Genomic DNA, 121896 nt, shown 5'->3' with positions numbered 1-121896 from the left:
TCTGGGTTTAGATGTAATGCTGCTGCTTTGGTAGTTATTTTTTTATTTTTAGCTATTTTTTATTTTTAATTTAAAAATATTTTTAGTTTTTTGTTTCAATAGGTTTTTGGGAAACAGGTGATATTTTGTTACATGAATAAGTTCTTTAGTTGTGATTTGTGAGATTTTAGTGCATCCATCACCTGGGCAATATACACCGTACCCGATGTATAGTCTTTCATCCCTCATGACCCACCCTCGTCCCCGAGTCCCCAAAGTCCAATGTATCATTCTTACGCTTTTGCGTCCTCATAGCTTAGCTGTCATCTATGAGTGAGAACATATGATGTCTGGTTTTCCATTCTTCAGTCACTTCACTTAGAATAATAGACTCCAATTCCATCCAGGTTGCTGCAAATGCCATTATGTCACTCCTTTTTAATGCCTAAGTGGTATTCCGTTTTCTTTATCCACTTGTTGATTGATGGACATTTGGGCTGGTTCTATATTTTCACAATTGCAAATTGTGCTGCTATAAACATGTGTGTGCAGGTATCTTTTTTGTATAATGACTTCTTTTCCTCTGGTTAGATACCTAGTAGTGAGATTGCTGGATCAAATGGTAGATCTACTTTCAGTTCTTTAAGGAAGCTCCACACTGTTTTTCATAGTGGTTGTACTAGTTTACATTCCCACTAACAGTGTAAAAGTGTTCCCTTTTCACCACATCTATGCCAACATGTATTATTTTTTGATTTTTTGATTATGGCCATTCTTGCAAGAGTGACGTGATATTGCATTGTGGTTTTGATTTGCATTTCCCTGATAATTAGTGATGTTCAGCATTTTTCTATATGCTTGTTGGCCATATGCTGTGCAGAAGCCTTTTAGTTTAATTAAGTCTCCTCAATGTATCTTTGTTTTTGTTGCATTTGCTTTTGGGTTCTTGGTCATGAAGTCTTTGCCTAAGCCAATGTCTAGAAGAGTTTTTCTGATGTTATCTTCTAGAATCTTTATGATTTCAGGTCTTGGATTGAAGTCTTTGATCCACCTTGAGTTGATTTTTGTATAAGGTGAGACATGAGGATCTAGTTTCATTCTTCTACATATGGCTTGCCAATTATCCCAGCACCATCTGTTAAGTAGGGTGTCCTTTCCCCACTTTATGTTTTTGTTTGCTTTGTTGAGGATCAGTTGGCTGTAAGTATTTGTCTTTATTTCTAGGTTCTCTGTTCTGTTCCATTGCTCTATGTACCTATTTGTATACCAGTACCATACTCATGTTTTGGTGACTAAGGCCTTATAGTATAGTTTGAAGTTGGGTAATGAGATGTCTCCATATTTGTTCTTTTTGTTTAGTCTTGCTTTGGCTATGCAGGCTCTTTTCTGGTTCCATATGAATTTTAGGATTTTTTTTTCTAGTTCTGTGAAGAATGATGGTGATATTTTGATAGGAATTGCATTGAATTTGTAGATTGTTTTTGGCAGTATGATCATTTTCACAGTATTGATTCTACTCACCCATGGACATGGGATGTGTTTCCATTTGTATGTGTCATCAGTAATTTCTTTCAGCAGTATTTTGTAGTTTCCTTGTAGAGGCCTTTCACTTCCTTGGTTAGGTATATTCCTAAGTATTTTATATTTTTTGCAGGTATTGTGAAAGGGGTTGAGTTCTTGATTTAATTCTCAGCTTGCTCACTGTTGGTGTGTAGCAGAGCTACTGATTTGTGCATTAATTTTGTGTCCTGAAACTGCTGAATTTATTGAGCAGTTCTAGGAGCTTTTCAGATGAGTCTTTAGGGTTTTCTAGGTATACAATCATATCACCAGCAAACACTGACAGTTTGACTTCCTCTTTACTGACTTAGATGCCCTTTATTTCTTCTCTTGTCTGATGGCTCTGGCTAGGACTTCCAGTACTATGTTGAAGAGATGTGGTGAAACTGGGAATCCTTGTCTTATTCCATTTCTCAGGGGGAATGCTTTCAACTTTTCCCCATTCAGTATGATGTTGGTTGTGGGTTTATCATAAATAGCTTTTATTACCTTCAGGTATGTCCCTTCTATGCCTATTTTGCTAAGTGTTTTAATAATAAAGGGATGCTGGATTTTGTCAAATGCTTTTTCTGCATCTATTGATATGATCATGTGATTTTTGTTTTTAATTCTGTTTATGCGGTGTATCACATTTCTTGACTTATGTTAAACTGACCCTGCATCCCTGGTATGAAACCCACTGGATCATGATGGATTATCTTTTTGTTATGCTGTTGGATTCAGTTCTTGAGAATTATATTGAAGATTTTTGCATCTATGTTCATCAGGAATATTGGTTTGTAGTTTTCTTTTTTTGTTATGTCCTTCCCTGGTTTTAGTGTTAGGGTGATACTGGCTTCATAGAATGATTTAGGGAGGATTCCCTCTGTCTGTATCTTTTGGAATAGTGTCAATAGGATTGTTAACAATTCTTCTTTGTATGTTTGATTGAATTCAGCTGTGAATCCATCTGATTCTGGACTTTTTTTGTTATCAATTTTTAAAAATTACCATTTCAATCTCACTGATTTTTATTGGTCTCTTCAGAGATTCTGTATCTTCCTGGTTTAATCTAGGAGGTTTGTATATTTCCAGGAATTTATCACCTCTAAATTTTCTAGTTTATCTGTGTAAAGGTGTTCACAGTAGACTTGAATAATCTTTTTTATTTATGTGGTATCAGTTGTAATATCTCTCATTTCTTTTCTAATTGAGCTTATTTGGATCTTCTCTTTTCTTTTCTTGATTAATCTTGCTAATAGTCTATCAATTTTATTTATCTTTTCAAAGAACCAGCTTTTTGTTTTATTTATCTTTTGTATTGCTTTTATTTGTTTGTTTCAATTTCATTTAGTTCTACTCTGATCTTTGTTATTCTTTTCTTCTGCTAGGTTTAAGTTTGGATTGTTCTTGTTTTTCCAGTTCTGTGAGGTGTTACCTTAGATTGTATATTTTTACTCTTTCAGACTTTTCGATGTAGGCATTTAATGCTATGAACTTTCCTCTTAGCACTGCTTTTGTTGTATTTCAGGGGTTTTGATAAGTTGTGTGACTATTATTGTTCAGTTGAAAGAATTTTTAAATTTCCATCTTGATTTCATTGTTGACTGAATGATCATTCATGAGTAGGTATTTAATTACCATGTATTTGCATGGGTTTGAGGGTTCCTTTTAAAGTTCGTTTCCAATTTTATTCCACTGTGATCTGAGAGAGTACTTGATATAATTTTGATTTTTTAAAATTTACTAAGACTTGTTTTGTGGCCTATCACATAGTCTGTCTTGAAGAATGTTCCATGTGCTGATGAGTAGAATGTATATTCTGCAGTTGTTGGGTAAAATGTTCTATACGTATCTGTTAAGTCCATTTGTTGTAGGATATAGTTTAAGTCCATTGTTTCTTTGTTGACTTTCTGTCTTGATGACTTGCCTAGTGCTGTCAGTGGAGTATTGAAGACCCCACTATTATTGTGTTGCCATAGTAATTGTTTTATAAATTTGGGTGTTCCAGTGTTAGGTGCATATATATTTAGAATTGTGATATTGTCCTGTTGGACTAGTCCTTTTATCATTATATAATGTCTCTCTTTGTCCTTTTTAACTGCCGTTGCTTTAAAGTTTGTTTTGTCTGATATAAGAATAGCTACTCCTGCTCACTTTTGCATGGAATATATTTTTCCACTCCTTCACCTTAAGTTTATTGGAGTCCTTATGTGTGAGGTGAGTCTCTTGAAAACAGCAGATAGATACATGGTTGGTGAATTCTTATCCATTCTGCCATTCTGTATATTTTAAGTGGAGCGTTTAGGCCACTGACATTCAATGTTAGTAATGAGATGTGAGATACTATTCCATTCATTGTACTATTTGTTGCCTGAATACCTTGTTTATTTTATTTTATTTTGTTTTATTTTTATTGTGTTACTATTTTATAGGCCCTGTGAGATTTATGCTTTAAGGAGCATAAATCTATTTTGGTGTATTTCAAGGATTTGTTTCAAGATTTAGAGCTCCTTTTAGCAGTTTTTGTAGTGCTGGCTTGGTAGTGGTGAATTCTCTCAGACTTTGAAAAAAACTATCTTTTCTTCATTTCGGAAGCTTAGTTTCGCTGGATGCAAAATTCTTGGCTGATAATTGTTTTGTTTAAGGAGGCTAATGATAGGACCCCAGTCCCTTTTAGCTTATGGGGTTTCTGCTTAGAAATCTGCTATTAATCTGATAGGTTTTCTTTTGTAGGTTACCTGATGCTTTTGCCTCACAGCTTTTAAGATTCTTTCCTTTGTCTTGACTTTAGATAACCTGATGACTATTTGCCCAGGCAATGATCTTTTTTTGTGGTGAATTTCCCAGGTCTTCTTTGAGCTTCTCGTATTTGCATATCTAGATCTCTAGCAAGGCCAGGTAAGTTTTCCTCGATTATTCCTTCAAATATGTTTTCCAAATTTTCAGATTTCTCCTCTTTCTTGAGAACACCAATTATTCTTAGATTTGGACCTTTGACATAGTTCCAAACTTCTTGGAGGCTTTGTTCATTTTTTAAAATTCTTTTCTCTTTGCCTTTGATGGATTGGGTTAATTTGAAAGTCTTGTCTTTGAGCTTAGAAGTTCTTTCTTCTGTTTGTCAGATTCGATTGCTGAGACTTTCCAGTGTGTTTTGCATTTCTCTAAGTGTGTTCTTGATTTCCAGAAGTTGTGATTGTTTTTTATTTATGCTATTTCACTGAATAATTTTCATTGCATATCCTGTATCATGTTTTTTATTTTTTTAATTTTTTTTTATGAGGTGAATTCTCGCTCTGTCACCCAGACTGGAGTGCAGAGTCACAATCTTGGCTTACTGCGACTTCCTCTTCCCTGGTTCAAGTGATTCTCCTGCCTCAGCTGGGACTACAGATGCGTACCACCATGCCCAGTGAGCTAATTTTTGTATTTTTAGTAGAGTTGGAGTTTCACCATGTTGGCCAGGCTGGTCTTGAACTCCTGACCTCAAGTGATCTACCTGCCTCAGCCTCCCAAAGTGCTGTTATTACAGGCGTGAGCCACTGCACCCAGGCAGGTTATTGATTTAAGTTGGACTTCTCTTTTTCCTGGTGCCTCCTTGATTAGCTTAATAATCAATCTTCTGAATTATTTTTCTGGCAATTCAGAGATTTTATCTTGGTTTGGTTCCATTGCTGGTGAGCTGGTATCATCTTTTTGGGGTGGTAAAAAACCTTGTTTTGCCATATTACCAGAATTATTTTTCTGGTTCCTTCTTATTTCGGTAGACTATGTCAGAGGGAAGATCTGGGATTCAAGGGCTGCTGTTCAGATTATTCTGTCCCATAGGGTGCTCCCTAATGTGGTGCTCTTTCCCTTCTCCTGGGAATGGGGCTTCCTGAGAGCTGAACTGCAGTGATTGTTTTGCTCTTGCAGGTCTAGCCACCCGAGCTCCTGAGCTACTGGCTGACACTGGGGAGTGATGGCAAAGAGTTCTGTGAATTGATCTGCCTTCAGGTCTTGCAGCCGTGGATACCAGCGCCTGCTCTGCTAGAGGTAGCAGGGGAGTGAAGTTGACTCTATGTGGGTCCTTGGTTGTGTGTTTGTTTAGTGGTCCAGTTTTGTGCTGGTTTGGCCTCCAGCCAGGAGGTGGCACTTTCAAGAGCATATCAGCTGCAGTCCTATAGGGAAGATGCGAACTTGCCCTAGGGACATCTGGTTAATTATTCAGGTTTCTCCGGTGGTGGACAGGGCCATAGAGCTCCCAAGAGATTATGACCTTTGTCTTTGGCTACCAGGGCAACTAGAGAAAGACCACCAGGTGGGGGCAGGGCTAGGCATGTCTGAGCTCAGAATCTCCCTGGGTGGGTCTTGCTGTGGCTGTTGTGGGGGATGGGTGTGTGGCTCCCAGTCCAGTGGAGTTGTATTCCCAGGGGGATTATGACTACCTCTGCTGAGTCATACGGGTTGCCAGGGAAGTGGGGGAAAGCTGGCAGTCACAGGCCTCACCCTGCTCCCATACAGCCCACAGTCCTAAAAGTCCAGTATCACTTCCACTGTGCCTTCCCAACAGCACCGAGTCTATCTCCAGGCAGCTGGTGACCAGGGCTGAGAATGTGCCCCAGACTACCAGCCTCCCTGCTGAGAAGGCAAGCAGACTCACAGTTTTTTTGCATCTCAGGAAGTCTGCAGAAGTGATCCAGTTCCTTCAAAGGGTCTGTGGATTCTCTAGGCTTTCCTGGTATGTTCCTACAGTAGTTCTTGAAGCAAAAGTTCACAATGTGAGTCTTCACACACTGCTGTCTCTGTCTGATGGGGAGCTGCAAGCTAGTCCTACCTCTTATCTGTCATCTTAATCTCTGTAGTTATTTCTAAACTGGGCTCCACTACTTCCCCAGATGTCTGATCATGGCCTAGTTACTTATCAATCTGGGTTCTAGTTTTTCCAGCTCTAAAATGGGGATGATTATATCTACTTTTTATGGTTGTTGAGGGTTTTGAATAAAAGAAATCATGTTGATCATAATAAATTGCCTCTATTTGGCCTATAAGATGATTATTCCATGTTGTTCAATCTCATAGTTGGAAGGTTTAAGCACAGTGCCATAGGTGTTGGCTTCATAAATGGCATTTGTTATAGTGACAGTGGGAGGGCTCACATAAAGTTGAGGAAGATAAGGGGTCTGCTTCACAGTTCCAAATACATAAAACCTCTATATGGTTCAATACATGTGAAATAGGACAGTTCACCCTGGCTGTAGGCCAAATCGAGGCAACATTCAGTGGTTAGCAGCTCATAGCAAGTTGGAAGGTGCAGGGTGACCCTTGTATGGAATAGGGGAGCATGCCGTCTTGGATGGAAACCTTGAGTGGTAGACGAGAGCCTCTGATGAGATATTTCTTACCACACCTAAAGCTACAGAGGTCTCCTAAGCTTTCTCACCCCAGTGACATGATGGCCAACGGTTATCTTAAGGGCCATTTTTGTGCATTTATACTGAAAGAATAACAGGGGGAGGCGAAACTTTTATAGTTCTTGTACTGCACAGATTCATTAGATTGAATTTGAACAGAAGTAACAGTGAAATACAATTAGTAGCTCTGCGTGGTTCAGAGAGAAAAACTTGTGAGCAATTGCACATAGAAAGACTGACACCTCCCCAATTTTAACATGCCAGCATCAAGATGGAAGTGAGCTGTCCAGAATGAAATGAAGAAAGGAACAGTACCAGGTAAATAAGCAAGAGCAAGACTTGGAAAAAGAGGACCAGGCCGGGCGCGGTGGCTCACACCTGTAATCCCAACACTTTGGGAGGCTGAGGTGGGTGGATCAAGAGGTCAGGAGTTTGAGACCACCCTGGCCAACATTAGTCAGGTGTTGTGGCAGGCGCCTGTAATCCCAGCTACTCGGGAGGCTGAGGCAGGAGAATTGCTTGAACCCCTGGGGCGGAGGTTGCAGTGAGCCAAGATCGCGCCATTGCACTCCAGCCTGGGTGACAGAGCAAGACTCTGTCTCCGGGGGGGAAAAAAAAGGACCAGGTTCAAGGACAGTGATATAACCTGAGCCTCTGCTGGTTAGTGCTTCACTAGTTTCCCAGAAATGAAGGGTTGGTCTTTAATATCACACCCACGCTATGGGGATGCTTGGGTTAACTTTTAATGATATAGACATGTGCAATTAACTGTTAGGTAAGCGCTTTGTGGCTTTTGTTCCAAATGACTTCATAGCTTTTTCTTAAGATCCTGTTTTGAAAGAAGTAGACTCTACAGGTAAACTCAACTCACATTTGCAGTTAATATCCTGGTATATGTTCCATCTATGTTCTTCTGCCTCTTTAAAGGACTTCTCAATTCATTGACAAGTTTCAGTGACTAAAGGCTAAAGGCAAGAGTTATAATAGTGATACATCCCTGCAACTAAGACTGTCAACTTGCTATTAATGACTAAGCAATCATGAATAGCAAGTTGCTATTAAACAGTGATTAATAGCAAGTTGATAGTTTTAGGTGCAGGGATGTATCTGGGCATAGACTTGGGGCACTAAGAAAAAAATGGATGGATGGTGGACACTGATGAGGACCACAGGGTCTCCCAGGTGATGGAAGCTGAGAGTCCCTCTTCCTGTCACTTCTCTTTATCCTCCAAGCCTTCTTGGGCAAATATTTCAAAAATGGAAGGAGAAGAAGAGGGACCCAAAGAAAAATATCCTCTTTCCCTTCTTTTAAACCTTTGATTTGCATTCTTCTTTTTTGAGACAGTCTTTCTCTGTCGCCCAGGCTGGAGTGCAGTGGCATAATCTCAGCTCACTGCAATATCTGCCTCTGGGTTCAAGCGATTCCTGTGCCTCAGCCTCCCGAGTAGCTGGGATTACAGGACGTGCCACCATGCCAGGCTAATTTTTGTATTTTTAGTAGAGATGGGGTTTCGCCATGTTGCCCAGGCTGAGCTCAAGTGATCTGCCTGCCTCAGCCTCCCAAAGTGCTGGGATTACAGATATGAGCCACAGCACCCCACCTCTAATTTGCATCCTTCTGTTTACTAAATAACCTTTGCCAATACTTTATTTGACCTGTACACCTGTACAACAACCCCCAAAGATAGACTGGATGAAAATCATTAATTCACGTGACAGATAAAGTAACTGAGCCTCATGAAAATTTAGTGATTTGCTTGAGGTTGAGCTCAGTTTGTAACTTGGGTCTTCCATCCCCCAATATATTTCTGTTTTCACGGAGGCATTTTACTCATGTGCATTATTTGACATTGAATACTCTTTTTGTTACTTTGTGCTATTAATGTCTATTAAAAGGAAAATTGGAATCTGGGCAGTGGAGCAATATAGGATTAGAAATCAAACAATATATGTCTAATTAATTCAATGAATACTTGATTAATATTTGGCAGTTGCATTTTCATTACAATATAATTAATTAGAATTTCTAGATAAACAACTTCACGCAGTTGCTATGAGAATTAAATGTGATAATGTATGTGAAAGTGTCTACCACAGTGACTGGCAGTTAGAAGGAACTCAATTAGTTGAATATGAATTCTTATCAAGACTAATTTTCATGAGGATTTCTTTGAGGTGAAACTTTACTCTTTTGTAGAGAATTAAAAATAGAGAAGTACTATATAATGCTATCATTAGTTAACAACTAACTTCTGAAAAGCAAACCTCAGGATTTCATAGTTGGAGTACTAGTTCTGAAACGGTCTCCATCTCTTTGGTCTTGTCCACACTAGAAACTTCTGGATGAGTCATCCTAAAATCCTACTTTTATTATGTTAATCATGTGACTAAAAAGTTTCTAGGCTTCTCAATACCTCTTACAACAAGTCTAACATCCTGTTGATTTTAATTTACCTTTATAATCTAGCTTCTTCCAATTGTTCTAAACTCTATCTCAAGTTCCTCTTCATCTAGACACTTGAAACTTCAGGCCTACATTGGTTTCTTTGTTTTTCCTTTACATTTAGTGTTTACTTAATGTTAGTCTATATTGCTTAAGAATTGCCTCTTTTATTTGTTTCCATCTTAATTACAAGCACTTTATTTGTTTCCATCTTAATTACAAGCACTTTTAAGATAAGGTCCCTATGCAACATTCTTTTGTTCTTAACAGTCTACACCAGTCCTAAAAATATAGTAGTAGCTCAGTAGATATTTACTACAATAAACTGAATTGAACTGGACTTTACTAATGGGATTTTATTTTGGGATATTTGTAGTAAACTTGCACAGAGCTGTCACCAGGTGGTGGTAAACGTGGAAAAGCCACCTAACCCTTGACTTGTTCAATAAAATTCTCTTTACATAATTTGCATATAACTTTAAATTATGACTTTATACTGCTTCCTTATTTTTCTTATTCTTCCCCAGTTTTTTGTTGTTTAAATTGAAGTACATTCTGATTAATACCAATACATTAGCAATAGTGCAATTTTTATGGTTGGAGAAGATGCTGTTCAAGTTTTTGAGAATTAGAGATACCACAAGAGCATAATTTTAGGTAAAGGTATTTTAGGTTTAAGGTATAAAAAGAATGCCAATCTCAATTTTTTTTTCTTTTAAAGAGGAGCATGGTACCAATATTCAAAACTCTTGCAAAATTGGGAGCCAAGCAAGTCGGTCATCAGCTGTGTAGAAACCTTACTATGGTGTGATTTTTGGTGAAATTTCTGTCATTGGTCCTTTTCAAGAATATATATTTAAATCCCAGTAGAAATCATTGCTCATCTGAATAGCCTCTTCTGATTTGATTGATGTTTTTGTCACTTTCTTTGAAGTAAATAGCTTCATTAGCATACCAAATATGCTATCTGTCCTTGACCTCTCCAGGCACTTAACTGACCACTCACTTAAGATCTAAATATCTCACCTACGTTTTTGTTGTCAGTTCAGGGTCAATCTTTCCAGATAGAAAAGGAAAGAGCTTTAACTAGATAGCTGGTGAGTAGTTTCTAAACAGAAGAAAAGTAGTTTTCTTTGTAATAAAATCTAATCTGTCAGGACTAGTCATTTATTCTGCCTCTAAAGTGTGTAAAATGCCAAGATAGTTGAGCTTATTGAAATCGGTGTGTACTGGGTAAAAAGAGAGAGAAAAAAAAAAAAAAGAAAAGAAATCATTGGGAAGTGGTTAAATTGTTCAAGAAAAAGTATGGAAAAACTCAGGAAAAAGAGATGAAAATAATTATTGAAACTAAGGCATGACATGCCAAAGTCAGTAAGTCTGAGTAAAAGATCTATTTATATGTATTCTTCCAGTGTGTAAATGAATCCTGGAGAGACGTGTGGAGTTGCGGTTACTTTTTCAGGCCACTAAAGTTCATAGTTAACTAAAGGGTATGAAGTAGCCTGGATGAGATCACTCTTGGGACAGTCCCTATTCTTTCAAGAAAGTAGGATGCCATTCAGTCATGTTAGGGTCAGAAAGAAACCAGAAGAATGCCACTTCCTCAATTTAATATACAGTAAGCCCTCACTTAATGTTGCCCATAGGTACTTGGAAACTGCGACTTTAAGCAAAATGACTTACTTACCAGAGGCTAATTGATATAACAAGAGTTAAGTTGCCACGTCATATTTCCGGTCACAAAAACATCACCAAACTTCTAAATAAAGACCCAAATCACTTCTAAAATTAAACATTGAAATATATGTGAGCCATACATATGTTTTAAAAAGATAATAAAAACAAGTAAGATAATTATTTATCCCATTTTTGGTGACTCAGTGAGTGACGGTGGTGGTCTTGGTGGTGGGTTAAAACAAGAAATAAATGTTTGAAAAGAGAACATTTTTTCAGGAGCACCTCCTCCCGCTACACAATTCACAAACAAACATTGATATGCCATGGAGGGCTTGCTGAGTGCTTTCGTATCACCTTGTTTTTTGTCGTGCATTCGTATGGTTACTGTGAACATGATGAATATTTATTTTATAATAATTTGTATTTATTCATTAACTCCTTTTTCAAACGACTTACTCCAGTTCAGGGTGGAGGCGGCCAGAGCCCATTCTATAAGCTCAGGGCACAAGGTGGGCACCAGCCCTGGACAGGACACCATCCCATTGCAGCAGGTACACTCACACACACGCCCACACTCACTCAGACTGAGACCAGATACACAGGCCAGTACACCTAATGGGCACATCTTTGAGATGTGGGAGGAAACCAGAGTACCTGGAGAAAAACCCATGCAGACATAACTCCACACAGACAGTGGCCCTGGTTGGAAACTGATTTTTTTTTTTTCCTCATCAAGATTATAACAAAACAGCGTTGGAGGAAATGACATTATGCAAGGACCTGTTGTATTTCACTCTTCTTCCAAGTTCCTTTTTGATTAGATTTCATGGAGAATCTGAGTATGTTTGCATCTTTGTGATCCCAGTCCATGAAACAGTGATCAGGAAGGGGATGTGGATGAGAGTGAGGGGAGATGAGTAGCAGAGTGGATGGACCTAATGAGACTGTGATAGTTTCCACAGATTTCGATAAGCTTTTAATCTTTGATGACTCTGGTTGTGGAGAAACAAGGCTGAATTCATTTACTTGAAGAATTATTTACAAAATGTTTCTTAATGACATAAAACACTTAAAATGCCTTAAAGGCAATTGATTTGAGTTTTTTTTTAATTAAAGAGAATCATAGTGGTATGTGGAATCATGTACTTCAAGTTAGAAGTCGTTCATTTCCAGTTCTGACACTCTCTGAGCCTGTTTTCTTTTTCGGGAAACAGAGAAAGAAAAAGGCTATGAGAAGGATTTAGTGAGATAGTGTAGTACATGAAAACATTTTATAAATGATAACTTACCAACAAAATACAACTATTTAAAAAAGTTATCTTTGAAATAATAGTAAATGATTTCAGACTTGCAGAAAAGTTGCATACATTAGTACAAAGAATTCTCATATTTCCGCAATGTTCACATTTTTCTGCATTTGCTTAATCATTCTCTCCTTTCCCTGTCTCTTTCTTTTTCTTTTTTTTTTGAGACGGAGTCTCACTCTGTCGCCAGGCTGGAGTGCAGTGGCACCATCTCGGCTCACTGCAACCTCTGCCTCTGGGCTCAAGCGATTCTCCTGCCTTAGCCTCCCGAGTAGCTGGGGCTATAGGTGCGTGCCATCACGCCCAGCTAATTTTTGTATTTTTAGTAGAGACGGGGTTTCACCGTGTTGGCCAGGGTGGTCTTGATCTCTTGGCCTCGTGACCTGCCCACCTCAGCCTCCCAAAGTGCTGGGATTACAGGCGTGAGCCACCGTGACTGGCCTGTCTCTTTTTTTTTTATCTCTCTCTCTCTCTACATATATGTATGTGTGTGTTTTATTCAAAACCATTTGGGAATAAGTTGTAGGCATAATACCTCTTTCTCCCTGAATGCTTCTGTATGTATTTCCTAAAAACAAAAACATTATCTTATATAGTCACAGTGTACTAGCACAATCAGGAAGTTAATGGTTGATACAGCACTATTATCTAATTTACAGAGCTTATTCAATTCAAATTTTACCAACTGGCTAACTGATGTCTGAAATGTACTACTATCAAATGGCTAGCAATTTTAGAAATATGAATTAACATACAGGAAATTTCTGATAGTCAGAGAAAATGGAAAGAAAAACAAGAAAGAAAGAAAGTTAGAAAGTTTTACTGTCTGAATAAAGGCTGCTTCTTTTCTTTTAAAAAATTCCTTCTGATAATGCTGTCTTCATCTTTGTATAGGTTGCTATTTGAAATAATAGCATATATTAATAATAATACTGGCAATAGATCCGAATATTTTTTAAAAACTTGAATAAATACTGTTATTATTTAAACCACAATAACTAGCATAACAGACAAAATATATTAATTTAAGCAGAATACACTATGAAAGGAGAAACATACAAAGTAATTTTGGGAACATATGCATTTCTACCAGGTGATACAGACTTTAGGAAATAAAATAATTCAGTTGAGTCAATTTTTACAAAGACCAAGAAGGAAAATATGATGCTAAAATGAAAATTGAAGGAAAACAAAAGCAAAATAAGTTCAACTAACTTACTTCGTTAATGCAGATGGTGGATGTTTTTAGGCTCATAATAGTAAGTGCTGTATAGAAATGAACATCTTTATCAAATTTGAGAGTCATGAAGTATATTTGTCCCTGGTCAAGTGGTATAGGGGCAACAGTATACAACAAAACATATACATAGGCAAAATGATAAATAAATAAAAAGGAAATATCCAGATACAATCTAAGCCTAAAATACTTTGTTAGACTTTAGGCATTCCAGTACCAATAATTTGAAGAAAAATTGGAGCTAGGCCAGGAGAAAGCAATTGTGATGATTAAGAGAAGGAAAGGATTAAGTTATAAGTAAAGATTTAAGTAGACAAATATATAACTCGGGGCAAGTAATGACAATGGAGTATATTATAAGATTCTACAAATATTTGAAAGTTAAAAAGGTGATAGTGGAATTATTTAAAATGATATAAAAGAGTAAGTTACCAGGAGTAATTTAGGCCGAAGAACTCTTTGACATTGAAAATCATTAGTTTTTGGAAAACTCTTCTAATAGGGAGTTAAAAGTACCTATTCTTTCTGAGAATTTGAAACTAGAGAGAAAATGATTTTTGATTGTGAGTAGTTGTTTTCAGGCAAGGGGAAAGACTGATCCTGTCATTTGACTCCCCATCTATTTCCATGAACAGAAAAGTCAAAGATATTAAATCTAAGATGGGCTAATGTAGTGTCTACCAATTATTCAAGAGCTCATGTTAATCACGAGTGCCCCATAACATTTTTAGATTGTGCTACATAATTAATGTCTGCATTATATACTGACTTCAGCAGTTTGTTATCTTTTATTTTGGAGGAAATGGTTGGCTTAAGGCTTTATGTTTTCATTCCAAACAGCGGTTACCAGTGTTGGATCTCAACACTGGTTGATCCCATTAGGATCTCAATATATACTTCATTAAGTGGAAAGCTATATTTGCTTTCCAAGCAGCGTGTTTATATTTGAATTGATTCCAGAAAAAATTTGAGGTGCTTACTTGTTTCCACTTCTGATTTGGAGTATTTTGTTGCATGTATAAAAAGACTTTTCCCCTGTTCTATGTTTGTCATCAGCTGGTTGCCAAGTAAAAACGTCTGTCTCGGTCATCCCATCCTTTCGATTCCTATTTCCACTGTTTCCATTTAGTCCCTTATCATTTCCCATGCAAGAGCTAACACTCTATTTCACTGTGTTGTTTTCTTTCTTCTATGCCTCTACTGCCTTGCTGCCAGAAACATCTTTCTTAGTGTCTTTTGTTGGCTCAAAAATATTCAGTGGATCACTAATTGCCAACTGGATAAAGTTTAAATCGATTCATTTGAGTCCTTTCAGGATCTGTCCTCATCTTACTTTCTCAGGCCCATCTCCAGCTACTTCCGGTGCTTTCAGTCTCAGTGAGGGCCACACAGCCTTTCTCACACTTCTGCTCGTGCTGTTTATTTGGCCTAAATCCTCTCATCTTCCGTGGCCCCATGCAGATGTCACTTTCTCTCGGAAGCTTTTCTTGAATCCTTTAGGTGAGATTAATTATTCAATTCTTTATATTTCTTGTAGCATTTATGTCACATATCTAGATCAAATTAGTTTTGTGTCTTTTTTTTTTTTTCCCATGAAAGTACAATTGCCTTGAGGACAAAATCTGGATCTCATTCAACATACACAGTCCTGAACATATGGCCTTGTACATAGGTCTCAACTATAGTAGGTCCTCAATAAGCTTTTATAGAATGATTGAAAAGACAGAATGGTTATCATCTTCATGGGGAAGAATTTCAGAAGCAAACAACATGGGAGAACAGTTGTGTTTTTCCAACTATTCTGTATTTTCCTGAGCTGTGTAACAGAACAAGGTATAATACAAAATTTTTCTTTTAATAACCTAGGTTTCTTTAGATTGTTTCCAGATTTGACCTAATTCAAGCAACATGAGGATGTAATATCCATTTCTATCCTCTGCTACCCTGTGATTCCTTAGCCGTGTGCTTTTCTTTTCAACTATTATCACCACTAGACATATTACATATTATTATTACTTAATTGTTAATTATTTTCTATCTTCATTCTCTGGAGTGTGAGCACCAAGAAATTAGTGACTTTGTTTTTGTTCATTGCTTTATCCTCATTGCTCTCAACGATGCTTGACATGTAGCAAGTGTTCAACACATTTGTTGGATAAATAAGTGAATTTACATTGTGTCGTTTGTGTTATTAAAAGAAGTTCTTATTACGTAGGGTCAATTTTGAGACTATCAAGTTTGGCATTTTATAAAACCCAAAGCATGTAATAATAATTTGATTCATTCAGAAAACTCACGTTGATTATTTAGAATTTTTATTGTGATTTAGGAAATGATTGGCCATTAGTCAGAAATGTTAATTGGGGTTCCTAATGTCAGTCTTACAGTAGAAAAAAATATGAGGTATTTATCTATAGGGCCTTGTGCTTGTTATAGAAGATGGTATAAACCTGAAATACAACTTAGCTCCCCAAATAATCCTTTGTCTTTGGGGATAATGGTGAATCTGGTTTGATATAATTTTCAGCACATAGTTGTACATCATCTGTTTTTCATCATTTTTGTTCTTTTCATAGGTTGTCACTGAAAAAGCTATTCCAGTTCATTTTTGAACTGCTAGAGATCTGATCGCTTTTCATTACATGTATCGAAACATCATTATGTACCTTATGAATATGTACATTTATTATTTACTGGTTAAAAAATAAAATAAAATAAAAGAAATAAAGCCTTTACACATCTCAAGGGTAGAGCTTTTGCAACTGAGGGAGGAAAAGTAAAATGCATAGCTGCCTTAAATTGTGTAAGCCAATGACTGAGCCTTTGATCTTAGATTGTCTTGCTGGATGTAGTTCGCCTTGAACCACATACCATGTTTACCACTCACTAGTGTATGTAAGGATTTTTTTTAAAGGACTTTGAAAATGAAAATATTCTATCAGCTTTAAAAAAATTAAGTTGACACTTTTTTCTTTTCTCTCTTTTTTTAAGACTTGAACATCTAAATATATGATTATCAATTACTTTTACATTATATTCATAGTGAGGTAAATTTAAAAAGAGATATAAATCTTCATGATATAGAAGTGTACTGTAACATAATTTTTTAGTTAAAAAATTTTTCCTAAGATTTAAGGGTATTGTTGTTTGTCCTCCTATATCTGGAGAAAATATGGAAGTTCCTTTAAATAAACCGCTGAATTTTTTGCTCAATTACCTCTGTGTGTGTGTGTGTGTGTGTATGTATGTGTGTTTGTGTGTATCATCTTATCTTTATTACTTATTGATAATTTGGGGCTTCCAAATACCAAAATTTCTTCAAGAAAAAGACAGTATTTTCTCAGAAAGGGTTCTTATATGTATCAAAACTTCTTTAGAGTTTAAACCAGGCATATTAAATGCCTAATTGAGAAGGAAAGTTTTGATTTTTTTAAAAGGATGAAGCATTGATTTTTCACATTTTATAGAGTTATTCAATTTAATCACCAAATTCATGATGCGCACTACTCAGATAATACGAGATTATAACATGATTCCAAATATGTGAATTTATAGATAAAGTAATGCTAAACATTAAGGCAAATTTAAGATATATCATTGAGAAGAAATTGGAAAGAATTTTAAATTTCAAAAAGCACAAATTCTGTACTTAGTTTTGCTACAGAGTTGTCTGTGATCTTGGCAAGTCAGAAACTTCATTTGTCTTAGTGTTCCCATCTGTAAAATTGTGGTCATTATACTTGACACTTCCTTTCTTAAAAGGGGATGTTATGAGGATGAATAAGGTAATGCATTGTGGTAAAATGCTTTGAGCTCCTTAGAAGAAGTGTGTTACATAAATACAGAGTAGTATCTCACATGAAAAATAGCTGCAGTACTTTAAATATATCTACTAAGAGGTACAATCAACTCCTCATCTATTTTTTTCTCAATGTGGAAAATTTTTTACATTAAAAGAAATGATCTTCATCTATTGATTGGCAAATACATCATCAGCTCTCTCTTTTATTGTGTCACTAATACTCTTTTAAAACTTAAATAGTAATCAAACACACTATCAATCTTTCCTGTTCTTTACACGGGAAACTTTGGAGTCATCTTCAGCTCCTTTCTCTCATTTGACCCCTTAATATTTACAGTTCTTGCTTGGTAATGCTTATGAGCTCTATTTTTTTTAATCTCTATATATTTTGCTATGTACCCTGCAGTGAGTTATAGTAGCTAATCGATCAGACTTACGAGCCAGATTGTTTGGGTTCAAATCCCAGTTCTTTCATTTACTATGCAAACTTTGGCATGTAATTTAATGACCTTGTGCCTCAATTTCCTCATCAGTAAAACAGTTGCAATAATGTTGCCTATCTGAACAGGTCGTAGAGGGAAATAAGTAAGGTGATACATGTAAAGCTATTTATAACTTTGCCTGGCACATAATATACTCTCAGTAGACATTAGCTATTATCGGTATATGGACAACTATAATAATTGTGTATTCATTTATTGTTCATTAGGCTTATTGAGGCACTAGCATATTCCACTAGTCCACCTTTACAACACAATGCAACTTTCTTTTAGAAATTAAGTTACTCCCTTTTAAATTTTGAATTGAATCCTCCCCAAGCTCTGAAATGATCATCTTCCATCTCCTAATTATGTGTTTGAAACGAAACCTCTAACATTCTTGAAGAACCACTTGCATCTATACAAATTATCCAACCTCATTGTCAATAACCCACAGGTGGGCATACTGCTTCAATCAGGTAAATATCCCTGTCATTCTTCACCAGTGTATCATCAACTTCCAGTTTTAGTCTCTATTTCTCCTTATGAATATATGCCCATCCTTTCTCTGCTTTGGATTTCTGTTCCTCTCTGGAGCTCTTCCCAAGGATTCTCTCTCTTCTGATTTGTCTAATCATTTCAAGAATAATAACACATCAGCACATTGTGTAGATCACTAACGTATAACTGAATTTGATTATGTAGTTGGTATGTTTATATTTTATGTGCAGTATAACTTTATATTGCTTTTTGTATCAGGGTGAGGCAATATCCATAGCAAAGAATCCCTTGCCCTGGGTACTGTAAATTAGGCTGGAATGGGTATTGTATGTACAGAGTTCTCCGACAAGCTCCTGAAATTATCCTTTGTTGGTTTAGCAGTTCCATAGCATACGGCTCCTCTGACTTCCTGTTTAGTCTCTTAGGTCCCCAAATTTTAAATGAACTGCTTACTACTGCAAGTTTCAAGCTGAGTGCATATCATATGTAAATATATTGTTTTAGGGAGCCTTAGAGAAAAGTTCTAAGCAAACAGTAGTAACTACCCATAGATTCATAGATGCTGAAGAACAGAAAATTCCTAAAATGTCACCTGTCCTTCAAGACCAAGGAGTCACAGTAATTTCTGTTTCTATTAGCTTAATAAGAGATAATTCCAGAGAATAATCTGATATTTCTATATCTCCATAAAACATTAATTTAAAAAATTACTCACTTCTGGTTTAGAGCTATTGCATCATGTAATTCTAGTAAAGCTTGGAGCCAATTTCTGATTTGGGGATGCAATATCTAATACTGAATTGGAAGCTAATACTATTTTTACAGTTCACTCTTTTTTGTCTCAACATTTCCCCCAATAGTTTAGTAATGTCTATTCTTCCTTTTAACACTATGTGTGTGTGTGTGTGTGTGTGTGTGTGTATGTGTGTGTGTGTGTGTGTGTATGACAGGGTGATACAGGAGGGAGGCTCACATTTTTGTAAAAACTGTGCAGAAAAGAAACAGTATACAATTAATCCTTGAACAAAACAAGGGTTAGGGATGCCAACTCCTGCCTCTGCTGCTGCCACAGTCAAAAATCTGAATGTAAATTTTAAACCTCCCCAAACTTAAATACTAATAACCAACTTTTGACTGGAAGTCTTACCAAACATATAGTTGATTAACACACATTTTGGATATTATATCTATTATATATTGCTTTTTTTTTTTTTTTTTGAGACGGAGTCTTGCTCTGTCACCCAGGTTGGAGTGCAGTGGCATGATCTCGGCTCACTGCAAGCTCTGCCTCCTGGGTTCACGCCATTCTCCTGCCTCAGCCTCCCGAGTAGCTGGGGCTACAGGTGTCTGCCACCATGCCTGGATAATTTTTTTTTTGTATTTTTAGTAGAGACGGGGTTTCACCATGTTAGCCAGGATGGTCTCGATCTCCTGACCTCGTGATCCGCCCGCCTCGGCCTCCCAAAGTGCTGGGATTACAGGCGTAAGCCACCGCGTCCAGCCATATATTGCATTCTTACAATAAAGTAAGCTGGAGAAAAGAAAATATTATTAAGAAAATCGTAAGGAAAATATATTTACTATGCATTAACTGGAAGTATATCATCATAAATGTCTTCGTCCTTGCTGTTTTCATATTGAGTAGGCCGAGGAGAAAGAAGAAAAAGAGGAGTTAGTATCTTACTGTCTTAGGTGTGGCAAAGGCAAAAGAAAATCTGCCTATAATTGAACCAGTGCAATTCAAACCCCTGTTGTTCAAGGGTCATCTACAGATAGAGGCAGATTTCTGAGAGGCAGAATTGAGCATAAGAGTGAAAATTTACTTCCTCAGAATAGGAGATCTCTAAGAGGGTCTTAGACTTTCATAGGGCTAGGCTTTGGAATTTGAGCCAACTTTACCGAGATCTCAGATATAAGGTACCCCCACTTTATATCTGTGTTAGACATATAACATTATAAATTAATAAGGATAGTTTTCACTGGATACATTTGAAAGTTCGTCTTATTATATAGAGCCACAGACCATCTTCATTAGAATCACATGGAATTTTGTTAAATTACTAGGCCTCTCTCCAGATTCACCAAAAGAATCTCTGGGGTTGGGTGCAGAGATGCTTATGCACATTAAAGTTTAAAAACCACTGCCTTTGAAGCATATCTCCTTATTTTGTGTATATTTCCCCTTTAGACTATAGGTATCTTGAGAGTCATAATATTTTATATTTTTGCAAAATTTATGGGATTTCTATTTAATTTGTAGGTCTCTTGGCAACCATCCCATCACAAATGCTCAATAAATATTGTTAAAATACAATGGAATTACCTCAAATGTATTTGCCATTTTATATACTTCCAGAAAATCCCACAAGATGTCAGAAGGAATATAACTGAGTAAAAATGTCTGCTCTCATTATATTCTTGAAAATTGCTGAAAGAATAGATTTTAAGTGTTCTCAACCCACAAATGTTAAGTATGGGAAGTAATGCAGATGTTAATTAGCTCAATTTAGCCATTTCACAATCTACACATATTTTAAAACAGTATTTATCTTGTTGTACATGATAAATACATACAATTTTGTCAATTAAAAATAAATAAATAAGGAAATAAGTACATGCTCTCTTTTGCTTTCCTGTTTTGAGGTTCCTGAACACCAATACATTAGGTAACAGTTGAATTAGGACTTGAATTGACAGTCATTATAGTTTAAGGTGAATATAGTATCCACCCATATCTCCATGTTTTAACCAATTGTATAAGCTTTCTAGATATATGGAATGACCTTGGCCCCAGGCATGTTGGTAAACTTTCCAGAAGGGTGAGACTTCACAGATCTGTCACGTTCAGCAGTTCTTACAGTTGCTAGTGGCTCCCTGGACTCCAGACCTGTATGTCCAACTGCCTTCTCAGTCTACTTGATGCCTACCAGACACCTCAATTTCAATCTTCTTGTGTGTTCAAAGTCCTCAGAGCCAGCCTGAGCTCCTCTCTCTCTTTTGATCTGTGTCTTCTCTCTGACCAAATATTTTACTGCTATCTGCAAAGTATGTGTGCAGAGTCTAACCACTTTTTAAAAAATTGGACTTCAGCTTTTAAAGCAGTCTTAGGTTTACAGCAAAACTGAATGGAAGGTGGAGGGATTTCTCATATACTCCCAGCTCCCATAACCGCATAGCTTCCCCATTATCAACATCCACTACCAGAGTGGTGCATTCGTTACAATTGATGAACTTACATTGACACATCATTATCATGCGAATTCCATGATTTACATTAGGGTTCACTCTTGGTTTAACTACGTTTTAATTCTTTCACTTCATCCCTGGTCCAAGTCAAGATCATCTTTTTCCCAGATCATTTCAATAGCCTCCTAACTTGTCTCTCTACTTCTGCTTTTGCCTCCTTTGGTCTATCCTCAATATAGTGGCCATGGTGAAAAAATATTTACCAGATAATGACATTACTTGGCTCCAAACTCTCCAATGCTTTCCATTTCATCCAGAACAAAAGTCAAAATCCTTACAACAAAAACCAGTTTTATTTTAGCAATATAACCAATTTTATTTTAGCAACATATTATAATTGTATTAGAAGAAAGCAAATGCTGAATTTAGATAAGTAATATTTATTGACCTTTAAATTATCTTTTACTCTGTGCATTAAAAAACAATTACTTGGTATATACAAGCTTTAATTGCACCCTATCCATTAATATTTATCAAGTATAATATTTGTTAGTTATTAATCAAGCACATGCTCTGTACTGGTTCAAGCACTATAAGTATCCAAGATACTGTAGAACACATGGTTTATTGCAGACCTATGGTTTGAAACCTGGATAGAGTTGGGAAAGCCAACCACTGTGATTGCCGAAAGATCTTTATTTCTTTTGGCTTATTTAGTGTGAGATATTGCAATTTTTGGTGACTCTTTCTTTCTTCCTTTCTTTCTTTCTTTTTTCTTTCTTTTTCTTTCTTTCTTTCTTTCTTTCTTTCTTTCTTTCTTTTTCTTTCTTTCTTTTTCTCTTTCTCTCTTTCTTTCTTCCTTTCCCCTCTCTCTCTCTTTCTTTCTTTCTTTTTTTTTTTTTTGAGACAGTGTCTTGATCTGTTGCCCAGGCTGGAGTTGAGTGGCACAATCTTGGCTCACTGCAACCTCCGCCTCCTGGGTTCAAGTGATTTTCTTTTCTCAGCCTCCCAAATAGCTGGGATTACAGGTGCATGCCACCATGCCCGGCTAATTTTTGTATTTTTAGTAGAGAAGGGGTTTTGCCATGTTGGCCAGGCTGACCTCAGGTGATCCACCCGACTTGGCCTCCCAAAGTGCTGGGATTACAGCTTGAGCCACTGTGCCCTGCTGATGTTTTCTTTAGAATGGAATGTTTTATTACACTTTTAATGTTGCTTCATGTAATCTTTCTTTCCATAATTAGTGTCTTTCAAACTTGTTATGGTTATAATGAGATCATATGTAGAAAACATTAGAGAGAAAGTTGAGATTTGGACTTTGTCTTCACAATTTCTATATTACATTTTGTTTTTACCCACATTTCACTCACACAAAAGAAATTGAAAGAAAACCCACCAATTTCAACACATGGGGCATTTAAAACTAATGACTAAAAGTAAGTTTTGTTTATCTAAAAAATAAACCTCCTCTGACAGTAGGGTCAATGTTACAATGATAAAACCAAAATTTCTCTCTTATAAAATTCATAGCTTACTTAGAAATGGCTATTAATTAGAAATTTGGCATACTTACACACATAAGTATGCAATATATAAAATAATATTAAATGACTAATGGCTAAAACACTGACTCAAACAAATCTTCCCAAACATTGCATTATTTAATGATGACAAAAGCCTCAATTTCCCATTGCACAATACTTAACTGAACAAACAAACAAACAAACGAACAAACCCAGAGCTGTGGGAAATACAACTTTAACATTTGTTTTTAAATGTAAAAATGTTTCTGGGGTTTGATAGCCTAAAGGAAATGTTTCACTATAGTATTCCTTTCAAGGAATTGAGGTACTTCAGCGGCCAGTAAACCACTATTGCATTAGTGCTATAGCTGTGAAGTAATATTTTTTACAATGTTATTTTCTTTTCAAGGAAAAAAATTGGAGAGTGGTACTTAGACTAAAGTATAATCCTATCAATTTTACATAAAATATTGATAAGAAATAAAAACTTAGCATTCCTGGTGTGAATTTACTAGACTGCACAAAATACAAACAAATAGATTAAGGAAAGTTAACATAATCCTTTTATGGGAACTAAAATCAGTTACATGTCAGCTTTGTAGTATTATAAATGTATTTAGTCAGCATAGAATTTTTCCAGCAGTGTTTCCTGCAGATTGAAATTGACTAACCAGATGTTAAATATTAAATAGAACTAATCAAAGCATGGTTCAAGAGACTTTAAAAACAATGATCAAAGGGAGCTATTTATTACCTGATTCGTGTTACTGTTGAAATATTGGCTCTGTGATATTATATTTAAACTTAGTTTTTTTTAAAGATTGCATTTTCTAGCTTTACAAGAACAATAATTAATGTTAATAAATTAACTCATAAAGTATATAACTGGATCATTGTACACAATAATGGTTGGAAACTTGACCAAGAAATGTAAAGCTCAATTCACAGACATAAAACCTTAGTGGGATATTTAGTACATATATAAGTTTTAGTAATAATATAACTACTGAAAAACACTAGGGCTCATTTACTCCATGTCTGTACACATACACATAAACAAAATAAAAACAAAAATGAAAAAGAATGCAATGCTAGAATTATTTCTGAGGGATCTTGGAGCAATCATTTGCTCAGGCTTTTTTTATTCCAGAAAATTAATTATTCTTCTTTTAAAAATAAACAAAAATGGACTTTGGGGGAAAGATTTCTAAGACAAGGCATTCCATAATCTCTTATAAGCTCATTCCATTGTTTTATCATAGTGACAATTTATTTTTTGCTTATTCAATGAGAATCTGTCATAAGATCTTGTTTGAACCCATTTTCTCTTGAAATATATTTGCAATAGATGGAAAAGCAGAGTTAATAGACTTTTCAGTACCTAATGTTATAATTTTACTATTATCAATATTTTACATAAATAATTTATACAGCTTAAGAAAACATTTTTCAAAGTTTCAGGGTTCCAATAAACAATGAAATTGACAACCATTCATATGCCAATAAATGTTTTCACCAATATACATAGACTTTTTTTTGTATTTCATTTGGGATGATAAAATAGGGAAATGAGTTCAAACCGTAAAATTGTTTCCCATATGTTCTATCTTATTCTTAAATTCCCTTGCTAAATTGTTTTCTGAACCAATTTTCATTCAACTTCTGCTTGTTTTTAATTACTTGTATTCTACTAGTAATCACTTTTAATCGACCATTATAACAACTTTTTAAAGAAAAAAATTTATTTTGATATAGGTGATATTGATTTTTCTATAGAAATGAAGATTTACTGTATGCCATGCTAGCTTATGTGCCTTGGATATTATGAAGTTCCATTATAGTTCTAAAAGCAAATCAAGAAAAATGTATTAACTGGAGAGGGTGTTGTATATTTATACACCGTGATCATACATGTCTATCTTTAAATTTCATTCATACACTCTCCTAAAATGCCCCTTTTCAGCTGGTGCAGGACCTACCCTCTCCAAAAGTTCTTCTCCCGGTTAAAGTAGAAATCATTGCTGAAATAAAGCGCTATACAACTTTTAGACTTTGGCATTTGTGAGCTTACCTTACATGATATTGGACACAAAATGGTTAAACAGGAGTATTCTCCAGACAAGTACAGCAGGAGCCAAGGAGAAGGTGTAGGGTGGGGAAAGACATTTTATATTTGAATGTCTTGTTACCTATATTTTTCCCCATTGTGAGTCTCCAGACTTTTTTTTTCCTCCTTGCCATTTGGACTTCAGTTAGGTATCCTGCTAAAAGGATATTAGAACTGCCTTCTTTGCTTCAGCATTGCGTGAAGATAAAGCATGCAGAAGGCATGAATGGGCGCCTGAGGGCTCAGATGGACTAGTGAAAGCAGAGGTGATGAGTAGAAAAATTTTGGCAAAGCCTATGTGAGAAATGTGTTTGTTTGAAACCCGAACATTGAGAAACGAAACAAAGGCTAAGTAATAAGTGTTCTGCACGATGACAATATGACCTTGCAGATGACACTAGCTGAGCACGACCATGGACACAAAGACCAATAACAGCAATAAAACAACACCAGATGACAAATCCAGACCAGACCTACAAAGGCTATATTTTATTATCCATTTTGGATTAAGAGATTTTACCAGGTCTCTAGTGAGGAGAAATAAGTACAATCAAAACCTCACTTTACATCATTTATAGTTTTGTTGTATATAATTAAGCTTTAGTTAATTGTGTGATAGTATGTATCTAATTCTCATTTTTAAATGTTTTTATTATTCTCAGTAAATCCTTTTGCTGTGCCCATGAAATTAAGCTTCAAATTGAAAAAATAATCATTCAAACTCTGCATATGATTTATTTTCAAATTTTTGACTTTTATTTCATGAAGACTACAAGATAATTTTGTTGTTGTTGTTGAGAATGGAGATGACACTTGAATAGTCTCTAATTGTTGGAGTTTAGATTCTCTTGCCTAGAGCAGGAAAAACTGGGTAAACAGCACCGCTTATAGAATGTTGCTTTAGAAAGGCCCCTTTCTCACTGGGTAGGGTAGAAATTACATAAGGAATCCAGATTCTTTGAGTGGCAGTTTTCTATATAGTAAGCTCTGTGTGCTTAACAGATTAACTGCTTTTCATGTTATTCTTTTCCCCAGGATTCAGGAAAGAAAATGACATAATAGATTTTTTTTTCCCTGGGATCAGAGTAAACCTCCTTAGTCAAACCCAGTTGCTCCTTGGGAGGTAAAGAGCGAACTAACCTATGTTTCTACAAGTTACCAAATCATTTACATTTATTACCCTTGCATAGGGAGGCCCCAAAGCCTCAGAGCTGTGATTCTCCAAATCACTGCATTCTAAGCTTGACTGATTGGTTTAAAAGCTTGGGAGAGATTTATAATGATTCACTGTGTAAGCCAATGATTTTATATTTAAGTCAAGAGACTGCTTATAAATGACAGAAAACTTTAGGTCTCCTTGGACACAGCAGGTGACCAACTGTTTCCATAGGTTTAGATAAAAATAGCATTTCCTTTGCACTGTTTGAACCCAAAATTTGTAAAGCACACACACATTATAATGTATACAAGCATATAATATTACCTCTCCATTTATAGTGCTATCTTTGGATTATTTGACCATATTAATATCTGTGTGTATTTGCCACAGAAACTTAAAAAGCTCTGTTACTTTTGAACTTTTTCTTATTTACTCTCATAAACTTTAATTGCTTCCTCAAATTCCAGATTTGTTATTTAAATAGCATATATTGCTGTACATTAAGTTTGGAAAAAATGCTATGCTTAGGTTACTGTGATGTTTTGCAACACTTAGTAGCAGTATCTTTTATGGTTTAAAGTTTATACAAATAAATTGCCACTGTTTAAATGGTATAAATGAAAGAAATAAGATTAATAGAGTACATATTGAAAAATGTTAACCTTTATATGGTATTTTGCCTTGTTTGATTGATGAAGAAAATTTGAGATTTGTGAAGAACACCAAATGTTTAATCAGGAAGTTGTTAAGCGTCATGAAGTTCTTAAAGGAAAGGCTGCAGAAAAGTCTAAGCTACCAGCTTTGGAAGAGTCTTTACCAACCAGTCTGTTTATTTCCTCCAGCAATACTGAGGGTGCCAACTGGATTGGGACAACCTTCCAAGGAGATGCAATTGCTTTTTTTTTTTTTTTTTTGAGACAGAGTTTTGTTCTTGTTACCCAGGCTAGAGAGCAATGGCCCAATCTCGGCTCACTGCAACCTCTGCCTCCTGGGTTCAAGTGATTCTCCTGCCTTAGCCTCCCCAGTAGCTGGGATTACAGGTGTGCACCACCATGCTTGGCTAATTTTTTGTGTTTTCAGTAGAGACGAGGTTTCACCATGTTGGCCAGGCTGGTCTCGAACTCCTGTCCTCAAGTGATCCACCCACCTCAGCCTCCCAAAGTACTGGGATTACAGACGTGAGCCACCATGCCCAGCCTGGAGGTGCAATTTCTAATGTATTTGTTAGAAGAAAATTAAGTCACACCATTCTTTTAATCTGTCTTATTAACCACAATTCAAACCACCCTGTTCTGTCTCTTTTCTCACACTATGAAGTCCGTACAACTTGTCACCTGTTCCCTTGCTCATTTCAGTCTTGTCATCCATCCCTTCTGCCTATTATACAAGAGGCTTTCCACTGCTGCCTGTTTCTCTAGGCTTCTTCCTTTTCAGATGAGTTCTACATTGGTTTCTCCACATTGCCTGGCACTATTCTGTCTTATTTGGAATATGTGTCCAGCATTATCTGAAGGATGGCATGACATTTAACAGCACACCCTGAGCTGGGCTCAGACCCAGCTTATAACCTCCGTTCTTGCACCTACTAGCTGTATTATTTTGGACAGGTTATTTAACCTCTCTGAGCCTCAGTTTCCTTGTTTGTAAAAGGGAAAATAAATTTACCTAAAAAGATTGTGGTGAAGACTAAACAAGCTAATGTATGAAAAAAATGCTTAGCTCAAGAACTGGCATGTAATAAGTGCACAACATATTATTGCTATTGTTATTAAGGTTATCCTGATAGTGATTACACTAATTTCTTGCCCTAATTGACTGGTGTCTCCCATACACAGTTACTTTCCTGGAATCTTTTTTTAATAGGAACCACTCTTTCTTTCAAACTCCTATAATCTCTGTTTCTTGAAGCTCTTATACTCTACTTATTCCAGTTCATATAGGTCCATCTTATGTATGTGAATATCAGGAAAGAATTTGTCACATGCTTTGCTAAAGTTCAAGTACATCAATGGATTTTGCTGACCTACTAGTATATCTTATTCAAGAAAGAAATGATGTAAGTCTTATATATTCTTGGTTAACTCAAATTGTGTTCTAGGAACTCTCAAATAGCCCTTTAGTCACTTGCTGTAGCTTCTTGCCTAGATTTGTTGTCAGGCTTCATGTTGTAGTGTTTGCAGAATTTACCTCTCTTTTTAATCACTGTATCCCATTTTGCACCTGCATCTCTGCTCCTTGAACATTCTCTTTTCCATTCTCTCATTATTCAAAGGTCACACTGTCTTTTGTTTTAAGCTTCTCTGTTTTAAACTTAAAAAAAATTTAGATTCAGGGAATGCATGTTCAAATTTGTTGGATGGATATATTATTGCATAATGGTGAGGTTTGGGTTCCAGTGTGCCCATCACCCAAATAGTGGACATTGTACCCACAAGTAATTTTTTAACCCTCCCCCTCCTTCTTCCCTCCTCCCTTTTGGAGTCCCCAGAGTCTATTATTTCCATCTTTATGTTCATATGTAGCTATTGTTTAGCTCCTACTTATAAATGAGAACATGCAGTATATAATTTTCTGTATTTGAGTTATTTCTTTTAGGATAATGGCCTCCAGTTCCATCCATGTTGCTGCAAAAGGCACGATTTCACTCTTTATGGCTGCATAGTATTCCAGTGTGTATATGTACCACATTTTCTTTATCCAGTCAATCACTGGTGGACACTTAGGTTGATTCTATAAGTTTGCTATTGTGAATAGTTATGAAATAACATATAAGTGAAGATGTCTTTTTGATATAATGATTTCTTTTCCTTTGGGTAGCTGTCCACTAGTGAAATTGCTAGGTCGAATGGTAGTTCTACTTTTATTTCTTTGAGAAATTGCCATACTGTTTTCTATAGATGTTTTACTAATTTACATTCCCACTAACAGTGGATAAACAATTCCTTTTCTCCACATCCATGCCAATATGTGTTGTTTTTTGACTTTTTAGTAATAGCCACTCTGGTATAAGATGATATCTTCTTGTGGGTTTAATTTGCATTTCTGTGATGATTAGTGATGTTGAGCATTTTTTCATATGCTTGTTTACCATTAGTATGTCTTCTTTTGAGAGATATCTGTTCGCAAAGATTCCTGTCAATGGCTGGGAAATCCCATTTGCAAGTTCTCTCAATATGCTTGAGTGCAATTTGTCTATATCAGGAAACTGAACATGGTAGAGCAGTGAGGTGCTCGCTTCAATTGCTTTCCTCATCTGAGCCTTGGCTTTCCTCTTACCATTGTTAATTGGGGGAGCTCATTACTACCACCCACTTATTACTCGCTTCCTCTCCTGCTCTGCCAAATTTTTGTGGGTCATGTCTCTTATTGGAGAAGGCTGTAAACCTTTGGAATTTAGTTTACTTTATTGCCCTGTGATTCTCTGATGGGCCCAAGGAAAGTTATGACTTTTGTATGTTAGTCAAGATTTTCTCTTAGGGTGAATGACATGCTCTGGGGCTTTCTACATTCTAAGTGGAAGAGGAACTGTCCCCCTCCTCTGCACCTCATCATTTCTTAATCCCTTCGGATCTGCCTTTTGGCATAACCAATATAGAAAGACTGCCTTATGGGTCTGTTATTGGTGCATTAGGCAGTTTTGCTGCGGTGACAAACCACCCAAAAGTATCAGTCACGTAGAATAACAAATATTTATTTTTTTACGCATATAATGGTGGGGTGCTACTTCTGTGGCTCTCTCTCCTCAGCTCTGTCGGGCTCTCTCTATTTGTCTTCTCATTCAGAACTTAGGTGATAGAGAGCCCCAATTTGGTATGTGGCAGCTGGAAGGGATAAGGAAAATCATGGAAAACTTGTGATGCCTCTTAAATTACCTACTCATTTGTAACATATGCCCATCCACTGACATTTCATTGTCCACTCACATGCAAGGTAGGAGGTGTATTTCTGTTGCAGGAGGCATGGGCAGTCACACACCAAGGCATAGGAAAATGTAATCCTCTTTCAGGGGGAGCAGGGGTAAATAATTATGAATCAGGATACAATCTACCCAACTGGTGAAAGCCAATTTTCTTGTACTTGCCTTGTCTACAGTATTTGAATTCTTTTAATTGCACAATTTTATTGGTCAGAAAGATTTTGTCTTCAGAAATGGTTTTAAATGATAAGAAAATATATCCTTTTATGTAAGAAAAAGCCCAGAGGAGACTAGAATCTAGACAGAGCATGTTAGAGCTGTGACTTTGCTTTCTCGTAAACTCTTTATTTTCTCCTTCCCACTCGAGTTGGCTTTTTGCTTGTACCTGCTGCACTCATGGTTGCAAGGTGGCTTCTAATGATAATTGTTGCTGAATAAGCTTTGGGATTGTCTAGAAAACCTCTCCCAACTTAGAAATATAAATTCTTCCCTTCAACATGATTGAGTCAATATAGAAAATGCATATTAGTTTCCAGGGGAATTCATTAGTCTACGTGGTCTTGATTAATTGTCTGGGATGGAAGGGATGTTGAAGAGTTAACCATAACGTTCCTGTTTATTGCAGCTACTAGGAATCTAAATATTTTTCTCTTTCATCTTCCTATGGTTATATATTTATCTGTGTGTGTGTGTTTGTGTGTGTATGCATACGTACATATGCATATGTAGACTCACATTATTTATAGCTTATAGTCTTCTCATCTTTAAACTCATTTCCTTGGTGATCCCATCCACTGAGAAAACTATCAACCCTTTGGAGTAGTTATCACTTCTTTTCTCTAGATTCCAATTACTGTCTTTTAGTTCTATGTGAATTTCCTGCTGGAACCTCAATCCTGCTGGAAACTTTCCTTTCAATCCAGCTTCTCCTCTTGACTGTCTTCTTCATCACCAGTCTTGAAATCTGAATGATCTTTTTCCTTTTTTCATGTTTTTGTACATTCAGTCTATTTGTATTCATAATTACACTTTCTTTGAAATGGTTTTTATGTTCATTCTCTTCTTTTGTTTAGCGCTTGCTGTGGAGTACCAATAATGGCTAGAAAGACACTGTGGCTCTCAGAGATAAGCACATATAAAACATAAGAGGACATTCCCTTGGTAGTTCTAGAAACACTTGACTGTGAACTGGAGGCTTAGTGTTCAGCAGATGTAGACAAGAGTCCGTGATATTTGTATTATTACTGATCAAGTAACACCTTTTTATCCATAGGCTGGGGAAATCTGGGGAAACCATGGTTACATAGATGTATTCTGTTCTGGTAAAAGGGAACATTCATTGTGAAACATGGCACACACACCGTTGTCTCTGACCTTCGCTTAAAACATTCCATCAGCCAGAAACGGCCTCCCCCGTCTCCACCTACTTTATGACTTAGGGCACATATCTGCCTTTTCATAAAGTTTTCTGTAAGGCAATATAATAGAGTTTGTCTCAGCATGGATTTGGGCTTGATTTCTGGTTCTTTGTGATCTTAACCTCTCAAAACTTGTTTCTCCATTTGAAAAAGGGCATAACCTCAAAAAAAAAAAAAAAGAAGAAAAAGGGCATAACAGTACCTGTATTAATGTCTATTGCTGTATAGAAATATTACCACAAACTTCATGGCTTAAAACAACAAATGTCCATTAGGTCACAGCTTCTGTGGGTCAGGAGTCCAGACATGGCTTTGCTAAGTTTTGTGCTTTGGGAACTCTTCTGAAAGCCACAGTCAAGGGGCCAGCTAGGGCTGTGGTCTCACTTAAGGCTTGACAGGGGGAGGATCTGTCTCCAAGTTCACGTGATTGTTGGCGGAATTCAGTTCCTTTTGGCCTATTGAACGAGGGGCATCAGTTTCTTGCTTGGTGGAGGCTGAAGGCTACCCTCAGCTCCTTTACCGTGTGGCCTCTTGTTTCTTCAAAGCCAGCAAGGTGGAAAGTCTCTCCTAGCAAGACCGATATTACAGTCTTACACATCATGATCAGGGAAATGACGTTCCACTTCTGCCGTATTCTAACAATTAGAAGAAAGTCTCAGATACTGCCTGTACTCAGGCAGAGGAGAATCACACCAGAATATGAGTTTCAGAAGGTGGAGATAATTGAGCGGCCATATTAGAAACTATCTGCTACCATTGTCAACCCCCTACAATTTGAGAATTATGTATATGAAGATTTCAGCAAGATGCCTGATGCTTGTATTCCATAAAGGGCAGTATTATTATTCTTCCTTGCCAGATGTGATGGCAATCCTAGGAACTTCTATTTTTTATCACTCAAATGGTGCTTAGAACTACCAACTTGAAGTACAGTTATTTGTGTATACATTTAATTTTGTTACAGAGTTATAAGCTTTTGGAAAGCAGGGACATATTCTTTTACATCCTTAATGCTTCCAGTATCTAGTAGTATGCCTTTCTCATAGAGAGGATTAATTACTTTATCCCTGGGCTCCCATAATCACTTACATTTCTGTACTCCAGTTCATGTCACATTGTATTATAACTAGCTATACATACCTATTTTTCTTACTAGACTGGTAGATCCTTAAGGGAAGAAAGACTAGGCCTTTTCTTTTTGCTTCTATTGCCTTTTCTTCTCTCCCTCAATTCCCTCTTACCAAGCATCAAATACAGTGCTTGGGATATAGTAGATGCTCAAGAAATGACAGTTCCTTGAAAAAATAAATAAGAATTATTTAGAAACAATTTACTGAATGAATAAATAAATTTTACGAGGGAGCATCTATCACTAAACTCCCAAGAAATACTGCAAACATAGGATGCAGAAAAAGGGAAAAAAGAACAAGTATAATTTTCCTACATTTTTACCTAAAATGAAAGGTTTTATAAAAATATCAATCATTTGATTTTTGAAAACAAGTAGGTTGTAGAGTACAAAAGAAATTAGTCGCACACCAAAACAAGAGAGCTGAGATTATGGCTCCCTTCTGATCCATGAAACTGCTGAATACTCTTCAAAGAAAAATAGATGTTTTAGTAGCTGTCTGCTATTTATTATTGTGTTGAATTTGATATTTTGAAAATTTGAGATATCTACCTCATAGGATTGTTGTAGGGATCAAAGGAGGTATTATGTAGAAAGTATTTAGCATAGTTAATTTAGTTTCTTTCACAGCCATTTAATTTTTAGACTCTTTAAACATTGCTGAATCATTTTGCCAGCCTTGGGTAAAAGTGAAAAGTAGAATCTTCTGAATTTTTTTTTTTTCAGGAAGCCTGATAGCTGACATTTGTAACTCAGGAGAAATTGGAAGTAATGTGCTACTTCTTTGAGTTGAATGTAAATTTTGAATTTTTAAAATTATTTATTATTACTATTTTATTGAGACAATGTGTCACTCTGTCACCCAGGCTAGAGTACGGAGGCACAATCGTGGCTCACTGCAGCCTTGACCTTCCAGGCTCAAGCAATCCTTCCATCTCAGCCTCCCAAGTAGCTGGGACTACAGGTGCATGCTACCACACTTGGCTAATTTTTGTATATTTTGTAGAGATGGGATTTTTCCATGTTTCCCAGGCTGGTCTTGAACTCCTGGGTTCAAGCAAAGTACCACCTCGGCCTCCCAAAGTGCTGGGATTACAGGTATTAGCTACCATGCCCAGCTGAATTTTGAGTTTTTATTATGATTGTGGTGTAAAAGCCTTAATAATTTGGGGGCTTTATTATCTTTTGAGGAGGCTTGGTATCTTAGTCCATTTTGGCTGCTGTAACAAAATACCTTAGGCTGAGTAATTTATAAGCAACAGAAATTTATTGCTCATGGTTCTAGAGGATGGGAAGTCCAAGCTCAAGGTGCTGGCAGGTTTGGTGTCTGGTAAGGGTCTGCTCTGTGCTTTGTAGATGGTGCTTTATTGCATCCTCACTAGCAGAAGGGGCAAACGGCTCCATAACATCTCTTTTATAAGGTCACAAATACTGTTTATAAGGGCTTTGCTCTCATGACTTAATCACCTCCTAAAGGCCCCACCTCTTGATAATACTATCACATTGGCAATTAAGTTTCAACATATAAGTTTTGTGTTGAGGGGGGACACATTCAGACCATACCATTTGGGCAGGGAGGAGGTAGTCTTACTGTTCTCCTGAAGTCTTGCCTTGTTGATAGTTATCTGCCTTATACGTAACCTCTATCACCTCTAATGACTAGCTCTGGGCGTGATGTATAGTAGGTGCTCAATAAATGCTAATTATTAATGAAAAAATAAAATTGGCCCTGGGATCAGGGTTCTCCAACAGACAGTAAACGCTTAAATGCAGAGACCACAAATATTAACTCTGTATCTCCAAGTCGAGGCAGGTTGTTTAACTGACATGCTCATTTTCTATTCACAAAGTTTATTATTTATAGTTTGCTGTGTTTGAGGGCAATATTTGTAGTTTTACTGTTAGGTTCAATGAGTGTACCAGTTTATCAAGTGAGTATCATGTGTGAACCCAAGTTCATTCTTATATACCCACTTCTTGATCCCTGTAGTCTAGTTTCTTCTCTCACAACTTTGCTGATCTGTTCTTCCTCCACCGTGCAGCCCCCAGCTCTCTTGATATTAAGCCCATTCACAGTGTTGTGCAACCATCACCACTATCCATTTCCAGAAATTTTTTGTCACAGCAAACAGAAAAAAATTTCTGTCCTCATTAAACAATCATTCCCATTCCACTCTCTCCACAACTGTCAACCTCTATTCTTTCTGTCTCTATGAATTTGCCTATTTTAAATCCCTCATATAAGTGGAATTATACAATATTTGTCAGTTTGTATCTTGTTTACTTCACTAAGCACAATGCCTGGAGAGTTCATTCATGTCTTAACATGTATCAGAATTCTACTCCATTTTTGTGGCTGACTAATATTGCATTGTATATATACATCACCTTTTATTTATCCATTTATCTGTCAGTGGTACTTTCTACCTTTTTGATATTGTGAATAATGCTGCTATGAACATTGGTGTACACATATCTTTCAAGTCCCTGTTTTCAGTGCTTGTGGGTATTTACCTTGTAGTGGAATTGCTGGATTATATGATAATTATATGTTTAACTTTTTAATTTTAATTTTTATTTATTTATTTATTATTTATTTATTTTTATTTTTTTAATGCTTAACTTTTTGAGTAACCACCACCAAACTGTTTTCCACAGCAGATGTAACATTTTACATTTCCACCAGCATTGCACGGGCTTCCAATTTCTCCATATCCTTGCCATTACACTTGTTGTTTTCTGTTTTTGTTTTTTTTTAATTTTATATATACGTGTGTGTGTATATATATATATATATATCTAATCATCATCCTAATGAGTATGAAGTGGTATCTCATTGTGGTTTTAATTTGCATTTCCCTATTAATTACTGATGAGCATTTTTCATGTGCATATTAGACATTTGTATATCTTCTTGGATGATCTGTTCTTAAAGCTACCAGTCCTGTCCTTCCAGTCAGAGTCAATGGCGGTCTTTTAGCTGTAAGTACTTCTGTACTTTCCTTCTCACTATCTATCTTAAGACAATCTGTTAGAGATCTAAAATTCTTGTCAAATACCTCCAGCTACCTCTCATACATCTGTCCTGGGATAGCTGGCTATTACTTTAGGCTCAACATATATGATGCTTAAATTGTCCTCTTGGTCTCATTGCTGTCTCCTAATTTCTGTCCCTGTCTCAGTTTTTACCTTGACTTTGGCTTTATCTTTGTTTTCTCTGTCTTTATTCTGTATATTCAACTACTCACCAGTTCTGCTTTATTCTTCTTGCACTTTTTTTTCAGAGTCTTGCTCTGTTGCCCAGGCTGGAGTGCGGTGGCATGATCTCGGCTCACTGCAACCTCTGCCTCCTGGGTTCAAGTGTTTCCTTTGCTTCATCCTCCCAAGTAGCTGGAACTACAGGTGCATGCCACCACACCTGGGCTAATTTTTGTATGTTTAGTAGAGACAGGATTTCACCATGTTGGCCAGGATGGTCTCAATCTCCTAACCTCGTGATCCGCCCACCTCCTAAAGTGTTGGGATTACAGGCATAAGCCACTGCACCCAGCCCACAGTTTTTAACTTTATCCTGAAAAGATGCAAACTGAGATTCTCATGAATAGTGGACATACTTTCCATTTAATGATTAGGTCCTTTCTGAAAAGATTGATTAAACTGTTTATATCTAAATGAGAAATGCTCTTGTGTTCTCTACTACAATGCCTTGCACACAAAAGGCATTAAATAAATATTTGTTGAATGATTTGAGTTCACTTTGAATATTGAATATTAGCATACAAGTCTGTAGTAGTTTATTGTTTAATTTCATCCTAACATAGGCTTAGGAGGAAAAAACAGTGAGAATTTCAGAAAAGATAAAAGAATGTATAGTTAACTTTTTCTAGCATGTGCCACATACAGATGTCTTAAAAATTTAAATTACAATTTGTGCTTTCTTTTCAAACCTTATATTTAAAAGGTTTTAAAAATTTTAAATGTGTCTAGTAGTGCTTACATTTGATATCAAATGGAAGTGACTAATAATTCCATGTTCTCTGAATTCTTGATTTGTTTCCTGTGTCAGAGATTTGAGACTATTAAGAGGCGATTAGGGAGGATATCCTTGAAGTCTCCTTCACACCAAGAATCTCCCTTTTTTTGGTTCACTTAACTTAATGTGGGAGTTGCTTGTGATATTTTTACATTTCACCTTCCGAGGTTATAGGCCCCATTCATATGCCATATCTCCCTCTCAGATGAGTAAGTATGACTTTTATGAATTTTCTTCACTTGTAGAATTTAATTTACATGAATAATTAGGAAAGGACCAAGTGAAATTTCTCTCTCCCTAGGCAAACAATCTTGTTAATAAAATTGACTGCAAACTTTTCCTTTAATTTTTTTGTATCTTTAAATTTATTGCTTGCTACAAAGAAACAAAATAAAAAGAAATATAGGGCGCTACAGCATACTGCTATTTTGCATATTGATATCTGAATAATTACCTTAGGGCATATTGAATTATAATATGAAATACTATTCCCTCAAGACATTATCTTAAAATATTTTACTTATTTAGCATACAATTCAATATTTTAGAATTAGGTAGAGGGTATGGTTGTTAACTGACATGGAATGTGCTGGCAGAAACAAAAAATTAGAGGGACCTAATAGAGAAAAGGAATTGTTCTTGGAATGTTACAGTATTTAAATACTGTTGCAATATAGCTGGTCAATTATAATAGCCAACATTGTAAGAGAAGAAGGTTGTAATTCTGTATAGGTGGTTAATATGTGCATATTTTTCCTTTAAAGTGTATTTCACATGGAGTTTGTTTGATATTCAGACCTGTAATCATGTATTTTACAGTTCCCTTTGCACACAGCCAGCAGTGGGGTATTCTTTTACGACACAAAGGCTGGAAATAGATACCAAAAGAATAGTGCCCGAAAATGAAGAACTGTAGTTTCTGGAGGAAAATGCTCGTCATGTGACCCAATAGTCAGCTTAGGAATTGAACACCACAAAACATGGTGTGGAAGGCAGGTTGGCCTGGTATTATGTACTCTGGGGTCTTCATCTTAGTTGCAATGATGAGTCTAGCTGAGATGTGTGTTCTCTAACAGCCTAGACCAGAAGGAAAGTCCACCAATGACAGAAACACTGTGGCCAAGCTGGACATAGAGCGGCTTTAGTGTGGCTTTGAGTTTTGTGATTCCACTGACTGTGTAACTGTGACCAAGTTATTTAAACTCTTTAACTCCCCATTTCCTTACCTGTAAAACTGACTGTGTGAATTAAATGGAATCATGACAGAAAAGTACATGTTTTGTTTCCTGATGTTATTATTATTGTTGCTGTAATGAGGCCAGATCTTTATATTCCTAGAAACAAATGTACTACTGGTATACTGTTAATTGAAACTGTTAAAACCTGAAACTGAGGCTGAGATGGGAAGATTGCTTGAGACCAGGAGTTCAGGGCCAGCCTGGGCAACAAGCAAAAGACCCTGTCTCCATTGAAAAAACAAAAAAACATTAGCTGGGAATGGTACTGCCTGCCTGTAGTCCCAGCTACTTGGGAGGCTGAGGTAAGAGGATTGCTTGAGCCCAGGAATTCGAGGCTACCATGAGCCATGATGGCATCAATGCAGACCAGCCTGGGCAACAGACCCTGTCTCTAAAAAAGAAAAGAAAAGGCTAAAGAAAACAAATCAAACCCAAACAAAAAACCAGCATTGATTCCAGAAGAAAAGATAAAATGAAAACAAATCTTTATTTTATATGTGAAGTCATGAAGTGTGTTTTCTTTTCTCTTTTCTTTTTTTTTCATTTTTTTCAAGCAATTGTCTGAAATTTCTATAACCTTGCTCTGGATGGAGCAGGACAAACCCTCAACTATTTCAATACTGTTCTGGCAAGCAGTGTAGGAATGCACACATCACCACAGACCCTCGCACGCTGGAGGCTTGCCAGTATTTGTTTTTAAAACTGTTTTAGATATGCCTTCTTTTAGAAAATTAAAGATTATGCATATTTGTTTATAAAACAGTTTTTGTCATGAGGCCATTTTGTGACCAAGAATGTATCTTACTCACCTTGTTTATCATAAAATTGGTCAGTTTCTATGTGTTGAAACACTGAACTAGCTACGACTCACTTTCTGCTGTTTGAAGGGAACAGGACTATTACCCCAATTTTGCAGATGAAGAAACCTACATACAGATTAAACAATGTGATTGACATTTTATGCCAGGTTAATGGCAAAGCAAAAATGGGGTTGAGCTTCTTTCTATCCTTGATCTCATAGGCTTTATCACATTTCATGTTGCCACTATAAAAAAGAACCTCAGGCTGTTTGTAAGCATGAGGAACTAAGTGATGGGTATTTAGCATCTCTTGTGCTAACTGACCAAAAACTGAATTGACTTCTACTACATTATCAAATTATTTTTACAAAATGGGTATATTGGACTTTCTCATCTATTAATGCTATTGCCAGTGCCTTCTCAATTGCAACAGCAAGATGGCAAAAGGAAATGTAAGTTGTCATGTATTAAAAATCAATTGAAATGACATTTCAACCTTCAATTGCAGCAAATTCTTTGAGAGAAGGAAACGAAATCCTCATGATAGCAGTGATAGTGATGTCCATTGCTGCTTTTCTAATTAATTAAATGCATGATTCTTAAGTCCTGCCAAGTGTATATTTTTATTTTGCTATCTGAATGTCCCCTTTCTTTGACCTTTCCTCTCTTTTCTATACCTCATTTCTTATGCACCTGCTCCATCTATGGCTTAGCTCCTTTTGTCACAGAAGAAATGTATTCTAAATTAATTTACATTTAGGTTATTTAAACATTTTCATATTAATTGAAGACCAAGTAATGCTAGACCCAAAGAAATAAATCCCTAATAGTGTGATTTCAGGCACCATGCTACTTGAATGGGAAAAATATTTTGCTGCTGGCATGGTCTTTAGGAACACCTCAGATCACACCCACTTTCATTCTCTATAAGGCTGTCTCTGCTTTTACCTGTTCCCTGGGTAGATGTGTTTGACTCTGGTTCTGGAGAGATGCTTATTTGGCACAGGTTCCCAATGTAACGGGGAATGAGAACTTGTGGTTAACTACTATTTTAGAAGAATGACTAAAGTGCAAAGTCAGCAGAGTAGAGACTAATGAAATAGGCCTGTGTGTAGATGGAGAAGGGTTGGCAGATACATGAAATGGGTTAAAGGCCATGCTCTCAGAGAATAATATGAAGGCAAGCATGAAAATGGGTGGCAAGTTTAGAAGCTGTCCAAAGTCTGATGTGGTGGACATGTGTGGGGATAGATGGGAATGACCGATTGAAACCAGATTGTGGATGATTTTAAACACCATGCCAAAGCATTTGGCCTTGAGTCTGTAGACAATGGGTCTCTGCAAGATTCTTCAATCTGTGTCTCCATAGCCACTTGACCTCCTCACAGGAGCTCTGCAGTACCCCAGAATGGCAGGAAAAGTATATTTGGAATCAGAATACTTGGATTCAAAACCTCTTAAAGACCGTATGATCTTGGGCAAGTAATTAAAACAGAACTGGTGACCTAGTCCTCTTGCTTGTCAAAAGTCCTTTGACAGTGTTGCATATTGCAGTTCAAGTTGATATGGTTCAGTTAAGTAGGTTGTGACAATGCATGCTAGAGCCAGGGCTTGGAACCAATCCATTTCAAGAGGGTGGGTGATATGGTTGAGCTTTGTGTCCCGGTTCAAATCTCATCTTGAATTGTAATCCCCATAATCCTCATGTGTCAAGGGAGACACCAGGTGGGGGTAATTGAATCATGGGGGCAGCTTCCCCCACGCTGTTCTCGTGATGTGAGTGAGTTTTCACGAGATCAGATGGTTTAAAAAGGGGTTCTTTTCCCTTTTCTTGGCACTTCTCCCTCCTGCTGCCTTGTGAAGAAGGTGCTTTTCTTCCCCTTTGTCTTCTGCTATGATTGTAAGTTTCCTGAGGTCTCCTTAGCCATGCTGAACTGTGAGTCCATTAAACCTCTTTCCTTTATAAATTACCCCATCTTGGGCAGTTCTTTATAGCAGTATGAAAACAGACTAATACAGCGGGGCATGAGCAAAGTATGGGAGCTGGAGAAAGGCTCTTTTGGTGGGCAGATCAGATGATCTAGAAGATATGGCAATAGATAGCAACTCAAATCTCATCTCCTCTGTAAAACAATCCTAAAATCAGTTATTGGCGGCCATCTCTGGGCTTCCAAAGCTTGTTCTATATGCCTTTATTATAGTAGTGTTGGCTTGGTATTAATTATATGCATATTGTATTTTTTTTTTTTTTTGAGACAAAGTCTTGCTTTGTCGCCCAGGCTGGAGTGCAGTGGCGTGATCTCGGCTCACTACAAGCTCCGCCTCCCAGGTTCACGCCATTCTCCTGCCTCAGCCTCCCTAGTAGCTGGGACTACAGGTGCCCACCACCACGTCTGGCTAATTTTTTGTATTTTTAGTAGAGACGGGGTTTCACCGTGTTAGCCGGGATAGTCTCGATCTGACCTCGTGATCTGCCCGCCTTGGCCTCCCAAAGTGCTGGGATTACAGGCGTGAGCCACCGCAGCCCGCCCTGCCTTTCAAACTAAGTAATAAAAAATCTCCAGAAACCCAGGTATCTTTTTTCTTGTTAGATTGATTCTTCTTGTTCTGCTGAGAAGCCTCTTGGCTTCCCTTTCCCAAGACATGACAACTCAAAATTTATAGGATTTGCAGTTCTAACCACTGACAGTGACTAATTGGCTGTCTAAGAATCTCAGTTTCAGATTCTCTAGAGAAAGCACAGCTTGTGGGTCAATCAGATTTCAAATGTCTATCCCAGTCCAGTCCACTTTGTCCAGGGGAATGGAGTCACATAATCCCTATCTGTCTGTACAGGACCACACTGTGAATGGGTAACAGTTCTCAGGGCAGGGAAAACCAGTGCCTGGGATGGACATACACTATAAAGGGTTTCCACTACATTGATTTTGTGCTTCTTCAAGGCTAGGGACTGTGTTTCACTGATATTTTTGTCACTAGCACTTTGTGAACCATTTTGTACATATCTAATAAGCATTGATACATTTTCGTTGAATAAATAAATCACTCCTGGCTAAGATCAGAGTTGCTCTTAACAATAATTAGTATTTTCAGAGATTTTTATATAAAACACTTTCACAATGCATTCATTACATCCTCCCAATGATCTTGTGAGTGACTAGATTTATAATTCATTTTTGAGAGGAGGAACTGAGGCTACAGATCATGAACCAAGTGACAATGTGGAACACACCAGAGTTGAGCCATATTGAGGTCTGGAGAACCAGTTAGAAGAATACTGGAAAAGTATAGTTTGGACGTGAGGGTCTGGTTCAGGGCAGCGCCAGTGAATTTGGAAAGCTGAGGAAAGATTCTAGAGACATTACTCTAATGTCTCGAAAGTTAATATCTCTGAAGAAATGAAAACTAAACAAAATTAAACAAAAATACCTTACTGAAAGATAGTTGCAGACATTTAGCTAACTGCCTCTATTGCAAACTTTTCTTTTTTATTAATGCATAATCCAAATATAACCAATTTGTCATAAGCAGAAACTAAATCTATGCATGTTAAATTCAGAAGAATAGGAGACATTCCTAAAGTTAAAACTCTTAGGAATTCATGACCAGTTTGTTGTCAAGACAGGGATTAGTATACATCATCAAGCAAAGCAGCATCTATGTACATTTGAAAAATAGTGCCTATATATGAAGACATAATATTTATTTAGTTAAAGAACAATACCATTTGTGGGCATAAGGAATTTCTACTCTCTTATGAGACCTAATAGTCTCCCAGGGTCTCACAGCCCTGAGATTGAGAATTAGTGAGGTAAGTATTAAGGATCTCACATACCAAAAATGAACATTGGATTGATCAAGGAAAAACAACCAAACAACAAATTTTAAAATGAGAGACAAATGGCAACTGACTAGTAGTGGGAATGAGTAAGGATCCAACTGAAGGTCAAAATAAGAATACTAAATTTTTGGCTCAAATTCTTGAGCAACATTGTGGCTATCAATAATCCTGCAAAAGTCACTAATTTAGAATCCTTTCCTGAGTTTTCCAGTTAAACAGAATTTTAACTGTCCTGTTTATGTAGATTCACTAAGATTAGGGAAATGCTCATGGCTCTAACTCCAGTTTGAAATTCTTAATGTGTTGGGCTGGGCACGGTGGCTCGTGCCTGTAATTCCAGCACTCTGGGAGACTGAGGTGGGTGGATCACTTGAGATCAGGAGTTCAAAACCACCCTGGCCAACATGGTGAAACCCCATCTCTACTAAAAATACAAAAACTAGCCAGTTGTGGTGTTGGGCACCTGTAATCCCAGCTACTTGGGAGGCTGAGGCAGGAGAACTGCTTGAACCCAGGAGGCAGAGGCTGCAGTGAGCCGAGATTGCACCACTGTACTCTAGTCTGAGTGACAGAGTGAGACCCTGTCTCAAAAAAAAAAAAAAAAAAAAAGAAATTCTTACTGTGTCCACACACAGGGTTGTGTCTTTAGAAACAACAATACTAATGTGTATTGGGTGCTTCATATGTGCCAAGCCCTGGACTAATCACTAACACATCTTATCTTCTTTAATCTTCACAAAAGGACTTTGAGATTGATGCTCTTACTATTCCCATTGTACAGACCAGGAAGCCAGGGGGCAAAGAGGTTAAGTGACTTAACGTTATTTGGCTATTAACTACCATGACTGGATTTCAAACCTGTTTATTTGACACTAGAAGCCAAATGCTAAAATGCCATATCATATTGGGAGGAGTCTATGTCTCCTACCTTCAAATCTGTACTCATGACTGCTGTCATGCTATGTTTTATGTAACTTTATTTATGAACTCTTGTTAGTTCCAGTGTGATCGAGGTTGGATGAACTAGAGAAGACTCTGTATATTTCAATGCTTTCTATCCCATGAGGATAGGAAACATGATCATGTCTAAGATTATGAAAATGTTGAATTCTATAAAAACAAGGATAAATACTGTAATAAAATAAAAAATATTCTGACTTTCATTTAATAATAGCTTGATGACCTGCCTCTCCTATTTATCTGAATGCAACATGCATAGATTTAGTTTCTGCTCATGACAAATTGGTTATATTCGGATTATGCATTAATAAAAAAGAAAAGTTTACAATACAGGCAGTTAGCTAAATGCCTGCAACTATCTTTCAGTAAGATGTTTTTGTTTGATTTTGTTTAGTTTTGTTTTCTTCAGAGGTGATGGGAACAATAGAACTTTCTGGATAATTTACTGGAGTTTTATTTCATTTATGGAATACCAAAGTAAAGTAATAAAATAAATAATAAAATATATCTTGAGTTTTAGACACACTTCTAAAACAAAACATATTTAAAAAAACAAAGATCCAAAATTGACACCCTAACATCACAATTAAAAGAACTAGAAAAGCAAGAGCAAACACATTCAAAAGCTAGCAGAAGGCAAGAAATAACTAAAATCAGAGCAGAACTGAAGGAAATAGAGACACAAAAAACCCTCCAAAAATTAATGAATCCAGGAGCTGGTTTTTTGAAAGGATCAACAAAATTGATAGACCGCTAGCAAGATTAATAAAGAAAAAAAGAGAGAAGAATCAAATAGATGCAATAAAAAATGATAAAGGGGATATCACCACCGATCCCACAGAAATACAAACTACCATCAGAGAATACTACAAACACCTCTACGCAAATAAACTAGAAAATCTAGAAGAAATGGATAAATTCCTCGACACATACACTCTCCCAAGACTAAACCAGGAAGAAGTTGAATCTCTGAATAGACCAATAACAGGAGCTGAAATTGTGGCAATAATCAATAGCTTACCAACCAAAACGAGTCCAGGACCAGATGGATTCACAGCCGAATTCTACCAGAGGTACAAGGAGGAACTGGTACCGTTCCTTCTGAAACTATTCCAATCAATAGAAAAAGAGGGAATCCTCCCTAACCCATTTTACGAGGCCAGCATCATCCTGATACCAAAGCTGGGCAGAGACACAACCAAAAAAGAGAATTTTAGACCAATATCCTTGATGAACATTGATGCAAAAGTCCTCAATAAAATACTGGCAAACCGAATCCAGCAGCACATCAAAAAGCTTATCCACCATGATGAAGTGGGCTTCATCCCTGGGATGCAAGGCTGGTTCAATATACACAAATCAATAAATGTAATCCAGCATATAAACAGAACCAAAGACAAAAACCACATGATTATCTCAATCGATGCAGAAAAGGCCTTTGACAAAATTCAACAACCCTTCATGCTAAAAACTCTCAAGAAATTAGGTATTGATGGGCCGTATCTCAAAATAATAAGAGCTATCTATGACAAACCCACAGCCAATATCATACTGAATGAACAAAAACTGGAAGCATTCTCTTTGAAAATTGGCACAAGACAGGGATGCCCTCTCTCACCACTCCTATTCAACATAGTGTTGGAAGTTCTGGCCAGGGCAATAAGGCAGGAGAAGGAAATAAAGGCTATTCAATTAGGAAAAGAGGAAGTGAAATTGTCCCTGTTTGCAGACGACATGATTGTATATCTAGAAAACCCCATTGTCTCAGCCCAAAATCTCCTTAAGCTGATAAGCAACTTCAGCAAAGTCTCAGGATACAAAATCAATGTACAAAAATCACAAGCATTCTTACACACCAACAATAGACAAACAGAGAGCCAAATCATGAGTGAACTCCCATTCACAATTGCTTCAAAGAGAATAAAATACCTAGGAATCCAACTTACAAGGGATGTGAAGGACCTCTTCAAGGAGAACTACAAACCACTGCTCAAGGAAATAAAACAGGATACAAACAAATGGAAGAACATTCCATGCTTATGGGTAGGAAGAATCAATATCGTGAAAATGGCCATACTGCCCAAGGTAATTTACAGGTTCAATGCCATCCCCATCAAGCTACCAATGACTTTCTTCACAGAATTCGAAAAAACTACTTTAAAGTTCATATGGAACCAAAAAAGAGCCCGCATCACAAGTCAATCCTAAGCCAAAAGAACAAAGCTGGAGGCATCACACTACCTGACTTCAAACTATTCTACAAGGCTACAGTAACCAAAACAGCATGGTACTGGTACCAAAACAGAGATATAGATCAATGGAACAGAGCAGAGCCCTCAGAAATAACACCACATATCTACAACTATCTGATCTTTGACAAACCTGAGAAAAACAAGCAATGGGGAAAGGATTCCCTATTTAATAAATGGTGCTGGGAAAACTGGCTAGCCATATGTAGAAAGCTGAAACTGGATCCCTTCCTTACACCTTATCCAAAAATCAATTCAAGATGGATTAAAGACTTAAACATTAGACCTAAAACCATAAAAACCCTAGAAGAAAACCTAGGCATTACCATTCAGGACATAGGCATGGGCAAGGACTACATGTCTAAAACACCAAAAGCAATGGCAACAAAAGCCAAAATTGACAAATGGGATCTAATTAAACTCAAGAGCTTCTGCACAGCAAAAGAAACTACCATCAGAGTGAACAGGCAACCTACAAAATGGGAGAAAATTTTCACAACCTACTCATCTGACAAAGGGCTATTATCCAGAATCTACAGTGAACTCAAACAAATTTACAAGAAAAAAACAAACAACCCCATCAAAAAGTGGGTGAAGGACATGAACAGACACTTCTCAAAAGAAGACATTTATGCAGCCAAAAAACACATGAAAAAATGCTCACCATCACTGACCATCAGAGAAATGCAAATCAAAACCACAATGACATACCATCTCACACCAGTTAGAATGGCAATCATTAAAAAGTCAGGAAACAACAGGTGCTGGAGACGATGTGGAGAAATAGGAACACTTTTACACTGTTGGTGGGACTGTAAACTAGTTCAACCCTTGTGGAAGTCAGTGTGGCGATTCCTCAGGGATCTAGAACTAGAAATTCCATTTGACCCAGCCATCCCATTACTGGGTATACACCCAAAGGACTATAAATCATGCTGCTATAAAGACACATGCACACGTATGTTTATTGCGGCACTATTCACAATAGCAAAGACTTGGAACCAACCCAAATGTCCAACAATGATAGACTGGATTAAGAAAATGTGGCACATCTACACCATGGAATACTATGCAGCCATAAAAAAGGATGAGTTCATGTCCTTTGTAGGGACATGGATGAAATTGGAAATCATCATTCTCAGTAAACTATTGCAGGAACAAAAAACCAAACACTGCATATTCTCACTCATAGGTGGGAATTGAACAATGAGAACGCATGGACACAGGAAGGGGAACATCACAGTCTGGGGACTGTTGAGGGGGGAGGGATAGCATTGGGAGATATACCTAATGCTAAATGACGAGTTAGTGGGTGCAGCACACCAGCATGGCGCATGTATACATATGTAACAAACCTGCACATTGTGCACATGTACCCTAAAACCTAAAGTATAATAATAATAAATAAATAAATTAATTAATTAAAACAAAAACAAAAACAAAAAAAAACATGGCCATCTATGCCTAGTTTTCAATTTGAATAATAATTTACAATCAAGTTGTGAAGTCCTAAAAACAGGCAAAACATTGCGTTAAGAAATGAATACTGGTATTATTTATCAGGTGACTACTGATTATCTTTTGATGAAGAGGAAAAGAAAAGATTAAAGAGCTATTTCACACTGACAATTAGACGAAGTTTTCTGAAATTTAGTCTTTAAAATCTTCTGTGGAGTCAAGATAGTAAAGGTTAAAATTAAATACAAATATTTGAAAGATATTTTGGCCACTTTCCCTAGGAAATAAGGTAATAAAAATAAAGTGGAAGACATAGAAACAATGATAACATAATAATTTGTTTGTCCTGATCACTTGTTTGCTTTCAGTAATTTTTAAAAGATTGATGAGTCTGTATCTTTGTACTTCAGCGACAAGCAGATTCATGACAATCATTAGTTTCCTGTGGTGTTGTTATATCAGGTATATTTTCATCAGGACTGCTGGTGAAATTATCAACCATAATATTAAGATTGGAATAAACAAGAGAGTCTTTCCTTACACAATCAATTCAAGTTTTTATTTCATTAAAGTGTAAGATGGTAATGTCACTAAATTGCTATCTAGGCTATTACCAGTCTGTGTTAATAGTCTTAATTTATCAACATTTATTTTAACCTTTGCTATAAATACCTGAAAACAAAGCTGACATTTATTAATTTTTAAGGTTAAAAAAACTAATATTTTGTGCCTGAATTCTTTTATCACAGTATGTTTTTAGCAGAAGTTTAAGTTTTTGAAACCTTTTTAAAAAATGTATGTCTTCTTTATAAGTCCAACCTGTTTCTTGAATATTTATATATGTATGTGACTTCTAAACAAAACCTATGATGAAGCAGTGTGCTATAAGCCGAAGTGTAGTTCTGGAAGGAGCCTGGGCTCTTGATATAGAAGACCTGGATTTGAATATTAATTCTGCCCACTAAAAGACAAATAACTTTGGGTAACAACTTCTCTAAGCCTCACTTTCCTCATCTCTGCAATGGGAAAATAATACATGTCTTGTAGGCATCTATAAAATGGCAATACTTACTATGTAACTTACAATTTAACTACACTACAATGACTAAAGGCAATGTGTACTCTAAAGATTTTTTTTTTGGCCATGTGGTTTTGAGGTCAAGCAGATGTCTATTTCTCTAAATGTGAGTAACTCAGTGCAAAACAGGCCCTGAGTTTTTGCAGGATTAGTGTGCCAGTGCCATCCTGCCACCCTAGTTCATTGGTCAAAAAGAGTAAAAGTGAAATCTAAATCACTGCAAATTGCTTGATGTTTATTTGATGACATAATGTTAATTAGGAGCCTCCATTTTCATTTACACTCAGCTATGAAAATTGGAGGCGAGTTGTCATACAACATATTCTTTAGTCCACTGTTAGTACAGGCTCTGCTACCTCAACACACTCTCAAATATTTTATGGAGAAATAAATGAATACATAAGGGTGTGGGTGGCAGAGTCTTAATGTAGGTACTGGATCCATCTGGTGAAATGTTTCATCCAAATCTTCCTTGGAAGACATTATGCTCCATGGGGAGAGGGGCTTTCTGGCCAAAATGATTAATTAGTGTCCCATGAAGCCTAAAGCTGTTTGACTGTTTCCCTGGGCTTCCTCCCACAATTTTACCCACGTCTTCTGATTGGTCATTGGTACGGTGTGTCTTACTTTATGAGAGTTAAGTAATCATGTTCTTGAGATATGAGTAACAGATAAAATCCCTAAATATCTTTACAAGGAAAAGGGACCTTGGCTATTGGGTCCCAGCTCCCTCTGCTTCTTTTTGGGCAATGGGGTTTTTAAATCAATCCTGCAGCCTGGCATTGGAATAAGTTTGAAAGCCAGGAAATCAAGCATAATAGCAGAGGCAAAGGATTATATTAATTTCTTTTTATTATTATTATTATACTCTAAGTTTTAGGGTACATGTGCACAATGTGCAGGTTAATTACATATGTATACTAATTTCTAATCAGGTTTCTTCCCTTTCAGAACCAGCTTACATACAAATATATACAGAAGACCTTAAAAAGATATTTGAAGTTCATTCATTAAAAAAAGTTATTGAGAGTCTACTATATGCCAGCTCTCATGCTGGGCTCTGTAAATGACACTGATTTTATTCTTAAAAGTGATTAAGGGCCGGGTGCGGTGGCTCACATCTGTAATCCCAGCACTTCAGGAGGCCGAGGCGGGCGGATTGCCTGAGGTCAGGAGCTCGAGACCAGTCTGGCCAACATGGTGAAACCCTGTCTCTACTAAAAATACAAAAAAATTAGCCAGGCATGGTGGCGTGTGCCTGTAATCCCAGCTACTCGGGAGGCTGAGGCAGGGGAATTGCTTGAACCAGTGGGGTGGAGGTTGCAGTGAGCGGAGATTGTGCCACTGCACTCCAGCCTGGGTGACAGAGCGGGACTTCCGTCTCAAAAAAAAAAAAAAGTGATTAAGGTACAAAAATATATATAACATATTTAGGTATAGAGTTTTAAATACTACAAAAGAAGCAGATAAAGTGATCTAGGAGTTCAAGGATGAACATCAAATACCACACATAGTGCCAGGCACATAATGAGGTATTGAATAAAATTTCGTTTCATTCTTTCTTCTTTCCTTTACCTGTGGGAAATCTGTGTGTGTGTGTGTGTGTGTGTGTGCGTGTGTATAAAGGAGCAATGAAATACTTTATGAAAAAAGTGATTTACTGGCTTTGGATATTAGATGATAGGTAAAAGGCATCCTAGGCAAAAGAAATAGTATACATTAACAAATAGAGGAAGGAAGTGTATGTGGGAAAATCCAGTTGTTTAGTTTTCTGGAGCACAGATTTGTGATGAGAGTTGTGAGAAATAAAGTTAGAGGGAAGGTTAAGGACTGCGTTGGTGTTAAAGTGAGTATTCCCTGCATATCTCACAATAATATCAACTCTGGCAATATTTATAAGTTTGTATGTCTGGAAACATGTAATCTTCTATACGAATTAAGTGAGGATTTATGTATTGAAAAAACACTGGTTTCCAATTTTTATTTGCCAGAAATCCAGAGAACTACATGACTGGTGAAAACCAATGAAGCATTTAACAAGTTTCATGCCAAAAATACCGGACAGATCACTTCTAAGACTTAGATGTTGCCCCAGTGTATCCATCAGGATAGACTGTTACGCTGCAATAACAAACCCCAAATCTCTGTGGCTTAATCCACTATAGTTTCTTTCTCAATTATACAAAGTGTGCCCTCCTACCAGTGTGGATCTAACATTCCAGGCTGCTTTAATGTTATATCTCTTCCTGATTTAAATGTTCTCTCATGTTTTCTTTTTCTTTTTTTTTTTTGGAGACAGAGTCTTGCCCTGTCGCCCAGGCTGGAGTGCAGTGGCACAATCTTGGCTCACTGCCACCTCTGCCTCCCAGGTTCAAGCGATTCTCCTACCTCAGCCTCCTGACTGATTAGCTGGAATTACAGGTGCGTGCCACCACATCCAGCTAATTCTTCTGTATTTTTAGTAGAGATGGGGTTTCACCATGTTGGCCAGGCTGGTCTTGAACTCCCAACCTCAGGTATTCCACCCACCTCGGCCTCCCAAAGTGTTGGGATTACAGGCATGAGCCACTGTGCCTAGCCCTCTCTCTTGTTTTCTATGGCAAGGAAAGAGTAGGCTGGACAATGAAATAGCAGCAATTAAATGCTTCCACGTGGGCACATGTCACATATCATGTCCATCTACATTTCATTGGCCAAAGCAAGTCACTTGGTCCTGCCCGACTATTTATCTTTCATGTTGTTTCTTTCTGGAAGGTAAAGATTTCATTTTGTTTATATTTTTTGCCCAGTGCCTGGCAAATGGTAGAAATTTGATAGATGCTTTTAATTTTATTTTTCTTTTAACTATTTTATTACGTAAATACTGCATGATCAAAGTGAACATTAAAACTACACAAAGCCAAATAAAATGGAACATGAAAGTACCCCTCCTCAGAATGTTTCAAGAATAAATGAATGTAAGATTTATTTCAAACTCTTTAAAACAACATACAAAATTTTTTACTCTCTGGCCCCAATGTATCTTTTCACTCCATTTTTTCAGCATTTACCCACATAGATTATTTTCTATTAAATACATTACCCAAATATTATATCCATTCACACCACTGTACCCTTCACTTACTATTTTCTTTGCCTACAATTTTGATTCACTTTTTCCTCTACTGGTCTAACTTCCTTTGTGAAGCTTTTTGGACTCTTCTTGACAGTGCTAATGCCCTCTATGCTCTTGTAACACCTTGGACAGATGTCATCTTTCTCAACTCTTAGCCCCTCAGTTTCTTAAAGGCAGCTAAGTGCTTATTCATCTTAAATAGCCAGTACCTTTTCCAGGTACTGGTACAGAGGAAGTGTTCCATCATCTGGTTCACCATTCCCTTGTATCTTTAATATTTCTTTATCTGTTTGCTTCTTCTCATCAGCTTATATATGCTCTCAATGATTTCTCATTCTGCAGAAAGTCCTCACCTGATCTTCTAATCACAGTTTTGGCTCTCTTCTTTACTGTGTCTTGAAATGTCTTGAAAGAGCTGGCCATACTTCCTATCCCTACTCTTTCACTTCTCATTCATGCTTGGACATACTACCTGGTTTATGATTTTACAACTTCACAGAAATGACCTAGGAAATCTAACAAATGATCTAAATGCCAAATCCAATTGCAGTGTTTCAGTTCTTAATTTAAATGTCTCCTCCAATGTATTTTTAAAAATTGAATTAAAACAATTGAGTTAAAGTCATATTTGCACACAATAATGTAGTTATCTACTGCTTTTCTCTCTTCTCCATCCCAATTCCTACGTTGATTGGGATCCGGTGTAATTTCCCTTCACTTTTTTACACTTGTTACGTGTTAAATGCTGGGATTTAGGTTGAGTGAAGTCTAGCCTGAGGAAATAAGTCATAGGACAAGAAGAAATGACATCCAAATGTAATGTGTTAGGTTTGGAGAACAAAAACAAAAACACAAGAAATAAACAAAAAACTAAAGTCTGTGCTATATGCAATTGTGATAGTATGAGCAAATAGGAACTGTTGGCCAGTGTACCTAAGATTTAGAGGGCATGGCTGAGTTAAATCATAGCTTACTAGGCTAAACAGCCTTGGTTTCAAATGATTCTTCTGAAGTGAAGAATTTTGTAGCGAGAAAAGGGAATTTATGGCATAGAGAACAGATTATTTATACGGTATGTAAGAATCTTGTAGACAGCATTCAAAGCAGTCCAAAGGCATCTGCCTTTCAGATGTGCAGGGAAACTATAACTTCTCCAGGTACCATTACATGGTTGTGTGAATTTTCCATTGGTATTACAAATAATAGAACTTATGAGGGAAATGAAATTGATAAACACCATGCAATTGAGATTTTGAAAATCTACATCTTAAAGACTGCATTTAGAACTGAAGCTGAAGACAGAGTGAGAACTCTCATACTGTTGTGAGAAGCTAAAGTGCACTAGGGTAGGACTGCGGGTTTGGAACAAATGTAATCTAAAAACAAGCAAGGGCAATTAAAGAAGAGGATTCATACTGACATTTCAAATGCCTCCTGGAAATCCAGTAGAACTTTCTAGTCTTATCTCCCACTGCTGCCTCTTATGCTCTGTTGCTTCAGCCAAACTGGACACTCTTGTAGCTTCCCAGTTGGTACAAAGTTCTGAAAATTTTAGACCTCTCTTCCTATTACATTTACTACCATATTAGTGTTTTAATATCCTTAGAAACTTGGAATAAACTTAAAAGCAAATGTAGTTTCACGTCTTCGTCATTTGTCTGTATGATGATTTGTCTTTGTTTGTTAATTCTTCCTCTTGAATTTCAAGAATTAGTTACTTATTCATTATTATCATTGACATTTCCTGTGCTTTCATTTGTTTCTCTACCACTGACTGTCTCCTCAATTTCATTATTATCAAACAGCCCTTCTGTGATAGACTGCTGTTCCCCATCTTCATATTGATTAATTTCATTTTCACATGCATCATTCTGATTTCCAACATCTTCAGAACAGTCTTCAGAAGATGAGTCATTTGCAAAGACAGATTTTCATTAGTGGAGTCATCCTCAGAGTCAGAATGTGATGGTCTGTTCGCAGGAATATTGTTTGCTCCTCTGTGTCCTTCATTATCTCTTGGAAGGGATGTGCCTGATGTACTTGCTTGGTCATTATCCAAGTAATTAAAATCAAATGTACTTATTTTGTAGATTAAACAAGAACATTCTTTATTATGATTGTTTGCAATTGAAGCTTCAGGGACACTTTAGGCTGGATATTACATTAAATATTGTTTTCCATTTAAATTAAAACATTTAATCAGAAATTCTGAAAAGCAAGATATGTAAGCGAATGCCTCATATGTTAAAATCATGAGATGCAGTGCCACTGTAATATTCTTTCATGAATTTAATATACAACAAATAAAAAGTTTAAGAGATTATCAATGCAGATTATAGATTCTAGTCACTGGCATTGTTATGGTTCTCTGTGCGTGTGCGTGTGTGAGTATGTGTGTGTAAATTTCCAAAGAGCTTATAAGCTGTTATATAACTGTTGTAAAAGCACTGGAGTCCTTTAAAATTTTTAATGAATTTTTCCCCTATGGTAGGGAAATTTTCTTTTTGTCAGCAAGGACATTTTGGACAATTAATTGATTAAAATACCTATGTAAAAACATGCAATCTGATAGCTAAGTGGGTACCAGAAGAAAATGAGAAGATAAATTATTTTGGGTACCCCAGAGCTATGAGGCCTACAAAATGTGCCTGCTATCTTAGATTAGATGAGCAGGGAAGTTGGTGATGGGGTGCTCTGGGGATCATATAAAAATGTATTTCAGGAGCAAGAAAAGCTTAGGGGCCTGCAGGAGAAAGCCTAGGGGACCTGGTACTCCACAGATATCATGGGGAAGATACCCTTATTTATTTATTTATGTATTTATTTATTAATTATTATTTTTTGAGACAGGGTCTCACTGTCACCCAGACTGAAGCACAGTGGTGCGATCACGGCTCACTGTAGCCTTGACCTCCCGTGCTCAGGTGATTCTCCTACCTCAGCCTTCCTAGTAGCTGAGACTACAGGTGTGCATCACCATACCTGGGTACTTTTTTGTATTTTGTGGTAGAGATGGGGTTTTGCTATGTTGCCCAGGCTGGTCTCAAACTCCTGGGCTCAAGCAATCTGCTTGCCTCAGCCTCCCAAAGTGCTGGCATTATAGATGCTTGTCCTTATTTAAAGTAGGCTGGTAAGTATCGTACCTTATGAGTTTAAGAGCCAGAAGAAGTAAGATGGTAGAACTTGCACATGCAGGACTTGCTGAGCTATTCTCTCTGCTGCTGCCTCCAAGGCAGTGAAACATCCCCCGCAAGCCCCTGCCCAATCTGGGCTAGTAAAAATCCTGGCATTGTGAAGTGAGTCATTAGAAGAGGGGACAAAGAAAGAGCTGTGAAAATGTAAGATTTTAGTGGGATCAGCATAAAAAGCAAACACTACAGAGATGTACCCAGTCCTCTTATGTGGCAAGAGTCATGCCAGGAACTGTTCAGTTCTGCTAGCTACACAGCAGGAAGGCAGAGATATGTCAGAGGAACTGCTGCAAGGTACAGCAATTGCAGTTGCAGTCTTGGGACAACATGGAGCAAGCCCAGCCTTGAGCCTAGTGAGGGACAAGGGAACCTGATTCTCAGCCTTCAGTCCCATGAACACCAGACGTCCCATAGGTCTAGCAGCTGCAAGGAGGGAGTTTTCAGCTAGTATTTGAAAAAGTGCTGCTAGTGGGGGATACTGTAGATAAGTGAAAAATTAACCCATCACTGCTGTGTCAAAGCAAATATCTTAGTTTAGGTGCCATAGGCAACTAACGTTTATTTCTCACAGTTCTGGAGGACGGAACCGAGATCAGAGTGCCAGCATGGTTGGGTTTTGGTGAGGACTACCTTCCTGGCTTACAGACAGCTATCTTCTTGCTGTGCCTCACATGGCAGAGAGAAAAATAGAGAGAGGGTGAGAGAGAGAGAGAGAGAGAGAGAGAGAGAGAGAATGCCGAAGTTATCTTCTTTTAAGAGCACTTTTAAGGCTGGGTGCAGTGGCTCATGCCTATAATCCCAGCACTTTGGGAGGCCCAGGTGGGTGGATCACCTGAGGTCAGGAGTTTGAGACCAGCCTGGCCAACCAGGTGAAACCCCATCTCTACTAAAAATACAAAAATCAGCCAAGTGTAGTGGTGTGCACCTGTAATCCCAGCTACTGAGGAGGCTGAGGCAGGAGAATCACTTGAACCTGGGAAGTGGAGGTTGCAGTGAGCCGAGATTGCGCCATTGCACTCCAACCTGGGCAACAGAGTGAGACTCCATCTCAAAAAAAGAAAAATAAACAATAAAGAGCATCACTCCCATCATGGGGGATTACCCTTGTTACCTAATTACCTACTGAAGACCCTGCCTCGAAATACCTTGACGATGGGGATTGGGGTTTCAACATATGAATTTTGGGAGGACAAATATTCAGTCCACAGGACCAGGTAATGCTGTCCTCTGACTGGTGGTTTTGAAAGTAGTTGTTTAATGGAGAAGAGTTTTGTAGACAAAGAGGAAACATAGGCACTCTATTCTCTCTTCTGGGGAAGACAGGCCCTCAGTGGATTGTATTTTTAGAGCCTGAGCTGGCCATACTGTTTCTGAAAGGTTGGGTTTGGCCCTGGTATTATGAGAGGGTTCTTGACACTGCCCAGGCCTGGTGGTAACTCAGGTAACAGGGAACCTATGGCAACTTGAGACTAATGGGGCTTTGGAGGTCCTATTTGATATTTATGCCTCTTTCTTGATTTATCATTTGGATTTGTTTATTCACCAGAGCACTTTAGAACTTCTTTTGATTTTTTTGGCTAATTTATTTTTCAGTTAATTTCCTTTTGTGCTATTTACTAGATTTATCCTCTCAGTCCACCTGTGTGTGTGTGTGTGTGTGTGTGTGTGTGTGTGTATCAGCAGGATAATGTATGTTTTAAAATAAATTCTCAGTTTGAAAAAAACAATTTTATTTTTTTAGAAAAACTAAGTACAAGTTCTAAGGTTGTGTATTTAGATTTTAATGACATCTCTTTAAACTATAATTCTACTGTGTGTAGTAATTTCATGCATATCACACAACTCAGATCATTTATGAGTTTACTCAGAGTTATTTACTCTAATAAAAGAAAAAAAATACAAATATTTTTGCTGTTATTTATACCACATATAAAACTCTTTCCCTTCTCTAAACAAGTTAATCTTATTAAAAAATCACTTCTCAGTAACTGTTGTGGAGAAATGGATTGCCTTAGTGTGATTCCATTGTTAATTAATGAGAAAAATGAAGCTGACAAAACAAAAGACAGTATCTGAGAGAGGCTATTGAAGTAAGTGGAGAAAGTACAGAAGTTTCCCAAGGAGTACCCTCTACACAACCCAGAAATTCAGGTCAAAAAACATTAGCTGATTTGCTACAAATTATAATCGTTTTGGGAAATAGAAAGGAAAATGCAAGAAACATTGCAAAAATAAAAATCAGTCACTGCTACAAATGTTATTTCCTTATCTCGTTCTCAGCCATTTACTTTTATGATAAAATTTAGAACATATGTTTTGGTAAAATACTGTCTTCTATTTTTAAAAATCACACAAAACTGATGGTAAAGCACTAGTTTAATAATCCATCCCTCCTCACTGTCTATTTAAAACTGTGTTCTTTGTTTCAAGGTCCCATTGAAATAAAACAGAATGAAATTAGTGACCTTCATACCAGCTTCCTAACCAGCTTCTGGCAACAGACCCAGCCATCAGTCTGTCAATATCCTGTGCAGTTTCAGATTTCATTTGGAAAAAAAAAATCAGTTTCTTTCCATAAACATCGTATTTCAATTGTTTCTTTTAAAAAAGCTAATTACATTTACACATGTTACATACAAATAAAGATGTATTTTGTTGGTAAGCTTTCTGCAGAAGTGGAGCTTGATTAGAAATGTTCATTTGAGGCATATGGAGAAAGCTGCAATAGTGAAGCAAAATATTTATAATTCTTCCCTGTTTGGTTTAGATTTGTCAATCTTTTTCCTTCTTTACATAAAACAACATCTTGCATACAAACTGTTTAAAGTTGAAATAGTAGCATTCCAAATGTAGCCAGAGAATGGAAAATACAGTCAAATTTAGAAAGAAAAATGTAGGCCAATGAGAAAAAACTCTTTAAGATAAGATTTGTAATTAGGGGAAGGTCTTAAAAGATGAGGAATTGCTAGTTTTCCTACGAGTGGGAACAGAGAAGACTCATGTACACAGCTCAGTCTTTACATTTTAATTTTTCTCTTAAATTTAAACTAGTTTGTTTGGCACCTTAGTCTTCTTTTTCATTCTCAATGTTCCCATCTTTTCATGACGTTCTTTAAAAAAAAATCCCCATCCTTATTTATTTTCTTGTCTGGCTTCAAGAGTGAAACATTAAAATCTTGTTGTTATAGTGAGACTGTGTCTCTACAAAAAATTAAAAAATTAGCCAGGCCAAGTAGTCCTAGCTACTTGGGAGGCTAAGACTGGAGGATCACTTGAGCCCAGGAGGCTGAGGTTGCAGTGGGCTGTGATCACGCCACTGCACACCAGCCTGGGTGACGGAGCAAGATTGTTGCTAAAAAAAAAAAAAAAAGAAAACAAAAATAAAAATAAAACTTTTGTTCTTTTAAAAGCTATCCTTAGTCATTTCTAAAGAGAAGATGTCAGAAATTGTTGAAATTGTGTCCCACAAAGTCAGAAGCTGTTTGGTTTCAGTTGTACCAACAAGTAAAGCCTGCTTTTCAGCAGTGGATTTTTTATTAGTGAATTCCTTAGGGTGTGGCACATTTCTTCAAAGTCAAATTTCCTGAAATCACAAACATTTTATTATTTCCTTTCATCTTTTATGACTTTGCATTTCCACCCCTGTACTATTTATGATCCCTGGACTCTTAGATGTTTCCTTACTGTGACCTTAAAATTGCTTATCTTCTAGGCTAATTTCTTTGTATTTGGTCCAGAATGGTCTCATAGTGCTATGATGCTGTGCCCTTTGAAGATCTGCCTCATCAAGGATTAGCATTTTAGTGTTAAGGAAAAAATTATCTCCAGGATGATTTATAATATTTCGCATATATATATTTATGCAGTACTTGGAGGGACTCTCGAGTCTTAATATATTTCACCTACAGGAAATGCTGTGTCTGGGCTTGTTCTGCATGGTACAAGGGACCGCTCAACACATGGTTTTCAAAAACCAATGACTTGTCTTTGAGGAAGTTTCTTCTATCTTGCAGACAAGCTGATGGAGTTACTATTTTAAGAAGCAGGGTGAGGTTGGACAGAGATTGCTTGTATTTATTTATTTTTCTAGACCTCTGTAGTCTGTTTACTGTGTGTATACTGGTATTTTTTTTTACCCAATCTTCTCTCAAGGTTGGAAATGTCTTTGTCGTTCAAAATACGCTGCCAAGATAAAAGAGTCATCTTAGGATATTTTTGATATTTTTCTCCCGTGGTTGATACTTTCAAAAATATTTTTCCGTATACTTTTCCACCTGTTATTCCACTGAGCTGAAGACAGATTCCTTAGTCTATTTAGAAATACCCTCCTGGGACTTTCTTCTGTCCCTTCTCTCCCAAAATAAATAAACACAGAAAGCTATGTGAACAAAAATCTTGTTGGGAAGCAGCGCAGTGAAAAAGAGCTTTGGAGTTTGAGAATCCTGGGCCCAGCTCCTCACTTGAGTTTAGTATATTTGGCCAACTTGCTGAATTTGGCTGAGTCTCAGTTTACTCATCCATCAAACAGGATAATAATACACTTTGTGAGAATTAATAGCATATAATGTATGGAAAGCTCTCAGTAGACAACAGTGAATGGTCACTAATAATAGTGATAATATGACTGTATTTTAGTTAAAGTCTTATTAGATGGTGCCCTTTTGGATTTATGTTCTTGGAGTGTTAAAGGAAAGCACAACATGGCATCAGCATCACTGAGCAAAAATGGAAACCAGAGTGTTTTCTGCTACCTGTATGTATTAGTTCGTTTTAATGCTGCTGATAAAGACATACCTAAAACTGGGTAATTTATATATATATAAAAAAAGAGGTTTAATGGACTCACAATTTCATGTGACTGGGTAGGCCTCACAATCATGGCGGAAGGCGAAAGGCATGTCTTACGTAGCGGCAGACAAGAGAGAATGAGAGCTAAGCGAAAGGGGAAACCCCTTATAAAACAATCAGATTTCATGAGACTTATTCACTACCACAAGAACAGTATGGGGGAAACTACCCCCGTGATTCTATTATCTGCCACTAGGTCCCTCCCATGACACATGGGAATTATGGGAGCTACAATTCAAGATGAGACTTGGGTGGAGACACAGCCCAACCACATCACTCTGGTTAGTATTGGATGCTGCCTGTCCTGATTTACTTTAGGGTAACCTGGAGTGACTTGACATCTCAAAGATTCAGAGGCTGCCTGAAGATTTTGTACAGTGATTTGAATTGGCCTAAGGAACCTTGGGCTGCTTCTCAAATAAATCGCCGTAGGACTCAAAGTCACGTGATATGTCGAATAATGTTCTTTGGAGACAGCCATGCCGGGATTCCAATCCTTGTTCTGTCACTTAAACACTGTGGTCTCTTGGGCAGTTTCCTTATCTTACCTTTCCTTCTTTGCAGAACGATGCTAATTATATTTTCTTTTCAAGTTGCCAATTCCATGGAATTATGTATGTGTAGCACCCAGAAGAGCTTGCTGGGATTGCAAACATAAACAGCCTCAGAAAAGAGTTAAAAGCCCTTGGGTTTGAGTTTTAATCTTAATTTTGCCACTACCTCACTAGGTGAACAGGGCAGATTACTTAACCTTTACCTCCAAATGGATGTGTTGGAATTAAATATTTTAAAAGGAATTACTATTTAAAAAAAAATATGATGGATGTAAAGTAGTTAAGTATAATCCTAGAATATTTTCCCACAAATTTTCTTTTGGTGCTACTTTCAGAGAAAGAGTAAGCAGTTGGAAACACGATATATTTTACATTTGGTTACTTCTTTTGCCCTTCTGATGTGAGAGGTATGTGGGCAACTGCTGGGTCTTCATTCTGGCTCCTTGGAAGTTAGAGTGAGGGGCTTAGTAACATTTTCTTTCTCCTAAATGTTTCCCCCCAAATCTAGGAGTAATGCAGACATGAAATAGATGCCCTGACTGCTGCAGGCTGCAGTGCTGAGAATTAAATGAGGTGAGTCTCAGAGTCTCTGAAAACATGGTAACACCCACATCAGACAGCAGACAGCAACGGGTCATTTAGGGGTTTGCACCCCAGATTGGATTAAAAGGAGATTAAAGAAAAGAAAGGTTAAGGGGTGTGTTTACAAAAGGAACTGGACACTTTTCTACCATTTAGGATGTTTATTGTGTTTAGCTTGCTTTCCCTTTATGAAACAGAAAGGTGCACTTCAAGAGTAATTTGCAGCATATTTAATTGTACTGGGAGTTTCTGTCTCACAAGGCTATACGAAATAATGAGCAGATAAGAAAGGACTAACGGCAGCAACTGCATGGAAGTTCATGACACATTTATCTGCATAAAAATGCTCTCCTTATTTCTAAGGAGTAGTAAAGACAAATAAAAAATGCATTCGATTAAATGACAAAGGACATAGTAGTGCCCCCTGAAGGTGTGAGCTGGACCTCGCTGGCCTGAAGGCTGTGACAGGGATAGCTAAATGGCAGACAGTAGCTGCATTTCTGCTGTCACAGTTTCAGCAATTGTCACTGTCAAAATGTAGCACATTCATTATTCAGGTACAAAACTATAATTAAGAACATTGGCCAAGAAAGGGGGAGGGGAATTGGACGGTTCAGGGAGTTGGAAGTAGGATAAAGAGCAGTTCTCCTCTAGGTCACTAGTTCAAACTTCGCCCATATTGGTAATGACTGACAGTCATTAATATATGATGGCTGTTTGATGGCCTATATGAGTAGGTGCCCATATCAGAAAAGTCACCATTGTAATTGGCATTAATTGGCACTTCTGTTGGCAGCGTCAGCCGAGAGGCTGAAGATTGAATGGTCTATAGTGAGAGAATTATCCTCTCATCCTGGGAAGCAGCCTCCCAGGGCAAGGATGAAGCACTGTCACAGTGCATGGTGGGAAGGCGGCTGCTGTCCCAGCTCCTCCAGCTCTGCAAACACAGGACGTCAGTTTGTAGTGTTCTCTGTTTGGCACCTTGCTTGATGAGCCCTGAATCTACTTAAAATCCAGCCTCACCAAAATGAACAATGGGCACACGAAAAGCCAAAAGGCCCAAGTGTGAGATAATGAGGGGGACCTGCAGGGCATCGTCCCCTCGTGGTTTGCTTCCTGACAAACCACACTTGGTCAGAGAGCTGAGCAGCTTCCTATGTGATCTGCAGCAATGATTTATTTTAGCTTAGGTATTTTTTTTTAAACAACAACAAAAAACCATACTCTTTTTAGAGATGAAAAAGCAAAGAGTTCTCTCTCTCGCTCAATGACCTGCACTAAAACACTGTTGGACATGCCACCATGTTGACTTTTTATAGTTGAAAACTAAAGGTCCACTGTAATCATTTTTTGCTCTCCATTGATTTAAGGACCCAGTCGAATAATAATTTAGACTCAACTTTTCATCTCTGCATAGATTCATGATTTGTAAGCTGTTTCTGGCAACCATCTCTGTAATACCAATGAAATTTCTTTTTATTCATTTCACTTTTTGGCTCAACTCCCTCATAATTAGCTTTTAGGTCAAAGTAACAAGTATTTAAGATTAAATTTCTGTGGATATCAACTCCTAAAGGACATTTCTCCAGCAGTACTTCTAGTCACCATTTCCTTAGCATTCTCTTACATATATGCTGAAGTAAAGTACTTGAGGGATATATTTTCTGAAAAATTAAACATCAGAAAGAAGTTTACTTGTGCTTTAAATAGCTATTGTTTTCAGGTTTCAAAAAAAGCAGTTTGTGAAAAGCAAGTTAAAAAGCAAAATAGAGAATATTTAAAAAGTAGTAAAAATTTTGTTTGAACTATTATTTAAATTAGAAGACAGACTATTCCTGTCGTTTAAATTGTCTGGAAAATCAGAGCAATTTCTTCCTTAAACAGAAAAAGTCATGTCTTATAATGTTCATATTTTTATTGAAATAAATCTTTTACCATTTCTTTTTTGAGGTGGTTTTTTATTTGTACATTAAACCATAAATCTCATTTCTTGGATATTATTCTTGCCTTTAAAATTTTCTGTTTCAAAATCTAGTAATTTTCTGGGTTTTAACATTGTAAAATAAACGTGGAAGTTTTACTATAGGTGGCGCTCTTGCATACAGCTTGCTTTTAAAACTGTCTCTATATAGAATGAGTTTGGCAGGCAAGTTTAATGGAAGCTGCTTAATAGTATACATTATATATCATAAATTCTACTTAATGATTCTGCCCAGATAAAGAGCCATGAGCCCATTCCTCAATGATTGATATGCTTGTTTCATCCAAATTACCACCATTTGGTATATTATGACTTTTATTAGCAATCCAAGAATTTTAACAAGTAGATCATGGCTCACCCACATTAAAGTGTGAGAGAAATTTGGATCTTTCCATTTTCTCCCCAACTGCAGAGATGGCACCATTTATGTTTCCCATTATAAAAATAAAAATTTCAAGACATGATTAAAGAAAGGTAGACAGTGTACTACTGAAAGAGCAATTCACTCTCTTGGAAGAAAGATGATGAATGCAGGATCTCACACTGACCCAAAGTAAGGGAATGTTTATAGTCAAAATGTTGAACAATAATTTGATGAAATTCAGTATGTGGAGAAAGTACTTATTATACATGTCATTATTTATTTTAGGTGAAAGGAAGACACGCTGAAAATTTTAATTGTCGGCAAAGAGATAGATTAGATTAAGAGAGGTAAGAACATAGAGATCTGTGTGTGTTCTTGAGAGAGGTGGCAAGAGGAAAATGAGAGAAAGGGGGGAGAGAAGGGGGAGAGGAAAAAGACTTATGGAAAGGAGCAAATTGATTGGGGTTGCAGAGGGATTGCAGAGTCCTTCCTCTGTCTGGTGTTAAAGCTCTTCTCTGGGACTATAGGGATACTGGTGTTCTTCCCAGAGGGGCCTCTTATCAGGTTCAATATCAGTGACAATATTTTGTTGATTAGTTAAATCTGTACTGTGGTTTAGCCACATGCAAATATTCCACTTACAAAGCATCTCAAAGAAAATGTTTAGGAAAATGTGTCATTCCCATTCCATAAATCTTTTCTTACTCTTTTGGAAAATTTGGGATAAATTAATTCTCCATGATCCACACATATATCACCTTAGTACATGCAGAATGTACAAATACTTCTTTCTGTTTGACACTTCATACTCAGAGAGCACTTCTTGATTTTTTTTCTAAAGCCTTTATATAACAAGTTAAAAATAATCTTCCTTGATGATTTAGTGGCATGAACTGAGATTAGAACTTCAAAGACAGTTGCACACAAGATGTACTTATTGTTCTTGTGGTCCTTTAAATATTCTGAAATGTCATTTTCAAAATGTCATTGCTATTTATTTACTTCTTGTTTTATATTTCTTTGTATAAAAATAAAAACTCTTCATTGTACCACATTTAAGGCCTTCACATTTCCACTTAAAATAATAATTTATATTTCCACGAAACCAGACTTTTTCTGTACAGAGGGGAAGGTCACAGCTTATGCATCATAATCTCACAATCTTTTAAGAAACAAAATTAGCAGTTTTAAATCTCAAACACTGAAGAAAGTGCTCATTTGTTAATTAAGGAGCTATATCGAATACAATAAACTATTCTAAAATAATTTTCTTTATAACATGAGAATTAGATTAAATTTTTTCCCTTCTTTTTCACTCAGTTCATAAGAACAAACTAGGAATGATATGTAGATTCTAAAAAAGTTTGCTGTTCATTATCTACGTGTTTCCCCTAATGTTGTCAATGATTTAATAATATATCATTAACTTTGGCAATTTGGTAAGTTGTTTGCTGATGAATAAGCTTTCCTAGCTAATCTAAAAAAAGTTTACTGATCAACAAAAGCTTTATCAAATGTGTATGTGCCAGGCACATGTTTTATGAGCTTCCTATATAAGAACTGTTTTAATCTTCTCCCAAACTTTAAGAAGCAGGTGTTATCACCCTCCTTTTACAGATGAGAAAGCTGAGACACAGAGGACTTTAATAACCAAGCCAAAGCCCTACAGATAGTGGGCAGCATTTCCAGGATTTATCTGCTACACCTGACTCTAGAGCGCATGCTTACCCACCACACATGTGGCTCCCACTTTAATAAGTGGAAATGAATGAAAGTAAGGCAGAAAAGTGTGAACCAAAGAAGTTACTTATTGGCTTTGAATTTTTTGAACTATTGGGATGGAGCAGAACCAAGGAGACATCCAGTTGGAGTATGGGGTGGGGAGGGGAGGGGAGGGGGATATCCTATTCTTCCTCAATATTGTTTACATTATTTATGTTGAATACTTAAGAATTCTCAGAATTACCAGATATACAGGTAGTGCAATGAAATCAGAAAATATTGTTAGGAGATTTTCTCCATGAGTCTGTTGTATTTCTGCACTTTTGGCAGACAGAAGCATTGACTGATTTTGTTTTGGATTATCTTTTCAGGCATGTTTGTATAGGTGAACAGCCTGAGGAGTTAGAGATAGTATCACTTCCTGGAGAAAAGGGCAGACATGCTTACTGTTTATTACAATAAATTATTTAGGATTCCTGAGCTGAGGTTTTCTCTCCTCTAATACAATATTATGCATGTGCAGGGTCACCTGTCCCTCTTTGCATTGCCCTATGGGGACTGTAATTTGGGAAACCAAAGCAAAAATAATGACACTCTGGCTATTTCTGTTACTTATAGTAGTAACATCCTTTGTCTCTGACCTAGGGGTATCGTGTCTTCTGCCAGCATCTATGAAATGATGGCAGGCTAACTTCCTAGCGTGCAAATATGGTAAAATCTTAGACTCTTCATAGTTCTTGATAAAGACATAGTATTATTAAAAATGGTTTGAATTATTTATTGGATGATAATCTCATTTCATTGATACGTATGATTTTTAGTTAACACTTCAATATATTAATATGGACTATATGGTTTATTTTATGCAAATATTCTATTGGAAATTTAATTATTATTACCTCAGACACTCTTCTTACTTTTTTTGAAGATGTTCTTTAACACTCTCCCACATTAGTAGATTCACATATTGATACTTGTCTCAGAAAAGAGAAAATATGTATAGGGACATGTCAATGAGACCTGAGAAAACTACCTGGAATATTATATGGGCTACAGTTTGGAAATCATTGTTTTAAACCATCACGTCTCTGTAAGATGATCAAACTATATTTTCCTTCCATGAGCACAGAATATTTTATTCATCAGAGACTTTCCATTTAGTTTAGTAGCAAAGTGGCTTAACAGAGTTCTTGATTAGTATCAGGACACCTAACTTCTAGTCCTTACTTGGTCAAGAGTGCTGTGTCAGCAAAATGTCTCATTGTCTCTTTTTTAAAAAATGGGGATAATAAACCTTGCCACTTGCCTTCCTCACCGCAATATTAAGGATACTAATGAGAGTCTCCTGAGAGATTTTGAAATCTGCAGAAAGAATAAGCTATATAAATACGCAGCACCAAATCATATTTTAGAACTGAAAGAGCTTATAGAAAGCACTCGGGCTAATTCTCTTATTTTATAGGTGAAGAAACTGAGGTCCAGAAAGGTTAGATGGCCAGTCTAAGGGCACACAATTGGTTAGTGTGTAAGAAAGTACAAGAAGTTTAGTCACACAGTTTTCCTTTTTAAAAAAGCTGGTTAGTGGTAAAAAAAAAATAATAATCCCAGATATTTCAAGGTGTCATAGTGATGTTATTCCCTTGGCGGCTTGGCATAAGGCAGGTTGCTCCCCAGAGGCAAGCCAATTTGATAATTGCAGTTCATCAAGGATTCTACTTGCATCAGTTGAACATAGCATTTGGTTTTTGGCAGTTGTACTGATTCTATTTGGGTGAAGATATTCTTAAAGATACCCTTGGAATAGTTGATGCCTCAGTTACATGTGGAAAGGCACTGATTAACTCTTTCGGATGACTGGAATAATGACTTAGGTTGAATATGAAGCACATATGTATGAATATGTTGCTGGATCCAGACTCCCATATTTTCTCTTTGGTGGTTTACTTGGTGTGATTGGATTTCTCCAACTGCTTTGAATGTTTACTAGTGTACACTTGCCAGGGAGTGTCAGCACCTTCCCTGGGTTATGTAGTGCCAGTGACAGCTGAGAGCTGTCAGACAGCCAAGATTTACTAGAACTGTTTACCCTTATCCAGGTACAAACAGTGGGGCCAGAACCTGCATCACTTATCGTGTTGATGCTCTTAATTAGGTACTAATTAAATATTGTGTCTGGAAACTTCCTTTATCTGTGGTACAGAAGAACAGTTTGAAGCAAATATATGACCAAAACCAGACAAATCTATTAAGTCATCAGGAATTTCCAGATGCCTTACATTAAGAGATCCTTATCCGATATTAGCATACCCAGGTTGCAGTAAATTTGTTAACTTATCATTTGGAAATATGTCCTTGTTTTTGGTTTTGTCCATTCAGGGTACCAGAGTTTTGATTTGTATTTGTTTTTTAATTCAGGGATTTTTGAAAAAGACCAGGGTGTTTTGATCCATTGAGACAGGCTGAAACCACATTCTGAAAAATATCCAAGTTTTACTGAATATATAACATACACTAAAGGAAATACAGTAGGTTCTAATATTCATTTCCAATCCCTCTACCATAAAGAACAGATGAGGACCTTTAAACCTATATCAACATGGTAAGGGGGTTAGTTTTTGTTTTGGTCTAGCCTGGGGTCTTTTTGGAAAGCCCAAGATGGCTCTTGCCTCACACTCTCTGCCCTGGATAACCGACCCCTGTTTCACTTGCACAAAGTTCTCTCTAAATAGCATCCTTCTTGGTTGCCCTAAAAATGCTAGTTGCCTGCCTTATCAGTTACTGGGCCCCATTGTTTCTACAACTGGAGCACCCCTGTTCTCTCCCTTGTATTCTCCCTTGGTTATGACTAGCAATGCACTATGCCATGAGAGAACAATTTAAACATGCTTCGGTAAGAACATCAGTGGACACCCCCACCCCAAATCCTTTGCACAGTGCCATGACATTACTGGTGAGATACCATTAATTGTCATCTGGCACCTGCAGCTCAGAGCCATTATCTGTTTCCTCACTTCAGTGCCAATATCCGATGGATACACATATACTATTTATTTGATAGGGCATAGGTAATAGTTTCTTGCCTCTATGTTGCTTCTGTCTTGATTTGGATAAATAATAATTACTAATGATGATATTAACAACTCACATTTATTGGATGCTTGTAGGGTGCTAACACTGTTTCAAATGATCTACATGCATTAACTCAAACTTTAAAATATAGAAAATATTCACGTAAGTTATTGACATGCTTTTTTTCTTTCAGTGATGGGAGAACAGAATATAGAAAGCAATTATTTTAGGCTATTCTATTTTCTCTTCTATTACACATTCTATCTTAGAGTTGAGGCAGTCCAGGAAGTGTTTTGTGCTGAAACTGTGTATTGGTTAGTAATATCTACAGCAGGGACCCTTGTACCTTTAAGGAAGCTTATCTCAGGTAAAACAGAAACCGTTTCTCAATATTTCTTAAGAGACTAAAGAGATACCTTTTTAGAATGTCAGTGACAGACGTTAGGTTTACTGAAATGATAAAATAAGACTATATCAAATAGGTTTACATTGTTATATGGTTGTTAAAACAACAACTCATTAACAGTAGGCAACAGGTGATGGCTTATTTGAAGAACTGAAGAAACCAAGCAGTTTTAAAAAATAACAGATACAGTTGGTGTGGGGTCAAGGACGCACCTGTATTGAGATTTTTGAGGCTCTATAGAACAACTTTTTGGCAATGGTATTAGGTAAAAGCCTTCTTTCAAAGGAACAAATGCTGTCCAAATGATATCAGTTTGTGGTTTGACTTTCAACATTATAAATGCTAGATTTTAAAAAAAGTCATACAGAAAATTTAAATTTTACACGGACAAACAGATACGTTCACTCCTTTTACGATTTCCATCTGTTGTAACATGTTTAAAAGATGTCTCCTATTTAAAAATTATGTAATAGCTCAACATAGTTTTCTTTTAATAACTTTTAGGTTTATTCTAGAAATTCAAATATTTGATTTATCTGAAATGTGTTATAGTGTATGGTGTGAGGTTGGTATCTACCTTAATTTAATTTTTTATAAACAATTATAACTTTCCCTATCCATTGAATAGTTCAGATTTGATTTGAATTGACAGCTTTGTTGTACAATAAATCACTTATGTACTTCCTGGAATGTGTATTCTGTTTCATTGATCTTACCACATAATCTTACACCAGTACCACATGGCACATGGTTTTAATCATGATAACTGTACAATGCATTCCAATATCTTATAAAACATTTTCCTCCTCCTTCTCGTTCTTGTGCTTTTTCTTCTCCTGTCTTCCTGTCCTCATCCTAGTTCTGTTCCTCCTCCTCTTTTTTTTTTTTTGAGATGGAGTTTCACTCTTGCTGCCTGGGCTGGAGTGCAATGGCAAGATATAGGCTCACTGCAACCTCCGCCTCCTGGGTTCAAGCGATTCTCCGCCTCAGCCTACTGAGTAGCTGGGATTACAGTTGCCCACCATCACGCCTGGCTAATTTTTTGTATTTTTCTTTTTTTTTTTTTTTTAGTAGAGACAGGGTTTCACCATGTTGGCCAGGCTGGTCTCGAACTTCTGATCTCAGGTAATCCGCTCACCTCAGCCTCCCAAAGTGCTGGGATTACAGGTGTGAGCCACTGCGCCTGGCCTTAGAATTGTCTTAAATATTCTCAATATTCCAGCATCTTTATGATTTAGATAACATATCAAATCACCAAAATGTCCTCCAGGATTTAAAATGGGATCATACTAAATTTATGGGTTGATTTAGGGAGATCTGACTTTATAACAACATTGAATCTTCATGTCTAAGACAAGGTTTACCTTTACATTTATTCAAGAATTGTTTTTGTCCTGTAGTGGAGTTTTATAGTTTTCTTATTATAGGATCTAGACATTTCTTTATGAATATATTTTGGAGAATAAAAATGTTTTTAAAATATATATTATGTGAATATATAATATGTTAAATGTTTAAATTGCTGCTATGAATGACTCTTTATTTTTTTTAAAATATTTTCTTTAAATACTTTTTAATTGGCCTGAAGGATTACCAAAGAAGGTAATTATGTTCCACAAAATGATTACATAAGAATGTTTTAAGTGCTCATCAGTGTTGGACTTAAGTAAATGTGGCTAATGTGTATTAGTGACTATAATATTGCAGAGAAAATGATGGTATAGATTCATATTTATTGTGACAAGAAAAAGGACCATAAGATATTTTCGAGAGAAAAACATGTTAAAGAATACCATTTGGCATGATATAATTAATGTAAAACCATACACACATAATTCATATGTGCATATATGTTTGGAGAGAGAGAGAACATTATTTCCCAAAGTGTCAACAGATTATTTCTGCGTGTCAGGTTTTGGAATAGTTTTTATCTTCTTTTGTACATTATTTAATTTTGTAATAGCATTTGCCATACTTTACCAAAACAGTAATATAGTTAAATCCAAATAGAAAACAATATTAGAACTTTCATAAGCATTACAAATAAATACATCAAATTAGCTTTTAGCATAATTTTTTCCACTAAAGGCATTCTTTTTTTCTTTTTTTTGAGACAGAGTCTCACTCTGTCGCCCAGGCTGGAGTGCAGTGGCGCGATCTCAGCTCACTGCAAGCTCCGCCTCCCAGGTTCACGCCATTCTCCTGCCTCAGCCTCCCGAGTAGCTGGGACTACAGGCACCCGCCACCACGCCTGGCTAATTTTTGTATTTTTAGTAGAGACGGGGTTTCACCGTGTTAGCCAGGATGGTCTCGATCTCCTGACCTCATGATTCGCCCGTCTCGGCCTCCCAAAGTGCTGGGATTACAGGTGTGAGCCACCGCGCCTGGCCCACTAAAGACATTATTATGGATTTAATATAATGTTTATGGATAGCCTTGAAAACAGTTAAACAATTTATTTGGCCTACTAAAATCTCTTCAGCATGCAAAATTGTTAGTAATTCTATTTATTTGAGCTGCACCAATCACATTGATAATGACACCTAGCAGAAGCATCTTCACATCTGAAGGACGGTTGACTTGCACTAGATTCCTATCACTGTGCAATCACACATCCTCAAATGATTCATAATGCTCTGTTTCTCTTTAGCTTAAAACAAAATCACTGAATACCTTATTGGTTATTTTAAAAATTCCATTTGAAAACTTTAAAATTGTGGATATTTAAATAAGAGATTTTTAAATGAAAGAGACAAATCGTGATGGCATGTTATTTTTTTACTTTCACGTTATATTTACGTAACTTAAATGTGGTAAACTTGACAATTGAAATAGGAATTAAGTGGAGCTAAGCCTCTCCTCTCACACTTAATATAACTTTTATATGGATAATAATTTGTGAATTGATAGGAGACTAGTTAGAAAATTGCTAAATTTTCTTACAGACATCATGATTTTAGTCACCACCCAAACGAGTTATTACATTCTTACTAGTGCCAAGCCTTATGCTTTATATGCATACTCTCATTAGCAACTACTTGTGAAGTAAGGACTGCTGTTGTACCATAATAGACATGGGGATTGTGAGACTCAGAGATGTTAAGGAATCTGTCAGTGGTCATACAGGTTAGAAGCTGGATTTGACCAAGGCCAAACTGCCCCTAAAGTTCAAGCTTCAAAGCACAACAATCTCACAATCCAGTCTCCCAATATTTAATTTCCAACAACTCAACTCTTTTCTTTTGCTTTACCTCTCTTTTCTCATTACATTACACCGTTTCCTCCTCTAATTATTCCCCAGAGGTGACTTGACATCCACATATGTTGGATGCAAAATTTGCCTAGTCATTCAGAGAAAGATATTCAATAGTTTCAGATATTTGACTCATCAGGATTTAAATTCAGCAGATTGGAGGCTGTGGAATCTCTTCATATTATAAAGAATGTAATCTAGGCCCAGACAAGTTAAGTAACTTGTCTACACTTGCATAGTTTGCTTCATTGACAAACACTTATCAAACACTTACTTTGTACTGAATATTTTTCTGTCTTCTTTAGGAATATTAATTTGATCCTAATAAACAATCTATAAGGTAGGTGAAGCTATTACTATCCCTGTTTAACACATGAGGAAACTGAGGCATAATGAGGCTGAGTAACAGGGCCACTGTCACACAGATAGCAAGTGGTAGAGCCAGATTTGGAAGGAGACAGCTGTTAAGTCTTTGCCTGTAATCACATGAGCCATGTTGCCTAGAACAAGAGTCCAGGGCTTCTGGTTTTCATTCATTCTTCTTTCTACTATATTGGCTGATTACTTCAACCTATGAATAAGAAGAAAGTTATCTGAAACCTGGTTTTGAAAAATAATTAGTTTTATACATTTTAGAAAAATTAGCTTAATGAATACCGTGAATATAATTAAAGACTAAGTGAGTGCTGTGTATACTTTTAAAATGATGCTTCTCTGGAGCTATGTTTATTGTTAAATGGAACTGTCTTATTGATGATGGCCTTTTCACCCAATACCTGCTGATCTTCCATAATGCTAATATACACCCAAAGTTGACACTTGCTAGACTGTCTTTGCAAGCATAAATATTAGACATACTAAAATTTGATTTTGGCTCATCTTTTACTTTGAATAAAGAGATCTAAAAATCAATCCATACAGCTGCGTTTCATTTTCTATGAATAGAGGTCAAATATATCAGGGCACGAGTAGTATTAAAGGTAATCTATGAGGTCAAGGTAAATGTATCAGGTAAGCAGTTTTTAAAATTCTGATTTTAACAGGATATACAAACCTTGTATATTTTGTTTATTTTTTGCTGTCTTGCAACAGATCCTATGTGAAATTTAGCATTTAATTCCTAAAAATAGCATTAATGAAGTATATCTGTGTGTTTGTTTAATTTTGTTTCTCTTATAATTGGGGGTATTAGAGAAAAGGGCTTGGAGGTTCAAGGTCTGAGTTTAAGTTTAACACTTACTGACTATGTGACTTTAGGCAGATTGCTTTTTTTCTCTAAGTTTTAGTTTTCTTATCTGTGTAGGGGGAAACTTATTCCTAATTAATGAAGTTGTGAGGATTGAATAAAGTAATACAATTGATTTTTTTAAATAGAAAATGCAATTTATTTTCAAAGTGTCATCAAATGCTATCAATTTTACTGCCAGATTTAGCATTCCACGTTGGGGTGGGCTATGGCAGTGGGCCTCATGCCAGATTAGGGTTTTCCCTCTTGGATTCTAATCTGGGGCCTGTCACCACACTAACTATGTGAGCCAGGGCAAATATCTGGGACTCAGCTTCCTGCACAATCAAAGGTTTGGACTAGGAGAAACTTAAGGTTCTTACCAGGTTAGAAGTTCATTGATTCATGATGTTCTTTGCTATATGTGGTCAAGGGATCTGAGCACCAGGCTGGGGTCACAAGTCACAGCCTAAAATATCTATGTTTGACACTGATTAGGTATATAGATAAAAATCACATAATTATATAGGCACCTCCTTTTCACCTTTTAAAAATGGAACTGGAGTAACTATGCAAAAACCTTCATTCAAATCCAGATGTTTTTAATCTTTTTTAAAGCTAGAGAATACTTATAAATGGAGTTATGTGGTGATATGGTTCGGCTCCGTGTCCTCACCCAAATCTCATCTCAAATTGCAATCCCCATAATCCCACATGTTGAGGGAGGGACCAGGTGGGGGATGATTGGATCATGGGGGTGTTTTCCCTCATGCTGTTCTCGTGATAGTGAGTTCTCACGAGATCTGATGGTTTTATAAGGCAGCTTTTCCTGCTCTTGCTCACTCTTTCACCTGCTGCCATGTAAGATGTGCCTCTTCCCTTTCTGCCATGATTGTAAGTTTGCTGAGGCCTCCCTAGCCACGCAGACCAAGTCAACTAAACCTCTTTTCTTTATATTATAAATTACCCAGTCTTGGGTATGTCTTTATAGCAGTGTGAAAATGGACTAATACATGAAATAAATATATCAAATATGTAAAAATGCAGATTTTTTTCCTAAAAATAAAGGTCTAGCAGCTGAACTCATTATCTTTCCCTCTAAACTCTTCATTATTTTTTTTGTGTGTGACTTTTTTTTAACTTTTATTTTTTATTTTTGAGACGGAGTCTTGCTCTGTCACCCAGGCTGGAGTGCAGTGGCACGATCTTGGCTTACTGCAATCTCTGCCTCCCAGGTTCAAGCGATTCTCCTGCCTCAGCCTCCCGAGTAGCTGAGACTACAGGTGCGTGCCACCACACCTGGCTAATTTTTCTTTTTTTGTATTTTTAGTAGAGATGGGGTTTCACCATGTTAGCCAGGATGGTCTCGATCTCCTCACTTCATGATCTGCCCTCCTCGGCCTCCCAAAGTGCTGGGATTACAGGCGTGAGCCACCACTCCTGGCCCCTTAATTTTTAATTTTTATTGGTACATAGTAGGTACGTATATTTATGGGGTGCATGTAATGTTTTGATACAGGCACACATGTATAGTAATCACATGAAGGTAATTGGAGTATCCTTCACCTCAAGCATTTATCATTTCTTTGTGTTAGGAACATTCTGATTCCACTCTTTTAGTTATTTTAAAATATATAATAAATTATGGTTGACTTAGTCATCCTGTTGTGCTATCCAATACTAGATCTTACTCATTCTAACTATATTTTTGCACCCATTAACTATCTCCACTCTCTCCCACTCCTTGCCCTTCCCAGCCTCTGGAAACCATCATTTTATTCTATCTCCATGAGTTCAATTGTTTTAATTTTTAGCTTTCACATACGAGTGAGAACATGAGAATAAAACCCATTCTTTTTTATTCTTTGTCACCAGTTGCTTTAATATTGAATACCTGTGAATTATCTTGGACTTTCAAACTCACTTTGATATGCCATGGATCACCAAGATAATTTTACATCCCCAATAATTGGACTTGCCTCCAATCCTGTACCCATAAAACCGCCTGACCCAACTGGCAGAAGGCATAGAAAGAGAGAAGACAAGAAGCAGCTGGACATCAGAGAGAAGCAGCTTGACTTCAGAGGGACAACTTGACATCAGGACTTTGGAGAAGAGTCCCTCACGGGACTCCAGGGGAAGATCATCTTCCTGCTCCAACCCCTTTCCAGCTCCCCTTCCCAGTGAGAGCCATTTTCATTGGCAATAAAATCCTTTGCATTCATCATCCTTTAATTTGTTCATGCAACCTCATTCCTCCTGGATGCCAGATAAGGACTCAGGTGTGGGTGCAAAAGGCTGTCACACTGACCCTCCATTGAGCTGTTAACACTTAAGCTGTCTACAGAGAGCAAAGCTAAAAGAGTACACTGTAACACATGTCCTCTGGGGCTTCAGGGGTCATGGGTAACTCCCTAGATGCTTCTGTGGGGCTGCATGGAGTTTTGCTCCTGCTGGCACCCAAAAGTGCTTGTTCTGGCTCCTGCATCTGCTCACCTGCATTCTCCTCCTCCCACGAGGGGTAGGGAGCTGCTGGCTGAGTAAGTGAGGCACCCCTGTTGTGAGGACCAAGAAGGGGTCAAGGAATATTTTCTGTTTCAGTATAATCCTTTGTCTGGTTATCTATCTATAGAATTCTATTTATTAGTGTAAATACACATGAGTTCTTGATTTTTATATCAAAGGCTTCTTGATTTAAACTTCTTCCCTTCCCTTCAGGAAGAATTATAATTGTTGGACAGTAAAATGAATTTTTTCCCTAAAGCTTCTTCACATTTAGAGTCTGTTTTCCCCTTTAGAATCTGTGCCTGTGTGATTGTAACTATATTTCTCGTGAGCTTTCTAACTGTAGGACTTAACATTTAGCCCCCTTAATTTTCTCTTTTTCAAGTCTAGTGTGCTCAGAGGATATGTTCGATGCCCCTTTCATAGAGCAAAAATGCCAAATACTATGACTGTTACTTTAACAGTGAATTTGATCTTTTCCTCTTGATGTTTACTGTACTCCCAATGGATGTGACTTATACAGAATATCTAAGTTTTAAAAAGATTTGTTGGATATTATTTTAGTATTTTCCTTTTTATTCTTCATAAAGGTATTTTTTCTCACATAAAATGAGCTGAACTTTGTCGTTTGTATATATCCAGTTAAACCACTTCTATAAATAGCACAATCTCAGTTGTTCATCATCGTCAGGAAATGAACTGTTTGGGTAAGTAAATTTTCTTAGAACATTATCTTTTCAAAAGCCAGAACTTTCCATTTATTTTGGATTGACATCTCTCCAAAATACATGCAATACTATATGTGATATTTATTTTCCAACCATGGTGGCTAGCTTCTTAAAAACCACTGTGTTGGAGGAATTTAGTTGTTAAATATAAAAGAAGATGAGAGGGAAGTGATATGGGAAGTAAAGCTACTAAAGCTCTTATAAATATTTTTACACTAGAGCTGTGTGTTTAAATTCTTAAAAAGTACACTCACTAAACTAATAGAGGGCAATTAAATGAAGAGAATTTGAATTGCATTTTAGAAATGGCTAAGTAACAATGAGTTATTTGTATTAATTTTTATTTACTATCTCTTTGTTACTGGGATATCCTCTCCCCTTCAGTGAAAAGCTTAAACAATAATTTACTTAGGTTTTGTTGCAGATGCTATGCATTCTGTGTGGCACTTATTTTGGTAACTGGTTGCTATGGGTGGATTTATGTCCCCTTCACCCCAACTCACACGTTGAAGTTCTAATTCTCAGAACCTCAGATAGGGTCTTTACAAAGGTAATCAAGCTATAATGAGGTCTTTTAGGGTAGGCCCTAATCCAATATGACTTGTGTCCTTATAAAAAAGGGGAAAGGTGGACACACACACACACACACACACACACACACACACACACACACACGGAAAGCACCACATGAAAACTCAGAGATTGGGTGATGTGTATATAAGCCAAGGAAGGCCAAAGATTGTCAGCAAGCCACCAGAGGAGGAAAGAGACATCAGACAGATTCTTCCTCATAGCCCTTGTAAGGAACCAACCCTGCCAACAGCTTGATCTCTGACTTCTCATCTCCAGAACTGTGAGACAATACATTTCTGCTGTTTAAGTCACCCAGTTTCTGGCATTTTGCTACAGCAGCCCTCATAGGGCTTGTTGATTTTATGAAAAGGAATTGTTGATTTTATGAAAAGGAATACTGACTTCCACCTTGTAGGTCCTGTCTTCTGTATCTCACCATGGTTTCAGAGACTTAAGACAGTTTGGCTTGTGGAGATGGAAAGAGCTCAGAATATTTGCAGGTATGTCTTTGTCCTTCTCTCAAATATCCAAGATCATCCATCCATCCATCCATCCATCCATCCATCCATTCATCCATCCAGTATTTATTGAATGTCCACCATGTGACAGGCTGACATCCACTTTGCCCTTGTGAAACTTGCATTCAGCAATTATAGTGTTCATGGAATTTGCAATCCAGGACTACATTAGGTTAGTTCATAAAAATGTAATAATCCCTCTTAAGTACATCTGCTGGCTTTACATCTACCTCCTTCTTCACTGATAGAGACTAGATTGCAATTATAATGCCTGATTTAATTTTTCTCACGATGTTTTGTTTTTCTCAGGGCTTTTAGCATTTGTGCATGCAAAATCCTGTATTTCCTCCTATTTTGTCACTGTTTCTTCTCGTTTTTCTCTTCTTATGTCCACAATAATTCAGTTTATAGTATACATACCTCAGAAAGGAAAGGATATTGACTCCAGAAAAGGGCTATCAAAATGAATTCGTATACAATAGTGCTAATGATAGAAGGCAGAACCCTCCTCATTCATTCGTTCAGCAAATAAATATTTATACTGGAACTTTTTCAGATCAATGGTAGTTAGGAAAACATGGCCATGTAAGTGATATGGAACATAGAGGTGGCTGAATGTGGCCGGGGGCGGTGACTCACTCCTGTAATCTCAGCACTTTGGGAGATCGAGGCGTGTGGATCACTTGAGGTCAGGAGTTTGAGACCAGGTTGACCAACATGGAGAAACCCCATCTCTACTAAAAATACAAAATTAGCCAGGCGTGGTGGCACATGCCTGTAATCCCAGCTACTTGGGAGGCCGAGGCAGGAGAATTGCTTGAACCCAGGAGGTGGAGATTGCAAGAGCCGTGATGGTGCCATTGCACGCCAGCTTGGGCAACAAGGGTAAAACTCCGTTAAAAAAAAAAAAAAAGAACAAAGAAGGAAAGAAAGAAAGAAAGAAGGGCTGAATACTGATCAGTGGTGCTGAAACTTAGTTTCCAGAAGAAGAAAAACCCTCCATCAATCTGCCCTGAGGTCATTTTTTTCTTTCTCATAAAAAGGTGGAGGGGAAGCATGTGCAGCTGCAGGACCTCTTGGGCAGCTGCCTTTCTGCAAATTTAATTAATGAATCAAAGGTGAGTGCTGCATCTCCCAGGTGCTTTCTGCCCTCAAAATCACCTCTCTTGGTGCTCTCTTCAGTGTCCTTTGACACTGTAATAAACAAAGCATCCTATATTCCTGCATCCAGCTGAGCAGACCGAGTGTCTCCTCACCCTCTCCTCTCTGGCTTGAACTAGGTGTGCTGGTGGTGAGCAAACAGAGAGCCCTCTCCTCCAGAGACCTGGCTAGGCCATGTTTCCCAGACTTGCCTGGTCAGAGATACAGAAGTAGAATCTCCAGGTAGAAGTCTGGGAAACTTTATTTTTAATACACACACCAGGTACTTCTGTAATTCAAAACATTTAGAAATCTCTGTGCTATGGCACTTTGAGGTAAGTCAATACAGCCTTAAATTTCCTAAACGTTAAAAACAAAACAAGCAAACCCACAAACTAAAAACAGGCTAACGTCACAATGTGACAAAGAGGAAAATCTAGAGATTCTGAGTTTCACTTTGCTAATAATCAAGGATAAATTTCTTAGCTTCTGTGTGTCGTATGTAAAATGAAGAGGTTGAAACAGATCCATTAATTGTTCATATATCAGATTTGTATTGAGGGCCTGCTATGTGTTAGATTTTGTTCTATTCTCTGGAAACAGCAGAGAAAAAATCACTCATTGACTGGCTTCAAAATTGGCCCATTTTCACTGCATCATGAGTCTTTTCAATATTATCACCCACTAACATCCCGTAGGTGATGGATAAACAGTACTTACTCTTGCCTTCTGAAATTATTATTATAATGCCCCATTTTTCCCCAGAGGGATCTTGGAATTCCAGCCATGCTCTAGGGTTGTTAAATCAAGTTCTGAAATCTGTTCTATCGAAGTGAATGTTTTCCTAACAGACAAATGACCAGATTAATCCTAAGGACTAAGAAGAAACTATTCTAACTTCAGCCAACTTCTACCTGGCTTTCAGAATGAAATGAGTTGAAAAGAACTTACTATTAGATAAATGTGTTCTGAAGCCAAGATGGACAAATTGAATAAGGTTTCTTCTGAAGTGAAAACATGACATGAGTTTTTCAAATATCTCAGTTAAGGATCTTACATTTTTTTAGGTGAGACTATAAAGTGCCCAGTTATGTGCGGCAGGTCTTTGGTTGCATCTCTGGAGCTAGAAGGGGTACTAATTTTTATCTTATTTATTTCAATATTTGGTTCTCATTTAACATGACTTACTACATTGAATCCCACCCAAAATTTGGAACACTTGGTCTTTAAGATTAAATCTGTAGTAGGATTAAGTGATGGGCTCCCTTGATGCCTTTTTAAGATTAAGTGAGGTCTCCCAGATGCCTCTTGAGGTCAATTAACTTTTTTTTTTTTTTTTTTGAGACAGTCTCACTCTGTCACCCAGGCTGGAGTGTAGCAGCACAAATCTCGGCTCACTGCAACCTCTGCCTCCCGGGTTCAAGCGATTCTTCTGCCTCAGCCTCCCAAGTAGCTGGGATTACAGGCGTGCACCACCACACCCAGCTAATTTTTGTATTTTCAGTAGAGATGGGGTTTCACCATGTGGGCCAGGCTGGTCTCGAACTCCTGATCTCAAGTGACCTGCCTGCCTTGGCCTCCCAAAGTGCTGGGATTACAGGCGTGAGCCACTGCCCCCAGCCCAGCCAGTACAATGAACATTAGCTGGGCACATTAGCTGGGCGCAATGGCTCACGCCTGTAATCCCAGCACTTTGGGAGCCCGAGGCAGGCAGGTCACTTGAGATCAGGAGTTCGAGACCAGCCTGGCCCACATGGTGAAACCCCATCTCTACTGAAAATACAAAAATTAGCTGGGTGTGGTGGTGCACGCCTGTAATCCCAGCTACTTGGGAGGCTGAGGCAGGAGAATCGCTTGAACCCGGGAGGCAGAGGTTGCAGTGAGCCGAGATTTGTGCCGCTACACTCCAGTCTAGGTGACAGAGTGACTGTCTCAAAAAAAAAAAAAAAGTTCATTGCACCAATTAAATAATTTCTCATCCCTCACACCCAACCCATGCTTCCACCCTTTCAAGTCTCCAATATTTATCATTCCATACTCTATGCCCATGTGTACACATTGTTTAGCTCCCATTTATAAGTGAGAACATGCGGTATTCGACTTTCTGTTTCTGAGTGGTTTCACTTAAGGCAATGGCCACCAGTTCTATCCATGTTGCTGCAAAAGACATGATTTCACTCGTTTTTCATGGCTGAATAATATTCTATTGTGTATATATGACACATTGTCTTTATCCAATCATCTCTTGATGGACACTTAGGTTGATTCCCTATCTTTGCTATTGTGAATAGTGCTGCAATAAACATATGGGTGCAGGTATCTTTTTGATATATGAATTTCTTTTCCTTTGAGTAGATATATATCCAGTAGTGGGATTGCTGGATTATATGAAGACCTTAGATTTTAAACAATTAAATTCTTTAAGGACTGAAAAGCTTTTGGGATGAGAGAGTAACATTTTCTGTAGCTTTCTTAAACTGTCTTTGGACCTGGATTTATTGCTATTTTTGTGGGAAATTTTAAATTCATAACTCAACTGGCTTATGAAGAGCAGTGGTCTTAGGTTTCTCACTCCCACAGAGTATTGTCTTTAAGGTCAAGGAGATAACTTAAAATTGGAATAGAGATCTGTTAGTAGGGGATAATATTCTTTTTTTTTTTTGAGGATTAGTTGTCTTTCTTTGGGGTGAAGTCTTATTCTTAGGCCTTTTAGCCATATACTGTTACTTCATTTGCTAATGACCAAGAAAAACTTGAAAAATTGTAAAATACAGCAAAATATGAAGTTGGAAAACAAATTCTATTTTGTCTTTAAAAAGGACAAATCCATTGTCTGAAATAACATGGGAAAAATGTTGCCGAAAGCTGCCAGGGTTGGCTGAGAACTTCCAGCATGTGAGATCCTTATTCAGAGGCATGGGAGGAGAGAGAAGGCACATGCTCTAGGGCTCTCAGCTCATGTGCAATGTAAGCATATTCTAGCCCTGCTGCATTTTGACGCTGCAGTTGCAATCAAACTTACTATTTTAGGGGGGAAAATCATTCTAAAGTATATCATCTTGGGTAAGTCTCTTAATGTTTTTGATTCTTATTTCTTAATCTACTAAAATAGACAACAGCATACACAGCAGAGCATGCCTGTTAGGACTGAATGGGAAATCACAGGAGAATTGTCTTACACAGCCTGGCACAGAGTAGGTGGTCAAATAATGTTTCCTGGATCTATGACTGTGTATAATAGAGCCTGCAAGGGCATGTATCTTAACCATAGAAAATAAGGTTTGAATTTACAGGTTATTTAGACTTAAAATGTGTCTTGTTAGGACCAAAGAAATATTGTTGGAAATATGTTGGGTCCATCTCTGACGATACAGGAGTATATCAACTGATCCTTGGCAGGCTTGGATTAGAGGTACTCAGAGGCTAGCCCATGGAATGATTTGAGGTTCCCACCTGTAGAAATGAAAATGCATAAATATCATAACTCTTCTTGTGTGTTACTGGGCAGGCAACTCCTGTTCCATACCTCACTCTGCCACCTGCGATCTGATGTGCTGTCACCTCTTCAATTATCTAATCCTTTGCTTTGATTCATTCCCTTACAATGTGTTTGTCCTCTTGTAAAAGCTACCCATGTTGCACAGGGTTGGTTATAGACTTCATATCAGATTTTGAGGACTGCAGGATTTGATTCCTCCCTTCTCCTCAGTATTTTATGATGACTTGACATGGGTGAAAAAACAGGCATCCGTCGTTTTATTACAGATGTTGCTGTGCTGCAATAGCTCTTTGAAGTTAGCACAGCAAACAATAATACTTTTGTCTTAGTGACGTTTTCATCTCTGTTATATGTTTTTGGTATCCAAAATCAGGAAAAATTGCAAGAGTGGACAATAAGACTAGTTATGTTTTAAAATAATTTTCCTTGCCTCTTATCTATGTTGCATCTGTACATGATACATTTATGACAGCACATAATTGAAGAATAAAAGCAAGAAGTTGGAACAAGTAATTTATTCTTTCAATACCTATCAAATTAAGAATTTTCTGTCTTTACAGTTCTTGATAATCTGTAATTCTATCATATTTATACGTGTTCTGATTTTTTATCTCTTTTTTTTTTTTTTTTTTTTTTTTTTGAGAAGGAGCCTCGTTTTGTTGCACAGGCTGGAGTGCAGTGGCATGATGATAGCTCATTACAGCCTCAAACTCCTGGGCTTGAGACATGCTCCCACCTCATCATCCTGAGTAGCTGAGATTACAGGTGTAAGCCACCACGCCCAGCCCTTTCATCTATTATAGTAACAGTCAAAGTTATACCTTAGTCAAATTTTGTCTGTATTCTATTGGGTTGGTGATATGGTTTGGGTGTGTCCCCACCCAAATCTCATCTTGAATTGTAGCTCCCATAATCCCCACGTGCCATGGGAGGAACCCAGTGGGAGGTAATTGAATCATAGGGGCACGTTTTTTCTGTGCTTTTCCCATGATAGTGAATAGGTCTCATGAGATCTGATGGTTTTATAAAGGGCAGTTCCCCTGCCCTTTATAAAAGGGCACTTCTCCTTTCTGCCACCGTGTGAAGAAGGAAGTGTTTGCTTCCCCTTGTACCATGATTATAAGTTTCCTGAGGCCTCCCCAGCTATGCTGAACTGTGAGTCAATTAAACTTTTTCCTTTATAAATTACTCAGCCTTGGGTATGTCTTTCTTAGCGGTGTGAGAATGGACTAAAACAGTTGGTGCAAAAGCAAATGCAATTTTGCCATTGACGGTACTGCCAAAAACCACAATTACTTTTACACCAACCAAATAATTTGTGTTGGTTTTCTTCTTTGTGCACTCTTGTTATGTCTATCAAGAATATTTCTGTCAATGAGTATGGAAAATAATATTTATTAAATACCGACTATTTTCCAGGTGCCTTTTAAAAATTATTTTGATTGACCTTTAGTTATTATACCCATTTCACAGCTGAGGAAACAGTGGCTGAGGAAAGGACTGAGGCCCTTTCCAAGATTTTCAGGAAGCTGCCTCAGCATGGTTTCTAATGCTCCCTCTTCATTAAAGCAACTTCAGAAAAAGTCTATTTTCTTATGTTTGCATATTGAGTATTGGAGAATGTGTCTCTGCAGGGATAACCTCTGGATTATGTATGTGTTTTTGGCAAGTTTACCCTCCAGAGTGGGACCTTGGCATATATAATGATAGGTGCAGAGTGCAGAGATTCTGGGTATTTGTAGAGATTGGAATGGATGTTGATGCTGATTTTTCATGGTTAACCCACCGCAGGAAGTACAAGAACCATGTGGTCCTTCTTCTGCTCTTCACATACATTTAGAAAAGCATTGCTAGTGTTGGTTTAGCTTTACAAAACAGCCAGGGATGCAAACATTACCTTACAGTGTATAAAGAAAGACTAACAGAAAAAGATAGGCTGGGGATTTGTTTGGACCTGAGTTCAAAGTACAGCTCCTCTACTTGATGGCTGTCTAATCTTGGGGATGTTAACTGACCTCTCTGAATGTTAGTTCTATCACTTGTAGAAGTGGGGTAATAATGCTTTGCAGGACTGTTGTACAGCGTGACTGAGATATTGTATTTCAAAGTACACAATGGAGGCCTTGCACACAGTACGGACTCTATCAGTGTTAGCTTCTCTTCTTTATTTATATCAACTTCATGGAGGCTGGGACAATTGAAAAAAACTATTTTATGAAACTTTTGAAACTATTAGAAGAGGCCTATTTCTATCTGTATGTGATGAGCTTTTGAAATACTTTAACCCATAAGTTCAATATTTACTTATATAAGATTCTTTATTTCTTACCATTTCTATTTATTTATTTTACTACTCCTTGCTGTCCTCCATCTAGTTATCCATTCAAACAAGTATTTTTTGATAATGTATTAGATAGCCAGCCATGAAGTCATGGAGAAGAAGAGACACATAAGATGGCTGTTTGTCTTCATGATAATTGCACTGTACTGGGGAAGAATTGAATACATGAAAATAACTCAAGAACAAAGAACTAAAAATGGTAAGATTTATCATATTGCCAAAGAAGTTTCTAGTCAAGGATATAGTTAGGCTTGAAGGAAGGAAAGGATTTGGACAGGGAAGAGAAGGTAGTAGGCATTCGAGGATGGTAGAAATACATTGATCAAAGGACTGGGGTTAGGAATGAACACTGAATGTAGGGAAATAATGAAGAAATCTTCCCCTAGAGCTGGGGTCAGGGGTAGAGGGCAGTGGAGAGGTAATTTTAGGATGGACCTCAAGGAAGAATAAATTTAGTGTATGTAGATTCTCATGTTTATAGCTTCTGTTTTCTCTCTCTTAATTAAGTAAAAGCTGAGACATCTGGTGGACTGACCTGAATCCAGACAAGCTTTGAGCAAATTACTTATTTTCTCTGTTCCTCTGTTTCCTCTAAAATTGATGTGATAATAATCATCAATTGTGTGTATGTGTGTGTGTGTTTGTCTGTGTATCTTTAAAGCACTTTTTTTTTTTTTTTTTTTTTTTTTGCCAAGAAGAAGTGTTGACAGACCAGTGAGAGAAAGTGGAGCGTTATCCTGAATATTTTGTGTTGGAATCAAATACTCATGGGATTGTCAATTTTTGTGATATCTCTACAACTTAGTTTCTGCAACTCGGAGGACATCCTGAGATAAAAAATAAAGTTTTATGTAGAAAGGATAACGGTCAAGTTTAGGATATGAATTTGGATCTTTTGATTCTTGAGCAGTAAAAAACCTAGTAATAGAAGATCTTGTCATTTAAAGAGTAAAACAATTCCCCCTACCCCAACTGAACCCACAGCCTTGTCTTTATAGAAACTGTGTTTCATTTTAGTGGGCTCCAGACCTTTTTAATCCTATACTCTAATAAATAAAATTGTTATTTGTGCCTAGATTACATAGACACACACTATATATGGTTAGATATATATACCAGTATATCTAATTGGAACATCTGTGTAACTTCTGGGTGTGTTCCTTGCTTTACAGACCACGTCTCTGCCTAATGGATCTGATTAGTCTAGATGAAACATGCCTGTAGCTGTTTTTTATTTTTGTCTTTCCTCCCTTTCCTTTAGAAACAATGTGTTGCAGCCCATTGACAGATGTTCTATAGATAGTTACATACAACATCATGAGCTATTCTCCAGGTGGTTGGATAAAATGATTCTTACTTCAGGAGGGAGGTCTGGGTTGGAGACTGATGGAGAATGGTGATGAGTACTGTTTATCACCATAAGAATGATGCCTGCCCTCCCCGGAGAAAAGTGTACACAATGAGAATAGATCCTTCATAAACTCAACCTTTAAAGGTAGATAAAAAAGCAGAGGCCCACAAAGGAGGCTCAGAGGTAGAAGAAGGTGTATAAGAAAACTTGAGTGTGTGTCAAAGCCAAGAAAGTAGAGTTTTAAAAATGAGGACACACACACACACACACACACACACACACACACAAAGTTTTAAATGCAGAAGTAGTTCAGTAAGATAAGAATGGAAAAGGATACTTTTGATTTGACATCTAGGAGATTACCTACTTTCTAAGTGGAGAAACAGTGTCAGTGAAGTGGTAACTGGAGAGTAAGTGGGAAAGCAGCAAACAGAGAGAGTAGTGTTTCACGAAATTTGCAAGATGTAAGAAATAAAATGGGATGAGAGAGGAAGACAGAGAGAGAGAATAAACCAAGAAGATATTCTGTATCCATCTGTTTATCTCTATCTATCTATCTATCTATCTATCTATCAATCATCTATCTATCTATCATCTATCTACCTATCATCTATCTTCTATCTGTCTATTTTAAGAATGACTCCATGTATTTACTGAATTGCTTGCTCTGTCTGGATAGTCCCTCTCCTCCTGGTAAAATTTGGCAGGTTTCAGGCTGATGCCTTCTTCTTAGGAGGTATTAATAACAGCTTCAGCTGGGTACCTACTGCTTTTTGTGAATACATACTCACAGAACTCTTATAGCACTTACCACTCTGGTAGTTATTTATGTGTCTGTCTCTCTGGATAGATTTTGAGCTATTTAAATTAAGACACCATGTCTTCATCTTCAAACTCCCAGTTCCTACCACAGTGCCCAGCATGTGTTAATTGCTCAGATTTGCTCCTGGAATGTGTGAACACACACAAAAGGCAAACAGACAAGCATGGAGTCCTGTGGGAAGGTTAGTCTGGCAGCAGCATTGAGGGTAGATGGGGGGAGGTCAGGGTAAGTCTGTAGGCGGCAAAGCCCACTTGGCGAGTTGGGAAGATTCCCTAGTTAGATACCTAGGTTGGTGCCCTAACTCAGGGAATAAGGAAGAAGGAACTGTTTTAAGAAACACTTTAATAGGAGACATGCCAAATTTAAATTAAAAAAAGAGAAAATAATGATGGATAATAACAGATGTCTAATCTTTAAAAAAGAATAATGAGAAAAGTAAAATCACGATCATGGTGGTTGGGGAAAGAGAGGGCACAGCACTGGGAGGTGAGTCTGGTTTCTGTTCTGTTGGGTGGTCTCCTGAGGAGTCTTTCATTTTTGTCTCCATGTCCTGTTCTTGGATCTTCCCCAGAAGCACACTGTCTTCTCTGTTTTTGTACGTGTGTCAAGCAGCCATCTCTTCTTTCGTCATTTTCTTCTGAAAGAAAAAATGACTTCCACGAAGACTTTCAGCAATGATCCTCCACTGACATCAAAAACATGTCAGAACAAAGCAAAACCTCAAGCTCCCAAGATTTAACAAGCACAGGCACAAGTCGGCTGAACCTGGAACATCTGTCTTAGGAATACTTAGTGTTTTCTAAGAACATTCCATTTGTTGGTCAGGAGTGATGAATTATGTAGAACACTGAATTCATCTGCCTGGATTTATATATTTATTTTTAAATAAACTTCCACATTGGGGTGTTTACCATCCCCCAGTGTCAGTAGAAGAGAAACCCTTCTTTTCAGGTTAGATTAACTTCACTCTTTTTATGAGCTCTTACATTCATAGAAATCATTTGATAAGAATTAGAAACTACTTTGAGGCCTCTGTCAATTTTCAGAGTAAGAAAGATGAAAAGAAACGCATTATGAACGGAAGAGCAGCTGATGATTTGGAAGGAAGTGTTAGCTGTGGTTCAGCATTCATCACCATCCATTCCTTGAACGTATCCGTCAGAATCTTCTGATGGCCATCTTCACTTCTTTTTTCTTTTTCCTTGCTACACCAGTAAAATCAGTCATCCCCTCAGCAATAAGCATGTAAAATGACTTCTTTTGTAGAACAAATCCTTTGTGTGTAAATAATTTGTTAGCCCTCTCCTCCCTTCAAGCATTGTGTTGGGAAAAAATATCCAACATAAATTGATTGTATGGATAGCCTGATTGTAAAGCAAGATTAATATGAAAACACAAAGAGTCTGCAATAAAACCTACTAACTTAAATCATTCACATTTGTGTACAAGCATTCATATTTAGCAACAGTCCCAAGACTGAGATTAAAGCTGTTCGGTAGGTTACTTCAAGGCCTTTTTATTGCTAAATCTTATTATGTCTCTAAAATGTAGAAATTAATCACCTGTCATCAAAGCTGCAGTGGATTATTGACTTCTAAATGTCTCTACAAATTGATTCATGACAGAATGAAACAGGAGACTGAACTAGCATTGAAATTCTTTTGCATGTGATAAAAAAGGTCTATTAAAAGCGTTTCAACAAATGCTGCCTATTAGGTAATCATCACAAAGTACTTTCCTATCAAAATGAGGTGCTTCTGGAATAGTTTTGATGAGATACATTTTTTTTCCTGCACTGATATGGTAACATGAAATTATTCTGAAACCGCAGGAAGCTGATTTGGAAATCCATTTAATTCTTATATTACAGAGTGTACAACTTATTTCTTAGCACTAACACAATATAAAGATGGGTAGGAAAAAATCTACGTATGTGTGTGTGCGCATGTATGTGTCAAACAGACTCTAGATTATTCATGTTAAAATTTTTAGAAAACATTTATAATTTACCATAGTAGAATTACAATAATTTTTGCAATAAGGATCCTCGTAAAATTAGAGAGATGCAGGGAAACTAATATGCCGTCTCTGTGGAAGATTCAGATATAGGCAATTGTTAGGCAATGGAGGTAAAAGGTTTAAAATGGAATCTATAGAGATGATTATGATATGTAAAAAGGGCTTTTAAACTTTGGACCCGATTTCTCAAAGAGGCTGGAATAAACCTCAATTCAGACAGAATAGTTTCAGGTGCAGATTTACCTGTGCTGTTACAAGGACTGAGCACTTGTAACTGCTTTCATGCATGATTATTCTATGACATTCCTCTTCAAGTCTTCTGAGAAATCTCTCTGGATATAATCTTGGGAAAGTGTTGCCGGTAATTATGAACTCTCAGGCCCCTGTGATCTGACTGCCACCAATGACTGCAGTGTGTATTTTATCTGTGTGTTTATGCCACGAAATTTTCTCTAGTTCTACTTTTTTCTTCAAAAAATGCCGAGGTTATTTCTGGCACTCACATAACATTTACAGGGAACTAATTAAAATTTAACTGATATTTGGGGAAAATTTTGTTAACAAAGACTGTTTATGCAAAACTACATCTCATAAAGAATCTCCAGTCTTTTTGAAGACAGAGAACTTAAAAGCCAGCTTTTGGGCTGAATTCATATGTCTTTGTCTCTCTTTCAGTTGATTTTGGCAACACCTCACATGTAACCCAATACCAAAATAAAGTTACATTCGGAAGACAGTCACAATTCAGCGATCTTATCCTGCAGAACTCTTTCACTTGGCGTTTACATCATATAATTTGGTAAAGCGGTTTACACATTTACTCCTGTGATTTTCAAGGGGCTTTTATGATCTGCCAAGTGGACAAATGTCAACAAGCTTTAAGGATTGATTTACCAGGATTTCTGTCTCTTGTGAACGGATTACTGTAGCTCTGAATAAAACACACGTAAACAAGCCCAGAAATCTTAGTGGAAAAAGCAGTTCCCACCAGACCTGGTGGCTTGATCAGGAATCCTAGTGGAGTTGCCTCCTGTCACTATGAAATCTTGGAGGGGTAACAGCTTTCCCTCTCATACGACTGCCCTGGAAAGATTCCCTGAGTCTGCACAGCCTGTGTGCAGCCAGAGAATGAAAGTGGCGAAGTGTTAGTGCCCAGGAGCCTCCCCGCTCACAAGCTGCGGGTCTTGTTAAAAACTCCTGTTCTGTTTGTTCCTGGAACTTGCCAATGGCTCTGACCCTCAAGACCTTTTACCTGTCAGTCTAATCAGAGGCGATGCGCTCCTGTGGGTGAGAAGGCTCAGTACCAGGCAGCCGACATGAAGTTTCAACTAGGAGTGGGCACTGAGTTGAACACTTTGGCATTTCCGATGTTTGGAAATTCCAAAGTTTTCTTTGTGAAAGAAAAATAATGTCAGATCACATCATTTGTGTCTTTCAATGTTATAGCAATTTTTGAGCTTTGATTCTGGTTCTTCTTCAGCTTTATTCATGAGAAAGAAGATGAAGGATACGGGCTGTTGCTCTTCTGGGCTTATCATGCTCCCTGTCACTCGGTTGCTAGAATGGGGACCATGCACTCCATGGTACATGGGCCTTTTTGAGGACTGGAGTGGGGAACTGGAGAGGGAACTCAGGCCCACATTACCCCTACAAGGGCATTCCCTTAGAACTAGAACTCGGGTTGCTTTTAACATATTCCCCAGGAATACAGGAAGAACTAGACAGCCTCATTAGCTTATTCTTCTTCACAGCTCTGTGTCCAGATTAAGGGAGGCCTAGAAAGTCACCATGCTCAAAAATGAGTTAAAGATAGATTCAGGCCAGGTGTCGTGGCTCACACCTGTAATTCCAGCACTTTGGGAGGCTGAAGCGGGCAGATCACCTGAGGTCAGGAGTTTGAGACCAGCCTGGCCAACATGGGAAAACCCCATCTCTACTAAAAATACAAAAATAAGCAGAGCGTGGTGACGCATGCCTGTAATCCCAGCTGCTCAGGAGGCTGAGGCAGGAGAGTCGATGGAACCTGGGACGTGGAGGTTGCTGTGAGTCGATATTATGCCACTGCACTGCAGCCTGGGTGACAGAGCAAGACTCCATCTCAAAAAAAAAAAAAAAAAAAAAAAAAAAAGGCAGATTCACTCTAAAATTTATGTTTGCTGTAGATTTGCACAAAATATTTATATTTTCCACTTACTGGTTTTTTCATCTTAAAGAAATGAGTGAATGTCTGTTTAAAAGGGAATACTACTACCAAAGTCTATCTCATAAGTTTGTTGCAAAGTGAATTTAGAAACATATATGCCTGGCACACAGGAGGCTGACACAAAAACCTTCATACTCACTCTCCATCCAAGTAAACCTGAGGCATCAATTCCTGCTTGTGTGGGCCACTGACAACTCACATTGGCTCTTTCAAATCACATTCTAAGCCCTGTTGGACTGGCCCCAGACATATGACATGGGCTGATTGGATTGAATTGGAACTTTCAGTTCTGCCTTGAATTGGTTCCCCTGTGTAGACAGTCTGTGTGATATCAACCCTCTACTTCAGGGAGAAAGAGGCTGTTTGGGCATGAGTATTATTTTCTTAAATGCAGAATAAAGCGGGACCAGCAGGGTATTTCAGTGAAATATTTCCTTTGAACTTTCCTATTCATTTGCTCTTTTATGCATTCACAGCTAGGGGTTTCCAGCTGATCCATTTGATTGCTCTCATGTACAGATTGTAGAGACAGCAAAGAGGGGATTCCTGTAGATTCTTAACTTGTTAACAAAGGCTGCTATGACTGTGGCAAGCCCCAGAGCTGACAGCCAGTTTCAGTCCTTTGTAGGGGTTCAGAGAGGGAGACAAGGCCGGGAAAGAGGAGTAGGAAGTTAATAGAGATACTGAATCTGAAAAACACCAGGGTATAAAGAAGCGCCAGAGGGAAGGGAAGCTGTGAGACCTGGAAGCACCATCCATCCACAGGCTTACTCTGGAGTTGGAGTTCCTTAGCTCATTCCTTCTTCAGTCTCCTCTCAGAGCAGATGTTCTGTGAATTGACTGCCTCCCTCGTGGCCAAAGCGCTGGTCCAAGTCTCAGGAGACCTCAGGGCCAGGCTCAGTATTGTCAGCTGTGTGGTCATGGGCATACTTTGTCACTTTTCTGTGATTACTTTTTTAATCTGCGAAAGTCACACACACGGGTATAAAAGGGGTTGCTTTGAGGTTCAATTGCAAAAAGATATAAATAAAGTGCTATAAAATAAATAGTATCATCATCTATTATTTTTCTCATGCAGAATCTACAAACGTGAATGTTGTTATCCTTATTTCTCATTGGGGAGCATCCTGGGGTTGGGAGTAGGGTAGAGAGCATGGTGCAGGTATAAATGGAGAAATTTGAGGCTAATTGGATAGTACTCTTAACTTTGAAATAGATGCTGAAGTTGGCTTGGTTATCACTGTCCTGGGTTAAATATCAAGGCACCTATCTGTACGATGGACACAGCCCGATATATTCCAGCCTGTATTCCTTTCTAAGGACAAGTCTCAGAGGTGTCCCCCAGCCACAGAGCTAACACGGTAGAAACCTGGCTCCTCTCTACTCCCTTGGTCTCTCGAGATACCTTCTGCGGTAGCACAGAGCTGTTTACCAGGCCTTTGTTTTTGAGCTTGAAAGGTTTTCACTCAGGCTGGCATATGGGTTTTTGACAGATTGAATTGACACATGCAGAAATCACCAGTGGCCTTTGGGTCTCACTGTGGCCGTCGTGAACCTGCTTAAAGTGCCTGATGCCTGCATTTCTCTTTACTTATCCGGAAGCCATTTCCTACCAGCAGCTCCTTCCTCCGCTTCCCCAAACCAAAGAGTCAAGTCTTGGGCATGGGTGGATAACCGGGAAAGGTGAAAAGCAAACCATTAGTAAAACGAGTTTTAGTTCTTAAAACGCATCTTTTTTGGTATACCCACAGGACTTCCAGTTGGCAATTTCTGTGCTGCTTTATAGCTTGCTTTAATTTATCTAACTAATGACATGAAGGATATAAAATGGGCAAAACTATAGTGTTTGGCTTGCTTAAATTAAGTTTATGAGTTTTGCTTAAGCCTGCCAAACAAGTTAAATATTTCATGGCTTTCACAGGCTATAGTTCTAATATTTATAACTCTTGTGTACAGATTTCAAAAAATTATAATTACAACTCCCAGGATCCCAGATACAGCAGATGTTCAATATTTTCTACAATGTTGGCAGAAAATGCTTCTCATGCTCTTTTTGATCCCCTACCCATGTATTGTATCTGTTGGAACAAGCTGCTGATAAGAAAGTCTACTGTCATTCTTTCATTTTAACGACCTTGGAAAAAACTCTAACATGAAATAGGAATAGAGATGGAAAAGGTGATTTCTCCCCTTCTATAAAGATAATACTGCATGGAAATAATGTTTTACCTAATGGAGACTAACATAGAAGTGCATTTTGCCATGAAAGGCATTTTATTTACTTTATGACCACAAAGCTTTTCTGTACAATTTCCATTTTTTCCCTAATTAAACATGCAAAATTTCTTTCTTGTCTGGGTGACTGACTTTCCTTGGTCCCTTTAACAAAAGATGTACCTCATTTGCCCTTCAGAAAATCTTGAAAACCCCCTATCAGTCACTTACTTGTGTTAAGACTTTGTAAGTTTCTGTTTAAAGGAGTTGCGCTATCAGCTCTGGCCACTATAAACTCTCATATACAAATGTATTAATCCAATTTTTTGCCATTATAGAGAGACTCAGAGAGATTGGGCACTGCAGAAATTAAATTTAGGTTCAGAAGTTTCTGGCTCATGAGTTCTAGAATGCCTTGTGGCGGGATGCAGATTTGGAGAGCTCTGAAGTATTCAGCTTCCTCTACTTCCCAATTTGCCCAAGGCCAGTCTTGGATGGAAGGAAGACACGGTAATTAAAAAATGAGATAGAACTGATTCTATTTCTCACTCAGTTCATGCACACAATTAATAGCAAAAAGAGACGTAAACATTGACATAGATTTTAATTAATTTTCTTAGGGTTTAAGTACGTGAAAGACTTTGAAACTCACACTCTTGTAGAATACTATCTGTACATATAATGTACAAAATATATCCAAAAATAAAAAATTCCCCAAAAATTGATAAACCTCAAATTCACAGATTCATGTATTTTTCTTCCCACAGCGCCTTCTCTGTCTCAGATTCATGTATTTTTCTTCCCACAGCGCCTTCTCTGTCTTCATTGTTAGATTCAAACTTTAAAATTACTCTGTGATGGCCAGGTGCGGTGGCTCACGCCTGTAATCCCAGCACTTTGGGAAGCCGAGGCGGGTGGATCACGAGGTCAGGAGATTGAGACCATCCTGGCTAACACGGTGAAACCCCGTCTCTACTAAAAATACAAAAAATTAGCCGGGCGTGGAGGCGGGCGCCTGTAGTCCCAGCTACTCGGGAGGCTGAGGCAGGAGAATGGCGTGAACCTGGGAGGCGGAGCTTGCAGTGAGCCGAGATCGCACCACTGCACTCCAGCCTGGGCGACAGAGTGAGACTCTGTCTCAAAAAAAAAAAAAAAAAAAAACCCACAAAAGATGATGAAATGAAATGTGACTTTCCAAAATAACTCCTAGCCCAAGGAGATGCCAGAGGAGCTTGCCTGAGAGAGGCATCACCACTGGAAATGGACGTAGGTGTACTTTGAAGAACCCAGGAAATGTAAAATGCGCTCAGCAGGGGTGACTACAGTGCTAAGGAGAATGAGCTGGTTCTCAGAAGGCAGCATGGTGGACAGACCCCAGGTAAAGCAGAAGTGTCTTCTGGATGGTATGACATAATGCTGCCTTGCCACTCACCTCGTGAAGGGGCAGTAGCCTGCTCGCTGTGTAGACATGGCCAGGTAATACAGGCATACAGTGGCTCCTTATTACCCGTTTCTTGAGTGTACTGAGAACATTTCAGGTGAGACATCAAAACCCAGCTTTAAGAGTGCAGGCTTGGAGGGCTTCATCAGCCTTTTCCACCTCTTCCCACTCTTCCAACGGTGTGTTCTCTGGGGTTCTTAATTCATTCCTCTCTGGTAATACTGCAGGGACAATGTGAACGAGAATCTGTCGTCAATTCTGTCTCGATGGCACTGTTGGGAATGGGGAAACTCATAGAAGCTCTTTCTGGATGCTGTGAATTTTCCTCAGGACTGCCCTGAGAAATAACTTTTTAAAAATTTTCCATAGGTTTTTGAGGGAACAGGTGGTATTTGGTTACATGAGTAAGTTCTTTAGCGGTGATTTGTGAGATTTTGGTGCACCCATCACCTGAGTAGTATACACTGAACCCAACTGGTAGCCTTTTATCCCTCACCCCCCATTTTCATGTCCCCCCGAGTCCACAGACACCATTTTATCATTCTTATGCCTTTGCATCCTCATAGTTTAGCTCCCACTTATGAGTGAGAACATACGATGTTTGGTTTTCCATTCCTGAGTTACTTCACCTGGAATAATAGTCTCTAGTCCCATCCAGGTTGCTGTGAATGCCGCTTAATTCATTCCTTTTTATGTCTGAGTAGTATTCTATCATACGTGTGTGTATATATATATATATATATATATAGAGAGAGAGAGAGAGAGAGAGAGAGAGAGAGAGAGAGAGAGTAGTTTCTTTACTTTAAGCCAAGCTGAGGATTTGTGTGACGGCTCCGGCTGCTCTGTAGGTATGGAAATGTAGGAAAAGGGCATGAACTGCAAACCCAGAGATGGGTGTGCTCTGCACTCCAGGGAGGTTACCTAAGCAGGATTATAGAGATTTCATCTTTGAAACAGAGAAAACAACAGTTCTACAGAGTTGTAGGATTCCAAAGTGTATTAAAAGTGCCAGGCAACTAGCAGACGCTTCCCGCCTACTTCCCAGAATTCCCTCCTCTGCATGGTTTGTGGGCCCTAAGGGACATTTTGCACGAGATTTAGAAGACACAAGTGAAACTGCAGCCATATTTTTGGGGCTGGCGTTGCAGCTCACACACACATTGTCACCTACCTTTTGGCGTCCTGGTTGCCATGAGCATATTTGGGTCCTCTGGATCTCCTTCTCTGGCTTTGTTTTCCTCCAAGCAGGCATGTGTTTAGTTACCGGATGAGGATAAGCTTCACCCGCAGAACACCCTCATCATTAAAGGTGGAGTCTTGGAGGTGGTGAGACACTGATATGGCTTCCGGTCCACCTTTGCAGACGCCACTCATCTTTATGGGTTCCATTTTGTCCTGGTTCCCCTCTTTGCAGCTGTCTTTTCTTCCTGTCTACCTGTCCTGCTGACTTCAGGCTTCAGCAGCAAACACAGAAGCAACAGCCTCTGCGTTCTGTTTAACATCCTCCCACAATGAAGCAGAGCCAAAGCCCTGTATAAATCCCTTAGTATGTATGTGTTTCCTAGGGGTTCTGCTTCTCTGTTTGAACTCTGACTCATACGTCTATCAAAATACCCAACATAGTTCTCTGCTCGTAGCAGACATCTCACTCATTTCACTTCATTCACAGTCATTTGGGGGGAGGGTTAACTCTGCTGGACACTGGGGTTGCGAAGATGAACAAAGTAGGATCTGATTTGCATACAATCTAGTGGAAGCAAGTAAACCTTCCATATTAATATGATTCTGGCAGCTCTGTCCCATTGGCCTTCTTAGCCATGAAGTTGGATTGTCTGTTTCCCCTGGGATGGTAGAGCTTGCCCATTCAGACTCTGGCCGTGTGGTGATTTTGACATAGAGGAAATCCTAAATGGTCATGATGATTTCCCAGATATTAGTACTGCTAACATTTTACATGTCTAAAGCACTCATACTTCAAAATCTCTTTTCAGTGCATGATTACATTGGCCCTTACAAGGACATCGTGAAGTGGTCAGGGTGAGTATTATCGTACCTATTTTATAGATAAAGAAACTGTGGCCCTGCAGCTGGGTTTGCATTCAAAATTTCTGACTCTCAGGATAGAGCTCTTTCCACTATGGTGCAGATTTTCTCCTTGACAATCCTAAAGGAGGACCTTGTTTAGTCATATGAAAAGCCCAGAGGCTTTAAAGACTTGTGGATTGTCCTGTATAAAATGCGTGATTATTTGAAGGCTCACACATATACCATGTTGTCTCTTGTTTTCCAACTTGAGTAATGCCTCAAGCAAAGTCCAGGCCCTGGAGAAATCAGTGTTTAAATCCTTAAATGTATTTCTTTCGGATACCACCTAGTATTCATAAATAATAGCCCGTTTCTTAAAACCCAGCACCCTACATATTCTCATTAGGCATGCCTTATGTGTGCTTTCCTAACCAAATTCACTTAATAGCCCACAGAGGTTTGTCGCATTGGATTTATCTTGCTGCCAGCTTCCAGAAATGTGTAAATGCTACTATCTCCCTTTTTCCTTTTTGGATTTAATCTGATTCGCTTTCTCAAACTTGAAATAATTTGTAAAACATTTTAAAGCTAGAGAACCTGAAGCAAAGACCATTGCTGTCTGAAAGAAGAAAAAGAGAGAGACATCCCAGGGGGAATGTTAAGGGCTCTGTCTTACATTCTAATATACAGTACGCATTATCACGTATTTTGGAAAAATCTGCATTAGGCAAGTGCATGCAAGTTTTAGTAGGTGATTGTTCATATTATGTAGCACTTTACACCAACTGCTCAGAGAGCAAAACAGCACCCTGAGTTGAGGAATTGATTTGCAAGCTCATAATGTCTGAGATGATCTGCTTGTAGTATTCTCTTATTTAATTTAGCATGAAGTGTTGCCTGAGAAATCGCAGGTCCTCAAACACATCCAAAGACAATTTAATGCTCATCTAATGCCTAAAACATAGTCATCTCTGGTTGAGACCAGTGTGACAGGGTAGTGTGGAACAGGCAGGCATCGTATGAAATGTTTCATAAATCTTCATATAGGATGCATTTGTCATTGTCTCCAAAATATTTTAATGTTAACTTCTTCCTTTTCCGTTTCTGTTTCCCTTCTTAAAAATCATCTTAAAGGTTGCTGAATGTATAAGGAACACTACAGAATTTTACTAAAGTCACTAAAACTCAGTGTAAAATCACAAATGGTTTTAGTAAAGCTACTGTTTTCCCATAGGGCCAAAAAACATTATTTTTGTGTGTATGTCTGTGTTTATTTAGCAGACAAGAACATACATTTTCTTCTGTGCTTTAGTAAAATTTTCTCCTATATATAGGTGAAAAGTTCAAGTAATCTAATAAAACAAACCAAAACAAACGAACAGAAAACAGGAGCAGCCGATTTGAAGGATCAGGAAATGCTGTCAATATAAATGTCTGTTGTTGATCTTAATCCTCAATCTTTATTCTTAGTCTGAGTTGTTTATCTCTACCTACTAGAATAGGAAAATGCAGCAAACTACTCACAATTTTTTTAAACTACTGCTTAAGAAAAGGTCCTTAAACTACTGCTTAAGAGAGGTCCTTGATATCTGAATGCTTTCTCTGAGAAATAACCTTGGAAACATGGAAAACTTCCAATGCAAATTTATATCACAGCTAATTGGTACATGATTGTTAGACGTAACAGCTAGCTGCAATGATACTGATAGCAGTGTGATTCTTGTGGATCTTAGAGGAGAAATCACAGTAGGCCCATTTGGTCTCAGGTGTATGGCTTTTAGACTTGCTATTGTCTGCCTTATTAATATTGTTTGCAGATTTCTGTTTGCATAATGAATTTTATTTGTCTTACAAGAGAAATTATTCTACAGATCTAAATAGACTAAGAAAAAGTTGAGGATAAAAGTGCTGAAAGAAGAAGCATTAGTTTTCCATGCTACTTGGAACAACAACAGTAACAACAATGACAAAACACACTTTCTTTAGAAAACGGTGTTTCCAGGTTTTTTCTCCTAGCATGAGTTCTGGATACCTGGGATTGAGAATACTGGAGACTTACTCTTCACTATTGATATGGTTTGGCTGAGTCCTCACCTAAAATCTCATCTTGAATTATAATCCCTATGATCCCCACGTGTTAAGGGAGAGACCAGGTGGAGGTAATTGAATCATGGGGGCAGTTCCCCCATGCTGCTCTTGTGTTAGTGAGTGAGTTCTCACGAGATCTGATGGTTTTATAAGTGCGTGGTAGTTTCCCCTGCATTCATTAGCCCTCCTGCAGCCTTGTGAAGAAGGATGTATTTGCTTCCCCTGTGTCTTCTGCCGTAATTGTAAGTTTCCTGAGGCCTTCCCAACCATGCTGAACTGAGTCAATTAAACCACTTTCCTTTATAAATTACCCCATCTTGGGTAGTATTGTTATAGCAGTGTGAGAATGGACTAATACTACTATATTCCCACTTATACATTTTGAATTTTGTATCATGTGCATGTATTACCTGATTAAAAAATAATATGAAATTTGAAAGCAGTTTTTAAAACAGGTTGGAGCAATGCATTAATACATTTATTTTTGTTGACACTAAATGGCTTTTACTGAGTCAATTCAATTTAACAAACAACTGCTATGTGCCAAGCTCTGGACTAGGCTCAGAGGGCTGTTTACAAAGGAACCTGCTTTCAAAAGGAGCTTAACATCCTAGTATGGGTTAACAGAGGCTATTCCGTAACTCAAAGCCTCTTTTTGTTTGAACAAGTGTCTTAGCCAGTGTTCGCTGTTCAACACAGCAGAAAGCAGCCTCTCTCTTTGTATATCAAAGTGGTTACCTCTGGGGAAGTTCTTTTATACATCCACTCAACAAGCAGACTGTCTGCTACGTGCAGAGCCCTCTGCAGGTGACTGATGGCAAGCAAGTCTAGTTTCTGCCCTCAAGGGGTTAACATGTAGGTGAGATGTAGTTTCAGTTCTGTATTTCCAGTGTCTCCTCATGTCTGAGAATAGGTATTTGAGATCTATCCTGTATTTTAAACAAATCGTGACTTCGGAGATTTTGTTAGATCAACACTAATTCAACAATGGCTAATATTCCTAAAGGCTTAGTGTAATGCATAAATAGGAATATTTCAAATATATGTGGTATCTCTTAAATAAATCATTCCTTGATGCAGGGGTGGGTCATTTATGGGATAAATATATTGAACCCAAATAGGATAAGTGAGCTGCTTTAAGTTCTACACTTAGCTCAATTAGAGCCATCATACTTCTTTCCACAGTAGTTGAATTATGCAATGTGATTTGTTGTTAAAGCCCATTGCCTGAAAACAGATAACAGGAAGATTTTTCTTTTTTTTTTTTTTATTAATACTATAAGTTCTAGGGTACATGTGCACAACGTGCAGGTTTGTTACATACGTATACATGTGCCCTGTTGGTGTGCTGCACCCATTAACTCGTCATTTACATTAGGTATATCTCCTAATGCTATCCCTCCCCCCTCCCCCCAACCCACGACGCCCTGTTGTGTGATGTTCCCCACTCTGTGTCCAAGTGTTCTCATTGTTCAATTCCTACCTATGAGTAAGAACATGCCGTGTTTGGTCTTCTGTCCTTGCGATAGTTTGCTGAGAATGATGGTTTCCAGCTTCATCCATGTCCCTACAAAGGACATGAACTCATCCTTTTTTATGGCTGCATAGTATTCCATGGTGTATATGTGCCACATTTTCTTAATCCAGTCTATCATTGATGGACATTTGGGTTGGTTCCAAGTCTTTGCTATTGTGAATAGTGCCGCAATAAACATACATGTGCATGTGTCTTTATAGCAGCATGATTTATAATCCTTTGGGTATATGCCCAGTAATGGGATGGCTGGGTCAAATGGTATTTCTAGTTCTAGATCCTTGAGGAATCACCACACTGTCTTCCACAATGGTTGAACTAGTTTACAGTCCCACCAACAGCGTAGAAGTGTTCCTATTTCTCCACATCCTCTCCAGCACCTGTTGTTTCCTGACTTTTTGATGATCACCATTCTAACTGGTGTGAGATGGTATCTCATTGTGGTTTTGATTTGCATTTCTCTGATGGCCAGTGAGGATGAGCATTTTTTCATGTGTCTGTTGGCTGCATAAATGTCTTTTGAGAAGTGTCGATAACAGGAAGATTTCTAACACTTGCAATGAAAAACATGAATTCTTTAATTTCCATAAAGTTAGGAGGAATCTTATTTATAGCAGCAAACTAGCATCAAGAAAAAGGAAAGACCTAGAGAGAAATATTTGATTAGAAAGGCAGAGATTTTGGAAGCAGAAGCCATGTCTCCTGTGAGGGAGATAGTGCTTTGAGTTCTGATTTATTTGTTTGAGAAAGATAGTGTCTTTTTTTTTTTTTTGATGGTAAGAAGATTGTTAGGCTGAAAAAATAATTCAGTCCTAAGACATTTTTTAGGTTCTAATAGTTAATGTTTTTAGCCATTCCTTTAAAAAAATCACAGATATGACAATAAAAAGGAAAAATTCATATGTTTACATTGTTAATGTGATATAGACATTATTGGCATGATAGCTACCTTAGTAGTATCACTTTTGGGGGATAGTTCTGAAAATAAGAATATTTTCTAATTGATTCTACTGTAAAACATCATTGAAGTGGTATCTGCTGTCTGGCTTAGTTGTGGACTAAAATAAAGCCATAATTCTAAGTCTCCAGCAAGGTTAGGCCTTACATGGCAGGCTAGACAAATTGAATCTTAAAAGATTTAATCTTCACCGCTTTTTTTTCCTTTGGAGCTGTCCTTTTCCAAAAGCGAATGTAAGGATTTTGGAACTTGAATTATTTTATGTTGTATATTTATCTTCGTTTTTTATAAATTTAATAGTCTGTAGGTTCATCCTCCAACACTAAAATAGTAGAGATGAAATCTGATTTGAACCATTCAGCTTTGTATTGCCAGTGATGTTATCAGAGGAGCTACAAGAGGAATTTCCCTAAATGGGCATATAAATCTTACAAATGTGAAGCTGGTGCTCCAATTTGTATTCCAAGTAATAGGAGCCTTGTTTGAATGAAGGGGTTGTTGTAATGTTAGGTTGATATTAGATCATTGATGCTTAACCCAGTGACTCTTTAGCCATTAGGAACTCCCGGATGTGCCAAATACACTTGGCATTTTTGGCTTACTTTGCTTCTGACCAAAATTAATATCATTAAGTCCATAATGATATATGAAACAATCATATAAACAGGAAACACAAGGAAATTCTCCAAGGAAAAATAGGAAGACAATGCAAGGAAGTACTGAAAAGGTCATCATCTAAGGAAACAAAATTCATATGAACAGCAAAAAGATACTGTTCAACCTGGCCCTCACTGCCCACGTGGGCACTTAGCAATCTGGCACCTGCTGCAGTAGCTGTAAGCCCCTTGCCTGAGGAGAAGAACTGGGGACTTCCTGGGGAGAATGCCAACACCAAGGACCAGGATTTTTGTCATTCAGATTGAAGGGCTTTTCTTACAACCACCATAGAGCAGATTTTTCACAGTCTTTTATTGGCTCCATGTCCCCTGAAGATGCTCTAGACCAGTGCTGCTCAAAATGGAACGTGCATACAAAGCACCTGGGGATCTTGTTAAATGCTGCTTCTGGTTGAGCAAAATAGGTTGGCATTTCTAACAAGGTCTGTTGGGTCTGAGTGACTCACCGGATCCTGGGTGATCCTGACCCTGCTGATTTTAGCATGTGAAAATCCCATAGACCATGCTAAAATCCCAAGACTTAACCAGAAGCTCTCAAAGGGTGGTCCTTGAAAGCAGCATCAAAACTACCATGGTGTAAATTCTCATGCCTCATCCCAGACCTAATAAATCATAAACTCTGAGGGCAGAGCACAGCAGTCCCTGTTTTAACAAACCTTGCCAGGTGATTCAGATACCTCCTGAAGTTTGAGAGCCAACGCTTTGAAACTAGTGGTTTTGGACCAGGCCTAATGAGCTGGGTCTTTGAAAAAAAATACCAAGTCCAAACGCGGTGACTCATTTCTGTAATCCTAGCACTTTGGGAGGCCCAGACAAGAGGATTGCTGGAGCCCAGGAGTTCGAGACCAGCCTGGGCAACATGGTGAGACCCTGTCTCTTTTTCTGAAAAAGAAAAAGGCCCATCCAACTTAGGAGGGTGAAACAGCATTATTATTATCTCTATATTATGAATGAGGAAATGAAGGGCGGGTGAAGTACCTGTCCACCATTGCACAGTTAGTGGGCAGTGAGGCTGGCACTGAAATCTAGGACTTGTTACTCCAGAGTCCTTGTTCTCTCTACTCCCCTAGCCTGTCTGCTGAGGGTATTTACAAGATGGAATCTGAAAGTGGAGACTGATGTCATTTGTACTGCTCTGCCTACAGTCTGTGGCCGAAGAGCCCATCAATCTAGGTTCTTTCAAGAGAACTCTATTCTATGAGGTCTTTCACATCATTTGGCATTTCTCCCCATCAGTCACCAAGTATACACTTAATTTCTTTTTAAAAGCCACCTGGTTTTGTTTTTTGTTCATGTGTATGCCTTTTTGTTAAGTGGGTGAGGGATGTGTAATCTATCTCATGCATAATTTGTTTAAGACGAGTCATTAAGAATGCACTAAACTTTAATATGCCGTATATGTTCCTGCTAGCGTTCTTTTCCCCATGTAAATGATTTTGAAAGTTTTAAAAATAGTTTTTAAGGTTTTATTGCATGATATTGTTTGCAAGACCTCATTCTAAAGCTCTAAAATTAACATTTCTTTCCTATCAATTTTATCTTCTGTTTGCCTGTTATTGATTTTTTTCCCCCTCTGCATGTCTAATGGAAACAGCTAATGGGTCTTTGCTTTGTTTATTCCCTTGCTTATGCAGCAGCATTGTTTTGATGTGGTCAGCACAGATCTAGGAATAGGGCTTTGAGTGGCAGCAGAGAGACTTCACCAACACACAGCATTTTATTTGCATAGATTCTGAAATAATCCTCTGTTGCTCCCTTACATTGTCACTGTTCCTTTCTGTTTGTTTCATTTAGTTGTGCTTTGGTGAGCCAGCCTCGTTTTCCTTCAAGGATATCCTTGTGAGTGATAACCGCAAAAGATATATATCCTCCTTGAATGACTAGGAAGATCAAACTAACTGCCACCTGTGAGAATCTTCACCCTGATTCATGAGGCAATCACAACTTCTGACTAATCCACCAGCACCAGCTTTTTAACCAGGGAGAATCCTTGAGGGGTGGGGGCGGGTGGCAGGACGCTGATTGCCGTATTTTATCTACCAACCCACAAATAATTCAGAAAAAGTGCACATTTCACTTATTCCTTAATAAATGCAAGATGTATTTATTGAGGTTTCTTTCCTAGGGGTAGGGAATGTGGAGTTTAAAAACGTGAGTGTTGTCAAAATGCTTCAGACGGATGATTGCATCTTTTGTCAAATTTCAATGATCTGTGATAATAAGCATCAAGTACAGAATTACAGAAAAATAGATATGCAAAGGAAAAAGCAAAAAGGAGTGTACCCTTCCCTGACAAACTCACGACATGATCATTTGTTATTGAGTTCAACTCTCTAATCTATGGATAGATTCAACCTCAAGATAATCACTAACCTTTACATATTCAATGGTTTCTGTCTCTTTGCCCACCAAATCTTTTTACCAGACTCGCCAGCCAAGCTGATCTGGCCTCTGATGCAAATATTAATGAGCAGTGAAATGGCCCAAAGACAGGAAGCAGGAGAGAAGGAAGGGGAATTGATAAGCCACAAATGGATAATTATTCTCTAAATAATTAAAAGCTGATGCTATGCAAGGGAGGAACACAGCTCAAAATACTGATGTGACAGAAAATATATATTTTCTCCACTTGTGGAATTCTCATCTGAACTTTCCAGAAGTTATCAGAATGAGGCCCTTTTATCAAGTGATTCCCAACTTGGAAGCACCCGCTTCTTGCTGCCAGTGTGAGCCTGTGCCAGCAGAGGTGCTCACGGAGTGGGCGAGGACCGGAGCGCCGGCTTCAGTCTTGATTTGTTGTGCAGCTTTAAACAAGTCACCTTATCACCAGCTCTCTATTTTCTTATCTGTTTAGCCAGGATTATGTTGGCTGCTCACCCAGCAAATATATTTTAAAGATTAATGGAAGAGTGCTGGCATAGTAACTTTGAACTCCTTATGTCAAAATGATATGCCGTTCTTGTTATACCATTAAAATTAATAAAGAAATATTGAACTCACTTTTATCAAAACACGGAACAACACTAACCCACATGCTGTATCTAGAAGACCTAAGTGTTTGGTTTTAATAGTTGCTCGAGGTATGGAATAGGGAAAGTTAAGTATAGCTCCAGGCCAGTATTTTCTCTTAGAAGTCTGTTGCACACATCACACATCTTGAGGATTTTCTCCTAATCAGTTGATTGGGCTTCTAAAATGTTTCTTTCACTCCACTCTTTTCCTCCCTTCACTCAGGAACCCACCACCTTTGTTACTAGCTGATGAGAATTGAGAGGGACTGCCTTTGCCCATCAACTCTCTGGGGCTACAGCAGTTAAACTTTTTTCGGTTTATGTTCAATAATCTTGGAGGGGTGAGGACAGTTGCTTTCATTTCACTTGCTGAAAGTGTATGAGGAATTTACTACAGGAAATGAACGGCTCAGAGAAAAAAAGTAGATTAAATGGTTGTGCTCATGGAGGACTCATGTTGTTTGTCAGGGATAAAAAGTAATTTGACTTTGTTGGTAGCTTTTCAAAATTCTTCAAATATAAAAATATATAGCTGCATGTCATATTACGAGTGAATAAATATATTTTGGGGACTTAACAATGTAAGCAGCATTGACTAGGTCCTGAATAAAATGTAAAATGGATAAAAGGCATAACTTCAGAAAGATTACAGTCAAATTAAATAAAAGAAACTGTGTAAAATTTAGAAAATTCTCTAAAATTAATGCACTGATCTCTTCAGTAATTAATATCTCAACTAAAAAGCCACAGCAAAAGGAGCTTTTAAGTCACTCAGTACATACTGTGTAAATCTTTGTTAATTAATGCTTGGCCTCTCATATTCAAAGTATTTTTAGGTTTGATCTCTTCCAAATGTTGTATAAACCTCACTAATTATATGTACATACTGAATATCAGACCATATTAAGTTAGCATGAAGGTGCAGCTAATTCAGAAAGAGAATGGGACAAGTATTTAAAAGTTTTCCATAATTTGAAAGAGGCTTTTAGGTCAGGAAATGAGGACTACAACATCTGGTTAAAACTAAAAGAGAATTTTAACTAATTGTTCAAGTTGGACAATAGCCAAAACCCTGGAGTTAGCACACCTGGATGTTATCTGTATAATGTTTCTAGAGAAATATATTCTGGTAAGGAAGAAAGTAATAAAACTTTTAAAGACTAATGGGGGGAATAGAGAACTTTTAGGAAACCAATTTATGAAATAATGTTGTATAATCATGTTTCAAACTTTAGAAGACAAACCAGGTTATATGGAGAAATAAGAGAAGCACCATGAAACCTGTGTGGTTAAAAAAATGTCTTTAAAGTCTTGTTATGCAAACAGACGAAGGAGGTTTAACACCTCAGTTTTCTTCATATGTGACATATAGTTGCTATCCAGTGAGACAGATTTAGATTTACCTTTTGTTTCAATTTTGATAAATATTTCAATTCTCCTAAAAAACAGAGAGGCATTACATTTGAGGTGAGTCGGTTAGTGAAGACAAAGGAGGAATGGGAGGAATTTCAGGCTGTAGATCGGAAGCAGGAAAAATGAAAATCCTTAGAAAATGTGTTTAGTAACCCTTAGGCATCCATGTTTCTCAGTCAAAAAACAAAGGAAAAAGAAAAACCTGCCAAGGTATTTAAATATCATTTACTGAATGACTGAATTAAAACAAAAAATCTAGCTTTCACAGTGCAATGGCCATACAAATGGACTTCATATGCTTGTGTTTTTCAGAGGTGCAACATTGCTAGTAGTATGGAGACAATGTATGGAAGCCATTTTAAGAACTATGGCCTTGTCGATAAGACCGTCTCTGGTTCTTTTTCTTCATTCCCACCATTATATATAATGACTTGCTCAGACTGAATACCTCGGCTTCTTATTGGAAATTTGGAAACAGAAGCAGAATTTTGGTATACAACTGCAAATTAGAAAGGATGACTAATAGCTAGGAACTGTAAACCAAAACCATAGTTGCCACCATCAAAGTTATAGTATTAATAAAATTATAGTATTAGTGAAATGGTAGTATTAATAAGGTATGACACAGCCAAATTATAAGCACTAACCTGCCCATATGTATATGATGCCCAAGTGCCAAAATTATTGACCCACTACTGATTGGGTTTTAAAACCAGAATGAAACTTTAGATTGCTAAAGGTAAATTTCAAGCTATATCTTATGGATTAAAAGATGTAAGATTCAGGTAATTATAAATACTAGATATAATTAGTTTAACCTCAAATAAAACTTAGAAATAAATGTTAAAAAGGGGAATTTACCAATCAGCCTGTAGAGAATTGCAGGATGAGCCATATTGAATAAAGAATAAATAATGAGAAAAATCTGATTACTTTCTTGATAGAATTCTGGAAGATTAAGTCAATGAAATTGGTATACTTTGATTTTGGTTTTACAGATCATGAAATTACATTTGCAAATTTTATGCAAATTTACTAAGAGATTAATGTTGTCATGTTCTGTAGACCTAGGACAAAGAAAATCCTGTTAACATTGGTTAAAAAATGTACAAAGAGATGCCAAGGTCAGGGATTCTGTGTCTAGAAGAACTAGATGGTTTCATTCTCTTTATAGCCACATTTCTCACCTTTTCCTGGATGCACATAGCCCATAAATGGTTACAGCTGATTACTATAATGGGCCGGGGAAGTCAGCACACCTACTGACAAAGCTGTATGTGGTATCATCATTATATCACCCATTCTTTCAATAAATACTTTTTGAACACTTACTGTATAGTCCAGGCATTGTTTGAAAGCCTTGGAGATATCAGTGAACAAAACAGACGAAATCCTTTCCCTGCTGAAATTTATATTACAGGGGGTGGAGGCAAATAATAAGCATAATAAAAATGTAAATTGTATAATATGTTAGAAGGTGATATGTGCTGTAAAAAAAAAAAGCAGAGCAGGGTAAGTTTATTAGTTGTGTTGAGGAGTGCAATTTAAGGTATAGGTCTAATTAGGAAGATAATATTTGAACAAAGACTTAAATGTCATAAGTGAGTTGGCCATATCAGGGAGAAATGTGTTCTAGGAAGAGGGAACAAACAGCATGCAGGTCCTAAGAAGGGAATGTGGATCTGGGGAGCTCAGTAGTAGATGAAGTCAGAGTTAACAGGGGACCCAACTGTGTTAAGTCTTTTTTGGCCATTGTAAGCACTTTAGCTAATATACTGAGTGTTAGAAGGGTCATTGGATAGTTTAGAATAGAGGAGAGAAATGATTTAACTTGGTTAAAAGGATCATTCTGGCAACTGTTAAAAAAAAAATACTCTAAGTGGACAAGGATAGAAGCAGCATGACCCCTTAGAAGGCTCTTAAAGCAACACAGGGATTGCTTTATAGAATGTAATTATTTTAGGAGCCACAACCTTGAATTTTATAGCCTAAATTCCATGAAGGCAAATATTTTTATTTCAGTGTACATTTAAAATTAAATTATTTCTAAGAGTCATTTGTCGAAACACTATTTGATCCTCAAATTTTCAAGACCATAAATCAAATACATAATTAGTGTAATGATTTATGTGTGCAATGCTTTACAGCTTTCTATATGCTTTCACAGGCAAAAACTTATTGAAACCATGCAAAGACTCTGAGCTTGGAGAGCTGATTATCACTATTTTGTCTAAGGTAAAGATAGCTTATGTAACTAGTTAGTAGCAGAATCAGGATGGAAAGCAGGCATTCTTACTCTAAGCTTAAAGCTCTTTCCACTCTATCTCTTTGCTTCAGACAAGTCTTTGGAATTTGTTCTTTAGGACATGATCTACATTAAAATTATTGTTAATGACCTACAAATGAAGGGAATTTTCAGAAGATATTAAATCAGAGGGGAAGGGGTACTGCACGGGCAATTAATGAGAGAGAAATAATAAAAATCAATCCTGATAACTTCGATACTTTGTCTCCTGACCTCTTACTTTCACCTAAAAGTCACTTATTCAAATACTACTAGAAATTGGAGCTCACTCAAGGTCAAACTTATGGTGGTGTGGCTACTAGCCAAAGCTAGCTTTCTGTCAAAATTATCTTTAAAAGAGGCTAGGCTGAAGGTGACTTTTAGGTCAGATATAAAGGTATTTCAAAAACCTTGGGTCAAACACACCTCTTAAAAAATTAAATGATGTGAGATTTGTCAAAAATTAGTAAGGTCTGTGAAACTCCATTTAAGAAGTGAAAGTATCATAGATCATAATGCTTGCCAGCCTTTTAAACGTTAAAATGCTTTTTCTAAATCAGCTTGAAAAACAGTCAAGTTGTTACTTTAAGTTTCACTACCAATGGCTGTCGTTTTCCTACTTCATCCTCATCTCAAAACCTCTAAGCAGTCCTTCTAATACCTGCTGAATGAGCTATTTTATGATATATAATTTCAAACTCTCTAACAAGTTTAACATTGAGTGAGGATTCAGACTTTGCCTTACAGCTCTGTCATTCCTCTGCCATCTTGCAACCATGACCAGTCTCAGAAGCCACGCTTCCTAGGTTGACCAGTAAGCCCACTTGATTGGGCTCAGCTCCGGCTCTGGAGAATGCATTGTTTCTCCAAGTTTTCTTTGCTTGCAAGGGGAAAGCAGTGTGAGGAACAAAGTTTGGAAAGTTGAGGTGTTGCATAGCAGAATCTCCCCATGAATGAAGTGGGCTAATCAATTGAGACTGTATAAAATAATATTTATTGAACTTTTGCAATATGTCAGGCGCTGGGTCTGATACTTTCACATTTTATTTCTCAACCCCATGAGGAGAAAGTAAAATATATTTACATTTTATATATAAATGGAGTCTCAGAGGCTTTAGGTGACTTAAGATTCCAACCAACGAGGATTGACTCCAAGTCCCACAGAGTGTATTTTTCCCCCACCAAACTGCCTCCCGTAATTGATCTAACCCCAGATCTTATGTGCAATTCTCTGAGTCCTGTGGCTACCACATTCTTTACTTTGTGACAGGGAGGCGAATGCCTTTAAGTATATGAAAATGCCATGTCCATACATATTGTGGCTATGGATTAAACTGATTCGCTCATTGAGAAAACGTTGATTGGAATGAAGACAGCTCAATGTAAATTGTGATGAAAACTTAAGTGAATTAGCTGGGAAAGATGTACATCCCAGGGCCACATATTGTTCAATGACACCTACCCTACATGAGTGTTCTTTATACAAAATGGAAGGCTCCACTGGCTCTCAAGAGGGATGACATAGCTGAAAGTCAGAATCCACATCTAGAAAGCCCCCTTTTCTTTAATTTCTGGTTTGGTTAAATACAATTACTAAAGTGCAATGTTGTTAAAATAGGAAAAGAGCCACAAAAGAAAGTAAAATGATTATGCATTGGAGCAAAATATTGATGATTATTTCTGAAAGAAATGCTGATGTACTATGGGCGAAATCTGATTAGAAGATTAATGTCAGATAAATTAGCCAGAGATAATCTCTCCATATTGATTTAAATCACATCACCCAAAAAGAACGGCCCCTCCTGAGTCTCAATGTTCTTTCCGCAATAATGACCTAGTTTCAGAGCAATACCTGATATTCCACTCCATCCTCCTCTTCATTGCCCACGAAGATATCCTGACCCCATTTGTCTTTCAAGTCTAGAATGTTGTTCTCTCAAGATCATTGTTTTCTTCAAATTAAAAACACAAAGACTTCATTTTTTTCCTACCGATAAGTCATATTCTGATATGCGTCATTTGTGTTGCTTTGGAAATGAACTATCACATCTTAAGTTTTGTTACTAAGTGCAGTAACACTCTACTTGTAGAAGTTACACAAAGTGAATTTATGAGCAATTTTATAACATAAAACCTCAATTTTATTTTCCCCTATTTAATATTTAAGATCAATTTCTTGAAGGAAATAAACTACACTTGCTCAGAGATTGTCTGATGGAGGCAACCTTTCTTAGGTTTGCATGTTAAAATTTGAAAACATAATGAGGGGAAAAAAATCAAAAGAGGTGGAACCAAATTAGGCCTCTCTCCCTCGCTTCTCTTTCCTTCCTTTTTCCTCGCCTCTTTTTCTTTCCTTCCACCTCCCTCCCCTTTGCTCTTTTATTATCCTTGTAACTGAAAAAGGCGATAATCTGAATAGGTACAGCAGAATAAACAGGTATGGTCCCTTAGAATTTTAGTGTTTAAAAAAAAATCAGTACTGATAAATTCACACTTGGTGATGCACACAAAAGATACCTAAACAATGCTCTCAAAAACTGCTAAAAAATGTCTCAAGAGAAAAATATGTATTTTCATGATTCTAAATAAAGATGTTTGAACTAAATACAAGTTAGTGTTTATCAATGTTCTTTCTATATTTTCTTTGCATAACAAAGGATTAAGTCTTTTGTTATGTAATTAATCAAGTCTTCTGGGAATCAGTTTACATGTGAAATGTTAAGGTTGGACAGGTGATGTCCAAAGTTCTCTTCAGTTCTAAAATACTGTGACAGTAAAACATCTCAAAATATTAGGTTTGGTGTCCTTACATGCTGCTCTTTTTGGATTATGAATACATCGTTTAACTCATGAGTATTACCTTTACCCACAAACCTTCATTTTCAAACCTGTTTCCTCAGGAGTCACATGGGATGAAATGTCAGCTTTAGCTCATCCAAATTTCAGGACGATATATAAAATGCCTAATTCCTGGTGGAAATTTAATAATAGTATTGATTGATGTTAGTGAACTTGAACTCTACTATTAGAGAACTGGCGTCACCTTTCCCTTCATGGAAGATCACTCACAGGGAGGTGTGAATTTGGTAGCATGATAGCACAATTTTATCCAATTTTAGATCTAGGATGGTTTAGGGCCACCCTGCATTCACCCAATGGGAAATAGAACAAGGGAAAAAAGCTCTCAATGGAAGAGGGAAAGGCTGCCTCAAAAAAGACTTAAGAGATAGTTTTGTTAGTTTTCCTTCTATACTATACTATGTTTATGAATTCTTCTAAACTTCTAAGCCAATAGCATACAGCACAGGTAATAGCATCTAACTTTGCCTGTTTCAGACTAAAGACTCAAGACATTTTACAAAGGTTTCAGGTTCAGCAAAACAAAAGGCATTACATTAAGCACGTTTTTCTTAACTGTTAGGCACATGTATCCATGAAATTATATTTTTTGTTCATTTAGACAAAATCCACCTGGCAGGACCACTTTAAAATCTAAGAAGCCTTGTGAGTTCATTTTCCCAGCACAAATAACATATTTGCACTTAGAAACTGAAACACAATATTTTCCCAAGAAAGTAATTCTACATTTAGAAGTTTCCACTGAAAACAAACTATGGCTTTAATAAAGGTCTTGAAATTCAATGGCATGTGAATGTTTCTGTATTGGAGTACAACTTACATTCATTAGGAGTATGACTGAATTTCCTATTTAATTTTAGATTAATGAAATAAATACTTTAATATAGCCCTCTCTTTATTTTTTCTAATCCTAATATTCTATGAATGAACAGGGCGACAAGCCAAGTTCTGGGCTTACTTTCTGCCTCCCACACAGGGTCAAAAGGCTAAAATTACTTAGCAAGCTATCCCACTCTTAGGACAAAGGAAGTTGTAGGAAGTCTTTTGGTAATCACAGAGATGTGATGAAGAACTCTCATAAGACAAATGCAGTGTTTTCTCTGGGGATGGGATGATTCACCATAAAACTCAAAAGCAGGCTACAAAATGGGTGCAGTGATCTGTTTTGGGGACTTGGGAATAAGTGACCTCACTCAGCTACAAGGGCAAAGTGAAATGATACCTTAGCAGTTTCCAACAGCTCAGAAAACTCCACTCTGACATTTCATTTTACCTCGGCAAACAACTGCAATGAAAAATAGCCCAGACACATTATAGGATATGCCCTTATGCATGATATTTTGTATCAGATATATCAGTCACATTGCAAAGGACTTAGATCAACTTAAAAAAAATAAAACCCAATAGAATGATTACAGCCGCTGCCTAGAATGACAAGTATTATCAACAAAAATTAATCAGGCGCATCTTTTAGTGAACTCAATTAATAATGTGCAACAACAGGGTCTCTTTTCTTAAGATGAAAATTAATTAGTGGAGGGAAGGTCACTTGGAGATGCTGACATCACTCATCAGAATGCTCTGGCAGCTCTAATTATTTGTCTTCCAGGCTTGGGTGATCAGAAATTATTGCAATACCTGAGCAACATTTTGAAAAAGCTTTGTGCATGGCTCTTTTAATTAGACCTGGTATTTGATTAATGCAGTGGAAGCGTTTAGATCAGCCTCTTATCATTGAGTGACTTAGAAGTTTTAGGGAATTATACTGTAGAAGACAGGGTCACTGAAGAGGTTTTGAATCTATATATTTTTATTAAAAGAGTTATAATGTTAAATTCAATTTATCTTTCTCTTATAAGCACTTTGTTCTTTGCCAAGCCTAATTATATGTGGGATAGAATTTATTAATTTGTATTTAAAACGTATTTTTGCCTCTCAGATAAAATAAGTATGCTCGGAGTTTTAGAAATAAACATTTCATTTGAAAATCTTTAATGACTTAGTGTAGGAAAACATCTCAAAAAAACATAAGCATAATCATTGTATCAAAATTCGACATTAAAACATTCATCAGGCTCTTTCATGTTCCGATGTCGCAGGCTTATAATGTGAGTATAGAGGCACACTATCTTGGGAAAATAGACCAAGGAAAACATTGTGAGGCTGACACTGTTGATATAAGTGTGTTTCATGAGTTGAATAATTGAATTTCCAAATTTATGAGGATTAAAAAATGAGCTATAGTGATAATACTTGTCTATGTTAAGTGTGTAATACTTTAAGTATGATATTTTGGCTTTTAATGCAATTGTGTATGGCATTCATAGCCATAGTACCTTTGCAGCTGATGTTCACTTAATATATTAAATGTCAGCTATGGTTTGGGTATAGAGTTCTTCAAAGAACACAGGATGAAGTGGAATTAGGGTCACTTTCATAATAGCATTTTTGTCTGTAGGGGAATATATTAAAATCTTTAAAACAATGGTTTATAAAACACATCTAACATTGTACCTGACTTTCTATGGTTGAAGATTCATTTACCTGAATGTATTAATTTAATTTTTACCTTTTATCATAGGATGGAGGGTGATAAGGCTCAGCTAGGTTGACTCTTCTGTGGAAACAATGTGGAGGATGGCCTCTGTCTGGAAGTCCCAGCTCAAGATGACGGTGAGTGAAGTACACTCTTCTCCATTCCTCCTCTACTAATCCAGGGGAGGCATTCCTGTGAGGTTGACTTTACAAAGACAGAAATACCCTGAAATATGTTTTTTAGGATTCATAGCAATGGAAGGTGATACTTCTTACTTTGGGAGGAAAAATCCCCAGCACTCTCTTATATTTGTCCCATCTGTACGTATTGCTCCTAATCTTTTTTCCTTTTTCTTTAATACCATGCAGGTTCTCTGGCCATATATAGTATTTTGGGTTGTGATTGCAATAGAAAATCTCAGATAGACAAAAGTATCCGGACAGCAAATCTCCCTTCAGCCCATCTCACCCTACCTACCATCTCATACCCCTCCCAAAGTCAAAAGCCCTTCCTGCTGGCGGAAATAATTCTAAAGTAGCAAGTGTTCTCCAGGGGCTAATGGGGCTGCACTTGCTGAGCAAAGAGGGAATAGGTAACTAGTAGGGCCCAAATTTGGGCCTTGCAATTTTGCTGCCCATTTACCCACCAACCCAATAGTATATGTGTATGTATCTATCTATAAATAAATATATAGATACACATCTCTTTTCAAGAATACAGTTTGTTTTATGTACAATTGCTGAGCCAATTAGAGAAGCAGCATGGGGTGGTAAAAGGAGATTGGCTTTAGATCAAAGAAACCTGGGGTCAAGTCTTGAATCTGCAGTTTAATAGCTGTGTGATTATGGGTGAGTTAATCTCTCTGGACCTTGGTGCCTTCACCTGAAAATGGAGATAATAGCCCCCATCTCATGAGGCTAGGGGTGGGAAAATTAACTGAGATAATGTGAAATACTATAGAGATAATATGAAAATATCTCCTATAGTGATCGAAACATTGCAGTAGCTCAATTAATGTTAATTCCACTTACAATCTCAAGTACTGATGTTTGATTATCTTTCAACTATTTGTAAAAGGATCAAACTGCCCTGCATTATTTTCAGTTTTATAGCCCATCTTTAAACTGGGATGAAGTACATTTTTAAGACATAAATATAAATACACCCTTAAAAATCAACAAGTTGGTATTTATATAGCTTAACTATCTAGCTTATATAGTTCAAATTATCAATATCAGAATTATCTGGGATATAACTATGATTTAGATATTTAAAAATGAAGTAACTTATCCTACACTTATGGGTAAAACATTTTAGATACTTATTTCTACTGATGAATTATGCATGCAAAGGCCAAATGGGGCTCATTGATTTATTTTCCCTCTTTTATGCCTTGATTTTCAGGCTGTGTGCAAAGCAGTGTATATTTTTTCTGTCTTGAACTTCCACTGACTATATTATGCTCATGGGGCTCTTCAAGTGGAGGAGACACGCAGCTTTGCTCACGGATGGCAGTTTGTCCTATAAAGCCAAGGTAGTGAGCGGGCATTTGGGAGAAAAGATTTTAAAATTAGTGTCAGATGTGGAATTACTATGCTGAAATACAACATCACCATTTAGATGTCAATTCTATTCACACTTCTGTTGCACCTCTAAAAAACCCATCATTTAAGAATCTTAAAGACTTAAAATTATGATCATAGAGTTGACATGCAAAATAACAAACCTGGATAACTTTAAAAATTTAGCTAATATTTATATAGCACCTACTGTGTACCAGACACTATTCTTGGTCATTATAAAGATGAATGAGAAAGAAAACCCCAAATTAGAAGTCACATGGAGCTTCCAGAAGGCAACAGATAGCAATACATGAGAGGAAAATGCCTTTAAAAACATGTATTTGATAGCTCTATATATTAATTGGTATTACACCATAGCACCTACCCTGAATGGTGAGAAACACCAAGTCACTAGTTGCCAATGAGGGGGAGATTTTCTGTTGCAGCTCCCTGTCAGATCTTCTGGTTTGGGGACGGCATTCCATTGTGAACGATTGTGTTATTGGGCTGACTGCAGCCAGTGCTGATGCTCTTGTATGGGTTCTTAGAGCCCTTAATTTACAGGGACTATCCCTAGCATCCCTCCTTTCCTGTTCTCTGTCATTCCGGAGCTTCAGATTGAGGATGGGCTGTCCTCTGCTCCACAGGCCACTTGGAGCACTCTGGTGAAGTCTGGGCCATGGAATAGAAATCTGGAGACATGGTTTCAAGTTCTAAATCTGTGGCTAACCCAATATGAGCTTTCTAAGGTTGCATCTGACTCTGCCATTCTAGGGATATGTCCTTGTTAGATTGTGAGTTTACAGCATTAGCAACCGTGTCTAATTCATGTTTGCATCTCTGGTGGTAAAGAAGGGATGGAAGATAACATTTCCCACATTGAGTAGAGATTGCTCCTTCCTTTTATGCATCTTGCTTATTTGATGTAGATCCAGTTTTCTATTCAAAGGACAGATATTTTACTGTATTACAACTAACTCATTTTATTGTTAGAAAAATTAATGCAGATATCATCAGCCAATGGTACCATGACTAATACCCCATTTAACTGTAGTGATTGAAATTTTTAACATTCTTCAAAAATTTTCCTAAAATGTTGACCCCTGTTTCTTATAAGTAGTGAACATAATTTGTTAGCCAGCATTTTGATCCTTTCATTGTAGAAATCACTTCTGATAATCACTAATTGTATGAAAGCATATATTAGTTGGCAGCAATTGATGGGCTACTGAGGGTATCAACTGAAATTCTTGCCAAATATTGTTGAAAGTAGAAAAGTTTTGAAAATATTACATAGAAAAGAAGCAAAGTGTCATCTAAAATATGATGACCTTTTCATGTAAGACTCTAAAGTGAAAATTTTCAGGGTAATGTTTTAGAGACATCGACATCGATTAGTTATTAAGTAGTACAAACCCTGATTGGCTGTGGGGATTTAGACAAATCACTCCACTCAGAGCCTCAGTTATCTTCTCTGTAACCTGGGTTTGGGCTGGGATAGGCTACCTGGGCTCTGCAGCTTGCCAGTTCCTAGATCCTGAAAATGGTACTTGAATAACCCGAAGAACTGCAAAAGTCACAAATCTTCCTTTTAGAAGAAAACTCTAATGTATCTAGACTGCCAAACCACCTCAGATTCCCTATAACATCCATTTGTCTACTACAGGTAAACTGTAATATCATTCAAAATTTCATAGTTACTTAAGAATATTCAACTTTAAGGGAATAACTCTTCTATTTCCTTCCTACTCAAGTGAACAACAATTAGGAAGAAATTTTTCTAGGATTGTTTAACAAACACAAAAGTGTACCTAACTTGCCCACCAAGTTTTAAATAGATTATATTCAAAAGTGGGTAAACTTGAACTGCTTTCAGATATTAGAAGTAAAATATGATACTTTTGAAAAGTTTCTATTATCAGTTGCCTGCTGAAATTTCTATTAATTTATAGCATTTGAAGCAAATTATAATAAACAAGCCCTTTACTTCTTAGCATCATACATCTTATTGTCTACAGGATCTGATGAATAACTGATTAAATTAGCACAACCTTTCTCTGCATTGAGACACGGGGCTTTATTGGCAATAGTATATATCATGTCTCAACAAATTCCTCTGTGATTTTTCTTAAGCCTGTTAGTTTGATTCCATTCAATCAATAAGAAATGTTCATAAGAAAAATATTGCTGTTAGATTCTTATTCTTTCTCCAGAACACATTATAGTTTAATTTGTCAGAAATATTTCTATGTATACACAATAAAAGCTTTCTCTGTTTGTCAAATATGAGGGTACTAAAGTTATCATTGTCAAATACATCACCTCAAGCTATAAAGCTAACGATATGCATTTGATCACCTTGCCAACTGTTTTATATCTGAGAAACAAAGGAAACTACACATGTATATTAAAACTGATTAGCATTGTACCCTAAAGCAATTAAATAAATATTAGAAGAAACTCCCACAGCCCTTTGTTTTGCTATAAGGGGCTCAGCTGTGCTCCTTCTAACCCTAACTACATCACTTCAAATTACCAGTAAATTAACAGAGGAACACTTTCAACCTCAGAGCAGATTTGATCCAAATAGTCTTTAAATGCCATTTCTGTTCCTATTAACCTAAAGATCGGCATAGCAGATATTTTCTCGAGGCTGCCCAGCAGTCCAGGGCATTAACGGCGAAGTTGTGACAGCACTTTTCATGATGATTTATGATTCCGTGTTTAACTTGATTACGCCAATGCTGACTCTGAATACTATTTCAATTAGTGCACAGAAGGTCACATCACAAATATTCCTCTATAATCTATTCCTATTAACACTAATACACAGAGTAACCAAATCTTTTCACCCTTGTTGATTCACATCATCCATAGTCCTAAGTGCAGGCTTGTTTACCAGTTTACTGCTTTGGACACTTCCGAAATGGTAATTTTCACTGCTTCGAGTATCATTAATAGCTGTACCATGACACGGGGAATAAAGCATCTCTCTGCTGGCATTTGTGCATTAATAATTATCAAAGTCTCAGATTTATTAAACAGGAGGTATGCTTTCTAAAATGCCTGTTTAAAGCATTATTTCATGACCAATTACTAAATAAATATACAAAAGATTTTTTAGGGAAATGAAACTGGCTTCCGCCTAAAATCAATTTTAGCAACAACTCTTCTCTCATTATTGTTCCCTTAACGACTTCAGGGAACTGCTCCTATTTATATGTAACCAATCATAATCCTGTTTTCTTTATTTTTTTTTTTTTGACTAATCTCTATGTCTAATCATTGGGGAAAACCGAGAATATTGGGTCATCAGGTCTTTCCTTTTTACCTGCAAACTGTTTATTAAACAGTCCCTGTGGTACAAAATTAAGACTACAAAGACGAGTGGAGTTTTACTGAAAAAAAGTTTTCAATTTGTCCAAAGGTTAAAGTGAAACCAACTGCTAGAGACAAAATCCACACAGCATTTAAACAATTAGTGAGGAATGTTCAAAGACTTTATGTTCAAAGTGTGTACAATTTGTATTTTAAGTTGTATGTGGAGGGAATCTAGACTTAAAGTTAATTAACAATAAACCAAGAGGGCTTCATCACAGACGTTTAACTATGCACAGAGAGGCTGGCGTCCAGCGGAGAACGTGGTGAGAAGTAGGAGTGGGAAGCTGGAATGTCACAGTGCTCAGTGGGTCCCCTGTAAATGCTTTATTAACAATGATGATGTCAGCCTTGCAAAATATTAAAGGGGCCTCGTCTCAGTGGTTTGCTTTTTTTCTATTTTTTTAGTGCCCTTAAAATTTTTTTTGTTTAATAACAAGGTATTTACAGAAGGAAAACAAAAAAAAATCCCAATACTAAAGTAGCATTTCACGGCTCACTATTGCCAACTCCTTGACAATCTAGCTTTTAGGGGGTCTCTAGCAATAAAAAATTATGTTCATATCTTTATGTTCATATCTCTGTCAGCTGATTTTACTGATTGTTCATGAGAGATTTGCTATAAGCTAAGTGCTTATTGAAGCAAGAAACAGCTCTCCTTTTTTGAGGGAGGAGCTAAATTTGCATGATTATTGTACTTTTAAAAAGAACAACCAATCGAATTTATAAAAATATCAATTGATATGGTTTTATTTCTTCTCAGTGTTTTAATACAATTGTTTCACATACTACTTCAGCCAAATGTAGACAGCTAGCCAATACTATGTATCAATCCAGCCTTTTTTCCCCAGGCACTGACTCACTTTCTTCCTTTCAGAATTCATTTCTTTCCATTGACCGTTTTCCCTAAATTCCACTGGTAGGTCATCTTTCAGACCTCTGTCCCATATTCCAAAGGTCTACCCTCTCCCACTTATCCTAGTTAGACTATTAGCTGACAAGTCAGTGTCTAATTAAATGTGTAACCTCCTTCACAGTTTCAAAAAAGGAATCTTTGAGCTGGACATGGTGGCTTTATGCCTGTGATCCCAGCTACTTGGGAGGTTGAGGTGGGAGGATTACTTGAGCCCAGAAGTTGGAGACCAGCTTGGGCAACATAGCAAGACCCCTGTCTCTACAAAAAAATAAAATAAAATAAATTAGCCAGACATGGTAGCTTACACCTGTAGCCTCAGCTACTCAGGAGGCTGAGGTGGGAGGATTGCTTGTGCTCAGGAATTAGAGGTTACAGTGACCTGCAATTGCACCACTGCACTCCAGCCTGGGTGACAGAGTGAGACGCTGTCTCTGAAAAACAAAGGAATTTTTGAGAATGTAAAAAAACAAACTACACTAGTAAAATGATGTGTGGTAGCATTACAATTTGTGGATGAAGGTGCTGCTAAACAATGCTTTTAATACAACAGACTCTTGGCCTTGGCCCCCCTGCAGCGGCTACATACGAGGTCTAGGAAGACACAGTTCCTGTCTTTGAGATGTGCGTGTCTGGTCTCAGATATAGATGATGCCTAAAGCTGAAGTAAAAGTGGACTCCAGCTCATAAATTTCCAACCATCTATTTTCATATTGTAAGGTAAACTTCAAAAACTTGAGAAACTAGGAAGATCCTTCTTCATCCCTTTCAATAATGTAATTAATGGGCTATGTACAGTGCCTGGCAAACAATAGGTGCTCAAGGAAAATTAGTTTTCTTCCTCCAATTCTCTTTATCACTTTTTATGCTTCCTGTTTCACTTACTCTACCCTGGACTCAACTTTCAAAGATGAGTTGGCCAGAAGATGGAAGCCAGTAATTCTGGAGATGTATATTCTACAACTGTCCCCCAAATCCTGCCCTTCACCATGGTTGATGTCAAAATGCATTTGAACAAACAAGCTGTTTGGAAAGTTTTTTTTTTTTTTTGAGGCAGGGTCTCGCTCTGCCACCCAGACTGGAGTACAGTAGAATGATCACCCCTTATTGCAGCCTTGAACTCCTGGGCTCAAGTGATCCTCCTGCTTCAGCTTACTGAGTAGCTAGGGACTACGGGCTTGTGCCACGAAGCCCAACTAATTTTTAAATTTTTTTTGTAGACACAAGGTCTTGCTACATTGCCCATGCTGGTCTGGAACTCCTGGCTTCAAGTGATCTTCCCACCTCAGCCTCCCAAAGAAGATTTTTTTAAATAAACAAATGATTAACTTTCCATTCCAGTACTGGAATACTGATTAAAAACTTATTTTGAAGTAGAACAAAAATGCAGGTGGAGGATGGGAGAATTTCATGCCAGGATAGCAAAGTAAGAGAGAGAATCATCTAATTTCTCTTAGTTGCCTGTAGACACACTTAAGGGGGCTTAAGTATGGACTGATAAAGATGAATGAACCTCCTTATTGTTGCATTAATAGGATAGTTACAGTTAAGGATCAGTGAGCATTTATTCTTATAATAAAAGCTTTCTTTAGTTTTCCATATAAATGTACTTCTTTGTATAATAGTATCTGTGTAGTAATCATAAGTGATGCTTAGCCTACACGTCTGAGTGATTAGGGAATAGTTATAAATTTTTATATGCAGATATCTATATCTCCACGTGGATATAGCCTTCTTCCTTTCACAGGTGGTTCATAAAAGGGTTGTAATAGAAAAGATCCACTTCAAATGAAAGGTTGAGCTGTTATCTCTAGATTGAGAGTGATCACAGAGATTAGCCCCTTGCCCTGAGTAATTTATAAAAAGCAAATGAGGAGCTGGTGACCATGAAAATAAATATAATTAACCCACTTAGAAAAACCTTTGCCCTTGCTACAGATAGTTTCTGCTTGATCAGGATGACTGGAATAACACACAAATAAATTAAGAAAAAGATTCCAAGATTTTAAAGTTTCTTTCTAATTTCTTCATAAATAATTGAACTGTAGAAGAATAGGCCCATTTTTCAAACTCCGAATAAGCACCTCATGTATATGAGTCAGTTCATAATTTTTGCACAGATGTCACACTCCACAGGATATAAAAACAAACTAAAGATAGCCAGCTATATAATGTGTAGATATATCATCGTTACAGATGCTCAGTAGAGCTCGTGCAGTTTCTTTTTTTTCCAAAACAAATCTCAAATCTACATGTTTTGAAGGTATAAATTCCTCATTTGTTATTCTTGGACATGTTCTTTATTTTTTTTAAGTGAATTTTTAAAAAGTTTCAGGCCCACAAAGCTGGCATGCAACTAACACGGCTGGAAGAGCATCCCTACACAAAGAAGATACAACAAAGACAGGCAATGTGTTTTTCTGACACAGCCTATGAGAGCCTGCTTAGTGAGAACTAACCACATCCTCTCCAATTAATTCAGGCTTTTGGCTCAGCCATTTGTAGTTTGGTACCCTGACAAAGAATCTGCAAATGTTACCGACA

At 37.4% G+C, this 121896-nt stretch overlaps 1 long non-coding RNA gene and 1 other non-coding gene across 2 annotated transcripts; one reads left to right on the top strand and one right to left on the bottom strand.

The window, feature by feature from the left end:
* Window positions 1-5986: 5986 nt before the first annotated feature.
* On the top strand, window positions 5987-74988 carry LOC129049559 (uncharacterized). Its single transcript, XR_008512744.2, has 3 exons — window positions 5987-6238; window positions 7176-7229; window positions 74635-74988. It is a non-coding gene; the product is annotated as an uncharacterized LOC129049559 (long non-coding RNA).
* Window positions 38619-38749, bottom strand: LOC112128651 (small nucleolar RNA SNORA9). The gene has a single exon (XR_002911140.2). It is a non-coding gene; the product is annotated as a small nucleolar RNA SNORA9 (small nucleolar RNA).
* Window positions 74989-121896: the final 46908 nt, after the last annotated feature.

Source organism: Pongo abelii, chromosome 14, assembly GCF_028885655.2.
Source record: "Pongo abelii isolate AG06213 chromosome 14, NHGRI_mPonAbe1-v2.0_pri, whole genome shotgun sequence".
NCBI classification, from domain to species: domain Eukaryota; kingdom Metazoa; phylum Chordata; class Mammalia; order Primates; family Hominidae; genus Pongo; species Pongo abelii.
The sequence above is the reverse complement of the archived record's forward strand: the minus strand, read 5'-3'. Positions and strand labels throughout refer to the sequence as shown.